General features: G+C 37.4%; 3 protein-coding genes and 1 long non-coding RNA gene across 4 annotated transcripts; 2 read left to right on the top strand and 2 right to left on the bottom strand.

The window, feature by feature from the left end:
- Window positions 1–6,222: 6,222 nt before the first annotated feature.
- LOC589295 lies at window positions 6,223–13,994 on the top strand. The gene is made up of 8 exons (XM_788939.5): window positions 6,223–6,426; window positions 7,950–8,039; window positions 8,761–8,840; window positions 9,723–9,838; window positions 10,411–10,508; window positions 11,228–11,290; window positions 11,776–11,834; window positions 12,205–13,994. The coding sequence occupies exons 1-8, from the start codon at window positions 6,223–6,225 to the stop codon at window positions 12,305–12,307; spliced, it is 813 nt and encodes a 270-aa protein (XP_794032.3). The 3' UTR covers window positions 12,308–13,994.
- A 2,483-nt stretch (window positions 13,995–16,477) lies between these two features.
- On the bottom strand, window positions 16,478–19,364 carry LOC115926110. The gene is made up of 2 exons (XR_004064971.1): window positions 19,221–19,364; window positions 16,478–18,123 (listed from the first exon to the last, which is right to left on the bottom strand). It is a non-coding gene; the product is annotated as an uncharacterized LOC115926110 (long non-coding RNA).
- Window positions 19,365–48,538: 29,174 nt separating this feature from the next.
- Window positions 48,539–54,970, top strand: LOC115925842. The gene is made up of 2 exons (XM_030989843.1): window positions 48,539–48,718; window positions 49,934–54,970. The coding sequence occupies exons 1-2, from the start codon at window positions 48,539–48,541 to the stop codon at window positions 54,968–54,970; spliced, it is 5,217 nt and encodes a 1,738-aa protein (XP_030845703.1).
- A 2,766-nt stretch (window positions 54,971–57,736) lies between these two features.
- Window positions 57,737–142,309, bottom strand: LOC589343 (integrin alpha-9; the record flags this gene model as incomplete). Its single annotated transcript, XM_011664950.2, has 23 exons — window positions 141,832–142,309; window positions 122,799–123,031; window positions 96,537–96,673; window positions 93,761–93,876; window positions 87,879–88,011; window positions 77,702–77,836; window positions 76,967–77,056; window positions 74,884–75,026; window positions 73,994–74,131; window positions 73,360–73,563; window positions 72,675–72,802; window positions 72,182–72,339; window positions 70,653–70,816; window positions 69,559–69,702; window positions 68,673–68,752; window positions 66,238–66,382; window positions 63,970–64,068; window positions 62,360–62,529; window positions 61,518–61,692; window positions 60,313–60,420; window positions 59,412–59,570; window positions 58,532–58,645; window positions 57,737–57,877 (listed from the first exon to the last, which is right to left on the bottom strand). Coding segments are annotated over exons 2-23 (3,060 nt in total), but the record flags the coding sequence as incomplete, so codon positions are not given.
- Window positions 142,310–144,179: the final 1,870 nt, after the last annotated feature.

The following is a 144,179-nucleotide window of genomic DNA, read 5'->3' as shown; positions in this document are numbered from 1 at the left end:
TAGAATTTCTATACGCAATTCTATAGAAATGTTTTATAGAGATTCTATAGAAAAGTGGGCCACTTTTCTTTACGAATTCTATAGAAATCTATAACGGACCTCTATAGAATCTCTATAAAACATTCTATAGAATGGCCTATAGAAATTCTATAGAATTTGTTTTATAGAATTCTATAGAATTGTTTTGTGAAGAATCCTATAGAATTTTTTGTAAAGAATTCTATAGAAATGTTTTATAGAGATTCTATAGAAAAGTGGGCCACTTTTCTATACAAATTCTATAGAAATTTGTAACGGACCTTTATAGAATCTCTATAAAACATTCTATAGAATGGCCTATAGAAATTATATAGATTTTTTTTAAATAGAATTCTATAGAAGTTTTTTTTGTAAATAATTCTATAGACCAGTTTTTACCAGTTGAAAACCAGTTTACTATTCAGTAGCGACCAGTAATCAATTGATAATTAATAATCAATATTGCATGACATCTGGCCACCGACTAAACCAAATTTATATAGACTCCTGCAATTGCTCCATCACAAAGATCATTTGAAGCAAATTACAGTTGAGTATATTATTAATTAAGTAGTGCGGAGATCTTACATAAATATATACAAAATTATACATGTTTTTACTGGTTAGTAAATTACATATATTAATATATCTATTTTACGTCTTAAGTTACATGTTTAAAAAAATCAGACATATATATTATATTTGACAATAATTGACTAAGAAAATATAAATCACAAAATTGATGTTAATTGTCACATTTGCTTGACAGATCATGATAATTACATTTTCTGTGAAAACATGCAAATTATCAAGAATATGCATGAGATACATATCTTCATATAGAAAAAAATTCTATAGAATTCTATAGAAATTTAGATCTATAGGAAACTTATTCTATAGAATTCTATAGAGAAAAAAGTTTCTATAGACATCCTTAAAAATTCTATAGAGAATTAATTTTTCTATAGAAATGTTAATCTATAGAATTTTATAGAGGAAACTGATTTCTATAGACAATCTTAAAAGTTCTATAGAGAATCTGGAATGTTATAGAGTTCTATAGAACTCTATAAAGCGTTAATTCTATAGAATTCTATACAACTTTTTTGTAAGGGCACGTCCGATTTCAACCACGGTCGAGACAAACATCATTTTTAATCAGTCGCCGCTTAATATTTACTCACAAAGAGATCACACACAGTATGTTCTCCGTAGGAGCTCCCTCAATAAGATCCTCCCCTGCCCCACCCCGCGCGCGTATTTTTTATTTACACGGCAGCGAGGGGAAAGCTCGATTAATTCCAATGAAACCGCTCGCGGAGAGTCTAGTCTGTAGTGCTTGTACTGAATATGACTTGTGTTGTCTATGTACTCTTGTGTTGTTGGTACGTGGCCGAGGGCATGTAGTCATGGGTGTCGATCCGTAACTGATACCTATTCATCAGGGGGGGGGGGGGGGATGATCTATTCATTCATCCCCCCCTGATGAATAGGTATTACGTAAGTATCGACACCCATGCATGTAGTATATTATGTTCACGCTCTCGATTTCTCTGTGCCATGGTGTCGCACATAATATCATACTGCCATCACTGTTTATTGCATAAGAGACTAGTTTGTTTTCTTGTTTTCCTTAAGATGTCTTTCATCGTTTCCTAGATAGATCTACATTCCCTAACACTGCACTGCTGTACTCGTACTCCGATTCGGCTTTCATCGAAAGGGTGCGGTGCGGTGCGGCGCGGTGTGGTGTGCTCAACGCACCCATTCGATAAAAGAGGGGGGGGGGCTTTCTCGAAAGGGTGCGTTGAGAGCGGAGTACCGTTTTAACACACCCTTTCGATAAAAGCGGAGGGGCTTTTCTCGAAAGGGTGCGTCGACTAGTCTTTCGCATCAGTCGTTTAAAATGAGGATCTGGGACAGAAGGTAATAGTTGCCAATTTAAGTATATCGAAAATGTATTAAATAAAATGGAATGGTTGTTGTTTTAGTATTGGTTTTAAGGGCGTGTGTCATTCAATTATGAATATTTACGCCGTCTTGATTACAGAGTGATCTCTTTCGTTATTACTATGTTGATGGGGGAGACAGAGAGAAGGAAAAAAGGGAAAGGGAAAGGGAAGATAAAATGAAAGAAAGAAGAATAAGAAGAAAAAATGGAAACGGGGGGGGGGGGGGCGAAGGGCTCTTGCCTCCTCCTCACCCCCCCCCCCCCCCCCCCGCCAAAAAAATAAATAAGAGAGAGAGAGAAGGGAAAGGGAACGGGAAAGAGAAGATAAAAGGAAAGAAAGAAGAGGAAGAAGAAGAAAAGAGGGAAACGGGGGCGAAGAGCTCTTGCCTCCCCCCCCCCCTCCCGCCAAAAAATAAATAAGAGAGGGAGAGGGAAGGGAGAGGGAAAGAAAATATAAAAGGAAAGAAAGAAGAGGAAAAAGAATAAGAAAAGAAGGAAACGGGGGAAGGGCAAAAGGCTTTTACCTCCCCCCCCCCCCGCCAAAAAATAAATAAGAGAGGGAGAGGGAAGGGAGAGGGAAAGAAAATATAAAAGGAAAGAAAGAAGAGGAAAAAGAATAAGAAAAGAGGGAAACGAGGGCGAAAGGCTCTTGCCTCCTGTCCCTCCCCCCGCCAAAAAATAAATAAGAAGGAGAAGGGAAAGGGAAAGAGAAGATAAAAGGAAAGAAAGAAGAGGAAGTTGAAGGAAACGGGGGCGAAGGGCTCTTGCCTCCCCCCCCCGCCCAAAAAATAAATAAGAGAGAGAGAGAGAGAGAGAGAGAAGGGAAAGGGAAAGAGAAGATAAAAGGAAAGAAAGAAGAGGAAGAAGAAGAAAAGAGGGAAACGGGGGCGAAGAGCTCTTGCCCTCCCCCCGCCAAAAATATAAGAGAGAGAGAGAGAGAGAGAGAGAAGGGAAAGGGAAAGGGAAAGGGAAAGAGAATATAAAAGGAAAGAAAGAAGAGGAAGAAGAAGAAAAGAGGGAAACGGGGGCGAAGAGCTCTAGCCCTCCCCCCCCCGCCAAAAATATAAATAAGAGAGAGAGAGAGAGAGAAGGGAAAGGGAAAGGGAAAGAGAAGATAAAAGGAAAGAAAGAAGAGGAAGAAGAAGAAGAAAAGAGGGAAACGGGGGCAAAGAGCTCTTGCCTCCTTTTTTTTCTTTCTTTTCCTTTCTTTCCTATTCTCCCTCTTTTTCGTATTTCTCTTCCTTTCTTTTTCTTTTTCCTTTCCCTTTCTTTTTTCCCCTCCCCCTTTTCTCTTTTTTTCCCGACGGCAGCGCAATTTTACCGACAATATCCTGACAGGTGGGGGGGGGGGGGTGTGTCGCACCCCACAACCCCCTTTGGAGACGCCCCTACCTACGCCACTGTTGGTGACCACAAGGCTATCAATACAAATTAAGACATATTAATGAAGATTCTTTTTTAATGTTGCAGAGAGATAAGTATTTTCTCTATGAACTTGTTTAATGGAAGGATAATAAATAATATTAAAAACATGAATACTATAGCGGTATAATGATGAGAGAGATGATTTAAGTCATACTTTTTTTCAATGTGATTGGAGTAGACTTGAGGGTGGGGGGGGGGGGGGGGGGTCCCCGTAAGATCTCGGCCGTTTTACAGCCGATCGCCGCGAAAATGTGCATGCATGTCAAGTGAAGTGTACAAAAAACTATGGTAATTTCAATTTTTTGAAAAATTCACTCATTTGCATATTTATGGTAATTTATGCAAACAAGGTCAGAGAATTCACATTTTTACCCATAAATCATATATAATTCATATCCAAGCGTTTTTTTTTCACTACATATATTCGTTAGAATAATAATACGACAACAAAGTTGGAAGAGCCAGTTTATTCCTATGTTATCTCTTGTTTTGATAATTTGTATTTATGTATTATATTGTTTTTGTTGTTTTATTTCATTTCTAACCACAATTCAACTATTTTGACCCAAAAACAAACACATTAACTTGAAAACAAGACCAAATAACCAATGTTTTCTCTTTTTTTTAAAGAATAAATGGTATTTCCATATGTTTGGTACATAAATCACAAAAATGAGCGATTTTAGGGCTGACATGCAAAAACAAAAGGTCACGTGACTCCGCAACTATACGTCCAATTTTCAACAAAAAAATGTTTCAAAAGATGCGTAAGACTCGAAAGAAAAAAGTAATGAAAGAAAAACTTTATATCTGCCGCGGTTCCGGAGTAGTCGCGAAATTACTAGAGAGCACTAATCTTTTTTGGGGGCCCTCGAAAATTTGAAAAATCGTACCCCCCCCCCCCTTGAACGCCAGGGAGGGGGGGGGGGCCTATCTCCCCAAAACGGTAAAATTAACGTGTTTTTTACACGTTTTTTTCACAGGGCGGAGCCCTCAGAAGCTCAGGGGTATTAAACATCAAAATTAATGTCGGATGTGCATAATTTTATACCTTATTTGTGACAGTGGCAGGACACAATTTGGTGGGTCCAGGAGGCGGAGCCCCCAGAAGCTCAGGAGTTTTGTACATTAAATTATTATTATTTTATACCTTATTTGTGACACAGTGGTCACGAATTGGCGTGGGGTCAAGGGGTTGGAGCCCCCGGAAGCTCAGGGGTTTTGGGCAATAAATAACGGTCAGATGAGCATATTTTTTATATCTATTTGTGACACTGGCTTTCTCTTTCCCTTTCCTTCTCTCTCTCTCTCTAGCTCTCTCTTATTTATTTTTTGGCGGGGGGGGGGGGGGGGGGGGGAGAGGGAGGAGGCAAGAGCCCTTCGCCCCCGTTTCCCTCTTTTCTTATTCTTTTTCCTCTTCTTTCTTTCCGTTTAGATTTTCTTTCCCTCTCCCTTCTCTCTCTCTCTCTCTCTTATTTTTTTTTTGGCGGGAGGGGGTGGGGAGGGAGGAGGCAAGAGCCCCTCGCCCTTCCCACGTTTCCCTCTTTCCTTCTTATTCCTCTTCTTTCTTTCCTTTTATATTTTCTTTCCCTCTCCCTTCTCTCTCTCTCTCTCTCTCTCTTATTTATTTTTGGCGGCGGGGGGGGGGGGGGGAGGGGAGGGGGAGGGCAAGAGCCCTTCGATCGCCCCCGTTTCCATCTTTTCTTCTTTCCTTTTTCCTCTTCTTTCTTTCCTTTACTCTCTTTCCCTTTCGCTTTCCAATCTCTCTCTCTCTCTCTTATTTATTTTTTGGCGGGGGGGGGGGGTGGAGGCAAGAGCCCTTCACCCCCGTTTCCCTCTTTTCTTCTTATTCTTCTTCCTCTTCTTTCTTTCCTTTTATATTCTCTTTCCCTTTCGCTTTCAAATCTCTCTCTCTCTCTCTCTCTCTCTCTTATTTATTTTTTGGCGGGGGGGGGGGGGGGGATGAGGACGAGGCAAGAGCCCTTCGCCCCTCCCCCCCCCCCCGTTTCCCTCTTTTCTTCTTATTCTTCTTTCTTTCCTTTTATCTTCCCTTTCCCTTTCCCTTTTTTTCTTCTCTCTGTCTCCCCCTTAGTAATAACGAAAGAGACCACTCTCTGTAATCAAGACCATTCCATTTTATTTAATACATTTTCGATATACTTAAATTGGCAACTATTCTGTCCCAGATCCTCATTTTAAACGACTGATGCGAAAGACTAGTCAACGCACCCTTTCGAGAAAAGCCCCCCCCCCCCCCCCGCTTTCATCGAAAGGGTGTGTTAAAACGGTACTCCGCTCTCAACGCACCCTTTCGAGAAAAGCCCCCCCCCCCCTCTTTTATCGAATGGGTGCGTTGAGCACTCAGCACACCACACCGCGTCGCCGCACCGCACCCTTTCGATGAAAGCCCTCCGATTCGGTCTAGTCTAGACTCGTCTTTAGCGGTTTCATTGGAATTAATTGAGAAATTCCCCTCGCTGCCGTGTAAATAAAAAATACGCACCCCGGCCGCGTCCCCTAGAATCCCGCGGATATTCTGCGGGCCCAACTAGTAGTATTACTATTAAGGCACTGCGCATGCGTCACGTCGTCTCTGTCGGCGATCGAGAATGCGTCAACTTTGATTTTCCTAAATCTAGTACGGTACTAGCATGGAGATATCTCTTTTTATATCTCCATGGTACGAGATAGGTCTCATTTGACCTGTGACACGTGACGTCATACGGCTCACTGGCTATTGATCGTCACCGAACTCTATGTCTATGGACCTACATGCAGGTTTCACTGTATACAAATTACATTGTTTCTCTTACTCAAAGTGGCTGATCATGAAGGTGGTCATTTTAGCTGCTGGGTATGGGACCCGCCTCCAGTGTGACATCGGGCGAGACACCACCGGGGACCACGCCCATCTCGTTGGTCTACCCAAACCTCTGGTTCCCATCGGACCCAAGCCTCTCAGTCTCATCTCGCACTGGATGCAGACTTTGACGGAGGATAGCGATGGTATCACTGATTCCATATTTGTAGTGGTAGGTTTAGAATTTTTTGTTTCATGCATCCCCGGCCCCCCCCCCCCCCCCCACTCAGTGTTATTTAGGGTACGCATATGCGTGTTCCAACCGACCCCCCTTTTCAGCAAAAGTGCGGTGTGTAAAGTCAATACAGCTCGACCTTTTTCTTTTGTATACAAGCCTTTTTCAGCACCCCCCCCCCCTTTTCAGCAAACGTCCGGTGTGTATATAAAGTCAATACGGGTCGACCTTTTTCTTTTGTTACGAAAAGGACATTTTGGCAACACGCATGGGGTCCGTCCGTTCTCGGAGTGGGGGGGCCGGTCGTGAAACAAGGCATCCTAGAGGTCAATGATAATCATTGCGTGTATTTGGGGCCGGGCTGTTGAGTGACGATGTGATGGATCTTGAGCTATTTGCCGGCCTAAAGGCGGCAGTATTTTTGGAAGAGAAAATATCAAAAAGTCGGGGTGGGGCCTTTACGGCGAAAGAGTAAAAATAAAAAATAAAAACGGAAGTCAAAACCAGCACGAATTTGCACATATGGGACTACGAACGGTAAAATAACTATACCACTATGGTACAGGACATTTCCACACATCTTACCTGCATACCAACAATTTTATCTCGCATTGTTGACATGCATGAAGACGAAAATAAACGTCCTAATTAACACAACATTTGTCGATAGATCTTGATCTAAGTTTGTGCCAATGCATTGCAAAGGTAAAGGAAGGGACTGTAAACGGAGCTGCTGCGAACATCCAGCATCATGCACCGTCATCCATCCGAAGTAGCCATTTTATTTTCCATTTCATGCAGTTTGCATGCATTACACCGTACATTGTGGTAGGGGTATATATCATCCTTGTTTTCACGAAGTGACGGTAGTGAGGAAAATCGTAATGCAAAGTGAATGCAATTTTTTTTCACTACCCGTCACTTCGTGAAAACAGCGACGATATGTCGGACACCAAACCTGCCTGCGATCACTTTTTTAGCTAAACTTCCGGTCAATTATAAGAATATTGATGAATTTGGTATCAGTTTGTAAAAATAAAATAGTGTTTTCGAGAAAATTATGATTATTTTGTTTCGTCCGTTTTTTTTTTTTTTTTTTTTTTTTTTTCCTCTTTGAAATGTCAAAGTTTGGGTGCGGCCTATGCGGCGGTGCGGCCTTATCGCCGGCAAATACGGTACTCGTAATCCATAATGCTAGCTTTCTTTGACCTACGGTAGTTGGCTGCTTGAAAGTTGAAAGACATTCCATTCACATCTTGATGTTATCCTTATTTGTTCATTATTATGTAGTATGATAAAAAATCTGGGCCCTGTCTTAAAAAGAGTTGATAGTAATCGCAACTTATTGTGATAGATATCAATAGCAACTATGTACATAAGAGATAGGATAGCATCAGACTGCAAACTTGCGATTGATAGGAGGACTTGCAGTTGATTTGGATCAATTGCAAGCACTCTTTATAAGACAGTGCCCGGCCTGCTTCATTCTTATCCTGCTGTTTGATTTGTCATGTTTTCAGACAAACGATTACTACAAGGAGCAGTTTGAAACCTGGGCCCTTGATTGGAAACGAGTCCAACTCATCAGTGATGGTACTACCTGTAATGATGTGAGTTCTAAAGTCATCTTTTAAAACTAGTTCCTATATGTAGTACATTGTAGTTCTAGTGATGGAACTGTATTTAGGTAATATGGGTCCCAGTAATGCTGAAGGTTGTACATTTTTGTGAATTGCAAAATTGCAACAAAAAAGATGTAAATAAAAGTGCTCTGAGAAACAACCTAAGTGAGATGCCAAAGTAACAAGATAGCTGCTGTGGAATACCTCTGGTGGTGCAATAGCCACTCAATATTTAACACCATATCCAATCTATGCAGGTCAATGGATATGTACTACTGTGACATCACTATTTTTTCAAAATGACAGCTCCCATGGGAAAATGACTAGCAAGGGTGCTCCAAACTTTGGAGAAATTGTGTTCCTAACTTCCTATGCTGTAATGAAATAAGAGTAGTTTAATTATTTTTTAACTGACCAGCAATTTTGATTAAGGTTATCAGCTAGTGCTTGTTGGATTTCATTCTCCTTTAAAACATGAAGAAGTGTGCAATGGTAAAACTTTTCTACCATGTAGCTTTCAACCCTGGTACCTGCACATGATGTACCATTATGGAGACCAAATTGTTGTTAGAAAATCTGCATTGTGGTTTGAATTTCTTGAAGTATTTTAAATGAATTTAGAACCATCATGAGGACCTAATTGTCCCCTTGAAATGTAAAGTATTAAATATTTTATTCCATTAACCATTTTCCCTCCTTTGTTGTACAGGATAGAATTGGAGCTGTGGCTTGCCTCCAGTTAGCTGTGAAAGAAGGAAAGATAGATGATGATGTACTGGTCATAGGAGGGTGAGTGGTAGAGACACTAAAATGTAAAAGGCCGATCGAGGAATTGTCATTTTGCTTACAACTGGTTCGTCTACCAGCTACTCAATTATTCTACTCTCTCTACAGTAAACATTTTCTGTCCCTGTTATTTTTCAAGTCTCCCAGGAACCTATTCTTTACAAGCTCTGCTTTTCTATAGGTTCCTGCACATTTCACAGTTTGTACTTTTGTCTGGGTTTCCTTTAAATGATATTAGTTGTCAAACAAATGTGATGATTACCTTGTCAATTAATTTAATCATTTTCTTTTTTTTTAATTATGAAACAATATGTCTTTTATGTATATTTTGTTATCTGTATTATTTCTGCATGTGAAATGTGAAATCAATAAACTCAAACTCAAAACTATATAAATACATGGTCTACCTATTCACATGGTCTAATAATCTTTTTGGCTACTTATCTATTTTGTTCTAATGATCATTCATTTTAGGCCAATAGCTACTTGGTCTTGTTCTCATTGGGTCTCATCTCCAAATAGTCTACTGACTATTTGGTCTATAGCTCATTTAGTCTAATTTCCAGTCAATCTAATTCCTAGTGTGTCTAATGCCCCTTTTGTCTACTATCCATATGGTCTAATAATCATAAATGATAATGATAATCATCAATTGGGTAGTAGACGAACCGGTTGTAGTTCAAACAACAATAAACCAATAGAACTACAGACGAGGCAGACGGGTGGACAGTGGTTGGGTAGTGACATCATCATCATCATTATTATCATCATAATTATAATTATAATCACCATTGTAATCATTGCCACCATAATTATTGGACGTATTTCAAAATTATTGACGATTATGAAGAATAAATGATTTCTCTTGGTGTTTTGTCTCTTTAGGGATACCCTCTTTTATGATGACTTCTCCCTGTCTGATTTTCTAGCGGCCTTTCAGAAGAGAAAAGAGAGCTCCCCTGTAGCCAGCATGGTCGTCTCCAACCATGTTTCTTCTGAAGGTGAGTGTGATTATCATGTTTGTTTGTTTGATGACTGCTAAAAAGCATGTGTATGCTTGTTAGTAAGCTACCAGGAGACCAACGGCTGTAATCCTCTCTGAGGGACTTATTAATGATTATTAATGCCTTACCAAAGGACACTTGTGCATTAACTTGGTTTGGAGACCACTGTTCTACCACTTAGCCATCGTGTCTACACTGTACAACACATGCTTTCTTCCGGGGACAATTTCTTTGTGATCAATATCCTCATTATAATTTCCAACTTCCACTCTGCACCTACATAGAGTATCTTGCAAAAGTGAGTACACCTTATTGATTTTCCTATGTGATTTCTTTGTGCACCACACTTACTGTTTTCATGGAATTCTTCTTCTCGAGTCACTGGACACAATCCCAGTCCAGTGGTCGATGCCTTGGCGTTTTTCCATTAAAAAAAAAAACTGTATTTCCCCAAAGAAAACATATTCCTGCACCATAGATATCTTGTCCATGCTTAATTTTATACATTTCATGCACCAAACAGTTTTTGGTTCATTGTATTACAAGTGACTTTTCTTGTCACATTTCAGAGGTCGTGAAACGAGGTATCCTAGAGGTCAATGATGAGCTAAAGGTCACGGCATTCCTGGAGAAACCTAACCCAGAAGACACAGACTCCAGGAGAGCCGTAAGTATCAACAATCCCCTTGTAAATGTTTGTACAGCATCTCAAAGTGAAGTCTGTTAAAGGGAGTGTAGCTTGGCAAATACTGGTTAATGCCATCTTCTTTTGGACAACTGCACGTAAACGAATGGACTTGATTAATGGACCAAAATTCTCTTCACAATTCGGTTTTGTGTATGTTGCACGCACGGGATTGCTGCAGTCGCTGCGTCGTCCGTAGTCGTATTATACATGATTGGTCCAGAGTCAGGCCACAGGAAAGACACATAGTCTTGTCAGGCTACACTCCCTTTAACTATGCAAAGGAAAAGTTTGTTTACTGTGCTTCTGTAAAAACAGACTGGTTGAATTCTGTCAGTGTTTACATTTACTTTTCATTATTTTCTGGGCCTCCTAGAGAAACATGATGTTGACTTCTTGAATTGCCAAGTCTCATGCCCAAGAAACAAGAAATACTTACAAACAAACACAGAAAGGGAACATTATCATAAAAAAGCTGACATTGATTACAAACAAAGAGGAATTATAGAAAAGATGTGTTTTCAGTCACATCTTGAAAGCTGCAAGAGTCTGGCATTTCTTTAAAACAGGTGGTAAGGAGTTCCAGCTTTTGGGGCAGTAACTGAGAAAGCTCTATCACCTATTTGTTTACTGGCTGTAATTATATGTAAAGTAAAGTAAAGTAAAATATGTAATGAGTTTGTCTTGTCTTTCCCCCTCAGTGTCCATGCTTCTACCTGTTCTCACAGCAAAGTTTACCACATCTGGATAGTTTTCTGTCAGAGGTTAGTGTTTAAGGAGACAAAGTTCCTCCTAATTATCTTAACAGTCATTTTTAAGGGTAGAGTATTAGATTAATTGTCATGTTTCCTTTTGTTTGCGGTATATTAAAAGTAGTGATGACTAAGATGATGATGATTGGAATGATATTAAAAAAATAATTAATATATTCATGTTTTAGTGCAACAATCATTAAATTGCGATCACTTTTTTCCAAGAAGAACTTGATTACTTTGACATTATGGACAAACAATTAATGTTTGCAATTTGCATTCTGACTATTGAAATACATTTATTCATAACAGGTGGATTTGATAGTTTGTAAAATGGCACTTAAAAAGATTTATGCATTAAATTTGGTTACATTACAACAATGGCCCATTGTTATGTGCTACACTGTACATGATGAACCTTTCCTAATTGTTAGAAGACAGATCCTTTCAAAATGTAATCACAATGACCACTACCTACTCTTCTTTATTGTTAACAGGATAGGCCAATGAAAGAAAGAGATGCTACAGGAAACTTTGTGAAATACCTCTACTCCAGGTATTATTAATAGTAGTATTATTATTATTGTCGTAGTAGAAGTTGTAGCTGTTTTTGTTATTATTGATATCATTAATTTATTATGACTGTATTAAAGTGTTATTACTAATATTTAAAAATATATTGTTACTTTTTTTTAATCATTATTGTTATTATTATTATTGTAGTTATTAATAATTGATTATTACCATTATTGTTATTATTGTAGTTTTATTTACCATTATTATTGTTGTTAATATTATTATTATTATCATTAGTATTAGTATGATTATGATTATTGAGCAGTGATGGAACAGTCTTTGAAGAATTAAAAAAATTACCTATAGTGAGATGTGTTTTTTTCTTCTTCTTCATTTGATCTTCTACCTAGAATGCCAGTCTATGTCTATGACATCTCTGGACGCTTTGATGTTGGTTCCTTAGAAGACTACAAAGTGTGTCATCAACATTTCTTGGATAAAGGAAAGAGTTAACAGAGGACTACTATCATTAGTTCATTATCATTCTGAATAGCCTACTGAAATATTTTACATATATTCTAAAGAGAACATTGCCTACAGGGTGTGTCATCAATATTTCTTGGAGAAAGAAAAGAGATAACAGAGGACTAGAGGACTACTGTCATTGGTTCATTATCATTCTGAGTAGAATAGTGCACTATTTTAAATATGTTCTTAGGAGAACATTGCCTACAGGGTGTGTAATCAACATTTCTTCAAGAAAGAAAAGAGATAACAGAGGACAATGGGACTATTGTCATTAGTTTAGTATCATTCTGAGTAATTTAGTGAAATATCTTTGAATGGTCTAAAGAGAACATTGCCTACAGGGTGTGTCATCAATATATCTTGGAGAAAGAAAAGAGATAACAGAGGACTACCATCATATCATTCTGAATCATATATATTGGCTACAATGTGTGAGAAAGGAAAGAGATAACAGAGGAGTACTGTCATTAGTTTATTATAGATCTGAATAGCCTAGTGAAATATTTTAAATATGTTCTTAAGAAGATATTGCCTACAGGGTCTCTCATCAATATTTATTGGAGAAAGAAAAGAGATAACAGAGGACTAGAGTACTGCTGTCATTCTGAGTAGTTTAGTAAAATATCTTTGAATGGTCTAAAGAGAACATTGCCTACAGGGCGTGTCATCAATATTTCTTGGAGAAAGAAAAGAGATAACAGAGGACTAGAGTACTGCTGTCATTCTGAGTAGTTTAGTAAAATATCTTTGAATGGTCTAAAGAGAACATTGCCTACAGGGCGTGTCATCAATATTTCTTGGAGAAAGAAAAGAGATAACAGAGGACTAGAGTACTGCTGTCATTCTGAGTAGTTTAGTAAAATATCTTTGAATGGTCTAAAGAGAACATTGCCTACAGGGCGTGTCATCAATATTTCTTGTAGAAAGAAAAGAGATAACAGAGGACTAGAGTACTGCTGTCATTCTGAGTAGTTTAGTAAAATATCTTTGAATGGTCTAAAGAGAACATTGCCTACAGGGTGTGCCATCAATATTTCTTGGAGAAAGAAAAGAGATAACAGAGGACTACTATAATATCATTCTGAATAGCTGATTGGCTACAAGGTGTGTCAATAACAATTCCCAGAAAAAGTAAAAAGATAACTTACTATACTATCATATATTGCTGAATAGCCATAGTGAAATATCAAGACAGTTAGCTACAGGGTATGTCATGAATATTTCGTAGATAAATGAAGAGATAAAAGAGGACTGCTATCATTCATTTCTGAGTACGGTAGCTTTGTGAAATACAGTACTATTAAGAACATTGGCTACAAGGTACACCAAAATTTCTCGGGAAAGAAAAGAGAGAACAGTGGATTATAATGATTTCTTTCTGAATAGCAATAGTGAATATTAAGAAAGTTTGCTGCAAGATGTGTTGTCAAAATGAAGACAAAAGATAACAGAGGTCTGTTTTGTATGTATATATAACCATCATGAATATAAATTAGTGATATGTGAAGTAGATTGAAATGTGTCTTAAAAATCTAATAATAATAAAAACGCACAATTAACAACGATGAAGATGAAAAAGTAGTTGTAATACAGTGAGTTGTACATTGTCAAATTCATCAATATGATTATTTTTGTACCTGATTTTTTAATAAAGTAACCATGCAAATGTATTTCACTTTTATTTGTTTCATGTTCTATTTTTTATCCTCAGTGTGCAGCAATGAAACTCTTCAGCCCATTTAAAAATTTGGTATGCCGGCCTTAAATCTTTTGTCTTTGAAAAAAAAAATCCATCACAGGACTCAACAATTTCCTTATGATTGGTAGTACCTTAATGAGAAAAACAAATGGAAATTGTATGCAAAAGCCAGCTTTACGAGAAGAACATATTTATTTGGTCGTTATACAATCGCTAAAGTATGTACATATTATACAATAACGATAACAAATATGACATTTGTTTTCTTTCTCTTCCTATACACATTGCCTTAACTCATCAAAAACTGTGCAACATCATCAACATATATATATACGCTTAACTATAACATTGACATAAAAAGTAGCGTTACAATACACAGGAACACAAGACCTAAAAGTGCCACTTGATTTACTTGTTACATATGCCAAGGGTATCATATAATATATCACTAAAAAAGTAGATAAAAAAGTTATGCTATCAATGTCTGGCATATATTTGGTAAAAAAGATATGCATCCAACTGATAATAATGCATGTCTTTCAGAGTTATATATACTATGGCAGGGGTCGTCTTGTACCAAAAGTCTTCTTTTAAAAAACAGAGTTATTGATTAAAAGAATTAAAAAAACCAAGCCCCATACCATTTTGACAAAAAGACCTTGGAATCTTGGATCTTCCATGATGCCCGTCCAAATCATCAGGATAAGTACCTCTATAACTATTCATGAATGAACACAGATATTTCCTTCGAGATCAAGATCTTGCAGCATTTCTAAAAACCGTCAAAAGAACGAATTCGCCATCGACCCATTGATTTTAACACATGATTCAATGGAATGTCTGTGAACTCGTGCTTATAATGGCTTCGTGAAACAATGCCTAGGATTTTATTCAGGTTAGAAATTTCATGTGGAAATATGATGAAGTCAGAAGAGTTTATTTGGGATTAATATTCTTACATGTATAAACAAATGGTTTTAGGATAGTTGCCTACTGAAATTCACATTTCAAAGCCTGTACAATTGCACATCAAATCATCATGGGGGGGGGGGGGGGTCTACACAATGGATGGAGCACACAGTGGGGTTTTCCACCAGATTCAAAAGTGTAAAGCATGATCGTTAGTAGAGTAAAAAATGACCACTTATCTTGCATACTGTCCCCCAAATATGACCCCTTTTTGCTTAAAACCAGGTACAAAATAGGCTTTAGATATTTGCATTTTGTTTGTTTATCAAGTACACATTCACAAAATGGATACAACTGAATATACACATTTCCATTTTTATGAATGTTTCCAGTATCTGCTCTACTAAAATTCAGTAAACAACTTATTACTAGTTATCTCTCTTTCTAGTTAAACTAGACATAAACTATTTCTATGGGAAATTTATATATGTACCCTCGCCAGATTTTTCTTATATCTTACACTTTTAAACTGCAGTATCCATAAAAATTACTGGTATGCTACAAATGTTTCTACAAGGACAGTATAAAAAAAATACATGATAAACCACAAGCTGCCATCCTGCTTTTATTTTGGGAATAGTCCAAGAAATATACTCTGCTATTCCACTTAAAAGCTGTAAAATGTCACAGTTTAACTGCCTGGATACTGCCAACTGGATACTGTCATCTGCTTATATTTTGGGAATAGTCCAAGAAATATATTCTGCAATTTTATTTGAATGATATAAAATTTCAAACTTTAACCTTATCATTTCAACAATCAGCTACGACTTCTGATCAGCATATTATTATGAAATATATTACCTGACAAATGTTTGCTACTTCATGTACATGTATATTACAGTAAAAACCTTAAACAAATAGTTTGAACATACCCATATTCTTAAGATAGCACCATAAATATAACATCATTACATGTACATAGCTGCCATTTGAAGATTCTACGCCAGATGAAATACCTACATGTATTTCATTACATATACTATGAGTAGCAATACATTTACACATTTTTGGTTGCAAGGAATTATGGATACCAAAATAATCCTCTAAACTTTACAAAAACATAACTTAGTTGCCTCATAAGATTGTTTCAACAACCTAAGTTCGTGATAAAGAGTTTTGATACGTACAGTTTCAAACAAGTGTCAGAGTCGAATATAAAAACTTGATACGTATATTTACTATAAAGTTCATACACAAATAAGTTACTAAGATTTACAGTACAAGAAATAATGTCTATCATTAAACAAAATCAAACTTGCAATTCAGTGTAATTTTCCACAATATTAGAAAATGTTATCAAAGGTACAAAAATAAAGAGCATTTCTTTTATTATACAAGGAACTACATTTGGTGATACAGTGGAAACTCTTTATAATTAGCTATTATAAAACAAGATACCAAACATAAGGTAATTTTGCTTGCCTATCTCATCTTTTCATATTCTTTTGCTTTAAAAAAAATCTAACAAAAGACCTGACATAACAAGGACAATTTTCAGGTCCAGCTCTTTATTTTCTTTCATGTTTTTTTTTTTAATTTTCAAAAAAATCTTATATAACATGATACCTGATATAACAAGGACATTTTTCTGGTCCTGTGTCCTCGTTGTAATGAGTTTCCACTGTAGCATCATCTCCTTTTCCTACACAGCGACTTAACTGACATGTGGTCTTTTAAATATACAATATCTTTATCTTTATCTTTATTTTATCTGTAGCATTCGGTAGAACGACTGATTCACTCTCTTGGAAACTAATATTTCATAAAAAAATTACTTCTTAGCATGTACATGTATTACTGTGTAACTGGCAAGTTCATAATATGGTACACCTTACTCATCAAGCGTTGATGGCCCTCTTAAATATAACAAAAATGAAACAATCTTCTTAAAAATTCATAATGAAAAAATCGAACAAATACATGCATATGTCCAGTGTTTGGGAGAGGAAGGTAGCAATTGCATAGGTTTCTACTACTGCTATGCTATTTCTACTGGAATGACATACAAAATTGTCTGTTTGGAGCCAGGAGGACGCTAATGCTGTGTAAAATGAGTTCACGCCATAGTGGCTTCAAAAAGACGATATCAAATATATTTATAAACCAATGAGAGTTCTCATGATAATCAGTAACAAATTTGACATAAGCCAACTTGAAGTCAAAACCAACTTATGAAGTTATAAAATCAATACTTGATATTTTGAATCAACTAATCCTCTTCCCCCAAACTGCTTTGTATGGCATAATCCTAACAAGCTGCGGCTGTTCCAGAAAAGAAACTGCAGAGAATTTTTTTTAATTAATTCCAAATCAATCTAAGTAATATGGTCCATTGACTTAGAATGAGCTTGAAATATCTTCACTTATTCTTGCCACTGTTTTGAGCAACATATCAAAATACTACCGGTACACTACCCAGGGCTAAAAATGTAAAAATTGTTAGCCAAGCATAGTCGCTGAGTATGATGGTAAATACATGGGCAATACAATATCTTGTTATTACCAGTAATGAAACGCATATTGGGTTCCTACTATCATTTTCCATCCATATAAATAAAAAGCAATATTTAAAAACACAGAAGTCTATTTTATTTGTCAATATGTCAAAATAGGAATCGTAAGAGCAACAAGACTTCTTATCAAGTATTTCATCATCATTTTAGGTTAAGTGTAGGGTCCAGGGTTACATGTAGGTACAAGACAGATGGGTCTAAGCTTAAATTTAGGAATCTGACTTGTGTAAGATATTGACTGAGATGCAATCATCACAGAGGCACTAATAATAATTATAATAATAATAATAATAATAATAATAATAATACAAATAAAAGTAATAATGGTAAAAAGAAAACAATAACAATAAAATTTAAAAAATAGTAGTATGTCTTGTTTACTTAGAGTAGCCTTGTCAGTATCAACAATTTTCACCTTGAGGGCCCTGCAACTCACATAAAAGTCTTTCATAGTGATCTTAAAGTCATGATTTATAAATAAACTAGTATGATCTAAAGTTATCATCCTCGTAGTCTGCTTCGTTAAGAAGACCATCAGGGTTGAGAGATTCCTGCTCTTCTTTCTCTTGGATCAATCTCTCCATCTCCTCCTTCATCCGCCTGCGGAAGAAACCGCACTGAAAAAACAAAAAGAACAATTTTTATATGCATAATTATAATAACACTATTCAATTCTTGTATTTATAATAGCACATATCACATTATATAATGTCCCTATGCGCTTCCAAAAAGCTTTGGAAATTATTACCCAAGTTTTTAGCTCCGGCAGCCGTTATTAGCGCACAGTGAATTTCAAGGAATATATAATCCTACCAGGTACCCATTTACCGCACCTGGGTCGAGTGTGGCAAATGTAGATTAGTGTCTTGCCAAAGGACATTAGTGCCGCGGCGGGACTAGAACCGCGGACCTTGTGATCCACAGTTCGTTGACATATCCACTCGACCACGACACCTCTACATGCCTTTCTACGTATCCTACATGTACATGCATTCATGGTACAGTCAAACCTGCTTTAGTGACCACCTGTCTATAAAGACCACCTGTCTACAAAGACCACATTTCTTGTTTCCCTTGAAAATGTTTTTTCATTGAAACATGTAATAAAGGAACCTGTCTACAAAGACCACCTGTCTATAAAGACCACTTTTTTGTGTTTCCCTTGGGTGGTCGTTATAGACAGGTTTGACTGTATGTGCAAACAGAACTGTTAAGCAGGCATTATTTAAAACCATGCTTACAGAGAAATAGAGGTAAATTTTAAAATTTTAAGCCCGGAATGTTGACAAATTAGTGGCAATAAGAAACATGACCATGAACAGGATTGGTTAAATATAAAAAAACAACATTGAGTTCGATCTGCATAGTCATGTGATAACAATGCGATTTGGATAAGGTTATTATGTATCACACAAGAACTGGTGTACACTGTGAGGTTTTGGAATCATGAAAATGATAAGATTTAAAACTCATTCTTGCTGAATTCACATAGAAATATACACACACACATATGGCATAAAAGTTTGCTCCTATCCTTTTAGCTATTTGCTGTCATGTTCAAATATGAGGACATTCATGAAAGCTTTCCTTAATTTTCAGAGGAATTCAAATCTGACATAAAAAGAATGAGAAAATTCATAGTCAATTTTCTCCTTTACCAGAACTCCATTTTCTCTTTAAGGATTAAATGACAAACAATGTCTGAAAAACCTACCTTCCACATGACGAGAATAACAACTATGAGACACACGATTCCAGCTGCTATGCTTACAGCTACAACCCACTTTGGCACCGGTTGATTCTGAACAGATGATTCAGTGAATATTACTGTTTTAACCTGGAGGGGTGGAAGAAAGACAGACAAAAGTAGGCATGGTAAGGTTTAATATCCACAGATACATTCTAGAAAATATGATTCAGGGCTAATTTCATTCCTATTATTATTATTATCATTCTCATTACTGTTATTACTATATTAACATCATTATTATTAATTCAATTATTAATACATTTTATTTTGTTATTATCATTTTCATTGTTATTATTTCTATCATTATTAAACTAGATGGAACTTCAACTGCACGCAGTCGGAAATGATGCCTCCGCCATAGGGTGATTTTACAAACCAAAACAGATACAATTTTTAAAATTTAAGTTTGATTGTAATCCATTAACAGGTTCTCAGAATATCGTGATTACAAGCTATTTTTCATATACATGTATGAATGACCCTTTGATCTTTGACCTCATGGCCCAAAAATCCAACCAGTTCATTGGCTCATCAAGATACATACATGTATGTGTACAAAGTTTGATGGCAATCTGTCAATGGGTTTTTGAGATGTGTAAGGCTTAAGGAAAAAAATACACAGGGGTGAACAAAAAATAAAATTGTTATAAAATTGCCTTTGCTGTGTTTATCACATTTATTAGTTAGACCAATGCATACATAATGCTCTTTTAATTTGACGGATGTTTGTCTTCAGTATAGGACAGGATGTTTTTAATCATGTCTTACAATATGTTTGAGAAATATAAATATAAAACTAAAATGAGAACAAATAAATACAAGACAAAAAAGCCCCTGTCAGCCCTAAAATAGCCCCTGTGGATATTTGTTCTCTCAATTAAAAATAGCTCTTATGAAAGAAAGGTATTTGGAAGTTGGGTAGGCTAATAAATTGATACATTTTCAAATAATATTGGTGGTGTTAAAAAAAGACTGCATGGAAAGATCAAGTGAAGTAATTGTATTCCCCATTTATTTTACATTTCAGAGGGTAAGTGCCTAACCCTTCCCTTCTCAGCTCCCATATCATATTCTGACTCACTGGATCAATGACACTGGTTGCAGATACCAACACATTATTACATGAGATATGACTTATAAATACATACGTTAAATACTATACTAAAAATAGTAATTTAAAAATCTTTACATTCTGTATTTAAATAGAGAGTTTTAATGTACAGTCTGAAGTACTATGAAAAAAAGTCATTTATCTGTTGAGATTTGTCAAACCTGTGTTCATATTGTAAATAAACCTGACAAAGTCCTGGGGTGGTATCCTAAAGTTGATCTTACTTGTTGATCTCAAGACCAACTTTATAGACCTCTCTAAGAAGTAAGATTGACAAAATTGGTATTTTCTATGTTGATCTTAGGCCAGTTTTTTAGGGCCGCATGTTATTTTGAATATTTTGTTTAAATAATTTTTTTCTTCTTCAATGAATAAAAACATGAAAATCATACTGTTAAAATGATCAACTTTTGATTAGAAATAAAGAAAACAAAAATTCTGGCAGCCATCTTGGAAAATAGCCCGAATGTCAGGTAGTATATTCGCAATATTTGCACCTCCTTCCTATTTTTGAAAAAGGCAGGACGCTAAACATTTTTTTTAAAAATGGCCTTAGGACGATCTTAGCATGAATAATAAATACCGGTAATTAATCTGTGCCATGAAGATGTAATCTAACGAACTTAGGGCATGGCTTTGGCTACTCGAGTTTGATTGTTCACTATTAAAGTGTGCGTTATCTTATCATGGGGGACCAACAAGCACCGATTGGGGCAGTTTTTTTATATAGAGGGAGCAAGTAGCTACAAGTAGTACAGTGTGGCTTTAAGTTTAGGAGCATGTTGATCCTAAATGTGGTTATAGAATACGACTTATCTTAGGACAGGTAATTTACATAAATGTGCATACACTAAAGATCAACTTTTTGGAGTTGATCTTATCTTGAAAAGTTGTAGATATTAAGATCAAGTTTAAGACTTGCTCTTTAATTGAAATTTTTCCTTACAGAATGTCACCCCTGAAGGCTATGAAGATTAAGAAATCAACTCAATTTTGAGGGATCATACAAAGTGGTGCATTTAAGTAACGTAAATTTAATCATGGAAGAAACCCAAATGGCTGATCCTTGTAGCATTTTTCTCCGTAAAAGATTTCCCACCCATTAAAACTAGTTGTTTTGTCACTATGTTATGGGAGTTTACCATTGTATTCAGAGACGCCAAGTTTAAAGATCGGCAATGCGTGACATTTTAATTTTTTCTGCGCACGAGCGCGCGTGCGAGGGTATAACACACGTATAAGGTATAGCCTTTTTTCTAAATCTAGCGCGCGCCGTGCGTGAGAGCATTTCCAGACCCTCCAAATGCGTGATGTCACGCCTAATGCGTGACACCTGGTAGCTCTGTTGTATTTTTCTGGGCCATCCTGTATATTGAAGGTTAACATCATGTTGCCATGTCCACATTGTGAATTTTGCTAATACACTCACATTGTTTAATAAAAGGTTTAGAATTATATGTGAATCAAAATGATTTTAAAACTGAAATAATACTTTTTATTGCAATCCTAATATAGATAACTAAATAGAAAGATGAAAGAAAAAAGGGCAAAGGTGAGAAACAGAAAAGCATGCAGTCTTAACATACATGTTAAAGGGATAATTGAGTTTTGGTATAGAGGGCGCTACACAATTGTTTTTTTGTGGAGAAAATGAAAAACTGAGTGTCAAATTTGAAAGAGCATACAATTTAAATGACAAAATCATTTTTGTTTGGTCAAAATCAGTTCAGAGACGGCTGAAATATCCATAAATATAACCATTTTTTATATTTGTGGGGCCTCGAAAATATTAAATAATTCTTAACTAGCCGATGCTTTTAAGCAGTTGCTGATGATCTCTCTATTTAATCATTATTTTAACAAAACATAACATGCTCAATTGTATTATCAAAATTGGATGAAACCAATGACTTTTTAGAGAACTCTCCCATGTGGTTTAACTGCTCTTTTTAATTGTTAACAGGCTTATTACTAAGTCCTTTGTAATTTTTTGTATACCAGTCGAGCATGGTGCAGTTATTAACTATTAGTTTTTAATGGTGCAGGTTTTGGTTACTAAAATTCAGTTTGACCAAAACTGTACTCTCTATACCAAACCCAACTATCCCTTTAACACATAGTACATGCCCAGGGCACATGTCTAGGGGATGTATGAGCTGTAGTTTTGATTGGCTAAAGCTTTGCACCAGAATCTTGTGCAGACAAAGAAGCACCTGTGCCTGTCTAATATACATATACTTTGCATATAGGAGGGAAAAATAAAGAAATTTCATTGGCTAAGAGTTTTGTCCCAGGATCTATCTATTTGAATATGATGTTTGATTGGCTTTCAGATTTGCTGCAGGATCCACAGACAAGGAAGAAGTTAACCAAATCTGCGCATGTCTGATAGGCTTGTGATTTGCATATTAGGAGGGTGATTTGCATATTAGGAGGGAAATATGAGGGATCTTTTATTTGCATGATAGATCTGATTTGCTATTTAAGATCCACAAAGAACCAATAGCCTCAGCTTCTTTGATAAGTTTATGTTTTGCATATGCTTTGCATATGAGGAGGGAAAAACAAATGATTTAACTGGCTAAGAGTTTTTGCTTTTGGAGCCACCCATTTGCATCTAAGATTTTATTGGCCATACATTATTGTCTTAGGATCCACAAACAAAGTTAGACATAAAATGTCTGATAAGTTCCTTATTTGCATGTGTAAGTTTATTGGTCCGTTATGGCACTTGGAAATTTGATTGGTTATGGACGAACTTCTAATTAGTATATTTAGTGCCCAGGATCCTTCCAATTAGTATATATAGAGGCTAATTTTACAGTCAGTTATCAATTTTTGAGAGATCAACATCAGAACATCCTAGCATCAGAGAATCTAACAGAACATCCTAGCATCCAAGCATCTGAGAATCCAACAAAACATTCTAACATCCGAGCATCTGAGAAGCCAACAGAACATCCTAGCATCCGAGCATCTGAGAAGCCAACACACTTGGTTAGTATAGTCCTGTGAATATGACCTGTACGAAGAATTCTGGGCTAGTACGTGCCGAAGCAAGTGGCTGAAGTCCAACAGTCCTAATAGGGCGTACGAATACAGAATTCCGGTCATACACAATTGAAATAAAAGACACGGTGCCTAGTATAGGAGTATGGTGGTGCGACCGAGCATAGGCTCAACACAAGTAAGTCGCCAATGCTCCCTACAGAACGGCACTAGGACAGGACCTAACAATATGGTAGGGACTAGGGTTAACATAGGGTTAACATAGGGAAAGCATCTAAGTTCATTGCATACAGCATGTACCAGGAGTTAAATAGATCTCTTTGCATTTTTTTCATTTCAATATCTCAAGAAGCATTTCATGGATCCTATTCACATTGAAATTGATAGCCAACAAGCATAAACTACTAAAGTCATTGGTTGGTATGGTTTGATTTATTTATATTTACTCACACTAAATGATATATCAAGTTTATCAATCTCTAAACAAATTAGAGAACTAGTGTGCTTATAAATCGAAAACTGACTTTGAATCTGATCAACTGTTATTATTGCCAAATACCATGGAAATCTGAAATATCTATAGTGATCTACAGTTGGCCAACACTAGATATAAACGGCTACTATACATGCACTTGCCTCTTATAGGTACATGGTGTCATACAGTTGTATCTATTCTGACTGGTTCAAGACTTCTATAAGGTGTACACATTAATTTTACTTTTTTTTTTTACTATAACTTTCCCCTGAACTAGTATTCAAATTTAGTGTGAATTGTGAAGAAAAACAACAACAAGCATATATAGTTTTTGTTTCAATGTGAATGGAATCGATGAAAAACTTTTTTAGCCGTTGAAAATGAAAAGTGAAAAGAATTCTATTGACTGGTGAGTCACCCGTGCCCAGAGAACCCATGCCAGATGCAATGAGCTTGTGCAACACACATAAGTCTAATAAAACATTTGTACAAATAAACTTAACCATACAAATAATCTGAAACAAATGAATCCCACGAACTAGGGCTATTCTAAGCTTGTTAAATTGTTTGAAAAGTAATATAAACTGTCTAGGGGGCAAGTCCCCCCCAAATAGTTAGAAGTAGTAAATATATATATATATATATTGGAAGCCTCGAGTCAAAAAAACATTCTATAAATCAGAGAGCAATGGACTGTAAGGCTGCATGGAAAAACTAATTAACTGCTCTTATTAAAGATAAAGTTGAGTTCTGGTCATGCGATTGCATTGTGAAAGAAACAGTGTTGAATATATAATTAAAAGTTGATCATGTAGCATATAAGATTGGTGTGTACTGCTAGGCTCTGGAGTCATCAAAATGATTAGAAATTTGGCCCAGTCTTGGAAACGTAACAAGCACTGTATACAGAAAGATGTATATGGGACTACACAAACATGTGGCATAAAAATTGGGCCTCATCTTAAAGTTACTCAACTTGTCATATTTAGAATATTAAGGCATTTGAAGAGCCATGCTTTTCAGGGAAGATTTTTTTCTCTGATGTTCTTTTAGATTTGCATTTACAATGACAATGCTAACAAATTAATTTTCACCTCTCCCCAGAACTCGACCTTTTCTTTAAAGTGACTAGGTAGCATTGTTGAAGGTTGATGAAAAAACTGTAATTTTTGTATGAAATGTTATTTATTATATTTTACTGTACTAACCCTCTAACATGCAAAAAATCCTGGAAAAAAAAATCAATTTGTATCATTAATAATGTCGTGTTTTTACTCAAACTTTCAGATTATCTTTAAAGTACAAGTCCTTCCAAAAATAACTTACTTTTAATATAGGAGTAAAATGTGACAAACCATCGAAAAAAGTTTGAGCAAAATCAGATAACTAATAAGAAAGTTATGAATTTTTGAAAAAGTATGTAAAACTATGGAACAATGGAAATCACTACACAAATTGCCAATTTGGTTATCAGTTTGTGAAGTCATGTCCTCACTATTTATTAATTGCTTGATGTAGTTTAATCTCATTGATTTCCCTTTTTATCCCCAAAACTTGATTTCCCCATGTTGTATGATTTATATCATATTGCGTGCATGACATTTTACATAATCTTTTATTAACTTTGAATAATTAATACTATTTTCGTTATTGATTTTTATTTAAATGGTTTATCAAAAGTCACATTTTTTCATGATTTAACTAGAAAAAAAATTAGTCTTTATTAGTGCATCCACACACAAAAATATTACTATCAATCTAACTTGAATGCTGGAGTGAAGAAATAAGATTCTTAGGGGGAAAAGGGAAATTTATATTATCAATATAAATATAATAATTAGTGGATAGTGAGGACATGACATCACAAACTTATGAGTTGCCAATTTATCTAGTGATTTTCAAGTTTGTCATGTCATGAAAAATTCAAAACTTTCTTATTAGTTATCCGATTTTGCTCAAATTTTTTATGATTGGTTTGTCTGATTTTTCTGCTTCTATTGAAAGTAAGTTATTTTTGGAGTGGACTTGCCCTTTAATTGAACATCTAGCATTGATTCATCTGAACAATGTTACTAAGTCCCTTTAAGACTTGCTTTTTGTAATGTTTGTTCAGAAACATTGCATTATAAAAAAAAGCCAACCGCCCTATGCTATTTTCCCACTGTATTAGAAAGTATATTTTCATCCTTTTTTAGGAGACATGGATCTTACACTTACGGAAATCATGACCGGCTCATTATGTATCACAGGCCAGTGTTACAGGATTATGTTTGGAGAAGGATCAACAAAAGCATCACTGGAGGACATCCAAAAACGCGCCTCTAGAATCCAAAGGGCAGCAGAAAAAGTGGAATGCCAAATGGCCGGCATTAGGGAGAAAAACACAGAGCTGGCAAAGCAAAACTATGAACTGAAGAAGGCCAACAAAGAGTTGAAAGAAAGACTACAAGAAACAACAGAAAATCTGACAGCATCTCAGAAAAGTTTCTCTGAGCTCTTTGAGATGGGAGATGACTCTGATACCGAAGAACCAGACTCTAAAAAAAGAAAAACAGATGAGAACTCCAACCCGCAAGCAGGCAGCTCTCAGGAGTTGTAATATTATTTTGTATGTCCTGAAGCATTACACATTCCTTTGTTTTGTAGCAGATGCTACCAGTCCTTATGATTTGTTTTTTAAATTATCAGAGGATATAGATAATCATAACTTGGAAAAGAAAACCCTTCCTAAAAGCTCCTTTCATTTCTTTGATCACTGAAAAGTTATGCCATTGTAGGATGTACTGTAAACATTTAATTACACATTGCTTTTTATTCTGTAGCAAGATGCTACCTGTCCTTATGATTGAATTTTTAATTGTCACTTTATCAGAGCCCCGTTTAATTCAGTATTCAAATCGTGTTCATGTGATTAAATGTTAACTTGCCAGGCAGGTAAAAAATGAGCATTAACTACAATGATATCACTTTGTTTAGCATCAACCATCAACTAATTGGTATTGTAGTTGATATTCAATGGAAAGTTATTATGTAGGTTTTTTTTATTTTGTAGTGACATTTCATGCTACTTTTAAATACAGAGAACCTGCCCTTATCATTGAATTTTATATTATCAGGGGACAATTTGTCATGTTAAACAAAGCTCCCGATCACATGTTGAATTGCCAGTGGCAGGAATGTATGATTATGCACACTGACTATAATTATACTGTTATATCATGAACCAGAGTTTATTGTAGCTTTTACTATTGAAAAGTTTGTTTGTTTGTTTGATAGATTTTATTTCTGCATTCAAAAGATATAAATTGAAGCGAATTATATAGTAGGAATAAGGTTGCATGGGGTAGAAGAAACTTTAGCTTGGAGATTATTCAAATACTTTTAGAAATGCACATTGTTACGTGGTGTAAATGATCATTCCAAGTCAAAGTTTCATTTATAAGTACTCCCAAGAATAAACAAGTTATGTATTCAAATTGAAAAAAATGATCACTGCTAATGTTATCACAATTTGCCAGTGGAAGGAAAACAAATGAGCACTAGCTGATGACTATCATTATTGTCAATATTTATAATTGTTGTTTGATTTAAGTGTAATATTTATCACTAACAAAATATGCAAATGTAATTGTAATTAATTGTAAGAACAAGAAGGCTAAATGCAAATTTTGAAAGAACGATATTGAAGGTAACATTTTAGTTATAAACCTTAAAGTGATTATTGACAAGTGCAAAAAGTGACAAATGGTTGATAGATGAAATATTGTTGTGTGAAAATTTCAATTTAAATGGAAGGATATGGCTGAGTAATGAGCATGGTTACAGCTATCCAGTGGGTAGTTTAAAGCCTATCTGCACAAGTTTGACCAGGAGGGATTAGACCTTTATGCATGGTCACTGACAGGTGGTTATCTCATTAAATCAGTTCTCAATTAACATAAGAAAAAGAAGACAATGGGGGCTTTGGCTTTGTTTGCTATAGAGAGGGCACAAGTAACTGTAAGTAATGCAGTGGGGCTTTTTAAATGAAAGGGAAATTCTTAAAACAAAGCCTGTCCCATGCTTTTATTGTTCATACAAAAACATCAAGGGATAAGGGAACCAGGAGAACTAATAATGGGATTTTGAGGATTAGGACAATATGTTACTAGATCCCTTTAAATAGTTAACATGCATTGATAGCCATGGCGCATACTGATATATTGTATAATTGCATACTATGACCATGTAAGCTCTATGCAAATTATGGTGATGTGGCTGAAAGCGAAATTCCAAAGAATAATATTTATGGTTATATATTTATTGTAAACAGCCCTTTGGCCCTATACATAAGTGAACATTGCACATTGCATAATATGATCATCTATTGTATACTTTGTTAACTCTAGATGCAATATACACTACACACCTTCTACAACGTGTATGTTCATCGTGTATTTTCATGTACCGGTATATCAATACTTTTTATTCTGTGTTTATGTGCTATGTTAATAAAAAAATATATGTAAAAAAAAAAAAAAAACATGGCACCGATTTAGATTAAACACAGCAGAACTGTCCATTTATATAACTTCAAAGGGTGCTTGCCTTACAAATAGTATTAACCATAAGTAATTATGGAACATCACACAAGGCTGGTTTTGCAAAATATGCTATATGCGTCAATTATGAACAAAAGTAAAATCCAAATATGGAACAGGTTTTGGACATATTTCTGCTGTGTTTAGTCTAAATGCATGATCCGCGTCCTCGCCGTGGTGCCGGTAACATATTGCTTTCACATCGTTCTGCACATGAATAAAAAAGAATGCTGCGCTTTTAAGTTACAACCCCCCCTCCCCCCCCCCCCCATCTCACCCACCTCCTATTAAAAATATATTAATTAAAGCGGTTCTTTTTGCGCAGTGATATCAGAAAGCAATATGGCTAAAGGATCATGACACTGTGTACCCATTAGGGTCCACGGTGTAGTACTGTAACAGTGTACTCTAAACATGTTTTAGCATTGTCTTTTCATGGTGTTGTCAATTAGATCTGCTGAGATTTCTTAAAATATATAGAGTAAATGTACTCATTAACTGCAATCATATTTTCAATCGCTAATTTTATGCAGCTGGAAGTCAATAGTAATAATAACACGTCATTTCAAATTTATATTGAGAAAAATGATACTTACAATGCCAACTCTTAGTATTTCACTATAATTAAAGAAACCTTGTCAAAATGATCCAGTTATTAAAGAATATAATTTGTTTGTTTACATGATTAGCACTGATCTTCTTGAAGAAATGTAAGACCTGCATTAAAAACTTATTAAAGAAAGAAATAAGAGTCAATATGGGGCCTAGCTTTTCGATCCTAGCAGAAAGAAAGAAAAGGTGATAAAAGACAAAGCAACAACAAAAAGCCAAACACCCTATGCTATTTTCCCACGGTAACAGAAAGTATGTTTCCTTTACGAGACATGGATCTTGCCCTCACAGAAATCATGATGAGCTCATTATGTATCATTGGCCAGTGTTACAGGATCATATCAAGTGGAACGCCAATGACAGCGACACTTTAGGACTTTCAAAAACAATTGGCAGGTCAACAGAAAAATGGCAGAGGGTAGTCCTTAGGGAGAAAAACACAGAGCTGCAAAGCAGAACTATGAACTAAAGAAGGCCAACAGAAAAGTAAAAGGGAGACGGGGAGAAACGAAGGAGAATCTGACAGCATCTCAAAGAAGTTTCTCTAAAGCTATAAGCTCCTCCAGTTTGGGAAGGACAGCTTCGATACAGATGAACCAGACAACAACAAAAAAAGCATCACTGGCCAGTGTTACAGGATCATGTTTGGTGAAACATCAACGAAAATGTCACTTGCGGGCATTAAAAAACATGCCACAATAGTCAGTAGGTCAGCAGAAAAAGTGGGAATGGCAGATGCTATCCATAGGGAGAAAAACACAGACCTGGCAAAGCAGAACTATAAACTAAAGAAGGCCAACAGAGAGCTGAAAGGGAGACAGGAAGAAACAAAGGAGAATCTGTCAGCATCTCAAAGAAATTTCTCAAAAGCTAAAGCTCTTCCAGTTGGGAGAGAATGGTACCGGTAGTCCTCGTGGAGAAAAACACAGAGCTGGCAAAGCAGAACTATGAACTAAAAAGTGCCTGCTGAAAGGGAGACTGAAAGAAACGAAGGAGAATCTGACAGCATCTCAAAGAAGTTTCTCTAAAGCTACATGTATAAGCTCATCCAGTTTGGGAAAGACAGCTCTGATACAGATGAACCAGACAACAACAAAAAACAAAACTGGCCAGTGTTACAGGATCATGTTTGGTGAAACAACAACAAAAGCATCACTTGAGGACATCCAAAAACGCGCCTCTAGAATCCAAAGGGCAGCAGAAAAAGTGGAATGCCAAATGGCCGGCATTAGGGAGAAAAACACAGAGCTGGCAAAGCAAAACTATGAACTGAAGAAGGCCAACAAAGAGTTGAAAGGGAGACTAGAAGAAACAACAGAAAATCTGACAGCATCTCAAAAAAGTTTCTCTGAGTTCTTCGAGATGGGAGATGACTCTGATACAGAAGAACCAGACTCGAAAAAAAGAAAGAAAACCAGATGAGAACTACAACCCGCAGGCAGGCAGCTCTCAGGAGTTGTAATATCATTTTGTATGTCCTGTAAGCATTACACATTCCTTTCTTTTGTAGATGCTACCAGTCCTTATTTAAAAATTCAAGTTGAAGAAGAATCCTTTCCAAATTAAGCTCCTTTCGATTGATTGATCAATCGACATGTTCATGTGATGACATGTTCATTTGCCAGTGGCAGGTAAACCAATGAACACTGACCTAAATTATTTATTATTCTACAGCTCATTTTGGATCATAACTGGATCATTTTGACAAGTGGTATAGTAGTTGATTTAAGGCTTTTATTTTATAATGACAAATTATGCAAATGTATGGTGGACTTTATAAGAAGAACAAGGGGGAAAATTCCAAAGAATGATATTTAAGTTTATATATTTTTGTTACGCCTTGAATAGGGCCCTTTCAATAGTTACATACGTGAAAATGGCACATACTAATATCGTATAATTGCATTATATGATCAAGGTTTTCTTTGTTAGCTCTAGAAAATTTTAAGTTCACTTTTATGTTCATGTATATCAATGTTTAAAATGATGTCTTTTAATATGTTAATGTTCTACTGTGTTAATAAAATTGATTTAAAAAAAAAAAAAAACATGGCACCGATTTAGATTACACACAGCAGAACTGTCCATTAATACAACTTCAAAGGTGCTTGCCTTATTAATAATATTAACCATAAGTAATTATCGAACTTCACACAAGGCTGGTTTTTGCAAATAACGCATTTGCGTTAATTATGAACAAAAGTAAAATCCTAATGTGGAACAGGTTTTGGACATATTTCTGCTGTGTTTAGTCTAAATACATGATCCGCGTCCTCGCCGTGGTGCCGGTAACATATTGCTTTCACATCATTCTGCACATGAATAAATTTGAATGTCGCGCTTTTTGGTTTCAACCCCCCCCCCCTCCCTCCCCCATTGTACCCACCTTCTATTAAAAATATAATAATTAAAGCAGTACTTTTTGCGCTGCAATGATATCAGAAAGCAATATGGCTAAAGGATCATAACACTGTGCACCCATTAGGGTCCACGGTGTATTACTGTAACAGTGTACTCTAACCATGTTTTAGCATTGTCTTTTCAAGGTGTTAATTGTCAATTCGATCTGGTAAGATTTTTGAAAATGTATAGAGTAAATGTACTTATTACCTGCAATCATGGCTTATGCAACTGGTAGTTAATAGTAATAATAATACGTCAGTTTAACTTTAAATTGAGAAAAATATGATACGTACAATGCCAACTCTTAGTATTTTACTACAATAAAAGACAGCTTGTCAAAATGATCCAGTTAGAAAAAGACAGTTAGTAAATAATATTGTTTGTTCGTTTACATGGCTAGCACTGATACGTTCTTGAAGAAATGTAAGACCTGCATTAACTATTTAAAGAAAGAAATGAGAGTCAATACGGGGCCTAACTTTTTGATCCTAGCAGAAAGAAAGAAAATGTGATAAAAGACAAAGCAGCAACAAAAAAGCCAAACACCCTATGCTACTTTCCCACTGTAATAAAAAGTATGTTTCCATTAGGGGACATGGATCTTACACTTACAGAAATCATGACAAGCTCATTATGTATCATTGGCCAGTGTTATAGGATCATGTTTGGTGAAACATCAATGAAAGAGTCACTTGAGGGCATTAAAAAACATGCCACAATAGTCAGTAGGTCAGCAGAAAAAGTGGGAATGGCAGATGCTATCCATAGGGAGAAAAACACAGACCTGGCAAAGCAGAACTATAAACTAAAGAAGGCCAACAGAGAGCTGAAAGGGAGACTGAAAGAAATAACAGGGAATCTGACAGCATCTCAAAGAAGTTTCTCAAAAGCTAAAGCTCTTCCAGTTGGGAGAGAATGGTACCGGTAGTCCTCGTGGAGAAAAACACAGAGCTGGCAAAGCAGAACTATGAACTAAAAAGTGCCTGCTGAAAGGGAGACTGAAAGAAACGAAGGAGAATCTGACAGCATCTCGAAGAAGTTTCTCTAAAGCTACATGTATAAGCTCATCCAGTTTGGGAAAGACAGCTCTGATACAGATGAACCAGACAACAAAAAAAAACAAAACTGGCCAGTGTTACAGGATCATGTTTGGTGAAACATCAACGAAAGCATCACTTGAGGACATCCAAAAACGCGCCTCTAGAATCCAAAGGGCAGCAGAAAAAGTGGAATGCCAAATGGCCGGCATTAGGGAGAAAAACACAGAGCTGGCAAAGCAAAACTATGAACTGAAGAAGGCCAAACAAAGAGTTGAAAGGGAGACTAGAAGAAACAACAGAAAATCTGACAGCATCTCAAAAAAGTTTCTCTGAGTTCTTATAGATGGGAGATGACTCTGATACAGAAGAACCAGACTCGAAAAAAAGAAAGAAAACCAGATGAGAACTACAACCCTCAGGCAGGCAGCTCTCAGGAGTTGTAATATCATTTTGTATGTCCTGTAAGCATTACACATTCCTTTCTTTTGTAGATGCTACCAGTCCTTATTTAAAAATTCAAGTTGAAGAAGAATCCTTTCCAAAAGCTCCTTTCGATTGATTGATCAATCGACATGTTCATGTGATGACATGTTCATTTGCCAGTGGCAGGTAAACCAATGAACACTGACCTAAATTATTTATTATTCTACAGCTCATTTTGGATCATAACTGGATCATTTTGACAAGTGGTATAGTAGTTGATTTAAGGCTTTTATTTTATAATGACAAATTATGCAAATGTATGGTGGACTTAAGAAGAACAAGGGGGAAAATTCCAAAGAATGATATTTAAGTTTATATATTTTTGTTACGCCTTGAATAGGGCCCTTTCAATAGTTACATACGTGAAAATGGCACATACTAATATCGTATAATTGCATTATATGATCAAGGTTTTCTTTGTTAGCTCTAGAAAATTTTAAGTTCACTTTTATGTTCATGTATATCAATGTTTAAAATGATGTCTTTTATTATGTTCATGTTTTACTGTGTTAATAAAATTGATAAAAAAAAACAAAAACATGGCACCGATTTAGATTACACACAGCAGAACTGTCCATTTATACAACTTCAAAGGTGCTTGCCTTATTAATAATATTAACCATAAGTAATTATCAAACTTCACACAAGGCTGGTTTTGCAAATAACGCAATTGCGTCAATTATGAACAAAAGTAAAATCCTAATGTGGAACAGGTTTTGGACATATTTCTGCTGTGTTTAGTCTAAATACATGATCCGCGTCCTCGCCGTGGTGCCGGTAACATATTGCTTTCACATCATTCTGCAAATGAATAAATTTGAATGTCGCGCTTTGTAGTTTTAACCCCCCCCCCCCTCCCTCCCCCATTGTACCCACCTTCTATTAAAAATATAATAATTAAAGCAGCACTTTTTGCGCTGCAATGATTTCAGAAAGCAATATGGCTAAAGGATCATGACACTGTGCACCCATTAGGGTTTACGGTGTATTACTGTAACAGTGTATTCGAACCATATATGTTTTAGCATTGTCTTTTCAAGGTGTTGTCAATTAGATCTGCTGAGATTTCTGAAAATGTATAGAGTAAACGTACTCATTAACTGCAATCATGGTTTATGCAACTGGAAGTTAATAGTAATAATAGTATGTCAGTTTAACTTTATATTGAGAAAAATATGATACATACAATGCCAACTCTTAGTATTTCACTACAATAAAAGACACCTTGTCAAAATGATCCAGTTAGAAGAAGACATATATCAAATAATATAATTTGTTTGTTTACATGGCTAGCACTGATACTTTCTTATAGAAATGTAAGACCTGCATTAACTATTTTAAGAAAGAAATGAGAGTCAATATGGGGCCTAACTTTTTGATCCTAGCAGAAAGAAAGAAAATGTGATAAAAGACAAAGCAGCAACAAAAAAGCCAAACACCCTATGCTACTTTCCCACTGTAATAAAAAGTATGTTTCCATTAGGGGACATGGATCTTACACTTACAGAAATCATGACAAGCTCATTATGTATCATTGGCCAGTGTTATAGGATCATGTTTGGTGAAACATCAATGAAAGAGTCACTTGAGGGCATTAAAAAACATGCTACAATTGGCAGGTCAACAGAAAAAGTGGGAATGTCAGAGGGTAGTCTTTAGGGAGAAAAACACAGAGCTGGCAAAGCAGAACTATGAACTAAAGAAGGCCAACAAAGAGTTGAAAGGGAGACTGAAAGAAATAACAGGGAATCTGACAGCATCTCAAAGAAGTTTCTCAAAAGCTAAAGCTCTTCCAGTTGGGAGAGAATGGTACCGGTAGTCCTCGTGGAGAAAAACACAGAGCTGGCAAAGCAGAACTATGAACTAAAAAGTGCCTGCTGAAAGGGAGACTGAAAGAAACGAAGGAGAATCTGACAGCATCTCAAAGAAGTTTCTCTAAAGCTACATGTATAAGCTCCTCCAGTTTGGGAAGGACAGCTCTGATACAGATGAACCAGACTACAACAAAAAAGCAAAACTGGCCAGTGTTACAGGATCATGTTTGGTGAAACATCAACGAAAGTGTCACTTGAGGACATCCAAAAACGCGCCTCTAGAATCCAAAGGGCAGCAGAAAAAGTGCAATGCCAAATGGCCGGCATTAGGGAGAAAAACACAGAGCTGGCAAAGCAAAACTATGAACTGAAGAAGGCCAACAAAGAGTTGAAAGGGAAACTAGAAGAAACAACAGAGAATCTGACAGCATCTCAAAAAAGTTTCTCTGAGCTCTTTGAGATGGGAGATGACTCTGATACAGAAGAACCAGACTCGAAAAAAGAAAGAAAACCAGATGAGAACTACAACCTGCAGGCAGGCAGCTCTCAGGAGTTGTAATATCATTTTGTATGTCCTGTAAGCATTACACATTCCTTTCTTTTGTAGATGCTACCAGTCCTTATTTAAAAATTCAAGTTGAAGAAGAATCCTTTCCAAAAGCTCCTTTCGATTGATTGATCAATCGACATGTTCATGTGATGACATGTTCATTTGCAAGTGGCAGGTAAACCAATGAACACTGACCTAAATTATTTATTATTCTACAGCTCATTTTGGATCATAACTGGATCATTTTGACAAGTGGTATAGTAGTTGATTTAAGGCTTTTATTTTATAATGACAAATTATGCAAATGTATGGTGGACTTAAGAAGAACAAGGGGGAAAATTGCAAAGAATGATATTTAAGTTTATATATTTTTTTTACGCCTTGAATAGGCCCCTTTCAATAGTTACATACGTGAAAATGGCACATACTAATATCGTATGATTGGATTATATGATCAAGGTTTTCTTTGTTAGCTCTAGACAATTTTAAGTTCACTCAATGTATACCATCTTCTATGTTCATGTATATCAATGTTGAAAATGATGTCTTTTATTATGTTCATGTTCTACTGTGCAAATAAAATTGATTTAAAAAAGGAAAGAAAAAAAAACATGGCACCGATTTAGATTACACACAGCAGAACTGTCCATTTATACAACTTCAAATGGTGCTTGCCTAATTAATAATATCAACCATAATTAATTATCGAACTTCACACAAGGCTGGTTTTAAAACTTACGCTATATGCGTCAATTATGAACAAAAGTAATATCCAAATGTGGAACAGGTTTTGAACATATTTCTGCTGTGTTTAGTCTAAATACATGATCCGCGTCCTCGCCGTGGTGCCGGTAACATATTGCTTTTAACATCATTCTGCAAATAAATGAAAAATAATTTTGCGCTTTTTGGTTTCGAACCCCCCCCCCCCCTTCCTCCCCCATTGTTCCCACCTGCTATTAAAAATATAATAATTAAAGCTGTTCTTTTTGCGCTGCAATGATATCAGAAAGCAATATGGCTAAAGGATCATGACACTGTGCACCCATTAGGGTCCACGGTGTGTTACTGTAACAGTGTATTTTAACCATGTTTTAGCATTGTCTTTTCAAGGTGTTGTCAATTAGATCTGCTGAGATTTCTGAAAATGTATAGAGTAAATGTACTTATTAACTGCAATCATGGTTTATGCAACTGGAAGTTAATAGTAATAATAATATGTCAGTTTAACTTTATATTGAGAAAATATGATGCGTACAATGCCAACTCTTAGTATTTTACTACAATAAAAGACACTGGCCTTGTCAAAATGATCCAGTTAGACGAAGAAAGTTAGTAAATAATATCATTTGTTTGTTTACATGGCTAGCACTGATACCTACTTGAAGAAATGTAAGACCTGCATTAACTATTTAAAGAAAGAAATGAGAGTCAATACGGGGCCTAACTTTTCGATCCTCGCAGAAAAAAAAGAAAAGGTGTTAAAGACAAAGGAACAACAAAAAGCCAAACACCCTTAGCTATTTTCCCACTGTAATAGAAAGTATGTTTCCATTAGGAAACATGGATCTTACACTTACATAAATCATGACAATCTCATTATGTATCATTGGCCAGTGTTACAGGATCATGTTTGGTGAAACATCCAAGGACATTCAAAAACGTGCCACAAAAATTGGGAAGTCAGCAGGGACAGCAATTGTCAGATGATGACATCACCAACATGACATGGGAAGACAAATGCAAGCTTCTTGGATCCAATCTAGTAACAGCAGCAAGGCATTTTGACCACAGACTACAATGTTTGTTCAGAGATGTTATTCTGTCTGAAGTGAATCCACTTGGTAAGGTAAAAAAAACTACATGTATCGCATTGAATTCCAACAGAGAGGTTCCCCTCATGCTCACTGTGTGCTGTGGGTAGATCAAGCACCACGACATGATGACACCGAGGAGATGTGACGGAGTTCGTTGATCAGTATGTCACCTGTGAACTACCTTCTTCTTCTTCTGATGAGCTGATGCATACTCTAGTGTCTACTCTGCAAAGGCACTCACACTCTGCATCATGCCGCAAAAACTGGGAAGAGCTGTAGATTTCATTACCCAAGGCCGATGGCTTCTAAGACAGTGGTGGCAGACACACCTTCTGATGAGGATCCAAAAGAGAAACAACGAATTGTCAAATCTTCAACAGAGATACTGAACAAAGTAAGAGATGCATTAGAAGGAGAATGCAGTGACAAAAGCACAGTGCAAGAATTCATCAGGTGAACATTTTCGAAATTGACTACAACAAAGCTCTTTGTGTCAGCTTGAAAGGAAAATCTATCGTGTACAGAAGACAACCTCAAGAAGTCAATATCAACTCATACAACCCAGTCGTCTCGAAAGCATGGCAGGCCAATATGGATCTTCAATTTGTCTGCAATCCATATGCCTGCATTCACTACATCATTTCCTATGTGACAAAGGATGAACGAGAAATGGAACAGGCGCTGAAAGAAGTTTATAAGCAAATCCTATAAGGACTCAGACATCAAGCACAGAATGAAAGAAGTAGCATCCTGTTGCCAGAGAAGTCAGCAAGTGCACAAGAAGCTGTTTACAGAGTGCTTGGTCTGCCATTTCATCGTTCCACTTTCCAGACAGTTTTCATCCAAACAGATCTTCCAAAAAACAGAGTTGTCTTCTTGAAAACCAAAAGTATTTTGGAGAATCTCGACAAAGAAAGTGAGGATGTGTATGCTCAAACCATGCCTCAAAAATACGCATATTGGCCATTGATTCTGGAGCAGATGACTCTTGCAGAATTTACTAGTTGGTATGTTTCTTTGTACAATACGGTACAGGAAGAACCACAAGAATCAGCAGAATTTCACCCTGCAGCAAAGGCAACACATTAAGTTACTGGATGGCAAGGGCTACATGATAAAACGCAAGAAACCATGCATTATCAGATACCACAATAGGATGAGCTAAAAACTGTCACCACATGCTAATGCTCTACCATCCATGGAGAAGAGAAGATCTTGATCTAAAGAATGGCCATGGGACGTATGCTGAGCATTATCACTCCATCTTCCAAGACATCTTGTCAAAGCGATTCAGTCTGGAGTTGTTCACTGAAATAATCGAGCATTCTATTGAAGAGCATGAACAATTAGGACCACCAGAACATGCCTGGGATACTCTCGATACAGCAGCCCAGCAGGAAAATGCAGAATCCCAGACAGATCCTCCTCAAGACCACCCCGATCATAGTTTCCTCCAACCAATTTCCGATCAGACAGTAACTGACGTTCAGGAGTCATGCCTTGGCACTACCATTCCACTAGCCATTGAACACAGGCCAAACTACCTTTCTGATGAAGAGTAAACTCTAAACACTGGGCAGTACAAAGTGTTCTCATACATCAATAACTGGTGTGTGGATTTGGTGAAAAGCTGCAAGCCCTATGTTAAACTACAGCAAGTGCAGCTCTGTATGTAACAGGAGGTGCAGGAACAGGCAAATCACATCTCATATCTACCATTTACCAGATGGCTATTCGTACGCTGAAACATGAAGGAAGTAATCCAGAAGCAGTGAGAGTGCTACTGACTGCACCAACTGGTACTGCAGCATTCAACATCCAAGCAAGCACCCTGAACTCAACATTTATCCTACCACTGGGCCAGACCAAAGTCTACAAAAAACTGAGTGATCAAAAGAGGAATACCCTACGCTTGACCTAAATTATTTCATGGCTCATTTCGAATCTTAACTGGATCATTTTGACAAGTGGTATATATATAGTAGTTGATTTAAGTATTTTATTTTTCAATGACAAATTATGCAAATGTATGGTTTACGAAATGCAAGAGCAAAAATTCCAAAGAATGATATGCAAGGTTATATATTTTTGTTACGCCTTGAATAGGCCTTTTGAATAGTAACATATGTGAAAATGGCACACACTAATATTGTATAATTGTATTATATGATCGTTGTTTACTTTGATAGCCCTAGACAATTAATTACACTCGACGTATACACATCTTCTATGTTCATGTATATCAATGTTGAAAATGATGTCTTTTATTATGTTCATGTTCTACTGTGTTAATAAAATTGATTTAAAAAAAAAAAAAAACATGGCACCGATTTAGATTACACACAGCAGAACTGTCCATTTATACAACTTCAAAGGGTGCTTGCCTTATTAATAATATTAACCATAAGTAATTATCAAAGTTCACACAAGGCTGATTTTGCAAAATCCGCTATATGCGTCAATTCCCATAGGAAAGAAATGAGCCTGCCGCATACTCCTGCGGCAGACTTGCCGCAGATCTGCAGCAGACCTGCCGCAGACAGTCATCTTTTTCACATGCAAATTAGTTTTGCCGCAGACTTGCCGCAGACTTGCTGCATACTCTTTCAGTATGATGAAGAGTCTGCGGCAGGTCTGCCGCAGACTTGCTGCAGTCTTGCCGCATACTCTTTCAGTATGATGAAGAGTCTGCGGCAGGTCTGCCGCAGACTTGCCGCATACTCTTTCAGTATGATGAAGAGTCTGCGGCAGGTCTGCCGCAGACTTGCCGCATACTCTTTCAGTATGATGAAGAGTCTGCGGCAGGTCTGCCGCAGACTTGCTGCAGACTTGTCGCATACTCTTTCAGTATCATGAAGAGTCTGCGGCAGGTCTGCAGCAAGTCTGCGGCAGACCTGCCGCAGACTCTTCGTCATGAATATTCATATCTCATATAGACCTGCTGCAGACCTGCCGCATACTCTTTCATATCCAGTACGTGGCAATAAAGTATGCATGTAGAAGAACCAGTGATAAACTGATTGATACTTCATAATCGATATTGGCAATATCGATATTATCAATTATGTAATACCAATATATATCAATATTACCAATTAGGTATATTCTATTCTCAATTGTATTAACTTCATCACATTGATCATTTGAAGTGTATTCAAGAGTAACATTTAAAGTGACACAGGCTCGTACACATATATATATACTAAATATGTATATTGTTTCTTGGTTAGTAATCATAGTTTCTTGGTTAGTAATCAATATATCTATTGCTTAAACGTGAATGTAATTGTAACATGATCAGACAAAATAATCTATTGGTTAATAATGGCAAAAGGAAAATAGAAATCACAAAAATGATGTGCATTGTCTTAATTTGCTTAACAAATCATGATAAATGTATTTTCTGTCACACGTGTAAAGTAATAATGAATATGCATGAGATGATTGGTTTCAGTTGGCCCTATTAGACTTTAATGGGATTTCCTGTGGCAGACCTGCCGCAGACTGTTCCTGTGGCGTACTGGTATGCGGCAAGTCTGGAGCAAAGTTTCGCCCTGCCGCAGATCTGCCGCAGACTGTTCCTGTGGCATACTAGTATGCGGCAAGTCTGGAGCAAAGTTTCATCCTGCCGCAGATCTGCCGTAGACTGTTCCTGTGGCATACTAGTATGCGGCAAGTCTGCAGCAAAATTTCATCCTGCCGCAGATCTGCCGCAGACTGTTCCTGTGGCATACTAGTATGCGGCAAGTCTGGAGCAAAGTTTCATCCTGCCGCAGATCTGCCGCAGACTGTTCCTGTGGCATACTAGTATGCGGCAAGTCTGCAGCAAAATTTCATCCTGCCGCAGATCTGCCGCAGACTGTTCCTGTGGCATACTGGTATGCGGCAAGTCTGCAGCACAATTTCTTTCTGCCGCATACTTCGGCATACTCTTTGCCGCAGACTAAAAGTCTGCGGCAAGTCTGCGGCAGATCTGCGGCAGGTCTGCGGCAGGTCTGCGGCATACTTTTCACTTTCCTATGGGTTATGAACAAAAGTAAAATCCTAATGTGGAACAGGTTTCGGACATATTTCTGCTGTGTTTAGTCTAAATACATGATCCGCGTCCTCGCCGTGGTGCCGGTAACATATTGCTTTCACATCATTCTGCACATAACAAAATTTGAATGTCGCGCTTTTAGGTTACAAATCAAAGTTGTACTTTTTGCGCTGCAATGATATCAGAAAGCAATATGGCTAAAGGATCATGACACTGTGCATCCATTAGGGTCCACGGTGTATTACTGTAACAGTGTACTCTAACCATGTTTTAGCATTGTCTTATCAAGGTGTTAATTGTCAATTAGATCTGCTGAGATTTCTGAAAATGTATAGAGTAAATATACTTATTAGGGTGCAAGGTGTATTAGTGTACTCTAACCATGTTTTAGCATTGTCTTATCAAGGTGTTGTCAATTAGATCTGCTGAGATTTCTGAAAATGTACTTATTAACTGCAATCATAGTGTCAAGTGCATGGTTTATGCAACTGGAAGTTAAAAGTAATAATAATATGTCAGTTTAACTTCATATTAAGAAAAATATGATACATACAATGCCAACTCTTAGTATTTTACTATAATAAAAGAAACCTTCGTTTATGTTCTTACTCACAAGCTAGACCGCTCTTGTTGCTATGGTATAGCCCGAACGAGCTAGACCGCTCCTGTTGCTGGGGTTGCAAAGGTCAGCAGGTCAAATGTTACGCACGATCTTTCGATTATCTATTCTTTATCATTTTCTCTTTCTGTCTTCCCTTTTTTCCCCTTCTTTCACTTCTTATGTTATTCTTCTTTTCTTTTTGTCATTTTTTAAATCTTTTGTCATGTTATTCTTTGTTTTCCTTCCATCATTCTCTTTTACTGTTTTTCTTATGCTATTCTTTGTTTTTTCATCTTTCATCTTCTTTTCTATCTTTTAAATTTTGATTAATTATCATTTTCTCTCTGTCTTTCCCTATGTTAGTCTTTGTTTTTTCTTCTTTCACCTTTTATGTTATTTTTCTTTTAACAAGGATCGGTCTAACTGCGAAAAACAAAGAACAACTTTAAAAAAACAGAAAAAGAATTGATAGAAGGAAAACAAAAAATAACATGACGAATGATAGAAAGAAAAAAAATGAGTCTAGGAAGTGAGTGAGAACGGGGTCTAATATTGAGAAAAATATAATACGTACAATGCCAACTCTTAGTATTTCAATATGATAAAAGACACCTTGTCAAAATGATCCAGTTAGAAGTAGACAGTTAGTAGAGAATATAATTTATTTGTTCACATGGGTAGCCCTGATTCCTTCTTGAAGAAATGCAGGAGCTGCAATAACTACTTAAAGAAAGAAATGAGAGTCGATATGGGGCCTAACTTTTCGATCCTAGCAGAAAGAAAGAAATGGTGATGAATTAAAAGACAAAGCAAAACTCCTAGAGAAGCCAAGAAAGAAAGAAAGCGTATAGCATCACTTCGCAATAACCAATCAAAGGAAGTAAAACAACAGAATGATGAAAATGATGAAAATGAGGGAAGGAAAAAACTACTTCACCAAAGATCTTTACCAGATGAGGTAAAAGAAGTGCAAATTGAGGCAGATAGACTAAGAAAACAATCTGTTCGACAAAGGACAACTCGTCATGAGAAACGAACACTTCAAGTAAATGACAATATTCGAAAGAAACAAGCACGTCATCCCTCAACAATAGAGAAAATAGTCTCCACTTTTCTGATTCACAAGAATGAAGCTCCAGTGTATGTGTGTACAAGCTGCCATAGACAAATGTACAGGCAATCAGTCTTCAGTTTCCGACAAAGTTCATACAAGGCTAGTATTAACTTCCTGGAAAAATGCACAACTAAGTACACAAGTTTCGCTGGACTTGAATGGATATGCAAGACTTGTAATAACTACTTAAAGAAAGAGAAGGTACCTCCACAATGTGTGTCCAATAAACTTGAAGTGGCTGATGTACCAGATGAACTAAAAGATCTTACAGAGCTTGAGGCAAGACTCCTAGCTCAACAATCTCCATTCATGAAGATACTGGCACTTCCGAGAGGAAAACAAGCCGGAATAAAGGGTGCTGTTGTAAATGTCCCTGTGATTGCAGAAAAGGTCTGTAAAAGTCTCCCTCGGACTCCTTCACAGGCTGGTATCATTCCACTCAAGTTGAAACGAAAAATCCAGTACAAGAGTCATGTGGCTTACCAGAACATTCGTCCAGGAATGGTTCAAGCTGCTCTTGGAAAATTAAAAACAATCAACAAATTCTACTTAGCAACAGTGGAAAATAGTGAATGGGAGGAACAATGTCTAAATGAAGATCCTGAGATATGGAAGGAACTTACAGAAGCAGTGACGGACAAGAACATTGGTGATACAGAAATCAGAGATCTTGACGAGGGAAGGTCAAGACCAGCAGGAGAAAATGATGACAAAAATCAAAATGAAGAAATAGACATGGACGAGGAGGAAACTGATCCCAGAGATCGTCTGCGAGGGATCAAATATGACACCTGTGTGCAACCCACTGATCCTACAATGAGCTCAGACAGCATCTACAGCATCGCACCTGGAGAGGGGAGAAAACCAATATCTATCATGATGGATGAACACTGCGAGGAGCAAGCATTTCCTACGTTATTTCCAACTGGACAGTTGGGTTCCAAGTAAACAGATGCACTAAACTATCTGCCAAAAAGTATTTCAATGCAAGACTTTTGAACAAGGATTCAAGATTTGCTAGAAATGTAGAATATCTCTTCTTCGCACAGTTCATCACAGAGTACAAACAAGTAATGGACACCATTTCTGTTGCTCTACGCAAGGCAAGAATCAACACAGATGATGGAGAAAGGGTAACAGCTGGACTAATTAAAGATCCTCAAAGACTGAATAGATACTGGCTGGAGTGAAACAGCTAGGACTTTTCACCTGGTTCCTGACCCTTTCTGCAGCAGACCTCAGATGGACAGACACACTCCAAGTCATTGCTCTTCAGCAGGGACAGCAATTGCTACTCTGCAAAGGCACTCACACTCTGCATCATGCCGCAAAACTGGGAAGAGCTGTAGATTTCATTACCCAAGGCCCATGGCTTCTAAGACAGTGGTGGCAGACACACCTTCTGATGAGGATCCAAAAGAGAAACAAAGAATTGTCAGAGATACTGAACAAAGTAGGAGATGCGTTAGAAGGAGAGTGCAGTGGCAAAAGCACAGTGCAAAAACTACTTCATCAGGTGAACATTTCCGAAATTGACTTCAACAAAGCTCTTACTGTCAACTTGAAAGGAAAATCCATCGTGTACAGAAGACAACCTCAAGAAGTCAATATCAACTCATTACAACCCAGTATTCTTGAAAACATGGCAGGCCAATATGGATCTTCAATCTGTCTGCGATCCATATGCCTGCATTCACTACATCATTTCCTATGTGACAAAGGATGAACGAGAAATATGGGACAGGCGGTGAAAGAAGTAAGCAAATCCTATAAGGACTCAGACATTAAGCACAGAATGAAAGAAGTAGCATCCTGTTTTCTTAATGCCAGAGAAGTCAGTGCACAAGAAGCTGTTTACAGAGTGCTTGGTCTGCCACTTCATTGTTCCACTTTCCAGACAGTTTTCATCCAAACAGATCTTCCAGAAAACAGAGTTGTCTTCTTGAAACCCAAAAGTATTTTGGAGAATCTCGACGAAGAAAGTGAGGATGTGTATGCCCAAACCATGCCTCAAAAATATGCACATCGGCCATTGATTCTGGAGCAGATGACTTTTGGGATAGAATGGCTCCGATACAGATGAACAAGACTAAAAAATATAAAAAGAAAACCAGATGAGAACTCCAACCCGCAGGCAGCTCTCAGGAGTTGTAATGTCATTTTGTATGTCCTGTAAGCATTACACATTCCTTTGTTTTGTATAAGATGCTACCAGTCCTTATTTAAAAATACAGGTTGAAGAAGAATCCTTCCCAAAAGCTCCTTTCGATTGATTGCTCATTTATATTTATGTGATCACATGTTCATTTGCCAGTGGCAGGAAAACCAATGAGCACTGACCTAAATTAATTAATTATTTCATGGCTCATTTTGGATCATAACTGGATCATTTTGACAAGTGGTATAGTAGTTGATTTTATAAGTATTATATTTATCAATGACAAATTATGCAAATGTATGGCTTATGAAGAGCAAGAACAAAAATTCCAAAATATGATATTCAAGGTTATATATTTTTTAAAGCCTTGATTAGGCCCTTTCAATAGTAACACACATGAAAATGGCACATACTAATATCATATAATTGCATTATATGATCGTTGTATACTTTGTTCACTCTAGACAATTAACTACACACTATGTATATCAATCTTCTATGTTCATGTACATCAATCTTCTATGATCATGTATATCAATGTTTAAAATTATGTCTTTTATTATGTTCATGTTTTACAATGTTAATAAACAACATCAAAAAAAAAAAAAAAAAAAATGGCACCGATTTAGATTAAACACAGCAGAACCGTCCATTAATACAACTTGACAGGGTGCTTGCTTGATAACTCGTATTAACCATGAGTAATGAACTTTACACAAGGCTTGTTTGCAAAATGCTCTATGTGCGTCATATACAGGCGCGTAGCCAGAGTTTGATGCTTGCACATACATGTAATCGATCGAGGTCAAAAAAAGGGGTCTACAAAATTTCAACCGATCCTGGAAAAACGTGCCCCCCCGTGCCCCCCGTGGCTACGCGCCTGGTCATATAATTATAAACAAAAGTCAAATCCATTGTGGAACAGGTTTTGGACATATTTCTGCTGTGTTTAGTCTAAATACATGATCCGCGTCCTCGCCGTGGTGCCGGTAACATATTGCTGTCATAAATGATGAAGTGTCATTTGTTGACTCTAGATAAAACACAAAAATTGAAGGGAAAAAAAAGAAAACATTAACAAAAAAAACAAAAAAATTCAGATCAAGGGTTTAAAATAAGTTTCAAATCATGGACATTATCGAAGTGTTTCCTTTAATCTCTTATTAAAAATGAAATCGTTATGACAGCAATATGGCTAAAGGATCATTTTTTGGGGTGAATTCTAGACAATGTGGAATGGATTTACACTGATGCAAAATGCAACAAAACACATGCAAAAAAGTGATATTTATCCCAACCACATAGTCCTGAATTCACTTCAACTCTCTCTCTTAATACAAGTTGCATACAAATATAGCCCTTGTATTGAGAGAGTGAAAACACTATTGAATATGATATATTTCAAATGTGGTGATGTTTTTTTATATTTATCATGCAGGACCACTGAGAAGAATCCATGAAAGGTCTATCATCAGTGGCATGACTTGTGGAAACCACCAGTTGAAATATCAAGCAACATGACATTTAGGTAAATGTTTACAGTGAACCTATTTTAATTATTGGATAACTTTTGTAATTATTTGTACATGACAAAGAACCAGATGAGAAATTTTGTGGTTAAGTGAGGAGTTTGCTCATTACTCCACTATATTCTTGTGTCTAACTAATGTTCTTCCATCGCTGGATTGTATATAGTGTAGTATGTTGTCATTATGCATGAAACTGTACATTTAAGCATAGGATTCAGTTAAGAAATGGGCAATCTAGCTCCAAAATACCCATATAGAGCCCCTCTAAATTGGCATAATAGTCAATGTAGAACAAATTTAATTGAATTAAATTTGCTTCCCTGATAAGATTGCAATCTTGTTCATTATAACATGAATGATATCAATTATGATCTCCTAAGTGACTTATTAGGATTAGGAGTGTCGTGGTCGAGTGGTTTAAGGCGCTTGACTGAAGATGCGAAGGTCGAGGGTTTGAATCGAGACATGGCACTAATATTCTTTGGCAAGATATTTACCTAAACTTGTAACTCTCCACCCAGGTGTTAAATGGGTACCCGGTAGGATGCAAAAGTTCATGTGGTTGGATGAGCAAGTGTGCGCTTGTAAAATGGCGACTGGCTGGAATACTCCCCAGGGAGTGGAAAATGTGCATACATTGTGTGCGGGTAAGCCTGAATCCGATGACCGGGGTAATAATATATCTGTAAAGCACTTAGGCACATTGTTGGATCAATGTATTGGGCGCTATATAAAAAACAGAATATTAAATTATATTATTTTATCTACTTTTTTTTCCCAGAATCCACAATGAAAGTCAAGAAACAGAGTGCAAAGCAGCGTGCTGCACTAATAAGACAACGGATGCAAAGTTCAAGGATTGTAGGAGGTTCATCAAAGACTCTTGTCACCAAAGCAGACTACCACCAAGGACATATCATTTTTGGAGTTGCAGCAGGGCGACAATGTACATGCAATGTACTTCAATTTCTAGTGACTGCTCAAGACACTAATCCAACAACTTGGAGTAAAAGTGATGTGAACTGTATTCTTCATAGGGGTGCAAATACTTACCAAAATGAAATTATGAAAAGGAAATCAAGTGAAATCTACTTCATGATCAACGAGCTACCAGAATATGTTAGACTTCACAATGTTACTTACAAAGTAAGAATAGCAGATCCACTCGCTGGAAATTTAGTTCACACAGAGTCATTTCCAGATAATGGACAATACTGTCTCTCTGATGCAATACTACAAGGTTCTGTGAAACATCCATGTCTGTTCATCACCATTGGCTCAAAGACACCATGTTCTACAATCGGACTACTACATGCTGGAGAGAAATACTTCTTCTTTGACAGCCACAGCAGAGATGATGAAGGGTTAAGACATTCAAATGGCTCTGCAGTTGTCCTTTCATTTTCAAGAATTGAGGAAGTGGTGAGACACACACATGAGTTGGCAGCAAGTATTGGTCTAGCACAGGATATGTTTGAAGTGACTCCAGCGATTGTATCTTCATGTTTGCCATCAAAGCCCTCATGTTCAAAGAACACCCTGTTCGACTATTTTTGTGATCAATCAAACAAACAGGAAACCTTCAAATCACAAGAAGAAAAAAAAACAGTCCAGCAAAAGCAAACACAATCTACCAAAAAGGGTCCCTTGAAGACAGCAAAGAAGAAGAAAATCAAGACTAAGGAAAAGGAAAAGCTACGAAAGGCTTTCTATCGCATAAAGCTATCTGAGGAAGCAAAAACAATGACAAAAGGTAAAGAAAGAGGGCGAATGCTGACTTTGAGATCAAGGAAAACTGCTGTTCAAAAACAAGAAGAAACTGAGAAAGAAAGGAAACGGATAGCATCTCTACGCAACAAAATAAGAACGGAAAGTCCTGCTGGGGTAAAGGAAAGAAAAGCTGAGAAAGAAAGGAAACAGAAGGCATCTCTACGCAAAAAACTAATAATGGAAACTCCTGCTGGGGTAAAGGAAAGAGAGGCTGAGAAAGAAAGGAAACGGATAGCAGCTCTACGCAAGAAAAAAAGAACGAAAACTCCTGCTGGGGTAAAGGAAAGAGAAGCTGAGAAAGAAAGGAAACGGATAGCATCTCTACGCAACAAAATAAGAACGGAAAGTCCTGCTGGGGTAAAGGAAAGAAAAGCTGAGAAAGAAAGGAAACAGAAGGCATCTCTACGCAAAAAACTAATAATGGAAACTCCTGCTGGGGTAAAGGAAAGAGAGGCAGAGAAAGAAAGGAAACGGATAGCATCTCTACGCAAGAAAATGAGAACGAAAACTCCTGCCGGGGTAAAGGAAAGAGAGGCTGAGAAAGAAAGGAAACGGAAAGCATCTCTACGCAACAAAAAAAGGATGGAAACTCCTGCCGGGGTAAAGGAAATGGTAGCTGAGAAAGAAAGGAAACGGAAAGCATCTCTACGCAACAAAAAAAGGATGGAAACTCCTGCCGGGGTAAAGGAAATGGAAGCTGAGAGAGAAAGGAAACGGAAGGCATCTCTACGCAAAAAACTAATAATGGAAACTCCTGCCGGGGTAAAGGAAATGGAAGCTGAGAAAGAAAGGAAACGGAAAGCATCTCTACGCAACAAAAAAAGGATGGAAACTCCTGCCGGGGTAAAGGAAATGGAAGCTGAGAAAGAAAGGAAACGGAAAGCATCTCTACGCAACAAAAAAAGGATGGAAACTCCTGCCGGGGTAAAGGAAATGGAAGCTGAGAGAGAAAGGAAACGGAAGGCATCTCTACGCAAAAAACTAATAATGGAAACTCCTGCCGGGGTAAAGGAAATGGAAGCTGAGAAAGAAAGGAAACGGAAAGCATCTCTACGCAACAAAAAAAGGATGGAAACTCCTGCCGGGGTAAAGGAAATGGAAGCTGAGAAAGAAAGGAAACGGAAAGCATCTCTACGCAATAACCAATCAAATGAAGTAAAACAACAGAATGATGAAAAAGAGAGGAGGAAAAAACTTCTTCACCGAAGATCTTTGCCGGATGAGGTGAAAGAAGTGCAAATTGAGGCAGATAGACTAAGAAAACAATCTGTTCGAAAAAGGACAACTCGTCATGAGAAACGAACACTTCAAGTAAATGACAATATTCGAAAGAAACAAGCACGTCATCCCTCAACAATAGAGAAAATAGTCTCCACTTTTCTGATGCACAAGAATGAAGCTCCAGTGTATGTGTGTACAAGCTGCCATAGACAAATGTACAGGCAATCAGTCTTCAGTTTCCGACAAAGTTCATACAAGGCTAGTATTAACTTCCTGGAAAAATGCACAACTAAGTACACAAGTTTCGCTGGACTTGAATGGATATGCAAGACTTGTAATAACTACTTAAAGAAAGAGAAGGTACCTCCACAGTGTGTGTCCAATAAACTTGAAGTGGCTGATGTACCAGATGAACTAAAAGATCTCACAGAGCTTGAGGCAAGACTCCTAGCTCAACGATATCCATTCATGAAGATACTGGCACTTCCGAGAGGAAAACAAGCCGGAATAAAGGGTGCTGTTGTAAATGTCCCTGTGATTGCAGAAAAGGTCTGTAAAAGTCTCCCTCGGACTCCTTCACAGGCTGGTATCATTCCACTCAAGTTGAAACGAAAAATCCAGTACAAGAGTCATGTGGCTTACCAGAACATTCGTCCAGGAATGGTTCAAGCTGCTCTTGGAAAATTAAAAACAATCAACAAATTCTACTTAGCAACAGTGGAAAATAGTGAATGGGAGGAACAATGTCTAAATGAAGATCCTGAGATATGGAAGGAACTTACAGAAGCAGTGACGGACAAGAACATTGGTGATACAGAAATCAGAGATCTTGACGAGGGAAGGTCAAGACCAGCAGGAGAAAATGATGACAAAAATCAAAATGAAGAAATAGACATGGACGAGGAGGAAACTGATCCCAGAGATCGTCTGCGAGGGATCAAATATGACACCTGTGTGCAACCCACTGATCCTACAATGAGCTCAGACAGCATCTACAGCATCGCACCTGGAGAGGGGAGAAAACCAATATCTATCATGATGGATGAACACTGCGAGGAGCAAGCATTTCCTACATTATTTCCAACTGGACAGTTTGGGTTTCAAGTCAACAGATGCACTAAACTATCTGCCAAAAAGTATTTCAACGCAAGACTTTTGAACAAGGATTCAAGATTCGCTAGAAATGTAGAATATCTCTTCTTCGCACAGTTCATCACAGAGTACAAACAAGTAATGGACAACATTTCTGTTGCTCTACGCAAGGCAAGAATCAACACAGATGATGGAGAAAGGGTAACAGCTGGACTAATTAAAGATCCTCAAAGACTGAATAGAATCATCTTCAATGATAAGGCCTACAACATGCTGCAAACTGTCCGAGGCTCACCTCCATACTGGCAAAGTGTCATGTTCAAGATACTGGCTGGAGTGAAACAGCTAGGACTTTTCACTTGGTTCCTTACCCTTTCTGCAGCAGACCTCAGATGGACAGACACACTCCAAGCCATTGCTCTTCAGCAGGGACAGCGATTGTCAGATGATGATATCACCAACATGTCATGGGAAGACAAATGCAAGCTTCTTGGATCCAATCCAGTAACAGCAGCAAGGCATTTTGACCACAGACTACAATGTTTGTTCAGAGATGTTATTCTGTCTGACGTGAATCCACTTGGCAAGGTGAAAAACTACATGTATCGCATTGAATTCCAACAGAGAGGTTCCCCTCATGCTCACTGTGTGCTGTGGATAGATCAAGCACCACGACATGATGACACCGAGGAGAATGTGACAGAGTTCATTGATCAGTATGTCACCTGTGAACTTCCTTCTGATGATGATGATGAGCTGATGCATACTCTAGTTTCTACTCTGCAAAGGCACTCACACTCTGCATCATGCCGCAAAACTGGGAAGAGCTGTAGATTTCATTACCCAAGGCCCATGGCTTCTAAGACAGTGGTGGCAGACACACCTTCTGATGAGGATCCAAAAGAGAAACAAAGAATTGTCAAATCTTCAACAGAGATACTGAACAAAGTAAAAGATGCGTTAGAAGGAGAATGCAGTGACAAAAGCACAGTGCAAGAATTACTTCATCAGGTGAACATTTCCGAAATTGACTACAACAAAGCTCTTGGTGTCAACTTGAAAGGAAAATCCATCGTATACAGAAGACAACCTCATGAAGTCAATATCAATTCATACAACCCAGTCGTCTTGAAAGCATGGCAGGCCAATATGGATCTTCAATTTGTCTGCAATCCATATGCCTGCATTCACTACATCATTTCCTATGTGACAAAGGATGAACGAGAAATGGGACAGGCGCTGAAAGAAGTAAGCAAATCCTATAAGGACTCAGACATCAAGCACAGAATGAAGGAAGTAGCATCCTGTTTTCTTAATGCCAGAGAAGTCAGTGCACAAGAAGCTGTTTACAGAGTGCTTGGTCTGCCACTTCATCGTTCCACTTTCCAGACAGTTTTCATCCAAACAGATCTTCCAGAAAACAGAGTTGTCTTCTTGAAACCCAAAAGTATTTTAGAGAATCTCGATGAAGAAAGTGAGGATGTGTATGCCCAAACCATGCCTCAAAAATATGCACATCGGCCATTGATTCTGGAGCAGATGACTCTTGCAGAATTTGTCAGTTGGTATGTTTCTTCGTACAATACGGTACAGGAAGAACCACAAGAATCAGCAGAATTTCACCCTGATCTTCTTGAATCGAGTGCAGCAAAGGCAACACCTATCAAGTTAATGGATGGCAAGGGCTACATGATAAAACGCAAGAAGCCACGCATTATCAGATACCACAAGTTCAATGAAACACAAGAGGAAGAAAAATACTGTCACCACATGCTAATGCTCTACCATCCATGGAGAAGAGAAGAATTTGATCTAAAGAATGGCCATGGGACGTATGCTGAGCATTATCACTCCATCTCCCAAGACATCTTGTCAAAGCAATCCAGTCTGGAGTCGTTCACTGAAATAATCGAGCATGCTATTGAAGAGCATGAACAATTAGGACCACCAGAACATGCCTGGGATACTCTCGATACAGCAGCCCAGCAGGAAAATGCAGAATCCCAGACAGATCCTCCTCAAGACCACCCCGATCATAGTTTTCTCCAACCAAGTTCCGATCAGACAGTTACTGACGTTCAGGAGTCATGTATTGGTACTACCATTCCACTAGCCATTGAACACAGGCCGAACTACCTTTCTGATGAACAATACAGGAACAGTGTACTAACTCTAAACACTGGGCAGTACAAAGTGTTTTCATACATCAATAACTGGTGTGTGGATTTGGTGAAAAGCCGCAAGACACACGTTGATCTACAGCCAGTGCAGCTTTGTGTAACAGGAGGTGCAGGAACAGGCAAATCACATCTCATATCTACCATTTACCAGATGGCTATTCGTACGTTGAAACATGAAGGAAGTAATCCAGAAGCAGTGAGAGTGCTACTGACTGCACCAACTGGTACTGCAGCATTCAACATCCAAGCAAGCACCCTGCACTCAACATTTCTCCTACCACTGGGTCAGACCAAAGTCTACAAAAAACTGAGTGATCAAAAGAGGAATACCCTACGCTGCAAACTTGCTGATTTGGATATCTTAATCATAGATGAGGTATCCATGGTAGGTTGCGATCTTCTTATGACTGTGGACCAGCGCCTTCGAGAAATTAAAGGCGTCAACAAAATCTTTGGTGGCATATCCGTTCTGGCATTTGGAGATCTATACCAGCTTGCACCAGTTTGTCAGAAATTTGTGTTTGAAGATGCTGCAGATTTATTTGCAAGATTGGCTGGCTCCCTTTGGCAAGACAACTTCCAGTTTGCTGAGCTGGATGAAATCATGAGGCAAAAAGATGACAGAGCCTTTGCAGAACTTCTGAACAGAATCAGAGTAGGAGAGCAAACACAGGAAGACATGACTACCCTAGAACAATGCATCATATCACCGAGCGATGACAACTATCCTTCAGATGCACTGCATGTATTTGCTACAAATGCAAGAGTCAATGAATACAACACAGAGAAACTAAGCAAGGTAGAAGGTCCAATCAGAAGATGTATAGCGGTAGACAAAAAGCCTAGTTGTCTGAAGAGTCATGTCACAAGTACAGATGCTAGATTCACAGGTGGATTGCCACATGTCTTGGAATTAAAAGTTGGTTCTAGAGTGATGCTCACCAGAAATATGGATGTCACAGACGGACTTGTTAATGGTGCACTTGGGACAGTTGTCGATTTTGTTGAATGCAATCCACCAGCAAGCAATCCAAAGGCAGTCCTGATCCAGTTTGATAACCCTACAGTTGGTTCAGCATTGCGATTGTCAATTCACTATGGCACATCACAACACACTACAGCAGTACCAATCCAGCGAATTGATGTTAAGTTCTCAATCTCTGCAAAGAAACAAGGCTTGGAAGTAACAAGGTGCCAGTTCCCCCTGCGACTCTGTTGGGCAACTACCATTCACAAAGTCCAAGGACTCACGGTAGCAGATATAGTTGTTTCAATGAAGAGCAGATTCGCAGATGGTCAATGTTATGTGGCTCTAAGCAGAGTCCCAAAACGCTCAGGTCTCCATCTCTTGGATCTGCATGAAAGCAAAATCAGAGCAAGTACTGCAGTGAAGGCTGAAATGGAACGAATGCGCACAGATATGCTGTTACAAACAACATATGATGACATCTCTGCAGCACTCACAGACAAGAGCCAACCTGTGCTAATAGCAGTTCAAAACGTCAGGTCACTACCTGCCCATCATGAAGACTTGAAAAAGATGCCTGGCTTTGAAAACTGCATTGCAATTTCTATCTCAGAAACATGGCTAACTTCAAAACACAGACAAAGCAACTTTCATCTTCAAAACTTTGATCAGCTGAGGAAAGACAGATTTTCATCAAATCCTGGAGGAGGGCTGTGTATGTTCATCAGATCATCTTCAACATACAATCTGCATGCGATGGAATGTTACATGCCTCAACTGGAGATCCAAAGTGCAATCATCAAGCCCCTGACCCACCCTCCATTTCTCTTGGTGAATGTCTACAGAAATCCCAAGTCAAGTATGAATCAATTCACAAAAGCCTTCTGTCATCTCTTGGAATTAGCTAATGCAACCCACCTGCCAGCATTTATAGTTGGTGATTTCAACATCAATCTCCTCACATCCAAGCACAGCCACGCAGTACAACGGCAAATGCAATGTTGCAGTTTCCACCAGGATGTCAAGAAACCAACTCACATCAGTGGCTCACTACTGGACCATGTCTACTCCAATACCCCTACCAACATCTGGCAGAGTGCAACACATTACAGTGATCATGATGTTATCTGGATTCTTGCCAGTTTTTGAACAAATGGTAAATCTATCTATGATCTCTTTAAAATGTATGTTATGCAAATATATTTAATATTCACTTAAACAATACAACTGGGTCTGTTACATAAAACTTACCATTGATGGTAACTTTGCGGTCAATGGCAATTACCATGGTAACAACTAGGGCTTAACAGCCTATCAAAATCAAGGTTTTCAAACCCAGGTCTGTTACTAATAGACAAAGATTTTAGCTATTATTTCTTGAGATATTAAGAAAAAGACCATATAAACAATTCAATTCGTCTGATTAAAAAAATATTCTCATTTTAATAAGTTTTTGGTGCAAAAAAATGTAAGCTCATTTTATAGCTCACCTTTCTCCTCAACAAATTCCAACACATTCCATGTTATACAAATATGTCTTGATTTATTGTGAAAGTAGACAATTTACAGAATTATTAATGTGACCATTGACCTTATTTCCAGCCTTTACAGTTAGCGATCTCCAATCAGCCTCTTCACTCAAAGCATAGCCATGCCGTACAATAGAAGATGCAACGGAGCAGTTTCCACCAGGATGTCAACTAGGAACCAACACACATTAGATGCTCACTACTGGACCATGTGTACTCAAACAAATTACAGTGATGTCATCTGGATTTGTGCCAGTTTCTGAAGTCAAATTGGTAAGTCTATAACCCTCTCAGTGCCAAATTCCCCATTACATAAAGAAGGTCTGTGTGGTAAGAGGTCTGGATGTCTATACCTAATGGTAGAAGCAAAACAGAATATCTATATGTATCAATTAAAAGAGTGATCTCTCCTCTATAATGGCACATACCATACCCAAGGTACATACTTTTACCTCGGGGTTATGTGTGCATGTCAATACAAGTTCTATGAGGGCTCTCCGGTTAAGATTTTAAAGAGTAAAAACATTTGTATGAGGTGCCTCTGATGACACAAATGAAACATTATGATTCAATATTAGAACAAAAACATGTCAGCCAGCACTTAAAGGGCAAGTCCACTTTAAAATAACTTGCTTTCAATAGAAGCAGAAAAATCAGACAATTAAAAACCAATTTAAAAAAAAGATTGAGCAAAATCAAATAACTAATATTAAAGTTATGAATATTTAATGACATAAAAAACTTTAAAAATCACAAGACAAATTGGCAACTCACTCATGAGTCGTTGATGTTATTGTCTCACTATCCACCAAGTGTGTTCTTTATATTGTTAATATAAATTTCCAATTTCCCCCCTAAAAATCTAATTTCCTCACACCAGCATACAAGTTATATTGATAGTAATATGCTTTTGTATGGACGCACTAATATAGACTAATTTTTTCAGTTAAATCATGAAAAATGTGAATTTTGATAATCTATTAATGTAAAAATCAATGATTATGAATACCGGTATACCATATTCAGAAAATAGTAACAGTTCTTCAAAGTTCATAACAGTTTTTGTCAAATGTCATGTACGCTATATGATACAAATCATATAACCTGGGAGAGGCATAGGGAAATCAAGCTTTTTTTAAAAGGAAATTAATGGGATAAAGATATATAAAGCATTTGATAAATAGTGAGGGAATGACGTCACAAACTGATAACCAAATTGGCAATTTGTGTAGTGACTTTCTAAGTTCCATAGTTTTTCATACTTCATTGCAAAAATGTCATAACTTCCTAATTAGTTATTCGATTTTACTCTATTTTTGCTCTGTTATATCTTTTGTTTTTTCTGCATCTATTAAAAGCAAATTATTTTCATCAATCGGTTCTTTAACGTGATCACAAGCTATTTTTGCAAACATAATAAGCCCTGTGAACTTTGACCTCGTGACCCCAAAATCAAATCAGTTCATGACATTGGCTCTGCAAGCTACATACATGATTAAAGTTTGGGGGTAATCGATCAATTGGTTCTTGAGATAATGCGATCACAAGCTTTTTTTGCATACATAATAAGCCCTGTGAACTTCGACCTTTGACCTCGTGACCCCAAACTCTAATCAGTTCATTGGCTTTGCAAGATATATACATGACTTAGGTGTGGCGGTAATTGATCGATTGGTTCTTGAGATTATGCGATCACGAGCTATTTTTGCATACATAATAAGCCCTGTGAACTCTGACCTTTGACCTTGTGACCCCAAAATCTAATCAGTTCATTGGCTCTGCAAGATACATACATGACTTAAGTTTGGCGGTAATCCATCAATAAGTTCTTGAGATAATGCGATCACAAACTATTTTTGCATACATAATAAGCCCTGTGAACTTTGACCTTTGACCTCGTGACCCCAAAATCTAATCAGTTCATTGTCTCTGCAAGATACATACATGACCTAAGTTTGGCGGCAATCCATCAATCACTTCTTGAGATAATGCGATCACGAACTATTTTTGCATACATAATAAGTCCTGTGAACTTTGACCTTTGACCTCGTGACCCCAAAATCTAATCAGTTCATTGGCTTTGCAAGATACATACATGACCCAAGTTTGGCGGTAATCCATCAATTGGTTCTTGAGATAATGCGATCACGAGAACGGGACGTACGTACAGACGTACGTACAGACGTACGGACGGACGGACGGACGGACGGACGGACGGACGGACGGACGGACAACCAGAAAACATAATGCCTCCGGCTACTTTGTAGCGGAGGCATAAAAATTCATTGTTATGATTCTTCTGCTTCACATTATTATTATCAATTTCATCAATATTATAATTATTATTATTATCAATTTCATAAATATTATAATTATAATTACAATCATCATGATTATCATCATTCTCATTATGGTGACTCACTTCTACCCTGTCAGGCCTGCCAGACTGCGGTTGTATATGTCTTCTGAGAGGATCTTCTACTCCTATAACACCCTCTGCAAGAAGCTCTATTTTACCAAAATCTCCCTGCAACACAAAACCAATAAAACAAGAGAGTTAAACATAACCACATTAATAGTAAAATGAAAACCAAAAAGATATGTATCATGAAACATTGAGCAACGTATGAAATATCAGGAAAGGCAGAAAAATGTTTGTTCAAAGCAAAGCCCCTTGTCAGGTATAGTGTTTAAAGTGTGTCTGAACAATGAGACTATGCAGACTGCATGGTCGACTGCACTCTACAGCTACTCCAGACAAAGCCAGAGACTGACTCAGTTAGGCTCTGTACAAGGTGTTATGGAATCATGTGAAATGTAAAATAAGAGTTGGTGCCAGCACAATTTTATCTTTACTTTTTTGTTCAAAATTATCTGCCAAAAAAAGGAAAATTACCACCTTTTCAGTCCCTAAAATCTTAAAAAAAGTGACAGAAAATGGTTATTATATCTTCAGGTGCATTTCTGCTCAACGTCTTATGCCAGAGGGCTCCAGCTATATTGCACCTGGATCCACTATTATTAGATAACCCAATAAAGGGTCAAAAGACTTTTCTGTTTGTGAAATGCACTTAGAAGATACAATTCTTAAGAAAATTGGAGAATTATATTTGTTTATTGCCCCCATCCCTGAAAAAAAATGTTTGTACCTTAAATAAAAAAGATGAAAATGCTGTCTTACCTTTAAAAATGTGTCTTCAAATATTCTCATATTAATTTCAACAACTGCTCCGCCTCCTGATTCTAAATTATCTACAAGGCATGGAATCAATGCACACTCGCTATTCATACAATTCTGAAAAGAAGAAAAAGACAAAAACATAATAATATTATTACTTATAACAATAAATAACAATAATAATAATTATTAAAAAAATAACAATAATCACAATGATAATAATAATGTTAATAATGATAATGATAATAATGATATAAATAATAATAAAAATACTAATAATGGTCTTGATAATAATACTGTTAATAATACTGATAAAAATACAGATGATGATAATAATGATAATGATAATAATAATGATAACAATATTAATAATAATAAGAAGAATTCTCATATTTAGGTCAAGAACATCTCTGCCTTCTGATTCTAAATTACCTACAAGGCATGTAATGTAATCAATGCACACTAACTATTCATTCTATTCTGGAAAGAAGAAGAAAAAGACCCAAAACATCAGATTTGGATGTTGTAAAATCTTTGTAATAAAATGAGCTCCCAAAACTGCTTTGTATGCCGTTACCCTTAATACCTGATATATACATGATTTATGCATGCAATACAACTGAAATAAACCATTGAGTTCGTTTTGGGGGAAAAATTGTTTGCAATTGAGTATACAGAAAATGTGACAAGTTAACATTAATATGGAACATTTATGAAGCACATAGGAAAAAAACAGGAAAGGAGAGGGAGAAAGAGAGAGAGAGAGAGAGAGAGAGAGAGAGAGCGAACAATACAATATAAAGTACAATACCAAATTTTATACCAACTACTAGTACTACTACTACTACCTCTACTACTATTTATTCATCAGAGTTGTACGTACCAGTTGTCTGTTTTTATTTGATCCGAAAAGTGTTGATGCTTGCGGTTGATTTTGTTCTGCATGTGAACTTGTCTTGTTCCTCTTTACAAGCATTTTCTGGAGTAGTCTACTCTGTTCTTCCATTAATGATTGGGTCTCGCAAACACCGGTCCCTTTTAACTGGAGAATCACAAAAAGAAACAAGTCTATCAGGGTGAATGTATGATGATAATGATGATAATAAGATTATAACAATAATAATAATTAGAATAAGAAGAAGAGGAAGAGAGGGGGGGGGGGGCGATTAGCAACAATAGTAATAATAATAATGATAATAATAATATTATTATAATAATAATAATAACAATAATAATCATCAGTGTCTGTGATATGTTGTAAAAGTGAAACCCTAACAAAATGTGCTTCAAAATGATCATGAAGTGCTTCAAAAAAGTAAAATCTTTTTCCCCAATATGTTATAAAAAACCTGTTCAAAACTGTTTGGCAAACAGTTTTTGACATTTCTCATTCCAATCATAAATATCTTGTAAATCAGAAAGGGGATCAGCTTCTAAAAGTCATGGGATTCCTGATTGACCAAAAGGTTTATAATTATGATTGCAGTTTGAGCTAAATCCAGGATTTTGTTTAGAATCTGAGGCAAACATAACCCAATCCCTTTAATAATAGATCAGAACACTTGACAGTGTTACCCAGTCATCGTATTCAATTAAAGTACACATACTCCATTCTACTTGGGAGCATTCCGATCTGGCAGCAATTTTACAGACGCACACATGCTATTCCAGCCACAATAACATTCGTATCAGCACCTTGTATCCTCTAGAAAAGACGTCACAATAGTTTCATAGGATTTAAGCAAGGTGATGCATTTTTTTTCTTGTCAAGGCAATAAACTTACTGCAATATTTGAGAAATAGATGAGCATGTCTCCATTTTTTGTCTTCCAAGGAATTGTGATATTGACGGAGGCCATGAAGGGAAGGTTGCTGGGTCCTAGATTCCGAGCCTAAATGAGAGGAGATAAAAGTAGAAAAGATGAATGAAATATTGATATGTTTCAATTTCCCTTTGTTTTGCTAACATTTTACGAGAATTTTACACTTTACAAAAATAATATAGATGACGTAAAACAACATAAATTTTATGAAATATCAAATCTTTTATAATTTTGTCAATACTTCAAAAGACCAAGACCTAAGACAATTTTGCCCTAGTCTTCAACTCGGGGCAATATGATCTCAGCTTGGTCAATATTTCTGATATACCCCTCAAGCCCAGTAAATATAATATAAATATCATCAGGCTAGTAAAACTATAGAAGGGCAAGTCCATTGCGTTTGGGGCCATATTCTGGAAGCTATGTTATCTTTCACGTTAGGAAAACAAACAGTGAAAGTGTGCAGAATAAACACTTACTGTATCATTGGTGCTTGCACAGTTGTCCCTTATAAATGTTAAGTGAACATAGCAAACTATCCTCGGACATTAACCTGTCTTGTTCTAAGTTTGATTTGTTATGACAAATAACATTATTTTACTAACATAAAAGATAATATCCTTTTCAGAATGCCATCCCGGGTTATTTTGTGTCCCAGACATTTCAGAGTGTCATGGAATTCAGGACATATTAAAGATTAAAACAATAATTTTCCTTGTTATAAGTTCTGATTCCAGCTAGAGTAGTGTAATCAACTATATTACAACCATCAGGAACCTGTTTCACAAAGCCTTTTTTGATGACAAATGACAAAAATTAGTGACAAATCTGGTTATAACCAATCAGAAGCTAGGATTTCAGTAGCTTATAACAAAAACTGTCATTTGTCACTGATGACAAGTTTTGTGAAGCGGGGCCCAGGTGTAGTAAAAACCTTGACGAGGTCAGAAACACATGGGACAAATCACCAGGGACCCGTTTCACAAAGCCTTTTTTCGATGACAAATGACAAAAATCAGTGACAAACCTGCTGATAACCAATCAGAAGCAAGGATTTTACTAGCTTATAACAAAAGCATTTGACACTGATGAAAAGTTTTGTGAAACGGGTCCCAGGAGTCATTTAAAAATAAAGATTAATGTTGTACAGCCTATTTGCGACTCACATCATAGATGTGTTTGAATGCCGGTCCAATGTGCTTGTCAAGATTGACTTTATTGATCTCCGATGGTATGAGGGGAAGGGTCTCATCCATTTGAGACTCGTTGACGGAAGGATCCTGGCTGTTTGTGCTGTTGGATGCTGGCTGCCCGTACAGCACACTGTTTGGTCTCGTTACCCTTTAATAAGTGTGGAAAGTCAGGGAAAAGAATCCAGAGTTATATTAATGAGGATTGTCAGAGAAGATATAAGTACACTCTCTCCCAAATAATGCCTTGAGAAACTCCTAATTTTAGCTTTGAAATATTGCCTTTTATGCAATCATTTGATTACTATAATGATGGAATAGCAAAATAGCAGTCAATTGCTGATTTATCTTTATGTTTAAGAGGATGCGTGATGGCTCAGTGGTAGAGCGGTGGTCTCGTAATCGGGAGGTCCTAGGTTAAAAACCAAGTTGATGCACTAGTGCTCTTTGGTAAGGTATTAATCCTTATTACCAATCTGTTGTACAGTCTGTACTGCATTATTCAATTCAAAGTAATTTTTGTGTTTCATACAATAAAGAAGATATAGCAGGACAACAACATTTATAATAATGATAATAATTATCATAACAATAATATTAATAAAACAAAATAATAATGATAATAATTAAAAAAAAAACAATAGAAAAAACACACAACAACAACACAAATGTTAATAATAATAATGATAACAATATTAGGAGGAACAAGAAGGCTATTAAAAAACATAAGCAATATTAATACTTTGTAACTGTGATAATGATGATCATGAGAAATTTCTAGTGCAAATATATACAATATTACAACTAAAGGCACATACCCTGATATTGTGATGTCTGCTTCTATCCTGATAGGTACCCGGATCCTTTTTATGTTGTTATAGAGAGTGTGATTATATTCTGTGCTCGACGTCGAGGCCTGGACCACAATATCGATGCTTCGGCTGTTGGCATGAGCTGTGGGGACCGACAATTTCACCCTAAAGCTGCTCTGTAAGATGAGAAATAACAGAGACAAGTAATTTTTTTTATAAATGTAATGCTTCCTGGGAGAAATTTCAATTATTTACACATATTTGTGGCTTACACCCAGTAAAAACAGATCAATCAATCGATCTTATTTACTGGGTGCGAGCCACAAATTCATTCCCCAATTCATTTCTATTGCTGTTTAACTTTTTATAATTCCGATATATTTGTAGACATGTTTCCATTTTGTGTGTATTTTGTGTTTTCTATATTGTATATAATCTGTATCTTATATGTTTTTTATGGATTTAAATTGAAATAAAACTTGAACTTAAACTTGAAATATGTTTGATTAATTAATTGACTTGTTTAACAAATTAATTGTTTTGATCACTTGGAGTCAAGTAACATCATAAAAATAAAACAGTTTTAATATCACAACCAAATCTACACTAAAAATCATTCAGATTTTTTTGTTAAAGCCTAATGGCACAAAAGCTCTCTCTCTCTCTATATATATATATATTTAATATGTTAGGAGCCAGAAGGGCATTGACTCTGTTAAATTAAATCAAACATTTACCACCCTTTCGATGTAAAACAGACAATATTAGAGAAGAGAAAAAATGAAGATACTCCGTATTAAAGCATAGGAAAAGATTAAGGGGAAAAGGTGAGTGAGCTATAGAGCTTAAAAGAAAGGGCAAGGAGGGAGAGATTCCAGGGAGATAAAAAATAGGAGGAAAGAACAAAACTATGATACAGGAATATCCATAGCTTGTATAGTATAGATAGTTACATAGTTGGGCTCATACATGGATCACCACAATAGTTCCTCCCATAGGCATTGTATGTGGGAGGGAACTCTTTGGATTTCCATGAATTGACCTTTGAGTGTGTACAAGTGCATTGTCACAACTATCTCTCTCTACTAGCTATGGATATCCCACCGCTGCCACCATAATATGCGTGAAGCCTTGTTCAGACATGATGTGGTAAGCCGCCTCATTTTAAGAAGGAGCACCAAATTAATCAGATCTTTTACTAAATGGCAAGTGGATTGAAAAAAGACTTCGAAATGTGCAAACTTAGCAGTTTGATCAAATTTACAGGGATTGTATGACACATGCACAGGCCATAATTCCTCCACCGTCAATTAAACACACTTACCAAATTCTGAACCCTTGATGAAACACTAAACCTAACTCTCACCCCAAACTGCACCTAACTTGAGGAGCTTTGTATCAAATTAGCACATACTTATAAAGTTAAAGGCATTTCATACTAACGATCTTCTACCTGATATAATAGGGCAAGTCCTTATTACTGGTAAGCAGAACAGCCAAATTGGCAGACACCCTTCAGCCAGCTGCAGAATAATATCATCAACAAACACTTAACAAGAGGAATACAAGAAAAAAGAAGAAAGAAATTTATTTCACTCTGAGAAATAATATCTTACTCTTGAGTTGGCTTTCATTGGGTTATCCACATCACAGAGAACCGATGCAGTGTCGTTATTGGGTGTCAGCGGTAAGCATAGAACAATTGCTTCTTGTTGCTGTAAAGAGAAGGTAATGATAAATGATGATTTTTATCTTTTTTTACCAAGGGTAGTCGCATACATGGCGGTATCAATACAAATCATGGTCACAAATCTGCAGAATTTACATTTATTGATAAAATATAAAAATATTATCTAAAGATCATAATAGTGAAAGCAACAAGTGGCATGATTGGCCTGCCATATTTAAGTCCAACATGAAGTCGATCTTAGTATTTGTGAAACACCCTCCTGGGGTGAGAGGGATAGATGTTACCTCCGGAACAGAGATTGAACCCGAGGCCTCTCATAGAAATAATCAGAGCCTGAGAATAAGAGATTCTTCTTCCGGAAAAATAATTATGTACAATATATAATCAATGGACCTCTTGACTGAATTTACAAATTCTTTTGGCCTATCACCGGGCCTTGGCCGTTGTGTCTCCTCATCTTCTTTGCATTTCTTTGTACTGTACGTACTACGATGCTGTGTTATCAAACCATAATCTGTATGTATTTATGTCATGTTAAGGAATGAACTAATGAAAATCATACAATGATTAAAGCCCCTCTGCATTGGTTTGGCATGGAAGGATTAGACCCCCCTGCAAGGTCACAGGCAGATGGTTATCTCATCAAATCAGCTCTCAATTAACATAAGAAAAAGGGCATCATGGGGGATCAACAGATACCGCATTGGCATTGTTTGCTGTATAGAGGGCGCAAGTAGCATTTTCAACATTTTCAACAATATGAAACTGATTTTTTTTTCCTGCTCCCTTTGATGTTTTTCTTTTTTCCCTTCTCTTCATGGATGTAGGGAGAGATGTTTTAAAGCCCCACTGCACTACTTATAGCTACTTGTGCCCTCTATATAGCAAACAATGCCTAATTGGTGCCTGTTGGTCCCCCATGATCCTGTTTTTCTTATGTTAATTGAGAGCTGATTTGATGAGATAGCCACCCCTCAGTGACCTTGCAGGGAGGTCTAACCCCCCCTGGCCAAACTAGTGCAGGCAGGCCTTAATCTGTATGTATTTATCTCATGCCTAAGAATGAAATGATGGAAACAATACATGTACAATGATTAAACAAAAATAGAATTAGATCAATCTTGGTATATTAAAGGTAATACAAAGTTTTAGGAAATTTTGAAAATTGGGTGGAAAGTGAATCTTTACAATTTGATATATTTGGATGCCCCTGTGGATGTATTATAAGCACTAAAAAAGTTAGCCCCCAAAACACTTCTGTTTTCGAGAAAAATTGAATATAAAAATTCACCGGTGCTCCCGGTAAATTTTGATAAATTTCAGAAAATAATAATAATAATACATAACATTTATTAGGCGCTTAATACTGATGTTTCTAAGCGCACAGTGTTCTGATTAAGAGAAGACTATAACCCGTAGAATTAAATTAGAAGAAAAAGCAAAAATACAAAAGTAACATAGATAAGGTAAGAAAAACAGTGGCAATCAACTAAATAAAGACAAATATGGTGCGCACCTCCATTGACCGACGCACAACTGCAATTTACAATTTGAAAAGATAGGTTTTGAGTAGAGATTTGAATTGAGATACAGAGGGGGCGCAGTGAATAAAGGCGGGCAGTTTGTTCCAGAGAGCGGGGGCAATAACTGAAAAGGCGCGGTCACCATACCGGGTGTTAGTGCGGGGTCCAGGTGTTAACAGTAATGTGGAAGATGAACGAAGTGTTCGTGACGACGTACGGGAACGTAAGGATATGAGATCGGAAAGGTAAGAGGGGGCTAAGCCTATGGCCGTACAATGGTAGCTGCGACCATGCAAATCTCAGAATATGTAGTTGTGATATACAATTTCCAAACGAGAATAGCTAATAGGTCGATTTTAGTCAAGGAACATCGTTTCATAGCTAAATTAATATCTTGACCTTGAGAGGGAGCTATACAACATAAAGAGTTTATTATCTATAATTTCAGAACTTTAGACACGATTTCAACCGCGAAAACGATCAATGGACCAATGGATATTGTAGGAACGCATATGCTTCCAATATGTTCATTTAAACCAAATTCATGACCCCATACCAAAACTTTGTAATACCTTTAAACAATTTGAAATTTTGTTGCTCCCACGTATTCTTTTATATTTCTTTTTGGAGGGAGGGAGAGATGTCATACTTATCCATATCATGCTTCTTACCCTGTTACTCTCCACCCTGACGAAGGTGATCCCGATGGGGTGTTCGATGAGGACCTGTGCTTGATGAGCTTCCTCCCCTTCGTTGATGAGATCCACCATCACATAGATATTATCTGCTGATCCAAGCGGGAGGTACTTGGTGCCTCTGCAGATTAAAAGATGAAAGAGAAGCTTGCGTTCTGGGGGGTGTTTCACAAAACTTGTCATCAGTGACAAATGACAGTTTTTGTTATAAGCTACTGAAATCCTTGCTTCTGATTGGTTATCAGCAGATTTGTCACTGATTTCTGTCATTTGTCATTGTAAAAAGGCTTTGTGAAACAGGTCCCTGGTAAAGATGAACTCCTTACCAACTCAATTGAAATTAAGTCCATCACGGAACTCATTTAAAGACATGCACAAGAAATTCCTCTTGAGTGATTCAAGAGTGTAATAATCTATGTAGTACATGTATTATCTTGATTCCTTAAGTTCATTCATCAAATTCTCTTGCCCATCTATTTCTTCCATGTTCTGTCTTGTTAACTTAACTCTCTCTCTCTCTCTCTCTCTCTCTCTCTCTCTCTATCTAGCTATCTCTCTCTCTCTTGCAATTCCTTGCGCTTCTCTCACTATAAATATGACTGACAAAGAAATAGGACAAAATATACAGTTCCTCAGGTAGACAAAGGAACATCCCTTCACTGCTATTATGTAAAAATGTGTAGAACAGGTGAATATGCATTTGACACCTGTTCTACACCTTTGTACATGAAAGCAGTGAATGGATTTTCCTTTGTCTACCTGAGGAACTGTATATTTTGTCCTATTTCTTTGTCCGTCATATTCATAGTGTCTCATCCTCCATTTACCTTTTCATTCCATCATCCCCGTTGTACCGTCTAAGCTGTCGTTTGAGACAAACACCTGTTATTGGGGTTGTAATGTATTTTTTGTCCTCAACGTTTAGAGGGTAAAGTAACTTATAGTATTCTTATTTTCAATGTAGGGATGAAATTTACAAAATTTATAATCTTTTATTTGTCCCAACTCATTTTTAAACCAAGCTTCACTTGTACTTATTGTCAAGATGTTTGTAATTTTATAGTTCTGTATTTGTATTTTTTGTGGTGTTAATGAGTGAATAAACTGAATTGAATGAAATTTTTTATTGTAAGCTTTTTTAAAATACTTATACATGTCGTCATTATTATGAACCAATGAATCCATACACTGATATATGTAATGGATTTGTCGGTTCATATAACAGCTGACGATGTATGCGTCACTTTGGAAGAATATCTTAGTAGAAATGTCCCTTGACAAAAAAAAAACTCTTCAGATAAGCATCTGAGGAAGGAGCGGCTTACTCTATCAGATATATATTTTTGTTTGCTAAGAAGAATCTTCATATTTTGAGATACCGGTAAGTTTAAAAGAAATAATGTTTCATCCTCATGGAACCATAGATACATGAAAATAAATAATTTATAATGATAAACATATTCTGTTTCTTATGTAGCACACAATAAATTATGATGTAAATTTCAAAAAGTGCAGCTCCACTTAGTCTCAAATGGCTAATATACAACATTTTTTTTGTGTGTTAAAAAAACTCTTAGTATTTTGAGGTAAGTTTGAAATAAATAATGCTTTTATCTTCATGGAACCATCGATACATGAACATACATTATTTTTAATGATAAATATATTCCGTTCTTATAAAGCACATCTCCAATTATGATATAAATTCCTAAAGTGCAGCTTCACGTACAACCTATTTTGAGGACCCTCCATCATCTTCAGTACAGTCCCAAGAAAAATTCGTTAACACAAATTCCATATTTGAAAGATGAATTTGAACATCGAGTCTAGCTATCACAGCAAGATACAGGTAGTACAGGAATTCCTTGGTAACTTCACAATGTATATGAACTCCAGTGAAACCTGTATATAAAGACTGCTTAAGGGGGGGGGGGAGGAGGGGGTCTTCATAGACAGGTGGTCTCCATGTAAAGGTACCCTTAGTATATGTTTCAATGATAAACCACTTTCAAGGGACTCAAAGACAGGTGGTCTTTCTATACAGGTGGTCGCTACAGCAGAGTTGACTGTACGATGCAATCCACATTGAATTTGCAAAGAGTCTGGATTAACTCATAGCCTGCCACAAGGCTGCATGGACGCTACTGTTATAGTGCTTTGTACATGCGAGTGAGCCATTGCTTCACTGCCTTGTGCATGCTTGCACGCATTCGTAATAGCAGTTATTGTTCATGCTTATTGGACTGTGCTGCGTCTTTCGCACGCGCTATTCATAGAACCATCGCGTTAATCAGATTATCTCAGAATAAACTTTGCACGGGGGAATTTGGGGCTTGGCACAATGGGGATTAGCCAGCCATGTGGCATGATAAGAGTTAACAAGTGGTCATGGATGGAAACATTATACTCACCTTGGGATGATGATATCTGCTTCTAGTTTTAGGTCTGTCACACAAGTAGAGTCATTGCCACAATTGTGCGTAAAAATTGCCTTTAGGAGAGAGAGAGAGAGAGAGAGAGAGAGAAAAGAGAAACAGGATTAAAGGTAAAGACCAGTATTGGAAATGCCCCAATTTCAAAAAATGAAATGAAAGCTCTTATTACCAATCATGTGAAAGAATATGTTTTGACTAATGATGATAACAAATTTGCCGGGAAACCGCCTACTAATTGATATATTTGGTAAATTAGTTATCTATTGGTATGTGAGAGATATATGCATGTGTCACAGTCCCATGTACATCTTTCTGTGTACAGTGCTTGTAACTTTACGAAGACTGGGCCAAATTTCTTATCATATTGATGATTCCAGAACCTTGCAGTACACACCTATACTTATACGCTAGATGATCAACCTTTTCTGATCGATTCCACAACGTTTCTTTCACAATGCAATCGCATGACCATAACTGGTGTTTATCTTTAAAACTTGTTTGTTTACTCTTGGGTCGTCACTAACTTCATTAACATTAGATGAAACTTGAACAGTTATGCATCAATGATAATGATGATGATGACGAGATGATGATGATGATGATGATGATGATGATGATGATGATGAAGATGATGATGATGATGTGATGTTGATGATGACAATAATGCTGCTGGTAATAATGATGATGATGATGATGATGATGAAGATGATGATGACGATGATGATGATGATGATGATGATGATGATGATGTTACTGCCATGGTAATGATGATAGTCAATCAGTTTGTCCTGGCAATAGTGATGGCAAGATGGATGTGAAACAAAATAGTTGTCATGGTGACAACGGTAAAGATAAAACTCACCTCTTGTACCACAGTGTTATCTGAGTAGGGGCTGATGGTGGGGCACAACCTGTTACATAACGTTACATAACGAGCACCCCCTTCAGTCCGCAGCTGGTGGGAGAGGCGGAATGGAACAGGGCTCAGGAAGTCCTTCATGTCTCTCTGCAGATGTAAAAACAAAATAACATTGGCATTGACGGTAATCATTGTTTCAAATACCTTGTGAACTCAGTCAATATATGCATGCAAATCTGTTCAGTTTACAACTTTTGCTGATACTGTTATACCTAATAGTATTACTGACTAAGTAATAATAATAATAATGATGATACTGATGATGATAGTAATAGCAGTAATTCTACTAACACTACTACTACTACTACTACCACTACTACTACTACTACTACTACTACTACTACTGCTTCTACTACTACTACTACTACTACTACTACTACTTCTACTACTACTACTACACACTGCTTCTACTACTACTACTACTGCTACTAATGATAATATGAACATCAAGGAAACACCTTTAAAACATGATCATCCATATTGCATAAGACACTCTTCTCATTCTTAACACTTACAAGCTCAACATTATCATAATTATTTCTGTTGTAATCATTGTCATCTATCATTATCTCTAATACAATTATTATCATAATTATAAGTATCATTATTTTATTATTACTACCATCATCATCATATTAGCATGCTATGTTTTTTAATGTTACACTGAAATGTGAAACCACAAGATTGTAAGTGTGAAACAATATGATTATTCATTATGTTACTGCAAAACGATGTAACACATATTTTGTAAATCATTGTGTTTTCTGACCAATAAAACTTACCAAGATAAAAAAAAATCATCATCATTATTAATATCATCATTATCATTATTAATATTATTATCATTATCAATATAATCTTCATTATTATCAATACTATTATCCTTTTTATCCTTATTATCATTATAGTCTCGTAATCACAATCATTATCATTGTGATCATTAGTATCATTATTATTATTATTATTCAAATATTTTGTGATTCTGAAAGGCAGGTTAAAGACAGTTTTGAGGTCTGCAGGACTAAATTCATATTTACCTTGAAATAGGCATCAATGTCATGGCAAGTCTGTTGACCTTTGATCAGCTGAATATTGCGCACAACCCTTGGCCCCAGGATGACCCCGTCTTTAGCAAAGGTGACTCTTGATGGAAGTCCAGTAGCAATCTTGTAGTAGTCCACCTCCAACACATGGTCCATACCTATGATGTGATTGAGGGAGAGAGGGGGAGAGAGGGGGAGAGAGGGAAGGAGAGAGGGAAGGAGAGAGGGCAGGGGAGTGGGGGGGGGGGGGGGGGTAGAAAGAGAGCAAGAGGAAAGAAAATGAGACCAAAAGAAAGTGACAGAAAGAGAGTGATGAAGAGGTGAGTCAGATACAGAAAGACGAGGAGGGAGAGAGAGAGAGATAAGGGTAGATAAAGAGACAGAAACAAATATATTTGTGCGGAATTCTGCTGTCTAAAAGAATCACTTAAAACAACAAGAAAGTGCATGTTACACAAACAATTTATGAGCAGCTGAGATGCATCTGTATAGCTTCTACATTGCTTCAGGATTGGTCTTGTTTTTGGAGCATGGAACACAGACAAGAATATTCAAAGCCAAAATTGGAGGAAAGCTGGCATACTTGCTAACATGCAGGCTTCTGATAGCGAAGAATTTTTTGTGAAGAATGTAGTAGATGATTGACAATGAAATTTTAATCTATAAGATTTCCCACCAGTTTGTGTGAGGGAGGTATAAACTAAGATTTTCTTAGAAATGGCCATCACCATTTACTTGATAACATGATGTACTATTTGAAGTCTTTTATCAAGAAGGCCTAATTTTTCTTCAAATTTATGGATGCTTCCTTCCAGCATGTGTGATGTTGAAGTATTTTATTCACCTGCTATTATCTTTTCTATTATAATTGTCGGAATGATATTTGCATGAATGATTTGTTGCTCTTCTGGGGTGAAGGTTTCTCACTTTCTCATAAACAAAATGGATTAGTATTTTTGAATAAATGAGTCACAATTTTTCCCCTGTTTATATAATATAATTTTTACCTTCTCAGCTATGATTTTCCCTCATTGAAAAGTAAAGGTTTTGATATGGAACTAAAAAGACCTTCCTACTAGTTCTCCTAGTACATTACATTATCAAGAAAATGGCTGCGCCCATGTCATGCCAAAAGGCATTACATCATGCCAAGGATATTTTTATTCATATATCTCTTGTACATTTTCGAAAGGACATCAAAAGACAGGAATAAATCTCATCTTTCAGCATACCTACACTTATTCTTTGGAGTGAAGTTTCCTTAAATCCTATCTGCACTAGTTTGGTCAGGAGGGATTAGACTTCCCTGTGTGGTCACTGACAGGTGGTTATCTAATCGAATTACCATAAGAAAAAGGGGATCATGGGGAACTAACGGGTACCACTTAGGCATTGTTTGCTATATAGAGGGCGCAAGTACCTACAATTATCGGTAGTGCAGTCTCACTTTAAATACTGATGTTGCTACCCTGAATAAAGAAGAAGACTACATCAAAATTACATTCTAGTTCATGTATATCTACCTATTGTGTATGGTACAGAGGCTCCGGTATATTTGACGCAGGCTGTGAGGTGAAGACAGGTGGCGGGTCTTCCATTGAGCATACATTCTGCAAGGTTGGTGTTGATCAGGGTTGGTGTCAGCGTAAGGAAAGCTTCCATCTCGATGACAGGTCGACTCCTGTATAGAAAGACCGCCAAATCAAGATATCAATACTAGTGATCTATGTTTGTTTGTTTTACCTGACTGCTAAGAAAGAATGTAAACTTGTAAATACCGTAAGCAAACAGGAAAGTGACGGCTTTAAATTCTCTCCAAGGGAGTTGGTAATGGGGATTCATGCGTTACCAAAAGGCACTAGCGCATTGACTGGGTTTTGAACCCAGGACCTCCTGGGAATGAAACCACTGCTCTACCACTGAGCTGCATGCCTCCATTATAGGCAGGTCCAAAAATTAACATCTACCAACTATTTTTATAGCAGAGACAAATTAAAAAGGAAAATTCTGACTCACAAAAAGAGGGCAGCAGTATCATTCTCGTAAGCGCCGACGACAATGTCTGGATAGCCGTTGTTGTCCATGTCCATTCCTCCAGAGATAGAGTAACCAAATGAAACCATGTTGGTTGATCCAAGCAACCTCTGGAAAACATAAATCAGGAGATAATCAGTATTATACACCACATGACAAGATTCTAGGCCTCTAATTGGTCAAAACTACAGGAATGAAGTTCGCTACTAATTGCTGGCCAGAATAGTAAGAGTATATGTAAGAGCGTACGCTTGGGTTGACTAATCTACTCAACACGACGTTAAGTGTTTACTGAGAAAAGTGAGAACATATTCAAATTGCAATATCTATTTGTAAAAGCAATATTTGGAACTCACATTTCAGACACATTATAGCCACATGGAACCCCTTACATCAAGAGCAAAACATGTTTTGGTGATCAGTACACTTTAAAGCGTGACTGCACTACTTGTAGCTACTTGCGCCCTCTATATAGCAAACAATGCCTCAGCGGTACCTGTTGGTCCCCCATGATCCCCTTTTTTCTTATGATAATTGAGAGCTGATTTGATTAGAGAACCAGCTGTCAGTGACCATGCAGGGAGGTCTGCTCCCTCCTGGCCAAACTAGTGCAGAGAGGCTTAAAGGACATTGGTTCAAACTTGAATTTCTTTAATAAAAAGTATACCTGACTATATGGTTTCCTGAGATGATGCTCTCCACCGAGATAGATGTAGACGGCCCCCCTGCTGTAGTCTTCGTACGGTGCTCCGATGGCCACGTCTTCGTACCCATCTCCATTCAGGTCTCCCACTGACTCGATTACAGTTCCAAAGCGAGCCCCAACAGAATTACTGCCCATTAGTTTGACATCCACTTTTCTCATAATAGCCTGTAATTAAGGACAGAAGGATAGAAAGGATGTATAAAATAATTCATTGAAAATATAATTTGCTATGCATGTAGAGTGGGCTTACTTTGATTCATCGAGTCGTCGAATTGGGTCGGGGGGTCACGTTGCACACCCTTTTGTGATAAAATTACCCCCTGTATTCACGTAAATGTCAGGGGTAATATTTTTGAAATAAACGCCTCTCATCTACACATGGTCATCATCATCATCGTCATCATAACCACCACGATCATCATCATCATCACCATCACCACCAACATCATCATTATCATCATCTGAAATGCATCAACCATAATAAATTATCATAATCACCACTACCTCAAATTTTAAATACCACAATCTCATTTTCACTCATTTAAAGTCCCAATTAACAGCATAATCATATTATTACTATTGTAAACTGTCTTACATTTCCATCGTTGATAAAGATGTAGACTCTGCCTTCGTCTTGGTTCTGTGAGTACTGTGGTGCCCCAACCAGCAAGTCTGTCAACCCATCATGATTGATATCCATACCTAAAACGGCAGCTCCAAAGTAGGTGTTCATCTTAACAAATATTAATGATAATAACAATGATAATAGTAGTATTAGTAGTAGTAGTAATAATAACAATAATAATTATTATTATAATAATAATAATAATAATAATAATAATAATAATAATAATTGTAATAATAATAATAATAATAATTGTAACAATATTGTATTTATGTAATTACAATATCTCAGTGCCATATTGTTTGTAACTACAGTATAGATGGTAGCATCAGATGTGAGTGAACTTTGACCTATAATATACATTCCTGATCATACCCTGCATAATTAGTGTCAATGTGTGTTGATTCGCTGTCGGAATCTTAAAAGTAGAGAATACAAGTGTTTATCATGGTGGCAGCAGTGGGATATTTGCAGCTGTAATGCACGCTATGCAGGTTAGCCAGAATGATATGCCAATGCAGGAGCTGAAGCAGCTTTTAACCGAAGCACCAGTATTGATGTACTATGACCAGACAAAGCTACTTGCCATTCACATTGGCGCTAGTGCAAGGGGACTGGGTGCTGTTGCGGTAATTTCTTAACATGCAACTGAAAGGGCACTGCCCGACAAAGGGCCTTTGCATATTCACTGAGCTCTTTATTATAAGATACAGAAATTTGAAGCATACAACCCTGATGTCATTACACCAAACAGAAAAAATGAAGAACACCATAGTTTACTGCTATATATGAATCGGCCACTGAAATTGAAGTCTTTCTGTGATTTGGGAGAAACCATGATAAAGTCTGTTCACACTTACAGATTCCCCTTTGATGCTGGAGATGAGTTGAAAATTTTGTAGATTATAGATGTAAACGTGCCCCTTCTCATATGCCCTTGGTGCCCCTGTCACCCCCTCCATCGATGTGGGTGATACAAAATGGCCGGAGCTAACTGCATAACCTGCAACACATAACAAAATGTGTGTTAATCATATTTCTGATTGACACTCGGCAACAGAAGAGAAAAAAGTAGACACTCTTTATTGTTCACAATTTTGATATAAACAACCAATAAATTATAATAAAACATATATCAATTTAAAGAAAAGTTAATACTCTACCAACAGCAAATAGGACAAGTTCTTTAACTTTCCTTCTCGGACAGGCACATTAATTTAGCCGTTAGAACCAAAATTGCAGAATCGTTCACAAATGTTTTGTTCACACTGCAAAAACTAGTGAAATTTCTGCTGGTGTTTTAACACAAAAAACACACCAGAGGTGGGTTTTTGTTCCTTGAGTTTACCAGTATTTTCTTAGCAGCTTCTGACGAAACACCAGAATGTGAGAAAATCTAAAAATTTGCTTGCAGTGTTAACGCAGCTAATAAAGTTCTTTCATTGTAAGATTCGAACCGTCGAGAATAAAGTGGAAAGGTATTTTATTGCATTAGGGAAGGAAAAACAGAATGCTTGGTTCAAGTGCACTTAAGAACTCAGTATTATTTTTTTGAAGTTGTACGGATGTGAGGTGATCACTTCAATATGAAGCACTTCAAACTTATCCATTTTACTATCAAATGTAATGAAAGAATAACATATAAAAGTAAGAGTATCGTGCTTGATCAACTCTTTTATCTTCATTCTTTAAACATGTTCCCAAACTTTCGATACACACATTAATTTCACCATTTTGGTTGATGAGTTTGAGAAAGGCTCAAATGTTATTTCTTACTGTGATATTTCTCTAAATTGATTTCTTTTACTCCTTTTTTTTATAATAAATATTTCCTTGTCTAGTTAGAAACCAACCACATCCTCATGGTTGCTAAGAATTTTAGAAATAATTCCTCAAAAAACTCAATATTAGTTTCCAAATTCAATCATCATAATTATCCACTCTTGTTCTTGAAAAATATTCTTGATTACACTTTGTATTTCCATATATGCATGGTATAAAGTATTTCCTGAACATTTAGATGACACACTTCTTTTACAAAGATATTATTCATTTGTAAGAAGCTTAAAAGTCACATTCATAGACCACTAAGATATTTATACTGAAAAGTGTACATCAACTTTAACATTAACATTAAATGATATATCTGTTCTTCTATTCCGAAAAATAGCAATTCTAGAGTAAAAGTTCACTCCCTAAATGTAACCGATAATATGTAAATACTAACTATGTCTGAGAAGCGCAGTAACATTTTATAAAACAAAATATGTTAAATATAATAATTTCATTATAAATTTAAAATGATATGGTTATGATTGTTGAATCTAAGAACAATGAAAGTCTTTTCAGTTTTATTTTGAATTTTAAAATAAAGTTCAGTTCATGTCTTTTCATTTCAAATACATTACTACTATTTAAGTGGAATGGAGAAACATTGAAATATAAATTTATGTCCTGGAAACATGTTTCATATATCCTCCACAAAAGAAAATGAATTTACTACTTCATCAAACTCCAGAATAACTTATATTTCCCAGTGACTTATACAAATTAACCATTTATGACTTTCGAATTCTTCAACACATATTTCTTAAACTTTCAGTGGCAGACACATTATATCTGATCATTTTGCTTCTATTCACATAAAGACATCAGACAGCAATGTCTTCACCCATTGAAGTATACAAAATGCCAAAATGAAATTTACTATTTTCTCATGTCTCCTTTTTACAATTAGTTCATATTCAATTATCTGTGCTGTTTGAATGTGTCCATCATTAAATCAGATATGTAAACTATCATAGCTTGATCTTTCGTAAGCAGTCATTGGTTATAGAGAAAAATATCCTTTTCTGGTGACATTTCTAACATAAGAAGATAGGGAAAAGTCACAAATCACTTTTCAACTTTCCTAAAACTCAATCTCTTCTTGAGAGGACTTACCAACATAGCTTTCATCCTTGTCCCCTGGAGGATACCAGTGTGTAACATCAGCCACGGTGGTTCCGCTAGATGAGATTGAAACAACACTTCCTGAAGAGAGAAATATAGCAAACACAGGTCTTCTCATAAGATTTAATAATAATCATATACCATTCTTTTATAGCGCGTTTATTACATTTTGATTCTCTATGCGCTTCAAAGGGATTTTGGATATAACCCTGGCTTTAGCTCTGGAGTCTGGCAATCGTAGCGCTAAATATATTCCAAGAATGACCCTTATAAGGTACCTAATTACTAAACCTGGATTGAGTGTGGCAATTGTAGGTTAATATCTTGTCATGATCTTGATCTCATACCTTGTATTTTCACACTCCGGAGACTTATCTACTACTACTAGATCACAACACCAATCTTTTATCTCTTACTATTTCCTTTTTTATAAAAAAGACTTGTACATGCATTTTAAAAGTTATGAAATAATACTAATCAATTTATCCTGTTTCAAATGAGGGTACACTGAAAGATCATACTATCAGTATACTTTAACAATATCTATGATAGATACGTGTATCTAGAAAGAAAAAGAAATTTGTTCTGAAAGAGAATGTAACTTGCCCAAAATTTAGAGCTTCTTTTTGGATACGCTAAGAGCTCGAAGGGCATTAACTATAGACAAAATTAGATAAGTGAACACCTTTGTGGATCTCAGCATACAAATTATCTCCAAAAACTTACCCCTCCATGCCAATGAGCCGACCGCCCCTAAGATGAGAGTGCTGCCGTCCATGGAGTAGGTCGCACTGAAGCCAGCCTGGCACCAGCCGTGCCACGCAATCCCTTTGCCCTGGCTATCGGCTTTTATCTGTACCTCTATAAACGAGCAACGGACAACAAAAATATCTTTATATTTTATTCTTTAAAAATACATGAATTTGACATTAATTAATGTTGCATATCCAGGGGGCATCAAGGGCATACCCCCCCCCCCCCCCCAGCCAAAAACTGGGAGAGGAGGATGGAAGAAAAGAAGAACTTATGGGTAATTATTTTTTTGGATTGTCACAGTATTTTCTAACTACTGTACTTGTCCGCACCCCCTCCCCTTTACCAGATACAAGAGGATGAAAATACTTCTTTCAAGCCAAATGCAATATACAAGTGCTTGTCATTGAAAATAAGATAATTACAAGTAGGCCTATTAGCTGTCATGGGTTATCCTGTCATAGTAAATATGTAAATATTTTGTGTATCCCATTATGTATCTTTGCCAAATCAAATCAAATCAAAATCAAAGCCTTGTAAAGATGCCCTACTTAGTATCAGCTACATTATGACTAGCCAGTCATCTTGATAATCATAAATGTGTACAACTTAGTAACTGAGTTCTAGACATACACAAAATAAGCGAACTTTAAACAAAACTTAAACTTCGAATTTGATTCATCGGAAAAGACTAACTTTCTTTTTATTAGTTTCTGAAATATCAGAATGAAAGCAAAATAATTTGTAATGTATTTTTATTCTCAATTTTAGTCAGCATTATGGACATGAATAGACATTATAGTTTTAAACATTTGTACAAAGTATAAATTACAAGTATCACTTCAAGCCTTGAATTCTATAGAAGATGTAGGTTTTTCTTTCTCGTAAAATCAAGCAATTTTATTAATGTAAGTTTTACCGGCTTGTCGGCAAATAATTGTTCCCTTATTGTTTTTCTCATCTGTTGCGAAATGCGTTGGGAAGCTTTGATCCCAAACATACATTCTAAATGTAGCATCCCTAATATGTATACGTAAAATGGATTTTGTATCTTGTACAAGGCATCTGGTCATACTCATGTAAAACCCATTAATAGGTCGCGGGGGGGGGGGGGGGGTCAATAACTGATCTAGATATTTCAGGATATCCCCTGGCTTGTATTCTCGACATTTTACTTCCGAGGTACATGCCAACAACAAAACAGTTGAAGGAAATGTACGATAAAATGACACACAGGCGATCGGATGCTCCAACCGATAGATATGACAGAATAATAGGAAAAAGTTACTGTTTCTGAAAGCTTCTGTATCTAATAATATGTAAGTTTCGTGATCATCATATATTCAAATTTGAGAAAATCGCTCTCCAAAAGTCTATATAATCAGGAAGTTCTGTTAAAAAACCGAGGGAAAATGAAATTCTGTGACAAAATACAAGACACCGGATACTTTCTTCAAGGGCCAATTAAGTAATTTCCTGGTTTACCCTCGATTCGATTGATTCGTCAAAACAATAAATTTCCAGGGTTTTTTTCTTCATGATTTCAAAGGTTGCTGGGAGCCTCGATAATAGAATATGTCATAGTAATGTAACCTGAATAAGGTTGGACTATCACAACGGCATTAACTATTTTAAAGGTACTATGTCCCTTTTGCAGCCAACCTCAAATGCTGTAGAACTTTGCAGGAATTGAGAATATGTCATGTATGTCCTATCTGTGAAATTTAAACGTTAGCAGTGTCCTCATATTCAAATTATGCAAGGAAAACACTATTGAGTGACTGACTGGCTTTTTCTTCTTTGGTAATAACATACATGAAAAGAGTTGTAAAGGGTACATGAGCATTTGTCTACATCAATAACCCACTTCTTGTGATGGCCAAGATTAAACTGATTGAATCTTTCCGCAGCATAAAACATATGACCATTCGGTACAATTGTCTGAAAATCAAGACTATTACTTTTGGGCTCTATAGCCCTAAAGTCGATTCGACAACTAATAGTCGTTATTTTCCCACTGGAGGACATTTTAAAGCCCCACCTTTTTTAGGGAAGTTCTAAATTAGTATTATCTTTCAAATGCAGTTGGAATTTAACTTTTTCATTTTTTTTGGCCTGCAAATGGGACATAGTACCTTTAAAGCGATACTGAACTGATAAACTTTCTGCCTATCGTACTTTTTTTGCACAGCGCCATCTCAAGGTCAACTTGCCAACAGTGTGTGACCCAATACCTAATTTCCACTTCGCAACGAGGAATTCAAATTCTGCTACGCCCTTTACAGTCATTTACGGTGATTGACTCTCCCTTTTACAGATCAGTGATACTTGAAATGTCTAATACACTAAGATTTATTCGTGAACATTTTTCATCTAACAAGTAATTTAAACTTTATAGTATAACATCGAAATGAAGCAATCAAAACAAGATAGAATGGAAACTCCCTTATACAGTGGCTTAAGGATTGCGAGCTTTCCATCAATTGAAATTAGGGCAAATGCGAAACAATACACAAGATAATCAAATTATCCGATCGCATAGACTTTCGATAAATAACTTAAGGCCAATTTCCTTTTGTATTGTAGATAAAAATCATGTCGCGATGACGTAATGCGCGACTGTCATGTTCGCATTTTCCAACAGGGTCCTTTTTAACAAAACCTTTTTTCAATGACAAATGACAAAAATCAGTGACAAATCTGCTGATATTCTATCAGAAGCAACGATTTCAGTAGCTTATTACAAAAACTGTCAATTTTCACCGATGACACGTTTTGTGAATATGGGGCCCAGGTGGCGGACAGGAATATTGAAATTGCCTTTGGTGGATTTTTAGAAAGTCTTTCCGATCTTGTGGAGTGTAGAAGATAAGACCAAGATGCACTTATTTCTTATTCTCTTGCAAGCAAGTCATGCACGTACGAGACTTAATCATTCCCAAAATAATCAATCAATTTGTCAAGATTCGTACGTCCAAGTTACTGACCTAGAAAACTGTTTACCAGGAACTCTATAACTAAATTAAAACTTACCTGCGCTGTGTCCATTTAAATCATTCAAAAGAATCAGAATAGGCCTACCTCTTTTGTAAACCGAATCCTCTGAACTTTCAAAGTCAGTGATTATTTAAATATACGAGTCGGATATTTTAACACCAGCGTAAGACTTTCGATAAATCAACTTAAGGGTAATGGCAATGCTCAATTGCATATCCCATAGAAATTCAAGTTCAAAACCGAAGAAAACTGGTTTAATGCACGAATACCAGTGTCATTATATATCATGACTACGACAGCGGTTTTTGTCATAAAGCGTAAATCATCGCTATATCTTTTAGGACCATTATATTGACCTAAGCCAGCGAGAGTTCGATTCGCATGGTAAAGCCATCGGCATAAATCATATCGACTATCATAACTGTGAGTTGTTTCTGACGTCGGTGAGAGATGGTCTGGAAACAATTTCAAAGGTAAGTTGTAGATTCCCACGTTTTTCTTTTAACTTCAACATACATTAGTCAACACAAGGCGCGTGTCAATTTTATCGAATATCAACCTAACAGAAAGAGTAGATATTTCACTGAATATCATGGGCAATGATAAGTTTCTTTTATTATACCACACCGAAATAACTTCCAAAATGATAGGTACGGACTAACGTATATGTTCCATCATACAACTTCCTATTTCACTAACTCTGATTTCGAGAAACCAAAAATAATTGCACTTCATTCAGCCATTCTTTTTTAAAACTACAATCATACATGTTCGACTTGTGAAAAGGGGTGTCGCTAAATCAGGGTGGGGTAAGGATGTGTCACACCACACTTCCGCTCTAAACATCTATTTACAAATCCTTCACTGTTGCGTAACTATCTAACATGTACATTTTACAGGCTCAAATTTGGGGCATATTTCCATTTGGGCGGCACCAAAGCATTAGCTTTTGTGTCAATTATTTTTTGTTGTAAGCGACACCCCAGCAATCAAAGTGGTATAAGCAATGCCCCAATGGCAATGCCCATCTCTTGATGAGATAAAATGCGTCGGACTACATGGGGATCGTCGCTATAGGTATGCGATGGGACTCCACTATTCACATAGAAAACTTGTCGTAAAGCGCGATTAACTTTTTTTAGACAAATTTGGTCTGACAGCCCCCCCCCCCCCCTCCCCCCAAGGAAAATGTCTAGCGACACCCCTAAAACATTCTGAGCCAAGAACATTTTCCTTAATTACCGACAGTATGGTGAAAGGCCGATCTTGTCGTTTATCAGATCGGTGGTTATGACTAAACGTATAGTCACACTCACCATAGAAATACTGAGGTCTACCCAAACCTCAAGAAACACATGGTGTGTCAATCAGAAGTTTTAAGAGACTGTTCCAAGTCAATATACCAGTCTTTCTCCAGTCTGTCTTTGTACCTTCATGTTTGTAGGTCCAGATGAAAAGAGGCACTTCTCTCAAAATAAATCGTGATTCGGGTAACTGCTTTGTACATTATTTTCTACGAACTTCAATTATCATACCAACATCAGAGAAACTGGCGAAACAGGTTGCACTTGAGTTAACCGTACTTCTTGTTAATAATATATCATTAATATTTTTTTGTTTCATACAAATGGTGATGATAACCCTTGTCATTTGAAGAATCACCTTTAAGCCCAATTCAACAGATCTGCAGTATACTGCCAAAGTTAGATCTAGACAATTAATCGGTCGGTCATTAGAAAAATGCTTCTGACCGGTCAATAGCACTTTCTACAAACCGGTTACGCGTTTGGAAAAAGAAAAAGGCTTGGTCATAAGTTCACTTTCAATACTAATACGTCATTATTTTAAGATAAGAGAGTTATACAAAAATTACACTGTGTGAATTGCCTTAGTGTGAATAGTATACAATTATAAAATGATGTTTAATAACAAGATTTTACTCATGACCGGTCATTATCAAAATTACGTGTTAGGCAAAATAAAAGCCTGGTCACGTGTACGCTCTCTATCAATCATTTGATTAAGATCCACGTCATCATCTTACAATAAATGTAGTTGTAAAATGAACAGTGACCCGAGAATATTACACAGTGACAGGGGATAGTAAACCGGGGACACATCAAACCGGGGACATATCAAACCGGGGACATATCAAACCGGGGGCTGGTTGTCCTAGAATCAACTCACTCACGTTCGAGGCAGGGCCTTCTTTTCGCGACGCTGTGAAAGTTGAGCTCTGCGTCTATCTCATAACACACGCCGTTTGGAAAGATGACTAGAAATCTTGTCGCTGCGTAGAACTGGTTCGACCACATGTGACCACACGTCTGCGATGAAACAACAAAATGGGTTCATCACCACACTTCCTCCATCCCCAACCCCGAACCCCTCACTCCCGAGAAAGAGGAGGGAAAACACTAGCAAGAGCAAAGCAAGAGAATGTTTGGACCTGGAGGAGTATGGTCGTTTTCCCACCTCTGTGAATCTGCCTATGGAATGGATTATGCTTTTTGTTTTTATTGCAGATATTTCTACATCTACCTTCAAATACATACAAATAACTAAAATACATAAATACGTGAATAATGAAATGAATAAAGTCGTGAAGGAAGGAGGAGCGAAATTTTTTTGCCATGAACGAATTTATATCAATGAATATATTACGAAAGAAATCAATCGAAAATGCAAAGAAATGTATTGATGAATAAAGAATGGAATGTAGTAACCAATACGAGGGTAGATGTAATCATGAACTAAATTAAAGCCCACCGCACACTATACGATCTTCCAATTTTTGAAGAATTTGCATCAGTAATTGTTACGAACATTCAGCTATCTAAAATCGAGAATTTGAATAGTCATATGATTAATACCATTTTATTTTTAATGGATTTAAACTTCCTTGGAGGAGGAAAAGCTAAATAGGCTCAGAATAGTCGAGACTTACGTCATACCAGTAGTGCAATTTGTCTAAGATCTGAAGCCGACTCGTCTTTTATTCTTGGTAGATTTCTGATGTTAATAACCTGATGACTATTTAGAACCTAAATCCTAAATTAGAACCTTAGATTTCCATCTCTAATATAATTGCCATTTCTTCGAAAATCGGATCGCAAGAAGGCGGTGTGCGGTTGACTTAATGCGTGATTTGCGCCTGTCGAGTTGCATGAGTCAAAATGGAATAATTCGTGGGAATAAACGGATATGAGAACTGAATAACTATGTGCATAAGCTATATAATGGAATGCACTAATTTATTACACAATGGAAACATTCTAATAATTGAAGATTAAGACATTCTAATATACTCATAAGATAATTGGCATTTGTGCTCAAACATATACCCCCCCCCCCCTCCAGATGAAGGGACAGTATCAAGGCGAGATACAATAAAGGGTGCGAACAGGAAAATACCTGTAGATACAACACGCGCACAAACAAAAACTTGATTTAAAGCGATACTAAACTGATGAACTTGTTTGCCATAGTGTAATATTATTGCACGGCCCCATCTCATGGCCAACTTGCCAAAATTGCGCACTTTGCAGACAGAGGTCTCGACGCGAGTTACGTGACCATACTGCTACAGCTGTCCTGAGATGGCGTTAGAGGAGGTTTTGTGGCTGTGCTTCTAGTATAGCATGGTTTAAAAAATCTACAAATAGGAGCATACATGGGATCGTTTTCTTAGGTCACAAACATATTTTTAACTTAATAAGTAGGGAGAAAAAATACATTCACAGATACGTCCATCCCCCCATCCAATCCCTATAAATGTGTACATGGATTTTGATAATAGAGTGTTATATTTATTTAATTTATCTGATGATTTATTTGGTCAATATTGAGAACATTGCTTTAACTTAAAGAGCACTTGGGGCAATACGGCTTTTAAATATTTGTGTGTTTCATTTATAATCATTCACTCCTCTATTAGAGCTTGACAAATCTGAAGAGTATATCGAATGTTTATCTCGTTTCTTTATACTCGTGAAATGTAGACCCTATTAATTTTGATACCGATGAATCAGAAGAGCAAACATAGGCCTACACAAAATTGACGTGTCACGTCGTTTTCATTTATCCCAGCTACAACTGCATTTAGAGCTTTTTTTTCCTTAACCATCCCATAACAATTTTATTAATAAAAATGTGTTTTTTTACAAAACTGAAATAAATTTAAAACAATTCATCTTCAAACCATAACGTTAAGACCACGCACATCACCCACGACATGAAGACAAGAGGGCGTGCTATGGTAACAACTTAACAAAATTCCCCTCACTATTTTAGCTTCTATACTTCCAGCGGCAGTGGTCTTCAAACCATATTACTTACAATTAATAACGGGGTTTAAAACCAGGTCATCTTCAATATGAAGATATGAGGGGTTGCTATGGTAACAACTCATCCCTTTTTCCCCTCCACCATTTTAGCTTTTACTACCAACAGCAGTGGTCTACCAATCTAGGATGACTTGACAAACACCACATATCAGGCCACAATATAGATATGACAGCAAGGAGATTTACAGGGATTAAAAACCCAGGAAAACCAATATCGACAGCTAAATATCATTACGAATGAATACATGCAATGATTTGGGAATCGGGATAAACAAAAAGTACATCATCTCGACAGCATTGGGAAATACCACCACTGTGAACAGATACAAAACTACACTGCAAATTTATAGTTTTTGGAACACGTTCAAAATGAATATACCCTCACTACAAACACAAACATAGCAAAGAGATAGAACTGCGACACAATGTTTAAGAACACCGTATTTGCATAGATGCAGGGGGAAATAAGCAAAGAGGTATAACTTTTGGCATAACCAAGACAACGTTCTTGACGTACATAGGTCATGCAAAGCATGTAAATTATCACAATCACTACAAAGCAACCCCGCAACCGATTTATCCACAGCAACTTGAGCAAGATTAGTTTAGAATCACACAATGGGATACAAAGTGTAAATACAATTTAAATCAACAGACAGAAGTAGGAATACGGATTTCAGGACATTTTCAACTATAAACGTGATAAACAAAAAGGATGTACAAAAAATACATGTTTAGTGTCGAAGGAGCCGCTATCTAAGCAAGATATGAAAACACCAACTTCATGAAGCCACGATATGTCATTGGGTAAACTAAAAGAATGGCAGTACATGCCTATCTAAATGTTTTGATGGCAAAGTGATGCCTGTCGAAAAATCAACTCAAGGGTCAATTCAACACCCTATTGTATTGATTCTAGAATCATATCCGGGTTATGTCACTACCTTCGTTTATTGCAATGTCCTGATGGTCAAGACTATTGAAAGTGCCTAGGTTGATTTTTAGAAAGTCTTTGAGACGTTGTTCGCCTTGACAAGGAGGAAAACACGACAAACATGTCAACACAAAAAGGACAAGATGGGACCACGCGTGCTTATATTCACGTACCATATATCTAACTAACAGACAAAGAGGAATCAGGGAGAAGAAAGGGGGCATGGTGACATTATAGAGATGCAATAACACAAGGGCACTTTGTAGGACCGTCGGAAGTTATTCACATCAAACACAAAATGTACAGTAGTGGGTTTAGGGGGCACAAGGGGTAATCAGAAACTTTGGGGGGGGGGGGCTACTACTATACATTCCCCCTCCCCTGATTGAGAGAGAACAAAAATATACTAACACGGCGTCACCATAAAACAAGGGGGCCAACGTAGACTGTGTCTTTGAAAAATGTCCTCATAAGCGACAGTCAAATCGTGCATCACATTCATGCGTATCTGTAGATTTGATATTGAACATTATCTTGAGATACCATGGGATTCATAATATAGATGTAGCAACAGTAATGCACTTGCTGTCACATTGCAGCACCGGACTACGGTTGACTGATACTATATTGGCTATAGTCTCATGCACAAACGAAAGACATCGTTTTGATGATAGCCTGAGACCAGCATGAATCCGACATAGCACCAGGCGACATGCAAACTGGACAGCGCCGTGGATGCCTCAATCATTCATCATGAATCTTTCGCAAGATAAAATATCTTTTTAAATGTAGCTTATTAAGCTTACTTACCGGTAAGTAATACAACTAAGCAACGACACGTTCTTCGAGTGTTAATTTAGGAGAGTAGACATCCTCTCGTCTAGGAGATCATTAGAGATCACTTCATTTGGGAGTTTAATCCACTCCAAATTGAGTGGAATCCACACGAAATTACTCTTTTTGAGCATGGATTTCCACTCCAAACCACAGTGATCTAATATAAGGACTAAAACAGTGAATGTTCATTCCTCTACTCTACTCGGGTTTCCTCTCTTAAATAACGAGTTGAAAGAAATATAAATCTCAGTTATACATTACCTTGATATGTGTTCATAATGTCCATCCTTTTATCTACCCGAAGACCATTGCAAGCAATATTTTTATTTTTATTTTTTTTAAATGTAGCAATCACCAAAACATGTTTTGCTCTTGATGTAAAGGGTTCTATGTTGTTGTACTGTATTCAAACTATGAGCTTCAAATATTGCAATTTTGAATATATTGTGAGTTGATAACAAGAGGCCAACAGGAAAGTAAACATCCGACGAGTCTTCAAATGTCAAGAGCCTACCAGAAAATGCTCATTCCAAACGGGAAAAAGCATTATGTAGTCACAGAAATATTCCCAAAGCCCTTCCACTACTATACTCTACCTGAATCTAACTCTCCACAGCTTTATCAGTTTCCTAAAGCCACAGCTCTACAGTTTGATTAGACCCCCCCCCCCTTCCAAAAAAAAAACAACGTCTGCTTGGAGGAGTCTTTCTTTTGGTCTTTAGACCCTCTCTTCCAAAGAATTCGCTGAAGCCAGACGTAATCTCAGCGGAATATATCCCCGATTTTCCGTCTACAATTACTTACTTATGAACACATTCTCTCTAATAACATCAACAATATTTGCCATGAATCAGACGCTTCATCATCTTCATTATTCATGATCTTGAAATGAAGATGCCAAATTTTCCGCAGAAACTGGAATTTACCGCTGAAAATGGGACTTACCGGTAAATGCTTTAAGAAACGAGCCCCAGGACCATCATCAATGTTGAGTATGAACAGGGATTGTGACCACTGTTTCAACTATAGAACTTACCGTGCATACAGGGCCTGGTCTTGTTTACCGACGTGAAGTCCAACTCGCTGTCGATCTCGTAACATGCCCCGTTCACGAGGATCACCTCGACCGTGTTCTTGAAGAACTCATTTGACCATTTATGTGCGCATGCCTGTGGATTACGTCACAATTGTTTTATGGCAGGCGGGAAAAGGGGAAAATGTGCAAAATACATGAAATCATAAAAACAAAGATCTAAAACAGGCAAACTAAAAATAACCAGGGGGAATGTAATTTAGGGCTTATCTTAAACCAACAAATGATTTTGTAAAATAAAGTCACAGCCTCTTGGCCACGTTCAAAATAATTTTCCTCAATGCATACTCAAGTCAAATCAACCACTATTATGGAAATGGTGTTCACAGAGGCTACTTAATATTACTGTGTGAAGTGTGACGTAAGTTTGAATGTACCACAAAAGAGAAATCGTGATCCAATTTACATTCATATTTCAACATACTATTTTATTTATCGAACTTCATTTTCAGATTCTACTCTATCATGAATATACTATAAAATTATTGCAGGCTAATAGTGATTAAGCAGACATGTTAGCATCGTAATCGAATGCTGTCATCGGTTTTGGAACAAATTGTAGTTAATTGACCCTACAATATACCCAACATCAAAATGTGCGTTAAACGTTAGGTTAGAGCGGTATAAACCAACTATCTATCATTGTTAGAGTGCTGTGAATTTTTTATTAGATTGTGAAAACATGATCATGTGTGTCAGATGTTTTGGTACGAACAAGAAGTGATTAGACATTTTATTAAACAATAATGGACAGAGGGAGATCAACATAATAATTATCGACATATAAATAGAATTACCAAACTACGTCATCAAAGAAACTGGATGACAAGTCGCATTTCAGAAGAGGAAGTATCATGTCTTATGTCTCTTGTTAAAACTAATTATGTTCCTTTTAATTAGGGAGGGGTGATATTTCTTTCCGGACACCTGGTAATTTTACAGATAAAATCAAACCTCAAATTATGCTTGGGGCGACTGTTTGACATGGGGAATTTAATGTGCCTTTTCAACAAGAACTGTCGATTAACAGACACAGTTTGCGAACTTTATCATTTATGTGTACATTAGAAGAGCAGTTCTTTTCGAACATGTATTATTCATATATTAATTTTTATACACTAGACAGTTTACCGTTGCAACACACGTACGAAAATATGTTACATGTTTGACAGTAAACGAGACGGAACAACTGTGCTATTAGCTTTTAGTTTTTGTGTTGGAAACGAAAGACAAGGCTTTGCCTAGAAAACAGGGGGGGGGAATACCGCCATGTAAGATTCCTGTAAATGAATCAACATCAAGTTACCTATCTCCATACTAGTAATATGCATAAATTGTTTTACGTTCTGTTTCATCCATTAATAGGGACTTTTAGATTTGCGTGAACTGATACGTGTGACGTCCATTCAAGGCAGTGCATTAAAAGGACGTCGATCGTAGCAATCCCCATTGTCTTCGTGCGAATCTAAAAGACCCTTGTATCTGTTGTGTCACCATTTTATGGTAGATTTTAATACGGATGTACTCCCAGGGAGCGGAGCAATCAAATCAAATGACAGGAGTAATACTAACTACAATTTAAATCGCTTAGAAACGTTGTATTAAGCACTATTTGGCAAATTGCGAGTGGTGTAGTTATTGGTTACCGTTTTTACTAAGTAAGTTTGATATAAGCTGTTAGCTTTACTGATGACATCTGATCATCATTGTTTGCAAACATGCATCGTCCTATTGGTAATTAATGCCAAGCGAATTGCAAAGATATTTATCACTATACAATATTTTCAGCAGGTTTATGTTGCTTTGTAATAAACATTTAGATGCATGCCAGATTGCGATTAGGTTATACTAATATGAATATCAGAGAAGTTCAGATAGAACGCTAGATTGAAGAAAACTATTTCATAATTTCATGAAATGTGTAACGTGATAATTTTATCGGCCAATCCAGTCATGTGTGAATACTGAATACCAATTCATGACGGATTTGAGATTAGACTTCAATAACTATAGTTATTAGACATGTCAATAAAGAAGGTTTCTACTTTTGTTTTCTATAAAACACTGTTGCCAACACGGTCGCAGAGACTTTCGATAAAGGGCAATTTCTAAACCTCTTGTAAATACTTTGCATAAATCATGTTCTGATAACGAGATACAATTGTTATATTTTTATGCGCATATTTTAATAGTGATGGAGAAGGTTACTCAAATTTTTCGAAAGTCTTTGTGATCATTGTTCCTGAGAAGAAAATTGTCCTAACTGTCTGGAATCTACCATTTCAGGAAAATCCCTTATAAACAAATTAAAAACAAACTTTAGAAAGTCCCCTACCGTTTCAAGTCGATTTTGGGAGGACTCATTAGATCCATGGTAGGAGGCATGGGAACGTCAAACGTACCGTCCAAATTTAACCCTTTCTATACCAAGGTGTGCAGTGCGAGGTTCCATGCAAAACATGTCAAAGGTAACATGCAAGACAAATTCAGATTATTGCCAAGAGGTGGGAATTCATATGTTATCAAAGCACTACTACAGGGTATTTTGAATTATCTGCTGTTGTTTTCCATGGCGACAAGTAATACACAGATACTGCATTAATTGGTGCAACTGAGACTTACGGGGAGCTCATTAAACAGATTTAATACAGAACTCATGTTCCTCATCATTGAAAAAAGAAAATAGTCGTATGAAATATACTTGGTTGATGCCCAAACATGCCAAAAGGCATCATTTTGTGATTAATGTGACAGATGCATGATTTGTATGGCTAGAGAATTTGCGCGCCATTTTTTTAAATCACTTTTATCTTGATACAAATCTATATTCAAGTACAAGAGGAGTCGATAAAAAATTCCAAATAGCATCACTGATCTAAAAGTGCATTTGATAACGCAGATTTCCACACCTCATCATCAGAATATCCGAATATTTTGAAGTTAGTGACACAATCCACAGACATTGAAACAATTAAAGGTGCTCTCTTTATAGAAAATCGGAGATCCACTCATTAAATAGTCATCTAACAATCACTTCGTTTTTGGAGTAGAAGTCCACAATAAACAGTGGAATTCATTCCCAAAAGATTGATTTCGCTCCACCACTTTAATATATTGCACTTTAATTTGAAATGGATTCAACTCCAGAACGAAGTGATTCCTAATATGACTCTTGAGAGTGGATTTCTACATCTCTGTATTAAGACAGTAACAACTCATTAGACCAGACATGCAGGACAAGAGTCGAGACACATGCATCGTTACATAATACTTATGAACATGACGGACAAAGAAAGAGGGCAAAATATACAGTTTCTTCAGGTAGATAAAGGAACATCCCTTCCCTGCTATAATGTAAAACTGTGTAGAACAGGTGTCACATGCATATTCACCTGTTCTACACATTTTTACATGATAATAGCAGTGAATGGATGTTCTTTTGTCTACTTCAGCAATTGTTGAGGGTAGAATGAGGAACTGTATATTTTGTCCTCTTTCTTTGTCCGTCATGTTCATAGTGTCGAGACACCTTGGACAACGACACCAAACGAACATTCAGGAAGATGTTGGGCATAGACATTAGACAGGACCAACCACCGTGCAAGACCAATCTTCGTGCAACACTCAGAACGATTTGTTGGGCAAGAGAACCACTTGCTCAATGCAGAAGGTGCACCACGATGCAGGAGGGATACCTGATTCACCAAAGCCGAATTTAGACGGTCCTATAAGGGCTTACTGTATCACTCTATAACTTCCAATTCATTTACCAGTACACTAAATTCAACACCCTCCCCCAAAATGTATGGGGTTCCCCAAGGATCGTACATAGGTACTCTCGTGTTCTTAATAGTTCATGATATCATAGCCTATGCAAAATGCCGTATCCGACAAGCTAAAGGAGCACGTGATCTTAGCGGCAAGTATTCTGATCTGTTTCGGTAAGTTAAGTCAACTGCCGAATATGACTTGGGGATAGATAACTCTTAACTTCTTTGACACTTCTTCCGACTGCTGCAAAATGTTAAAAAGGTGATATCTAATTCTGGGCATGTCCTATAGAGAGTGACATTAAATTCAAAACGAAATACAAGATTAGCGGCAAGCCCTTATATTGATTTTAACTTACCCATGCCTTAGGTTCACCCTAACCCAAGTCGCATATCAAATTATGAATTTCCGCATCTTGGAAGCATGCCTAGATCGGGAACAGGCAATATTTTAGACTTACCACTGAGGCAAGGGCGTTGCTTAGTGACCGAGTTATAGTTAAGTCCAGCCATCACAGTGTAGCAAACACCATTGGGAAGAATGGCATCGTTGTAGTAAGCGTTAGCCCATAGGTGCGCACAAGCCTACACGGTTGAAGATGGGGTGGCCGTGGTGTTGGGGGTGGTGATGATGATGATGATGGTGGTGATGTATGAGCGGGGTGATGGTACGACAGTTACCAACGTAACACGTTGATACACAGGGTACAAAGGAACACATTTAGGGTAGGGGAAAGAAGAGATTCGTAATTTGCAAGAGTGTATCTTTTTTTTCTTACATCTATTTGTTTATAAAGGATCTTTTTTACTTTCTTTCCTATTTTTAAAAACATCCATGCACAGCGCTGGTCAGAAAAGAATGTGTTCTTATTAGCTTTATATAGTAAAAAAGAAACATATTTAGGGTAGGGGGAAAGAAGAATTCATAATGCAAGATTGTCTCGTTTTACTTTCATTTGGTCTACACATGATCTTTTGTTCACCACCCCCCCCCCCCCCCTTTTGGACCTCCATGCACATTTCTTTCCTCGGAAAAGATTGTATTCTTGTACACGTTTGAAATACCTATCGTTAGGATGCCAATAAAGGAAGCAGTGTTAAACACTTAGCATTGATACAAATACAAGAATACAGTCATTAATGAGAATATAGCATTACATACAACATGAACAGGTGCAATTGTTAAATACCAATCGACATCTATTACAACAGCATGATAAACAAGCAATATATAATGGGTATATAGCATGCATGATATATAATATACACATCCACTGTAATGACATTTTACAATATTATGATGCAGAATATATTGTAAAGCGATGGATTGTTGTGAACACATGACACTACACAAATAATGTCTAGCAATAGAAGAAATGAACATATCGTGAGCATTCAAGATTGATGAAATAAATAATTCACAGTTTCACACAGAGGTTAATACATCTATAACACAATGTAATATTGGTAATTCAAACTGAACAACGATGAGCTTCGGGCTGAAATCATTAATAATAACAATTTGTTTTTAATAATCATATTCGACTGGTTTAAAATATGGGGCAGTTTTTGACACAACATTGGAATCAGTCAAACAATCATCAAAATGATATCTCCTTTGTCCTCAATCCTTCTCTTATTAATCCAAATTAAGCCAATCTTAACTGTGGAAAGGTATAATGATACAACACAAGATATTAATTGTATTTTAAAAAAATCTTAATCTTTGCATCTCAAATGTAAACGCTAAAGTTCAGTGAATTTAATTGATTTCAAGAATATGAATCGTATTAACCATTTCCATGTCAAAGAAAAAACAAATATATAAATAAAATTAAAAATGTTCGTCAAAATCGTCACTCAATATCAAATAACGTGTAAACTGCTGTTACAGATGAGTATTTAAGTATTTCAAACTATGCATTCTATATTTTTGTTTAAATCCAATTTCCAAATGATTTATGACCCGAGAGCTTTGATAAGAGGTATAGAGGTGGGAGGGGGTGGGGTGAGGTGGGGTGAAAGGATCGGGGCGAAATGATGGGGGTGGCTTACCGTGACTTTCCCCGTCCTTCCAATGTTCTTCTGTCTGGTGAGGGATACCCCTAACCATTGGTTATCTTTAGCATCTTTGAAATAAGGGCGGGCGTTTGGGGCACTTCGCTCATTTCCTGAGAAGAAAAAAAAAATACATGGAAGATTGAACACAAGAATGAATGACAGAGGTTCGTATTCTATCAATTCAGTTGAACCAGACCTGCGCTCTATGATCAGGTTTAACAAGAGAAAAACTTAGACCTAAGACAATTTTCTTTTGTTAAACCCGGTTTTGAACAAAAGCTCAACGCTGGGGTAATGTTGGGGTAAGTTTTAATTAGAATACGAGCAGAGAGCATAATAATAGAGTAATATTCATTATGTGGGAGAAAGAGGGCAATTTATAGAAATATGAGAATATTCAGGGATCGAGTGAGAAAACATACATGTGACGGAGATTTGAATTGATCTCTTAATCATGATGATTCTAAAACCTAGTAATACACAAGTGTTTCCATTTGATGATATTGACGACTTCTTTCCCGACCGTAAACTACATGTCCAGAAGTAATCACAAATTAATGTATTTTTGTTCAACCTTGTCCTAAAAATTATAATTATGCGCATAACGATACTAAATAACAGTATGCATGCTAAACAGGGAATATTTGTTCCCCCTTTCCTACATTATGTATATTGGCAGCCGAAAGTAGATTCGGGCATAGAGGGGGCACTGCCATCTTGGGTGGGGGATAGGGGGGGGGGGGGACCAGTTTTACTATAGATGGATTTCTGTGAATTTACACGGCCATCGAATGGAGGGGGGGGGATATAGGAGGGGATCATCATCTTATTTTGACAGTTCCCTCCCTTTCTCTCTTTTTCTTTCTTCTTCTTGTCCTGCCCTTCCACGATGGAAGGGGGGGGGTGGGGTGGGGGTGGGGAGGGGGCCTCGTGGGGCCCCGTGTCCCCTGTAACTACACCACTGTCTAAAGGTTGTCTGTTGCAGCTGGATTCGTGTGTAGTCAGTGACCTTTCGACCATTTAGAGAGAACGGACGTCGGCTATGTCAGGGGAAAGATGTTCGGAAGTCGGGCAGGAATCGCTCCTGTTCTCTCTAGAGGTTACACCACACTACTCCAGACATGACTCGTCTACTCTAAACAGACTGATATGACAATGGGGCTGGTGCAAAAAGTATGTACTGCTGCAGCACAAGAGGTGTAACATTTAGAACACGATCTCCTTCAAAATAAATAGATAATGGGTAACACCGCGATACTCCACGAATGACTCGTCTACTCTAAACAGACTGATATGACAATGGGGCTAAGTGCGTCATAATTCAAAAAGTAGGTTCTGTCGCAGCCTGTGTAACATTTTGAACACGATCTTCTTTAAAATAAATAAATTATAGGCTGATATAGTATTGGGTATCACCATGATATTCTAGACATGACTTGTCTACTCTAAACAGACTGATATGACGAAAGGGGTTGGTGCAAAAAGTAGGTAGGCCTATACTGTTGCAGCGCAAGAGGTGTAACATTTAAAACACGACCTCCTTCAAGAGAAATAGAATAGAGGCTGGTGTGTTAATGGGTAACACCGCGATACTCCACGAATGACTCGTCTACTCTAAACAGACTGATATGACAATGGGGATAAGTGCGTCATAATTAAAAACTGAAAAGTAGGTTCTGTTGCAGCCTGTTAGCACAAGAAGTGTAACATTTTTAACACGGTCTCCTTCAAAATAAATGAATTAGAGGCTGATATAGTAATGGGTATCATCACGATACTCTAGACATGACTTCCCTACTCTAAACAGACTGATATGATAATGGGGATAAGTGCGTCATAATTCAAAAAGTAGGTTCTGTTGCATCCGAAAAGTGTAAAATTTAGAACACGATCTCCTTCAAAAGAAATAAATTATAGGTTGATATGGTAATTGGTAACACCATGATATTCTACAAACGACTTTTCTATATATTCTAAATAGACTATATATTCTAAATAGACTATATATTCTAAATAGACTATATATTCTAAATAGACTATATATTCTAAATAGACTATATATTCTAAATAGACTGACAATGGATCTAAGACTAAGAGCGTCATAATGCAAAAAAAGTAGATGTCTTCTCTTACGCAGGCTGTTGGCCAGTTGTAACTGTAACGCTTCGAACACGATTTCCACAATTTGTTGTGGTAATTGAAGTTTGAAGTTTATTAACAACAACAAAATGTAGGCCTATGTACATCATAAAACAAAGTATGCAAGGCAAAACAATAAAATACAAACCGTACATAATGTACATAATGTACAAAAAAAGGAATTACTGCAAAAGCTTAATTAATGCTTACATAAAACACATTTATATAAAAGTTCAAGTTGTTGCTAAAAGAAAACTAAAAGTTAGCACAAGTGCTAGCCGAGATCGGCTTTCTCTGTTCACTATAATCGATAGTGTATCTCTTCATTACTAGCATTAAAACTTTACGACACACACTGATTTATTTCCAAGGGTTTACTCTATGACACTCAAGTCATGACCTATCTGGTGGCCTCAATAGACAGGTAAGACTACACTGTCTTCCTAAGTTTCTTATCTCTGTCATTTAACTTGACCTAATCCAATTTGTTCAAGAAAAGTGACCTGTCTACAATGGCCACTTTTGCCAGCTTTTGTCTGGTGGCCTTAATTAATAGACAAGTTCCACTGTGTAACCTATCAATAGTGGCCACTTTTTTCTGTTTCAATTTTTTTATACTAAAGTTGCTTACCTCTGTCATCTAGTTTGACCTCGACACATATTGGCCTTTGACCTTGTATCATTGGAATGTTGCACTTGAAGATAGCCCCTGGTCTCTGTATGGAAGGCTGGTATTGAGAATTGGACTTGGGCGCACCTACCAGGACCCTGGAAAAATCAAAGAAAGTATGAGATCATGAATGTTTAGCTGGAGATGAAAACATTCAACGTTTTTTTAGTAAAATGAAACACAAAGTGAAAATTAGCACGCAAGCATTATAAGATACACAAATCAATTCAGTTCAATCTAGTCAGGGATAATAGACTGTAGCTGCATGGTTTGATCTTATAATGGCACAGTCACACGGCCACTTACGGTAGCTGCGGATGCTTACGGATAAAAGTCCGTAAGCATCCGCAAGGATCCGTATCATCCGTAAGCATCCGTATCCATCCGTAATTCAATCCGCAGGATCCGCAGACATACGCAGATCCGCAGCGGAATTTTGAAAATCTCAAAATTTTGCTGCGGATGAAATATACGTAAGCATCCGCAGAATATACGTTATCCATACGTAAAATACGTTATCCAAATATACGCAGGCATCCGCAGGTCCTCACGAGACCTATGGTTCTGTTAGCATTCACAATGGGGGTAGTGTGATACATCCAGTTGAGGAGACAATGAACGATGGGGGTGGGGTAGGGGAGCACCAATGTTACTCAGAAAATGAAATGAAAGTTTACAAGGCTAATAAAATTGCTGGTGCAGGGAAAATGTAAAGACTGTTTCTGTTACTGGTCCAGTTTAAGCAAGCAGAAATATACTTCGAATCTACCCACCCTTTCTTTTCGAAGGCAGGTCATTGACCTCTATACCTTCCTCGGTTAATCATTTTCTGGTTTTACGAGCAGGATCTTGAAATCTTTCATCATTTACGTTGTAGGAACTTCTCTTATGGCTTGCCCCCATTCTACTGCGTTTTTATTCCCTTAAAAATAAAACACGTTCGCACATCCACCTTATACCCCAGTAACATCAACGCGACACAGACCAAGCAGGCCAACAATAAACCAAAGAAAAACGACAACACTACAGTACATAAAAAAGTTAAGAATCGGTCGGTTTGGAGGCATCTTTATGTTGGCGGAGTGAGCGATGTTTACTCTCATAATGTACAGGATTGAAAATTCACTTTTTTCTGGGAGTCACATTTGACTAAAAACTAGTTGGAATCCACTCTCATAAGAGTACTTCAATCACTAATTTGAAATGGATTCCACCGATTTAGAGTAGATGCAAATCTAAGGAAAGGAACGCTACTATGGATTGTCACCCCTCTGCCCTTGATTAGGGGGCGGTGTAAAAGGGGGCAACGGCATCTTCTTTTTGAGTTCCTTTTCCTCTCTCCCTATTTTTCTCTCCATCTTTACTTATTTTCGCCATTCGATAGGGGGCACGTTTTCACAATTGGTGCTTGCCATTCCAAGAAATTACATTTTACCTTCGCTTTACGAGAGTTCCAGATCTTACTTCCCAGGTTGTTGCCCTAAATGTACAACTTCTTTATCCACCCAAACCCTGGTCTGCAGGCACATTATCTAATTTGACACTTTTACCACAATTCCTAAAGCCTTAAGCAGAGCTCTGGCAGTCTGCCTTGTCTGCATGGCCATTTAGTATAGTCACAACATGGAGATGAGCAGACACAACAACTGACTAGTTTTTGCCTGCCAACTACTCAAACCCAGTTACGTACCCTGCCCCCCGCCCCCCGCCCCCTGCCCCGCCCACCCCCCCCCCCCTCAAAGTTGATACAGATACCAGGGGTGCAGGAACGTCAGGTGCGATCGTAACTAGGTCGGAAATTGACGACTTAAAAGAATGCAGATGTTGAGACGTTTCTCGGAGGGGCACTCAAGTTGTTTGGGGCATCTTTATCGAGTTCATATGGGTAAACATGTTTAGTGAACGCGACAGACGTCTGCTCCGAATGCCAAGATTACAGATTGCAGACTTGCTAGCGTTTTGCTCAACCCCATTTATATTTAAATATTGTATATCCCTGAGCCATCTACACACAGGTTCAATTCATGTTTGGTTGCAGTACGACCAAGTGCAGTAAGATGTAAATAAAACCACCTGACAAAAGCACTGTCTGTAACATATTGGCAAAATTATACTAGCTGTTTTCCATGATGAGTTATCATATCTTTATTTCCCGATAGGAATATACCCGTATGAATATAACAACCTATTTGATTAGATAGGCCCTTATATTAGCTGCATCGAATTCATTACAACATAGTGACAATCAAAAGTGAATGCCATTGCCCAGAACTCGATCTTCTCCAGACTACAATAATGCTCCAAACCACTTTACAGCATTTTCAATCTGGATGTTTCATTGTAGTATAAGCAGGGAGGTGAGATGCCCTGGTATAAGCATGGTAGTGTGGTGACACCCTGGCTATACGAAACTGTCACAGGAACGGATGTGATGACACCAACGAATACTCATCATCCAAATAATGTAACTACTCATAAAGATCATTATCGTACATAGCCAACAACAGCGGCGTAGTGAGGGGCGATCCATTTGGGGGGGGGCACCAGTCTTACTCAGAAAGTAAAATGCACATTTACAAGGCTACAATTTAAGGGGAGGGTGCGAGATGTGGCCCCGACGTCTTATTTTATATTCCTTCCCCTTCCATTAATATCTCCTCACGCATTTTCTTTCTAAATATATATAATGTTCACCACTCGAGACGGGGAGGGGGGGGGGGCACGTGCCCACTCCCCCTGTAGCTACGCCGCTGGTTAATAGCATCCACAATCCATGAGGAATACATTTTATTCGGCTGTCGACGGTGATAAATGGTGATCAAATTGCATTTTGCAAATCCAGGCGGAAATGAGTAACCCGACTCGGGTCATTTGGGGTAAAACAATAGATCACCGCAGACATCAAACGCATGTGATTGTTAGTTGACCTGCAACGTCAGGGATAGGATGTCGAACCGGTCTTTCGGGCGGGGGGGGGGGGGGGTTGCCGGGTGCGACAAGGGTACAAAGTGCCCTTTGAAAGTGCCCCCTGAAAGCATAGGACCAAAGCCGGTGGATGGAGAGTGCCCCTCCCCTTAAAATGAAAGGCGTACGATTGTAACGGTACATGCAAGTTATGATTATATTGGGTAGAATTTTAAAGGGTCATCGTTTGTGTTAGTATTGTTGTTGTTGCTGTTGGGGTATACTTGTACAGTACAAGGTTCCTCTGTTTAATGAATTAGAACATGAATGTGTGCACAGCGATCCCTTGAAATGAGTAGTTATAGTTTACACATGCTTAAAAGGCCATCAATATATTGAGTTTCTATATTAATAGTTCGAATCTCGAATTAATCATTTTAATATTTATAATAACAATGACAATAATAGCACTTATCATAAAAAATACTACTACAAATAATAATGATCATTATATTCTTAATAATCATAAGCTAATAAAACAATACACATTACAAAGTGTGAAGTGCTTTCATTCATTCGACTTCATTTTGTTGTGTTGCCATCTCCCCACATCTGCACATGGAATCACGCTTCTTTGAATATTACTAGTAATCCTTCTCAACGAGAAAATCATAATCACTCAAATAAACAGATTTCCTTTCAAACTTATCGCAGGAAGCAAGAGGATTTATTACATTCAACGCTAGATGGTGGAGATTACTTGAATTTATCACTTCTACTCAACGTATGTATGTAGTCAACATACGTATACGAACCAACTAGTAAAATCCATAACAGAACTGAACAATCATGTTGATTGTTTTTCACGTTTACATTGTCCATTTTTAGTCCAACGCACTTCAACATAATGATAAATTTAACACTTGTACAAAACATGCCGAGACGACAGTTACATGTATCACTAGGTCAATTTTTCTTTCCTGCAAAGTGATCAAATTCCTAGTTTAAATATATGAAACAAATAGAACACTTAACCATAACCCTAAACCTCATCTTACAAAAGCTAAAAACATAGGCCCTAATCCTACGTCATCAATGAAAGGGTGAGGTAAACTAAAGCCCGATATAAAATGTCGGATCATCAATTCAAAGTTAACTTTATTGTTTAGCATAAATGTACAGATGTACTGCAAGTCGATTTTCCTATACAGAAACATCCTCTTGAAAAATGATATACCATGATAACAAAATGAAAGAAAAGGGGGAAACGGTGATGAAGTAGAAGATAAGAAGAACACACAGCCTCACAGGCACTTAACACTTCAAGTCAAGTCCTTGATAAACACGTAAAGGATAATAAAGAATTGTACACTGTATCATCATGGACACAAGTTGCACTACTTGGAAATATTTGTTTTGTTATAATCCATTTGACGACAGCGAGTAACATTGTGTTTAAAATCCCAACTATCAATTACACCTGTACATACACCCCACCCCAGTAAAGCAAAAACAAAACAAAACAAAGCAGCACAAACAAAATCAACAGAACATTCCCGAAATGAAAAGAAATATTTATAATGTATCTTCAACAAGTTATAGCAATGCCTGTCAAAAATGCGAAGCTTAAAAACCACAAAACTAAAAAAACCTGCTCTAAATCATACTGCGTTTCGTCGGCTGCCTGCAAGAAGACCTTAAGAGCAATGCATTGTCACTGACAGTAACGGCTTCTTTACAGGCAGCGGACGATTTTACTCATCGAGGTCAGAGGTCAGAGGTCAAAGGTCAACAACTTGTTATATTGGCATATCGCTTGACACCCTTGTGATGGGGTATGAAATAGGGCAGTGCTCGATGTATCCTAATTCACGATCCTCTAGTGGTCAATATTTGGAAACGTTTAGGCGTTGGAGGTGCATTTATCTTTTATGAATGCAAAATATAAAAAACAGATGATTTCTAAGTTTAACATGTTAAAACACGATGTGAACCTGCATTCCCAGGTAAATATGAAATGGTACACTCTAAAAACTGAAATGTTAAATCACTATTTAAAAGGGCCGAGGAGCAACCACTTTTTCTAAATGGTATTCAAACTTTTAACATGCTGGATCCAACGCTATAAAGGTTGAATCTAGCAGGTTAAAAGAAACAATCTGACAATTTGAAAGAGTGGTCACTCCTTGGCGCTTTTAAATGGTGATTTAACATTTCAGTTTTTAGAGTGTATGATTACAATCGTCTTGAATTAGCTTGAGTGGTAGCGCGTAACTGTGTAATTCATATACTTGGGGTCGGGGTGCCCCCGTCCACCCCTATATTACCCATAAAACCTTGAATATAAGACGGGAAATACAGGTAGTTGGGAAGGGATAGTGGGAAGAAAATTTAGCAAAATAATGATACAAACACCCTTGCCACACCAGCCCATCTCCGTTAGTGAAAAAAAAATGATATAAGTAACGAATTAACGACTTCATCCATGACTTGCCTTCGCCAGCACGAGGTCAATTACATGTATGTTTCCTACCAACTTTGGGCATTTTCTTGAACCAACTTGAGTTATAATGTACTTTTAGGGTCAACATATAGAATAATTACCAGTTTCAAAATGGGTAACAAATATTAACCAAGTCGGGTTTAATAAATGCATTTTTGTTTTTGTTGTTGTTGGGGGGATACATAATCATTATATAAATTGCCCTCATGACACATTTTTTGAATTCGGATAAAACACGATGAGAAAGCTCAAGCATTATCTGTCATCTTTACCAGAACCGAACCTTCATCATTACGAGTATAGAATCGCTCTGCGGAGAACTTCTGAATCAACAGTTCGTATTACTCGACGTTGACCCATCACATCGGCAGTTGATTTCACCGACGTGACAGGGTATAAATGGGACCGAACGTTTGGGGTAATGTGTCTGTCGATCCCAATTTACGTCCCGCAAGACGGAAAACAATTCAACTTTTAAAGGTATTACAAATGGTTTGCAAACATCTCCCCACTGCTACATGGAGGTATTCTCTGTGTTCTACTTCTTTGCTTATATGCTATCCATAATGGCAATGTGTCAGTGACTATTTGTTACATCTTCCTTCATTGCTGTGAGTATGATAATCGAATTCAGTTGCAATATAATTATATTCGGGAACCTATAATATACAAGCTTTGCTCCTTAATGGCTTCCCCATATTTCACGATATTATTTCTCTATGTCACATGTCTATCGTTGTTTTATTATGTTACGTGGAATGTGGAACAATAAAAGAAAGAAAGAACCAACCAAACAAAATTTGCTTCGGTATACCACGCTTGATAGTGAGAAAGGGTTGTGTTGTTTTCTCAAACAATTGATTCCAGATGATCTGTTAATTGCATGCAGCAGAGAGATAGAATAGTTTTCTCATAGAAAGTGACTTTCATTTTCGCATCAATTTATAGCTTGTTCACAACATTTCATTTCAAGTATAGGAACTTTGTCAGCGAAAAATGTTAGCGATGCTAATCTTAATTATCTTAGCCTTTAATTCATCGTTACATTATATTTGTTTTATTATCTTGGACATTAAACACTGTATTTTCTTTTTAAATATTATCATTGTAAAACATTTTCTGGCGGAATTCGCAACCATGCTCATCTGGCTATAAAAAATACTCTTGTATTTTCAACGCAAATCACAATATCAAATAACTACTCCCCCTTTAATCCTATCAGTTTTCCTACCTGGAAAGAAATGGCATTTATAGGATGAATGGTATTTTGCGGTTGGATTAAAGGCCATCTTTAAATAAAATGACCCAAGACTGAAATCCCATAAAAATCTTATGAAATCTGCGCATCTATTCTAAGACTTGAAGTACTCAATACATGACATCTGCCCAAGGATTTGCCTGAGCCTGAAATGGCTGACAGAAATTTACATCGAACTATATATGTACATGTACATATATTTTTGGGGGCGTGTTAGGGTGTTTGGGGGCTCTCGAATTAATTTTCTACATGTTCCTCGCTTGAATTCAAGTATAATCACGAAAGACAATGGCATGGGGGAGGGGGGGGGGGGCTTGATCCCGAGCCCCCTTCTAGAACCAACACTGCATCGAAATCCATATTTCGTATTAAACTCAAGACGACCTTTAATAATAGTGTTAACCACTAGTTTCACTTTATGATTAGAATACCAATTTGTAGGAATTTTATTTCTCTGACTCTCTCTGCTGGGTACCACTTAGAGGTCAACAATATTTTCTAAAATTGAATCATTCGAACGGAAATACACTTTTATTTATAGACAAAAGTAGTCCTGTTTTCACGCCTCTTTATCCCACGTTAGCCAACTTTTCTGTTTTCCTTTTCCTTCTTCCTTTTTATTCTTTGTTATTCTTTTTTCTTCCTGTTTATTGTAGTGGCCATACTGGCGAGTACGCGTCTGTATTTGATACCTTCTTTATGTAAATAAAAAAAATCTTCATCGAAACTTTATCCTACAACTTTTAGTCGTGCCAAAATTCAGCCTTTGTTTATAATCCATTATGTCGATCTTAAAATAATGTTACACTGATATTTGATGGGATTTTTAAGACAACGATGTGATGACAAAATTACCTTTTAATAATTCATTATTTACGAAGAGGAGTGATATAACGTGTCGGTGTATACACTTGCTTGGAGTCCAGTCAGGTAACCAGAAATCATCAATAAATTAACAATCATTGTTACCATACCCAATCTAAATCCACTACATGGACATCACTTTCAGTTTAATCATGGCACTTTCAATGACCACTTCCAAGCACCTGGACCTTTTGGTCTAGTCCACTCAAACGGAGAGTGTCATATGAAACACCTTGCAAACATTGATCATCGGTAAATCATCAATCAACAACTGTTATCATATAATAATCTGAATCAACACTCTTAACATGACAATCAATTTCACTTTAATCATGACACTTTCAATGACCTCTTCCACCCGAAATCGTTGGGCGGTGTCCGCTCAAACGAAGAGTGTGATCCCTGGTGTGATATGAAACACCTACTTATCATTGATTTTACATGATAAATCATCAATAATCATCAACTGTTATATTATAATCGAAATCAACACTCTTAACATGACAACCAATTTCACTTAAATCCTGACACTTTCAATGACCTCTTCAAGCTGAAATCTTTGGTTAATGTCCACTCGAACGAAGAGTTTGATATAAAACACCTTCTAAACATTGTATTCACTTTATCAATCATCAATAAATCATCACCAACTGTTATCATATCAAAATCTGTGTGAAAACTCTTGACATGACCACGAATTTCACTTAAATCATGACACTTCCAATGACCTCTTCCACCTGAACTTTGTTTTAATTTTTGTTAAAGCTCTAATTCACTTGAATGAAGAGCTTGAAATGAAACACCTTCCTAATATTTGTCGGGAAACGGAGTCAAGGGCCTAACACAAACTTCAAGAGGGCAATAACATTCGAGGTCAAATGCAATTAAATCCTTGTTTCGCGTCCCCTTTTCCATCCACTTTTCGGACCGCCTCAATTTTTCGTTATTTGTTGTATTTGATCTAAAAGGAAATAAATACTCATCATGCTAATCGGGGGACAGCTCGACAATGAGGTAATGAAAGTAATTTATACATTGGTACTTCGTTTTAAAGAAAAAGTTGAGTTCTGGTCATGCGATTGCATTGTAAAAGAAACGTTGTGAAATCGATCAGAAAAGGTTGATCACTACATGTAGCATATTGATGTGTACTGCAAGGTTCAGGAATCATCAAAATGATAAGAAATTTGGCCCAGTCTTGGTAAATTTACAAGCACTGTACACAGAAAGATGTAAATGGGACTACACAGCATGTGGCAACAAAATTCGTCCCGATGTTGTACGATGTTACGTGCCATATTTAAAATATGAAGGCATTTGAAGAGCCATGCTTTTCAGGGAACATTTTGTATCTGACAATGATAACGCTCACAAGTTGTCTTTCACCTCTTCTCATAACTCAACCTCAAATGCAAATAAGGAAAATTTATGTTCAAAATATGACCATGCTAGCAATTCCCATACAAGAAAATATCAAATACTAAATGACTGGAACCCCTCCTAAATTTGAAAGAACCCGGGCAAGAAACCAGGCATGAATTGTGCATGGCCTAATACAAACTTCCATATAGGACAATAATATTTTTAACACATATCCGTTTAAGAACTGCCGGGAAAGATAACGACTTCGGGGCTTAACCTACATTGTGGAATTCAAGTGCATGTCAGTCTGAAGAAGGAAAAAGATAACACCATGCTTAAAGATAAACTTCAGTACTGGTAATGCGATTGCATTGTGAAAGAAAAGGTGTGGAAAGGATCAGAAACAGATGATCATGTAGCATGTAAGTATTGGTGTGCACTGCAAGGTTCTGGAGTCATCAAAATCATAATAAATTTGACCGAGTCTTGGTAAAGTAACAAGCACTCACATAGAAAGCTATATATGGGACAACACACATGGTGTCGGGGCTGGTACTACCCTAGTCCTTCTATGCTCATTACTCAGCCAGTATACATTTTCTTCCAAAATTGTTTGGCACATGTCATTTATTTGTAATCTTGAACATTCAGTGTAAGTTTCGTTTGATTCTGTGAGAATTTTTTTAAATTTTTTTACCAGTACTGGAGTTTATCTTTAAACTTAACTGGCTTAGAATACAAGTGTGTGCAGGTGTGTTTGCCTTGCGGTATTGAATAGATCAGTTTTTGATGATATGGAAGAAAATGAATCATCAAGTATCTGCAGACTTTCAAGAGAATTTTGTTTTTTCTTTGATAAGTGGAACCAGGGAGATGTGTATCAAGTTTTGATACAATATGCCGTGTGAAAAAAAACCTCCATCCAACTTGAAAAGATAATTAAAATATTTCCTCATGGAATTATATTTTAATAATAATTGTGTTAACCTGGGAAAGCTTACCCTGCAATTACTATTACCCCAGCACATATTCCATGTAAGCATGTAAGCTAATTTACCAGTTATGCATATTAAATGGCATCTCTATTGATGGAATCCACCTTGCATACATTTGCTTTTGCTATGTCTGACAAGCCTCTAGCAAGCTTCTGGATTGTGAAGGAAAACATTTGTTTGTAAAAAGGTCTATTCTCGGGTTTATTCACACCTGGGTCGAGACACAAGAGAGACGATGTGGGTGAAACGCTTTGCCCAAAGATGGAAGCATTGAGCGAGTATCGAACCAGGGACCTCTCGTATGGGAGTCACGGGCCTTCACCAATATACCACAATGCTCCTGTATATCACTCTCTATAAATTATTCTGTCCCAGATGACGTACATGTACACTAAGATCGAAGTTTAGTTTACACATCTTGATAGTTATTTTCATAATAATTATTCCTCATTCATCTTGATCATTATATGTTAACTTACATCTGAACATCTGTACCCCGTCTTATAAATAGTTACGATAGATCCGAATCAAACGTAAGTCCTCCAATCAATCGCCAGTTTACAACTTCTTATCTCTTATGTAATAATATATAGATCGATATCAATCGCAAATAAAATGTGATTAAAAAAAAACTCTTTATAAGACGGGTCCCAGGTCATGCGATCATATTTTGAAAGAGTGATTAATGCAGTAAATGAGAATTTATGTATAGACACTGTGAGCTTTGGAAATCATAAAAATGATGGAAAATTGTCATGTTCTGAACACATTCATTGGTATCTAGGATTACACATAAATGTTTGGTCCAAACGTAGCTTTTTTCTTGCAGATTTGAAATATGAAGGCATTTGACGAGCTAACATTTTCAGGGGATTTTTTCCTTCTATACGATACTTCCATGCTGACATGAAAAGAGTGAGAACTATCAGAGTATTTTTCCGCCTTCACCATGCTGGCATTTTTTAATTTAAAAACAAAAATCAGAAATGGATCATTTTAGCAGTAGGCTATGTTTTTCATGTTTTTTTTTTCTTTAAAAAAAAAAATGAGGCGGCCCCCATTAAGCAAGCGGGAGGGGACGCTAAACATGAATATTTTTATTGATGGCCTAAACCCGCATCAGTTGTTAGTGGATCCGTGTTTACACGGTAGTTTAAAACTACAACTGTCCCGTGTGAACATATAGCTTTAAGTCTGGGAGTGAAGGCCAAGTGTATGCCTAAATTTGGAGCGTCTTGCAGGGTCTGGCCTTGATAGGAGCACTAATTCTCAGACGGGATCGGAAAGGAGTAGAAACATCCGAGATTCCAAGGTGAAGACGGAGGAGACGGAGGAGACGGAGGAGACGGACCCGGGTACGATCGTGGGAAGAATGAGGGGTCCCTTCAAGCAGTTTGCCTTGAACATGTCCATTTGACGCTGGAATTTCACTTTTTTTTTGTCTTACAGAGATGGTAAGGTTTAGGTAAAATGAAAATGATTGGTGAGATTTATTGTTGTTTCTGTTCCCAAGTGGGGCAATACCATATAGCGTACCAGTGGCGTATAGCGTGTGCCCAGCTAGCGAGGGTGTTGGTTTTATGAGAAGAGGGGCACCGGTTCTATTAGGTCGATGAAATGAGACAAACCAAGCTATCTGGGATGGGGATGAGGGAAAGGGTCCCCATTGTGTTTTCTCGTGGTGTATTCTTTCTTTCTTTCTTTTATTTTTCTTCAGAAATTCACAATGAGTTATATTATCTAGCGAGTTATTTTCCAGTAGAATATTTCTATCTTTTATAAAACAATCATGAAACTCTTCATACTCCATACATGAATAAATAACACATCCCTTTAGCAGGCCGCGTGGATAAATAATCTAGCCCATACTGTGGTCTACCCATAGACCCTATCTTGGGGCTGAGTCAGATTTCATATATAATATCGAATGGTTGTATTACTCAGGAATCATCCTGATCTGCTACGGCGTCACTGTCGCTCCCGAAAATAAGTCAAACATAATTTGTTCTAAATCCCCTCAAATTATGGGGAAAGTAGTCTTTAAACGCAGACTTTAATTTGTTAAAATTTAACCCAAAATTCATTAAGCCTTGACCAGAGCCTAGCTCTGTCAGTCTCCCTGTCTCTGGAAGTGTCAAGTCGAGAGCAGCTACAGTACAGAGCCTATGTAGTATGCCGTCGGCCTAGTCTTACAGTACAAACACTGTTATGAATAAAGAGTAATAAGGGTTTATGCCTGCAAACTATAGTATAGGGAAGGGATAGCCTCGTTTACAGAGCTTAGCAAGAGGCTACGAATAGACTATAATTATCATCTTTTTTGGCAAGGTGTCAGGATGATACTGTTTTTATGCACTCTCTTTGTGATTGTACGACGCTCATGCGACAGTTGCTCCGCAGTATTTTCATACACAAAATGAACTTCAACCCTGGACCTAAAGCTATACCTAACCCTATCCCTAAAACTTAAAACAAGCAAATTCCTTTGCAATCGTCGCCAGAGCAAATGTTGAATCACCTTCTTTGCATCGCATCTTGCTTTTCAAATTGTGCCCCCTAACACTCAGAAAAGAAAAATCAAGAAATTTGAATATGTTAGTAAACGGGTCTATATAATTGGCATGATCGGGCAAGTTTGGACTAAGCCCGGTCTTATGATCATGATGTCTCATGCTTTATGGGGGCAGTACAGTACCTTATCGCATTTGTGGTATGTGGCTAATGATATAACTTTACATGGTATTTATTAGAATGTTCATACTTCAAAATGTCCAGACATAATTATCTCAAAATGTCTAGACGTGTCAAACTAATATGTCTAGACATAAATATAAACATGTTAAATGGGAGTCGCAATAGAAATGAAGAGCATTTCCTGTTTCAGCAAATACCTAAATTGTATTTCTTGATCTTTACCATGTTAACTGTCAAATTAACATAAAAATCGGCCAGATCGAAAAAGAAAGAGCATCGTCCCATCATTACTCTGGACACAGAAGACTGAAGATAAATCAAACTTCAAAGGAAAGCCCGTCGATGATAGTTGCAAAAAGAAAAGAAGAGAAGAAGGCATCACATATCACAATTGTGGCATTCGGCCAAATATCACTTGTAGCAAAAAAAAATTGGGCCTTCTGCATGCAATACAAAAATAGATTTAAGTCCTATAATTATACAAAACGAAATCTGGAGGGGCCTATACAGAGCGAAATCAAGTCCTACAAAACCTTTAGCAATAAATAACAAGTCACCCCCGGCCGTGATTGCAACAAGTAAAATCTACATTTTGGAAACATGCACGATTTCGACGGAGTTTTCAGAATTGTAGCGTTGCATAAGATACAAGAAGGTGCTAATCACAGGCTCACGGGAACATTTTCACAAGGGGAAGGGGGGGGGGGGTGACGCCTTTTGCCCAAATATTATCTCAGTACCTGAATGTTGCTCAAAATTTGGGACGCTTTTTGTAGCGAAAATTGCAGAAATTACTTCTTCGTGCACCTCACTGCCCGAATATGGTGTTAGTCCAAATATCGGATCTTAAAAATCCAACTCTCTCTCTCTCTCTCTCTCTCTCTCTCTCTCTCTCTCTCTCTCTCTCTCTCTTTATTTCCATCTTCCTTCCTCTTTTCTCTGTGCTGAACGTGCATGCACTTGAACGAAAACTTGGTCCATGTCACCCACAGCTTCGTCTGGATCTTGAACTTGATCTTGTTGGCAAGGTCCTGTAATCCCCAACAAAAATCTGCTTATTTTTCAGCGCTCAATCATTCTCAGCAGTAATTTTCCGCCGGTTCATGAACCATGACTTCATAATCGCTAACAGCCTACTTTAAAAATAACTTTCTGACTATGGTTCACCAGTTCACAATTCCAACGTTAAATGTCTGCATGAGCATTGAAGCCCCTCTCCGTAGAAATTCAGATGACATAATTGAACTACAGAGAGTGACACAAGGAGCATTATATTTCTCCCAAACTTTTACACAATTCATGCACCATCTCCATCGCCTAAGTTGTATTCATCACACAGTAAAACCTGTCCTAGATGTGACCTCTCTATAACGGACACCTGTTTTTAGTGGCCATCTATTTTGTCTCCCTAGAGAAAGAAATGTGTGTTTTAGAACCTGTCTAGAAATGCAACCTGTCTTCAATGGCCACTTTCTCTGTTTCCCTTGAGTGGCCTTTATAGGCAGGTCTGACTGAATAATGAAGGCATAGGTGTATGGCAAGTTCAAACACCACATTCTTTGCAAGTCAATATTTCTTTCAGGCAAAATGCAACAGCCGAGATACGACCACAAACCTGTTGATTCAAAGTCCAGTGACACTATTCACTACTAAACCACTGCATTTCGAGATATACATGTGTATAGTGGCCTAAATTCTCCCATTTCCCCCGAATGGACACATGTAAGTCCATGTGTCTCCGTATGAGGTTTTACCATGCGTGGATTACTACGAGGTACATCAGTGGGCGTGGCAGTTTAAAAATGGGTGTGGCACTTTTATAAGTCTGGATACAGTGAAAATATCAAAGAGTACATCGGGACTTTCCCCTAAAAGTCCATGTCTCCATCTACAACGATCATTCACGGATTTTTTGGATCAGTGGGCGTGGCATGTTATTAATAGTGGGCGTGGCACTTTATTGGTTATTGTCCACACAGTTCCTACTCCTATTAGATTTCCACTTTATTCACATAATGTATAGAGTTATCCTTTTAATAATAATAATAATAGTTGCAGTTAGCGCCTTTTCCACTGGATACATAACGCTTTGAGATGTCATCAATGAGTCAGTGTTCGAGTACATACAAGCTACCAAGCCGTGACAGTGTGAGTTCAGTGAAAATTGTGGTTTCAGGTTCAGAACAGATATGCCTATATATAGGTCTTCAAACTCTGCTTGAATTATTCTATTGTTGGTGATGATTTTAATTGAGGAGGGGGAATGTTCTAGAGTTTGCATGCAGTAGAGGGAGAAAATGAACTTTATTAACAACTTCCACCGGCATTTGCCCTGTTTAATACGAGCTCATGATAATTCAATTTTTCTTTTCTTCACAAGGTGTCAAAGCTTGATTGCCACTACCGGTGTTGAGCTGTCCATCAGTGATGTACAATACTGACAAGCCAATGAGGCATGAGAAATGCACATCTGACAACCATGAAAATGTTTTTCTTCTTTTCTTCGGAGGAAATCATTTCCAGACGCGCCATGATGTCCATTATGATGGTGCTCCGGTTCATAGAAAGGTGTCAACCATTGCACTTTTAAGTCGTTAAGTCAACACGGGAACACTCCACGGAGGCCAGATAAAGCCCCCGTACTTAGCCGCGGAATGATGGCCATGATTTGCCTCTGGGCTCCAGAAGTCACGCCGAATTGCACTGAGCGCGACAAAGGTCATTATCGTTAGTCCCATCTTGACATTGACAATGAACTGACTCACTGATAGGTGATTCGACATTTTGCTTTGGTGACAATTATTGTTCGGGCGACATTATTGGTAGGAGCTGTCTTTCGTCAACTATATTCAACACATGTATGGTCAGGGCAGGGAGGAGTCTCACCTCCCTGGTCAGAGTTAGTGTTATGGTTTGGTTTGCGATCGAATGTGTGTGTGTCTTATCTTTAACTATAGGGCAGCACAATACTTCCAGACGATGAATGCATGGTCATTGACCCATCTGAGACATTCCCTACAGAATCTGATCTACCATGGATCACATGACTAGAGCTGTGACAATATTATTAAACGCTTCTTATTCTTCTTCAAGTGCACAATTTTACTTACTTACTTTTATTTTACTTACTTTTACTTACTTATATTATTTCACTCTCGTCTAAAACATCGTTTGACTCTTATGATATTGATACAATGCAAACTATCCCCGGCAGGCAGGCAGGCAACGCAAACGACCTGTAGACAAATCCAGAGAAGGACATTGGGTCCGCCCCTCCCATTTTATTGGGGAGGGGGGGGGGGGGGCTTTCTTACTTGCTCATCATAATATTGGGAGTATAAGAATGACACCAAAATCTGATGGTGACATTTGTTCCCCTTTTTTAAATAATTTAAACAATTATTGTGACCCACTTTGATTTTGTGAACCCCTCTTTCCTTAATGAAATCCTGAATCCGCCCTTTGTCAGTAAAGCACTTAAAACTGTCAATTACCCTCATATTTGGCGTACGGTTTAAACAAAAAAGAAAAAAAATGTAGGGTGGGGTTGCATTCTTATACAGTGTACTTGCGTATCATGACATTTGGGACTAAAACGGACCTCCAAAATCTGATGACTTGCTTGTAGAATGTTTTTCTTTTAATTGGGACTCTCCTTGATGTGTGACGCTCCTCTTTCCCTTGATAACATCATGAATTCGCCTATTCGACCCATATCCTCTCTGTTACGAAAGTACCTCAAACTGCCAATTATCCTAACATTTGGCTTGCGGTTAAAAATATGAATAGAAAAGTAACAAAAACGACCCACGCTCTTTCAGAAGTTGATACAGTCAATTGTAACAATAACGAGTAGGAATAAAGTTTTGGATATTCTTTTGAAGTGTTTTTTGTACACTACGTCATTGTGCACAAATCAAACCGAGCTAATGGCTCACAGATGATAAATGTCAAAGAAAGGGTAACTCTTCTAATGTATTGATGGCCTGCTTTTTATTTCCTTTCATGGGGTGGGGCATTGAGTGTTTGAAATATGAAAAGATGCTATCTGTCATTCTGCATGTTCATAAAGTCTGTCAAAGTCCTTGAAATTGATTAAAAACGGGTCAAACTTCCCATAGATGTTACATTTTGTGGAGCTATCATACTAGTAAAAGAGTTCTATAAGCATATCTTGTACTTTTTCAATTTTTTGTGACAATTCAGTTTGCACGGGTCTGTTTATACGACGATGTATACAAGAGGTTGGCTGCCATATCAAATCATTCGTTCATTCTGTTATATTAATTACTAAATATTCTAACCATTAGCATTTTCGTGGGGCCTCACATTTACGCACTGGTATTAAATAATTAATATCGTAAGACAACGGATTTAATAGGTAACCATGTATGAGACATCTTTGCCAATTTACGAACATTACTCAATAAATAAGGCGTGAAACAATATTATCTAAATCTATAAAGAAAATCATTACCGTCGGTTCATACATTGCAGTGTGGACCGATATAAATGTAGGCAGTGATTGCGCAAAAATACATTGACATTTAAATCATCTGTTAAACAATTTTATCATAGATGCTTTCGTACTTTCAAAGACTGGAGGCCTACCGTTGTAACGGTATTTTCCCCCATTTGTTTCTTAATTAGAACGTGTTATTTTCTGCAATTTAGGGTTTTATTTACCTTCAATTAAATTATCGCGGCTATAAATAAAGTGGCAGGCATTGCATTCAATCACTTTGACCCCCCCCCCCCCCCCTCTCTCTCCCCCTCTCTCTCTCCCTCCCTCCCCCTAGTATCATGTACAAATTTGAACTTCGCCTCCCCTCCTTCGTACATACGACACTTTGCCTCCTTGCGGGTGTTCCTGAAACGAATTTATTTTGGGAAATCAAAACATAACCTTCGCCTTTCTTCATTCGTTCCAAATCTTGCCCTCAATTATTCAGCACCACCCCCTCCCCTTCCCCAAGAAAAAAGGGGGAATACAAGGAAAGGAGAAATGAAACGAGAGGAAAGGAAAAAGAGAGAGAGAAACAAGAAGAAATGAATGTAAAGAAAATAATTTAGAAAATGAGAGAAGTCAAGTAAAGAACAGAAGCAAAAGAAAGGATAAGAAAAGAACAGAAAGAAAAGTGAGAAAAGGGAAGCACAAGGGGAAACAAAGAAGGAAAGACAAGACAAGACAAGATGAGGAAAGAATAGAAGAGAAAAGATAAGACTTAAGAGAAAAGACAAATGTTACAAAAAAGAAAGAAAAGAAATGAAAGGTAACGAAAAGAAGGAAGAAAAAAAAGAAGAAAGAAAAGTAAATTGGAAGTAATTCAAATCCCAATCAATTTTTGCCAGGTCAGTGGGCTACATACCCAAACACTCATTCTTGTGTCACTTATTATGGCATCCCCCAAACCACAGCTTTTCGTTACTCACGTAATTAAACACACGTTATGCTTGATAGCTTGACCTTAGCGAGGTCAAGGAGGGTTCCCCCGTGTCACCCCGATGGTAGTCCCTCAACGGATTTCCCGTCCACCCGTCACAACATGGGGTTGACCAAGGGGGGCTCAACAAGTGTTTTCCGTATCAAGCGAGCCCGAGGAAAAGAAGCGACTTTCAATCAGAGCCGTTCTCCTACATTATTACATCTTGATGATACATACACTTAAAAAGCTGAATTCGAAATGAGGTACATGGTTACAATGGCGTAGCCTAACTACAGGGCGCAAAAGGAACGCGCCCTCACCCCTATAAATGTAAGAGGGGCGGAAAATATTTAAAACGAAAGGAGAGCAGCAGGGAAAAGATTTTAAAAAAATGATTGGGCCTAGATTGGGCCTACGACAACGTAGATTACATAATAATAGTAGCCTCTACATGTACATACGTGGTAACTTTTATGCAGATTGCTAGTTTGAAATGAATACAAGATATGGCAAGCTTACAGTTATGATAATTAACATTATTTAAAAAAGATTGAGAAAGCTCAAGATTTTATACTAAAGGAGTACATCCTATAAAATAATCATTGTGTGCCATTTTCAAATTCGCTACAAGAGTAACCTTCAACTTTAAAACTCTAAGAAAAATAGAAAAACAAAAATCACTAGTCACTGTAGAAACAATATTGATACATCCACATTCTACAAGCACCGTCACACAGAACGTCCTTGTCTGAAAAATGAGCGAAGTTTTGACTCAACAACGTATCACCGATATATACGGATGGATGTGTTGTAATATGATTTGCATATATATCCACGAACATTACCGTACCACATGTGTCCACCCTCTAATATTAGCTTGGTTTTAATAAAAGCAAAAAATTGAGAGCAACAAAAAAGTGAAAGTTTGAGCCATATCCGATTAAAACTAGAAAATTTATACATGTTTGAAGTTGTCATCAGTGAAACACAAATTGGCAACACTGTGACGTATCTTGCACGCTCCTCTCTTATTTGCTCTGTACAGACAATTTCATAAACTTTCATTTTCTAAGTTATTGATGACGGAATAGATTTGTTTCATACAGGAGTTGTTTAATTATATAGTTGCAATAATTACATTTCGGGTGAATGTATGATTGTACATTTTCTTAAGTGAAAATCAACAAATTTGAAGCTTTTTAGTACACGGCAAATGGGGGAGGGGAGGGGGAGTTCGCAAGATACGTCACAGAGTTGCCACTTTGTGTTTGGTTGATCGCACCTTCAAAAATTCACAACTTTCTTCTTTTTAATCGATTTTTGCTGAAACTGTCACTGGCCTGTTTCTCGCATGTTTTATGCTTCCATTAAAACCAACTCAACATCAGGTGAACTTGCCTTTTAAAAAGCAGTGGACCTCTTGGATCTAGCTTGCAAAGATATATGAAATAGATTGCTACTTCCTACATGTAGCTGGATGTGCAGAAATAGAACGAGGAAAATGACGAAAATAGCCTGGTTAATCCCACCTAATATGTGCTCATAATGTATGTAGGGTAGAGAGTCTAGTGATAAATATATCATGAAGTGATTAATGCAGTGCCAAAGGAAGTAGATGTAGAGTAAGGCCCGGCGCACACTGTACGATCTGACATTCAAACATGTAAACTCTTAATGAACGATTAGATGGTTTCAATATTCATATGATTAATCGAATCTTAGGAGGAGGAAAAAGCGAAATCGGCTCTGAATCGCAGTGACGTCAGACCGGTAGTGCGATTGTATACGATTTAGCAGTGCAACTACATGTACATGTACATGTATATGGACAGTCTTGCATTTTAATTATATTGTCTTTTATTTACAAGGATTTTCTCGAGATAAGATATAGGGGAAAATATACTACCCTCCTGCTCATGGAACTCCATGAAACGCCTCCGGGGGCAAGTTTACCTTTTTGGGCATAACCTCGAAATATAATTTCAAAAAATAAAATTTAATTAGTCTGGATTGTGGACTTTCGCAGACGTTTATTTCCAACCCCACTCTGAACATCCATGTTAATGTCTGTCTATATATTTCCTATACAAGAAACCTCGAACATTTTGCTGCATAAAACTTGGACATCTTCCACATGCTGCATGTTGGTCCAATTTGTTACCATCCTTCCACATATCATCCCGTGCTTGTAATATATGCTTCAACGTGCAATGTCACCATGTACTCAGACAGGTAACTGTCACGTTCTACAGAGGACATGATTTCAATCTACACTGAGGCAAATGGCGGCGGCTGACAATATTTGGTTAAGGGGCAGTCGGGGGACCAGCCAAGATATTACGTTTCATAATGGAGGGGGCCCCTGGAGGGCTGTGAGTAGGGGTGAGAGAAAGTGAGGCAGAGAATAGACCATGAGGGAAAGTGGTGCATTGTTACCCACGCTGCACGGAGAATTGCAGGTGAAAGGGGGAATGTTTTACACCCCGCCCAAACCCCGCCCTACTTCAGGGGTGACTTGTGATAGTGCTTCGAGCGTTTACTTAGCACTGGAATACAACATTGCGGTATTTCATGACAACTGCCCATGTACGGTCCGAGTCGTGTTTTCTGAACGTTGAGCTAAATGTACGTGCCTGCACGAAATTTGCATTTTACTCTAGTGGTATGATTTGCCTGAGTTCTAAAACGGCCCAAAAGATGGTGTGCTCGTAAAATAATTTGATATCAACAATTTCAATGACACTAAAGCAGACTTGATATCAAATCAATCACATATTTCATCTACATCTTTACATCTAGTCTACACGTACAGTTTATCTCAGTATCGCTGAGAAACGTGGACATTGCAGAAATCGGTATAAGGGACTACACGTACAAGTAGCATTAAAAAGTTTGGTTAAAACTGTTCAACACTTTATTGTGATATTTCGTCTACGACGGCATACAGTATACAGAGTGGTCTTTTACATGAGACATTCATACTATAATTCTTCTTCTACACTGTCATCGAAAATGAGAAAAAAACCATGAATTATGGTTCATTTTTACCATAAATCAACCTTTATAAAAACAAATTGTTGAACATGTACATAAATTTGTAGAGACGTCTGTCAGTATCTACACAGTTTGTGCTTGAAATCTTCACTCAGGAAGGGTGTGATTTATGCAGTGGAGTCACACATCCCTAAAGATTTGGCATTCCTGTATAGCAACATTCCAAGAATAAACCAACGCTGGGAAGTATCGGATCCTGCATTCTGTAAACTTGAAACGGGGGGGGGGGGGGGGGGGGGGGGGGGGGGGGGGGTACACATCCAAACGTTTCTGACAAGCATGTATGTCGTATGAAGGGTAAGGCGTCAGTTGTGCCCCCAAAATAAAACTCGATGGGTTCCTCAAAGTTAATACAAAAGCAAAACGACTTCCACACTGACGAAAGCATCAGGCGCTCGATACGAAATATTCATACATTTCTTGCCTATAGACTTTCTTACTGACGACATTTGACCCTCTGTGTATCCAATGCAGATATTTGACGAACAACGCAGTCATAATGATTACTGATAATTGTCATCATTAACGGGGATATTCTTTTAGTCAAGAATATTGGGGAATGGGGGATGGAACATTGATAAGGGTGATAGGACCCCTCTCACCCCATCATCCAGTCGGTGGACGTGTTGTATATCAAGTAAGGCCGGTGCCCAAATGATGCCAGCGCCCCCCCCCCCCCCACTCAATTTTTGAGCCCATGCTACCCCACTGCTAATGTCGATGCTTTCAATAATGCTGCATGAAAATATTGCCAAGAATCTCATGACTATTATGACTAAAAATAAAAATACTTCTGCAAGCCTGATTAATCCCATCACGTACTGAAGCTGTCAAATTTCTTTACGAAATAAAGTTCAATCGACTTATCGTCTTGCATTCATACAAAGCCCTATCGACTGAATCCCTAAACTGATTTATCTTCATCTACATCTACATTTAAATCCTTGTCCAGACGTTCAATGTATAATTTTGTCTCCCTATTATGCCGTGTTGCCATTGTTAGGTAGGTAAAATATTTTTATAATTGTCTGCACGAAGAGTCGATGACCAGCTAGACAACCATGCGGTTATGGAAACGGAAATATTCTGTCTAAACAAACTGAGCCTCAATTTATTTTCCCTAAATACACGTAGATGTTCGTCTGTGTCCATCATGTCGATGCTTATTTTGTCACTGACAATGATGATTTGCATAAAACTGCCCACAAAAAGATTCGTTTTCTTTACCCTTCATACTTTTTAGTACATGTACTTTCATACATGTTGTTTTATTGTTGTTGTAGCAGACTAGCAGTGGCAAAGCGTAGGCAATGGTTATATTTATTAAGAGGGCACTACGATCGGGGTGCACCATCGTACTCAGTAGATGAAATGCGAATTAAAAAAGACCAATTATTAATACTAGGGGCGGCGAGAGGGTCGCCTTTGTTTCTTCTTCTTTTTGCCACTTCAAATTGCCCTGTGCGCCCCCATAGCTACGCCACTAGGTTTATGTAATTATGGCAATTAGTGCATTCCAAAGATCTCGGCATGCTACAACATTCAAAGTGATCTGACCAGGCCCCATCTAACTTTGTAATAATTTTATTGTATGGACAGAAAATGATGACCTCAAGCATCTCCTGGCAAATTTAGGGTCAACCCCCTCCTTTATTTTAAATAAAGCTAATAGGGCATATCCATATAGCCCATCGAAGAAAAATTGTGACCATCTACAATTTATGTGTCTTTTTTGTTCTCTTTAAGTTCTCAGATTCTTTTCCTCGGAAATAGGCCCCTCCCCCCTCCGTTTTCGGGGGGGGGGGGGTTGGTTTTAAAAACTGTATTGTCTCTGTTTACGCCTCACAGAAGGAATGAACAGATGCCTTGCTCTAACCAGACAGAATAAAGTCCGTAAGGACAGGATCTCAGTTATATATCTTTAGCCGCACGTTCCAGCGACTAGTCTCCATGGTGAGCAGACGACAGGTAGATCTAGAGTCATCGATCATACTCGTTCGTGATCGTATAAGTAGCTAAAAAGTGCCGACGAGATGACGAGATAATTATTGAGGATAAGACGATAAGAAGATGAGAAGATGAGCAAAGATAAGGAGATAGGTAGAAAAGAAGATAGGGAGATAGGAAGACAAGAAGATAAGAAGAGTCAACGATTATACTTGTTCGTGAACGTATAAATGTGCCGACGACATGACGAGATAATTTAGAACAAGAAGACCAGTTGTTGGAACTTAGCAAGTCGACTTAGCAAGTCAACTTTCCAGGTTCAAATAATTCGTCTTCTCGTCCTAAACAAGTCGACTTGCCGAGTTCAAATACTTCGTCATGTAAGCTTCCATATGATGGGTAACATGCATGGGTCCCACGTGTTCTCACCCGGCTGTGGATGACGGTGCACCCTGGTCTATTTTGGGAAAGGGGAAGGAAGACGCCAATAAAAGGGGCAATCAGCGCTCCCCTCACACCTTCGAGTGACAGTTAACCCATTATGCATCCATTTAAAGGCAACATAGCTAGAGGAGCTGAGAGCTGCACATGACCGTATGATGTAGAATGTTGCGATTAATAATGTTGAGATGTAGAATGTTGCGATTAAAGATAAAGTTGAGTTCTGGTCATGCGATTGCATTGTGAAAGAAAAGGTGTGGAATGGATCAGAAAAAGTTGATCATGTAGCATGTAAGTATTGGTGTGTACTGCAAGGTTCTGGAGTCATCAAAATCATAATAAATTTGGCCCAGCCTTGGTAAAGTAACAAGCACCATACACAGAAAGATATATATGGGACTACACAAATGGTGTCGGGGCTACTTACCTTGATTTCCTTATATTTCTATCCTCATTACTCAGCCAGTATACATTTTCTACCAAAAATTGTTCGGCAAATGACATTTATTTGTAATCTTGAATATTCAGTGTAAGTTTCGTTAGATTTTGTGAGAATTTATTTTCTTTTTTTTACCACAACTCAAGTTTATCTTTAATAATGTTGAGATGTAGAATGTTGCGATTAATAATGTTGAGATGTAGAATGTTGAGAGGAAATATCAAGAGGACGTACACATTGCAAGACAAGTACTGGCGAAGCTACATGTCCCAAGCGAACATCAGAAATATTTTACAGGGAAAGAACCAAAAAAGGAAAGAGAGAGAAATGGAGAAAAGGAAAATATGAACAATATGAAGGCACCCCTCCGCACGCTCCCTATAATTTGTGGCCATTTAAATTCGACTTCATTCACTAAATGGCTTGGCCCTTGTTCTCCATTCTACGCCAATGACTTTATTCATAAAATTTCATACACGAGAAGAATCTCAATGATATACAATTTAAATAATGCCAAGCGTTTCTCTGTATAAATAATCAATCCCTGGAATCAAATGGATGTACATGTTAACATCTCCTTTCTAAACACAGAAATGGGCTTATGTTTTAATATTTAAAAAATTCAGCCAACTTTGGGGCCGCCCCTCCTCCCTTTATCCGAGGCTAATTTTCCTATTCCTGAACCTGATCAAGAGCGGTTGCAGAAGAAGCACACGAATTGTGACGAAAAGGACTTGAGCATAAGGGTTCGGTGCAAAATGTCAGAGGTAAAAAAAATGTTTAAAATGTTCACCTCTGACATTTTTACCTGACACCGACGTACATGTAATGTCAACGAATCTCGTATCTTATTTGAAATACAATCAAACCTGTCTATTGTTATTAACGATTTTCAAATGCGTGAAAAACATGATTCGCCTTCTTAAATCGCTTTTAAAGAATGAAAAAAAAAGAATATTGTCATTAAAGATGTTACTACATAATTTAGTATTAAATGTGGATCCTTTAAAAAGAACGAATTGAAAAGAAATATACACTAGCATCTTATATTATTAATATTTTATTATATTAGGAAAAAAGTACATTTTGATTAAAGAGTTTGGTTTCACCATTTCGAGTGCATTCTAAGGTAATCCGTATTAAATCATGTACTCCTCCACATTTCCTTATGAAAAGCTACAACTCGGGTTTCAGAGAAAATGGTATATCCATCTTTGCGGGTATGCAAATCCAATTTTCATATTTCATGATGAAAAATGAGAATGCTGCTCGTCTAGATCTCCTTGTCTACCTATAAACCTTGCCAAAATGACTCATGCTCATCAATAGCATTTTGAAATCTCTTGGCCAACTTGTGAGCCCTATTCAGCAGGTGGCGATGAAATTAATAGAATCAAATTAGATATTAAATTGATAACCCGGATGTGGCCCTAGTCTGTCAGCACAGACCCTTGTCACTCAGTCGTAATGCACAACAGAGGGTCTGAGCACGAAGACTATACAGAGGCCACAGTCCATAAAGGCTCTGTACTGTAGCTGCTCCTGATTTGACACAGCCAGATATTGACAGAGTTAGGCTCTGCTCAAGACTCTACGGAATTATGTTTCCGTGTCAAATACGAGTCTGTGTCTGCAGACTAATATGAACCCGTTATTGTAAGTACACGATGGATGTGTAATCGTGAAAAGTTGGCAAGTATCTGATGATACAATTACCCAAAATTGATACTCGGTGCTGTCACATTTTGCTTAAATTGGTCTAATTTTGGAATATACCGATTCCTACGGATAAAATATCATTTTATCTATTGAATAATGATCACAAATTACCTTGATTACAGCACATTGCAAAAACAGTGCTTTTATAGAATGATCAGACGATGATGAAAAAAAATGATTATCATCCTTCATTTTTGGTTTTATAATCGTCATGCTACATGTTGAAACTTGATGACATTATATATAATAGGCTCACAGCTAATACATATAAGCGCTAAATTTGATTATAATTATTATTATGATGATGATGGTGATGATGATGATGATAATGATGATGATGATAATAATAATAATAATAGGCCTAATCATGATAGTAACTAATAGTGATAATATACAGTAATCTATTAACAATAATAATAAATGTAATAATAATTATTGAAATACTCATACAAATACCAATTAGAAATACTAACATTACAAAATATCTCATAGGGATTTTCATTGCGCAATAAAGGAAGTTGTGAACAATAAATAATAATTGTCAACGAAAGCACTTATACACTCATGACAAGTTTGCCTAATTAGTTACAGATTTACTTAATTAATTGTTTTCTTACCATTTTCCTTGCAGGTTTTCATGAAGCAAGACAGAGAACCCAAAGTATGATCCACCCGGTCTCGTGTAGACCACAGGTAAGCTTTGATCCACGTTAAAACACGAGGCTAGGTCCAAGCTCCACATCAGGAGCACAGACAGTCCAGTCACAAGCTTCAGTATTGTCCGTATATTTTCCATGGCTATTCCAAAGGTGATTCCCGGTTAGAAATATGAATTTTCTTAGTTATCCCCCTGTGAAAATAAAATAAAAGAGTAAAATTTATCTTGTAAATCTTCACAGATAAAGAAGATTTAACATGTTAAATCAATATCAAGGAATAGAGTTTAGGAATAAAATTCTCAGAGGGAAAAAACAGATATAGGAGTAGTAAGAGTCCCGTCAAGAACTACACGATTTATCACATAGAGCTGAAATAGAGTTGAATACGAGGCTAAGAAAATCAAGATTCAACAGGCGCAGAGAAAGTCTGGTCACGAAACAGGGGTGGATCTAGCTTTTTGCCAAGGGGGGGGGGGGGGGTTGACCTAGCGGCGGATCCACGATTTTCCAAAAATCGCGCCGTTTTACCATTTTACTTTTTTCCTTCTTTTTTCTTCTCCCCCCCCCTTTTTTTTCACATGGCCGCCAAAGGAGGGGGGGGGGGGGTTAAACCGTAGAAACACCCCCTAGATCCGCCCCTGGGAATGTCACTTAAGTGTGTCGCCCATAGCTACATTGTATTACTACGGTGATTCCAGCTGGGAGAAAGATAAGGATATTTCCTTTATAAACTGAAGTTTGAAATTACAGTGAAATCATAGTTATAAATCTTCAGGAAGAATAACCCAGAATTTAACGTGTGGAATTATTAGGGAGATATAATTGAAATCGGCGACATACTGTACTGTATATGCATAAAATGATAAGAATTAGAGACATTTACTCACACAAACACAATGACATTGGATATACATCAGTACATAATAATATTATTACAGCAAAACGTCGACAGAAAAAAAGTCAAAGTCATATTCCCAAGTTTGCTTCATCCATTCTTGTTTTCTTTATTACCATAACCTGTCCCGTCGCATCTGCAGATCACAATTCATCTCTTGTAGTCCCACTCCTCGGTTCTCATGGGGGCAACTCTCAAAATTGGGTCAGTTAACTTTCCCAAAGCAAAACGACACCCGAAGCCATTTTCCATCCCTGCCTTTTCTTATTTTTTCACCGGACAATCCCGTGCTGTTCGCTCAAATGCGATTGAGAAAAGGGGGAATAAATCTTGGGAAATTTGAAATTGAATTGGTGTGGGAAATTCACGATCCATTGGATGAAACATGACAAGAGGTAAACAACATACCTTGACGTGAAATGTAGGAAAGAAACTTTGTACATGTCATGAGACGGAACCCCCCCCCCCCCCCCCAACTCTCTTTCTCTCGCTCGCCTTCTCTCTCTATCTTCCTTTCTTCATTTCTCTATACTCCCTGGCCGTGTTTTTCCCGCTGTACCCCCCTTTCTCAACCTTTTTTTAAAACCCTACCCCCACTCCCTCTCTCCCTCTCTCTCCCTCTCTCTCTTTGTCACTGTCTCCCCTCTCTTTCTCTATCTCTCTCCTTGTTCATTTCATCCATTCTTTTTTTGGAGTTTGATATACTTTCTGCCTCATATACTAACTAACACTTTATATGTATCCATATTTCAGAATTTCTCTTTGCTCGATGTCTCTTCCCCCTACCCCTACCCCTCCCCCTCCCCACATCAATTCATAACACTCTACGGCGATGCCTCCCTGCAGGGGCGGATCCATGATTTTGCAAAAGGGAGGGGGCATATTTTCGAGAATTTAACACAACTTAAAGGTAATTTTGTGAGTGTAGCTTAAGGTATACCAATAGAGTCTCGAGGGGCACGGGTGCCCCCCCCCCCCCCCCCCCCACATTGCACCAATGCCTCTGCGTATTACCTTTTTGGATAAAACTGCCTCTTCATTTCAAGCCCTTCCGTGTAATCACTTGAATAAATGTTAAGTTAGGTGGCCATGCACTGAGAGAACCGACAAGGTTTGGTAAGAGATGTTGATGTTTTTTGTGATATCCGAACTCTTCTTTTGAGGCGAATAGCCCCATAGCCCCATGGATAAATCGTTGAATAAATACTTTTTCTCTCAAAATATACATGTACGTAAAGGTTGTCGCAACTCCACCATGACCGTGTGAATTATGCTGCTCAAACGTTCCGAGACGCAAGGAACCCGTAGATATGAATTCTATAAATTTACAATCCAACAAAATCATGCAACGGTATACGAATAGTCCATTCATAAGCCAATTGATCGAGCTATCAATTCTATTTAGTCTAAAACCTTCAAGCAAGAAACATCAGCAAATAAAATAATTAAACGACATCAAAACAAATAAGGTATGAAAGCTCATGTTCTGGGGAAAGATGTCCCCATAATCTGACATCTCCTTCGCACACTCTATTTTACAAGAAACAGACAGAAAAGTATTTGATCAATGATGACTACAATAATTACAATAGGCCTATAGCCTTGCACTTGCTCAAAATAACAATGAAAAAGACGCAGTCTACTACAATTTTGAAAAACAGGTACATGTAAAAGCTGACAAGGGCACTCTTACCCATGAGTGGTGAATGAAAAAATCAATCAATCAAATCAAATCAAATCAAATTTTGAAGACAAATATTGTGAAAGAAAGGAAGTTTGTTTCCAGACGAGGCTACATGGAGTACGCATGTCATAAAATGATTCATGTGGTGAAAAAAGAAATTCCCATAGTATGACTTTGATGTGGAAATTTAATAAGATTCATTCTTTCTATCCGGTGCACACAGATTTTCATAAATTGCTCCATTAGTGTCCTAATTACTGCGGATTTACGGTTATTTGATTTCCCATTGTCCGAAAAAAGGAGGTTTGAAATGCCGAAAGTCAAAAGAGTTTGATTATGTTAATACAATGCTGAAAATATCAGATTATGAGAAGTTTTTAGTATAATGTATATGTATTGTCGTCGGGCTAAAGGGTCGGACCCTACCTTTTTTAAATTTGTAAATTCTTTTCGTTTTTTGTATGCTTTTTATGTTGGTTTGCTTCAAAAAAAAGATTCACATCTACAAGAGCATTAGTCAAAACGTCAAAACTGCGCTTTACATGAAAACAGGAAAGGGCTAAAGCCCCGTGAAAAAAAGGTTTAAATTCAGCATTAAGTTGGGTTCTGGTCATGCCATTGCTATGTAAAACCAATCTTGGTAAAACAAACTGTAGAAGAGATTGATGGAAAGGTTGATCATGTATAACTCATACATGTACAATGTAAGTAGGTCTATTGGTGGATACTGTGAGGTTTTGGAGTGAATCGGCTGTTTTGCTAGGAATCACATGCGTTGTACACAAAATTATGCAGGCTGATAATTTTTGGGACTACTCAGACATGTGGCAAGAATGTTTTTGCCCACAACCTTCAGCTGTTGCTTGTCATATTTCGAATATGAGGGCACTTGAAGAGCCATCCCTTCCAGTTGATATTTTGTCGTATGATAATTTTCCGTAGGCCTATACTAACGTGAAAATAATTTAAAAAGCTAGCAATTTTTTGTTTCATCTTTCCCACAACTAAACCTTCTCTTCAGTTAACAAATGTGTACTAACTCTGTATAGCTGGTATAATACCCCCATAAAAGTCAAATGTAATCCCTCATTTATCCCTTCTTATCAAATAAATGTACAAAGCTATTAAGCCAATACTCCGCAAACAACTGGTAATTCGACTGAATTTCAAACACAAAGGCTCGAATTCACAAAGGAGGTTTGTCGACAAACCTTGGTTTTCGTACGTCATTTGACGCGTTTTTACGCGTTTTTTAAAAACTGGTTTGTAAAAACGCGTCGAAACGCACGAAAACCAAGGTTTGTCGACAAACCTTCTTTGTGAATTCGGGCCAATGCGTCGATAAAATCTGAAGAGATAAATCGTGGACATCGTAGGCAATGGCGACTTTTCATGAGAAGATGGAGTTGTGGTATATTTATAAAGGTGTGAAATAATTTGTGGGCTTTCTCGGCTTGTAAGAATATCACGATAGAAATATCCCCTAAATAGGATTGATTTTCAAATGCCATCGCATTCAAAACATGACAAGAAATAGCTGAAAAGTTTGGACTAACAATAATTGCGTGTAGGCTCATGTTCTTTCTGTGTGTAGGCTCATGTTCTTTCTGTGTGTAATGCATATGAACCTTTTTCAGCAAGACTTGGTCAATTTTTTTGTCATTTTTGTCATCATTCACAGTATACAGTACATCTTCTCTTATGTATAAACTAAAAAACTTCACAGTTTACGTTTAACCTTTCCAAAATCTTTCCAGATTTCTAGTTTCTTTCACCAAGTAATCGCATGACGAGTATAGGTCTACTCGACTGTATTCGAGCGTCGTGGCAACCAGTTAAGAGCCCATAAGCACATGATTACAGTGCAGTCAATTATCACCTTATCCAGGAAACTATCGGAATAAACAAAGTTGCTATCAGAAAACACACTATACCTGTCAAATCAGTGTTTAAATCTGTTCCCCCGGCCATTAACATTAATAGGTGACACAGAAGGCGTCTGCATGTACATTGAAGGCTTATAATGACGTTATGTCACTATTTTGCGCATGCTTCCATGACTGTACTTCACAAGTTCACATAAAATGTTCATCAGTTTTCGTATTTTATACATTATTCTAATTGTACAGAAATGATCTTTTATGTGATTGGTACCATTATAAAATATGTTATTATCAATAAACAAAAAATGTTCGACATTTGGAAAATTACGGTTAAGTAACATTAAGCCTATTTTTACGATCAGACCTACATTTATTAGGAGAACATTTTGACGCAATTTTACCTACATATAGAATATACTACATTCGCAAATGTTTTGCACAGAAGAAAAACGAATGACAACGACGTGTTAAGAAAGTTGAAAATGTTTATGTTTGAAATATTAAAATCTGAGAATGAATGATTAGTACATTGAATTTGTACTCGGATATTATAAGGAGAGATGATCAATATGAAATGGTGTTTTACGCGCCTCGTATCACAAGGCAACATTTTGAGCTGTAGAAAAGAAAAAAGGCTGTAACTTCTAACATCTGTTATTAATTTAGTAAGTTGATAAACACACACGTGGTAGTAAAAATCGACCACTGGCACTACCACCATCCCAAATATACAAAAGAAACCCCGACTAAAGATTAACGTCACTGCTATTCTGTTTTATACCTGTCCTTTTTCTGCCTTTTTGGTCTGCAGGTATGTTACTTTTTCTTCATTGTGCAAAGAATGAATATCACAGTTCTAGCATCTGTTTGGTAATTTAGTTAGTAATATTACTCAACTTACACATGCTTGTCAGAAATATACCGCTCGCATCCCAAACATACAGAAAGCAACCCCGACCAAACATGTAAATCAATTACTAATGTCACTGTCATTCTCTGTTATACCTTACGCCTTTTTTGGTTAATTGAGCAAAGTGATATAACAAATTAATGTTCTCGCATCTGGTTGGTAATTCAGTTAGTTAATCAACACAGACATGCTTGTCAGAAATCTATATTGATACCATCCCGAATATCAAATATACAAAAAGAAACCCCCGACGATGAATAAAATGTCACTGTCCTTTGTATACATGTACGTTATGTGCTTTTCCTACTTTTGCAAATGATAAATTAGAAGAGTTCCACCCAGCATCTGTTTGTTAATTTAGCTAGTAATCAACACACATATACTAGTCAGAAGTATACTGATATAATAATTATAAAAAAAGAAATCGCGACCACAGATACAAGCGTCACCGTCCTTCTGTTTCATGTTAAGCTCCTCCTGATCCCTACCCGTCTAAGCTCCCGTAGTACAGAGACATCCGCCCAAGGAGGTATTAATTAAATCATCATCAGTGAAATTGATCATTAGAGCAGGGCCTGCTTTAAAGGGCCAAGTCAACACCCACATTTTACAATTCAAGCGACTCCTGCTTTAAAGCCCGTCTGTACTAGTTTGGCCAGGAAGAATTAGACTCCCCTGCAAGGTCACTGACAGATGGTAATCTCATCAAATCAGCTCTCATTAACATAAGAAAAAGAGGATCACGGGGGACCAACTTCCGGGCACCGCTTAGGCATTGTTTGCTATAATAGAGGGCGCAAGTAGCTACAAGTAGTGCAGTCCTGTTTTATGAGGTGCCTAATGTAACGAGATATAACTTAAATCATTAAAAATGGAATTGATCATTAATTTATTTTTAAGCAGGACTATTTTTAAAGGGGCACCTCATATTGGGAGGTATTAATTAAATCATCACATTGGCAAAAAATTAACATTTAAATAGGGACGCTTTAAAGGGATATCCATGTATCATGTAGGGAAATATTAATGAAATTATCATCACAAAAAAGGTCATTCGAGCAGGCACATCATGAAGGAGGACTGGCATTAGGCCTATAACAAAATATATGTTGTATTGCCCTTTAGGTGCCAAAACATGCGTCAGTCGGTCGGAAATCTTTATTTTTTTTTTTTACTCTCTCTTTGTCAGTTTTGAATGCTTTTCTAAAAAACGGTAAAAAAAAAACTTCTTTAAAATGCCGACCGTAGATTTCAATATTTTGGGGTCGGACGCAAAGGGCAATACAACATCTTTTTTAGGCCTTAAACTAAAGGAATCATCACCCAAAGCAATAATTCATGCAGGGACTGTTGTTTATTTGTTTGTTTTTGTCAAACAATTTCACGATAGTTTTATGCAAGATGTAATCACTTCAAATTGTCACTGGAGAATATCAATTTGTGTCTTTAAATATCCCAAGGACATTCAACCCATGCATGGAGAAAATGGGAAATGGTGGATTAACAGACGGTAAACGGGAGATTAACGTTCATTAATACCAGAGCATCGCATGGTTCCTTCCTTTGATGACAATTTGATTTGTGCTGTAAGTGTTATGTTGAGAAGATGAGGAATGAAAAGAAAGAAGAAAAAAAACACGAGAGAAGAAAAGATTATATACATGTAGATCATAACGTTTACCCCTGCCAAACCATTGTTTGTAATTACATTGTGTTGTATATTTGTACGTTTATTTGTATTCGTTTTAAATAATATGTAATTGTTTATCATTGTATTTGTTAGTTATATAGCGCTTAGAGACTTCGGTGGTATACTGTAAGCGCTTTATAAGCACCGTTTTATTATTATTATTTATATTAATAGCCGTAATTAACTTATTATTATTATCATTATTACTATTGTTGTTATAAGTATTATCATAATCTTTGTTAGTATCATTGTTGTATTTCTTGTAGTTGTTTTCATCCTTGTCGTAGTCGTTATAATCATCACCGTCATCATTATGTAGACAGCATATTTTACAAGACTACCAGCACGAAGACTAAGCAAGGGGGAGGAAGAGAAGGAGGGGAGAACAAGAAGAAGAAGACTGCAAATGTGGTTGAGTAGAAGAATGAAATTATAATTCAGAAGAACAAAAAATACAGTGTGTATACACTGCGCAAGTATTGAGAGGAAGAAAAAGGAGAGGGATAACGAAGAGAAGGGGAAGTAAAATAGAAATGCAGAAGATTACGTAGAATATGATAAAAAGAAGAAGTATTATTCATGAATCTAACGGGAAATCATTTTCCAATGACACAGTGACATTTTCTATTTTAGGACTTTTTTTGGCGCGTAAAGTTGTCATTGCATGTTCTCTGAACAGCATCCGCCTTCACTATAGCGGAAGTGAGTGATTTCTTGAGGTGCTTACTAATGAAGAAGGAAACTTGAATGCAACAACTTTAGGTAGCACTTAAAAATAAGCTCGAGTTCTGGTAATGATCGAAAATAAATTCTCACAGAATCCAACAAAACCTGAAGTGAATGTTCAAGATTATAAATAAATGACACGTGCCAAACGGTTTGGGAAGAAGATGTATAGGGGCTGAGTAATGAGCAAAGAAAGATAAGGAAATCAAGGTAAGTATAGCTCAAACATTCTACCTGCTTCAGGATAAACAATCCAGAATGAATTATAGCCATGTTCTCTCGACATATGATATCCATACCAGAGCTCAAGATTAGCTTTAAATGTTTATGAATGCATACTCAAAGTTCAATGTCGGTGTCTGATTGAACGATATTTAGGAAAACAAGTTGAAATAAACATTATTACTAACCCAAAATTGTCACTTATGTTTCTACATGTATATTACATGTTTACTTATTCTTATACGGGAATACCGAAATACTTTCATTTTCTCAACATCTGCAACACATCACTCAAGGGGAGAGCAATTGAACCCTTTGATTGACGCTATCATGTCGAGTATTCTCTAATTTCCTTTCTTAATGGTTTCATTTCCATGCAAGTTTGTGATGCCATTTATATGTTATTTCCTCCCACTTATTTGTAATATGAAAGAAAAAGATTTAAGAGATAAAATATATCCTCTATCAAGAGTGATCGTGAAATAAATACCATTGAAAATGAAAGTGATACTATACTAGTGATAATCAAAGCCACTCTGAATACCTACAACCGGTTTCTACTAATTCAATGTATTGAAACTAATCGAAACCATAAGCAAAATAAGACTAACATTTCAAGAATCGTAAGACAGTTAAAGATGAAGTAGTTCTGATCACGCGATTGAATTGTGAAAAAAACGGTGTGGAATCGATCAGAAAGGGTTGATCATGTAGCAAAGAAGTTTTGGTGTTTACTGCAAGGTTCTGGAATCATCAAAATGATAAGAAAACTAGCCCAGTCTTGGTAAAGTAACAAGCTCTGTACCCAGAAAGATGTACATGGGACTACACAAAAATGTGGAATATAAATTGGGCCTCATTTTTAAGCTGTTACTTGTTATATTCAGAATATGAAGGCACATGAAGAGCCATGCTTTTCAGGGGACACTTTTACACTGATGTTTTTCCACATTTGCATAATAAAAGTGATAACGCTCACAAATTATTGTTCACCTCTTCCCGGAACGCACCCTTTCTTTTAAGACTATACAATTTTTACAAAATTATATTGGGCGCAAACAGCACATGTTCATTACGACAAGTGGCAGACAGACAGTCGATTGAAAATATGAGGAGGGCGTGGAACGAGGTCAAATTTGCTGGGTAAATCATATTGGAATATAACAGTGGCAGAGAAATTTTAATCCTATAAATTATATTCTAAAGGAAATTTCGAAATAAAATCAGAAACACAAATTTTGGCAGTGACCTTTATCTACATCTGTACATAAAGGCGAATTTCGCTTTCCGGGAAAATAGATTAATTTATGTATTTTTTTCTGGCGAATTTGGGGCGGGGGGCACATCCCATCCATCCACCCCATTTTCGAACCCACGTGGCTTACCTGGCCTATTTCTTTTGTGCCCCCTCTTTGTAAAAAAATCCTGGATCCCTCCGGAATATTTAGGATTTTTCCGGAAAGGCTACTTTTAAAATGGACCCCTCATCATCTAAAGAGCAGTGTATATACACATACAGCAGGTAAATGACTTGTGCACACACTTTGCTTTTAGTTATCCTAAAACAACCGGTTGTAGACTGACGATTATTTGCACATGAGTTATAGTCCAGACTCCAGATTAAAGAATAACATAGCTAATTTATTCACAAGTGCATTGGGTATTAAAATGGTCAAATACCCCCCCCCCCCCTCTAAAAAGACGAAAAACAAACTACATGTATGTATTACCAATATTTGCTGACCAATTTATTTTCCTCCCAAAAAACATCATTAATGTCAAATAAGCTTGAGGTCTAGTTAGCGACTTATTCAAAATCCGTATAGGCCTACTGTCAACCATCTATTTGTTTTCAGAATTCTTAATTAATATTCATCAGTATCGTTAAAATTAAACATATTAAGCATTTATTCTTACATAATCTGGTAAAATTCAGTTGCTGCATGGAAATTAGGCTACCAGTAGCATGAAGTCGCTACGTGGGCACGGGGTATGCCTCTTTATGTGACAAATTGATTAAAAATGACACCTTCCATTACAATTGGGTAGTCAATGCGTAGGTGCACTGGATAATGTCTGTTAATAATTATGCTGGAAGTGCACTGAATAAGCATTTCTCTCCACATCCTGGGTCCCTGGCACGTCTTTGGGTCAGAAAAGTGCAAATCGTCAAAGATGAACGGTTGCATAAAGTGCTGTGGAAGTTTGTAACAATTACATCTTGTCTTCTAATAATAATACCTATGGTACAAGGGCGGGAGTACCTGGTACAATGTACTACACAATATACAGATTCCAAAAGTCTTAGTTGTCTGATCCTAGTTAGTTCCTCTTTTCTCGTGATATTAATATTGTATATTGCTTGTAACATACTTATTCATTGTACTTTTGTTTTGCATGAGAAATAAAATAATTTGAATTTGAATTTGAATTTTGAATATAATACTATTAAAATAGCAAAGAGAAAAGGAGCAATGGACGGGGAACGAGAGGGTAGAAGATTTTCATAACAAGCAAGTCCCAGTCAAGCAAACAGTGTGACCTACAAATCCCCCTCCCCCAAAAATAAATAAATAAAAAATAAATAAATAAATAAATAAATAAATAAAAATAAAAATAAAATTTAAAAAAATTTAAAAAAAAACTAAACAAAATTTTTATTTATTTATTTTTTTTAAATCCAAAAAAATCAAGAAAATCAAGACCTTAGCATTTCATCCATCCAGAAAAACCGAAGCCACCCAACAAAAGATGGCTTAGCTCCCATAATAGTTATAATACTTTCTAGTTTTATATTTAACAAACGTACAGGCATAACGGCTCCAAACAGGTTTAGATAACTTTAGGAACATGATACCAAACTACTTCAGAATATCCCCCTCCCACACACACAACTGACAAACCTGAACGCAATGCCACAATGTTCAGGAAAGTAACATAAACATTACCAAACGTTTTAATCTTTCTATCTATCGAATGTATTTAGAACTACATACAACTAGAAAATCTACGAGGCGTGGTGGACAAAAGAATACAATCTCCCAACTTGCACGCAATAGTATTAAGAAAGCGTCGCTGGGTACTGCATGATTTATTCTCTCTCCCATTCAACAAGTAAATGGTTTGATATTTTTACAATGGGTTCCTGTCGATGAGGCTGTTATCATCTCTAAATGGGGAGTTCATGTATTAGTCATTTCCTAAACGGGATTTCTACATCATCGTGTCAAGGTGCAGTGTGTTACAGCATGTTATAGGGAATGGCAGATGTCGACGAAATGCTGATATGGGGCGCATGCGATCCTTAGTGCTTTAAATGGATTTTCGGAAACGAAAAGGGGGCTTACATGCACTGCTGGGGCAACTTCAGGATTGTTTCGAGGGGAATATAGTTCTGGGGAAAGAAAATAGAAGTGCACACTCCGTATAGGCCTACATGATAAGTGCATTTTGGGTCCAAAATTTGAAAGGTGGCACAATAGCACACTAGGGGTCACATTTTTGTGTGCAAACTGAAAAGGGGTACATGTACGGGGCAGTTACCCCATTTAAATCCCTCTCTATAATACACGTCGTGCATTGGTCAAATTTATTTCTAATGATTTTGCCTCCTGGATCAAAATTTACATGTACAATGTACTATGACTCTTTATACCGAAACTGTCAAGTTTTTTTTCTCGCAGTTTCCGAAAAAACCATAATAACAATAAAAGTCAAACAGGCAAATTTTGAGTCGGAATCATGTTTGGGCCATCATTTAAAAGTTCCAAACTTTCCTCATATCATTATGTGCACCTGTTATAGCATTGTATTCTGATTTGTACTCAGCACCCCTCACCCAAACCAAATACAAATTCTTTCATTGCATTAACGACAACAAAATCTGCTCCTGAAATTTAAACTGATGACTAGAAACTAGAATATGATACCGCAAGTACATGTAGTTTGTTCTAGGGCGAATTTTCTTTCTGAATCTCTGCACCCCAATTAAATATACATTTAAGCGATGTGCATCTGACTGGATTGCGAAGAAACTGGAATCATCGAAATAAGAAATTACTCAATCTTGCTGGAAGTCATGGGTACCGTACTAGTTTACTTCACTTAGCCTATTATGTTTGCCTCCTGGATCAACATTTACTATGACTCTTTATACCGAAACTGTTCAGTTTTTTTTATCGCAGTTTCCGAAAAAATATGACAATAAAAGTCAAACAGGCAAATATGAGTCGGAATCATGTTTGGGCCATCATCTAAAAGTTCCCAACTGTCCTCAAATCAGTCCGTGCTTCTTTTATAGCACGCATTCTGATTTGTACTCTATGATAATAGAATTCAGCACCCCTCGCCCAAACCAAAATACAAATTCTAGGATTGCATTAACGACAACAAAAATTTGCTCCTGGAATTTAGAACGAACTCCTTGTCGTGGTCCAGTCATCATACAATGTATAGTTAGTCTTGCCGAAAAATAACAACAATGGCGACTCCAAAAAAGTCTCTCAGGGGTGATTGTGTGTGGCTCTCAAACTCTTTTCACCGGTGTCAAAATACAACTATTTAGGTAGCTTGCCTTCTCGCCTCCCTGTCGTGAAGGTGAAGTATTCTACACGATTGTCAAGCGACTAGAATGGGATCTTCTTTAGATCATGACGGAAAACATAGGGTGACAGATCGCCGTATCTTGGTAGAGTATTAAAGATAAAATTGGGTTTTGTGAAAGAAAAAACAATCTGGAAGCAGTGTAGCTAATGAAAAGGTTAATTATGTAGAGCATATTACATCAAGTTGTTGTTACGTATAGGTTTTGGAATGATCAAGAGACTATAGAATGGGATCTTCTTTAGATCATGACGGAAAACATAGGGTGACAAATCGCCTTATCAATCTGGAAGCAGTGTAGCTATTGAAAAGGTTAATTATGTAGAGCATAATGAATATGTGTTTACGGATAGGTTTTGAAATGATCAAGAGACTAGTATAGTCCAGAATAGGATCTTCTTTAGATCATGACGGAGAACAGAGGGTGTCGCATCGCTGTATCATGTATAGAGTCTTAAAGATAAAATTGGGTTTTGTGAAAGAAACAGTCTGGAAGCAGTGTAGCTATTGAAAAGGTTAATTATGTAGAGCATAATGAATTTGTGTTTACGGATAGGTTTTGGAATGATCAAGAGACTATAGAATGTGATCTTCTTTAGATCATGACGGAAAACATAGGGTGACAGATCGCCGTATCTTGGTAGAGTCTTAAAGATAAAATTGGGTTTTGTGAAGAAAAAAAGGTCTGGCAGCCGTGTAGCTATTGAAAATGTAATTATGTAGAGCATATTACATCAAGTTGTGGTTACGGATAGGTTTTGGAATGATCAAGAGACTAGTATAGTCTAGAATAGGATCTTCTTTAGATCATGACGGAAAACAGAGGGTAACGAATCGTTGTATCCTGTATAGAGTCTTTGAAATAAAGTTGGGTTCTGGCACGTACTGTAGGTAAAAGAATCTGTCTCGAAAAAGGTAAATTGTGTAGTGCACTATAATTTGTGTTTACAGATTGGTTTTTGGAATGATCACAATGATAAGAAATTGACTGTATACACAGAATCTGTATAATATATGAAACCTCGCAAATAATGGGGCATGTTCGTTTGGTCCGGACACTTCAGGTGTAATCCATCATAATTATGTCGAATATGACGTCATTTGAAAAGCAATCCTTTTTAGGACACATGCTCTCTAGGATATTCTTTCTAACATAAAAAAGATTGATAAAGCTTACAATTATTTGTTCACCTTACTCAAAACTCAGACTTCTCTTTAAGCGTTGAGTAAAGTTCTATACAGGTAACTAGGGCACAGTTCCAGTGAATTGGGCTAATTAGGAACAGCAGCACTTTTAGAAAGATACATTTGGAATCACCTTTCAAAGAAGGACCCCTGGTGACTAATTGACAAGGCTATTTAGTGAACCCGTCCAAAGGCACACCTTTAGTTTAATACCCCATTAAGAATAACCTTCATATTATTTATAAACTCCTTGTAACCTTGCGCGTACGATTCAGAGAGGTTCAGTGACTGCTTTCTTTAGTTGAGATGCTTGAAAACTAACAGACCCCCCCCCCCCCTACTCCGGGGTAGGAGGAACGCATTCGTGTTCCAAAAATCTCAGGTAAAAGGGTACTTTTCGCGCGACCGGCCCGAGAATTATAAAAAGGGGGATGTATTTGACTTTTCATCCGGAGATTTCATTTTAAAAGGGGGCTGTTTTTTTCTCTCTCTCTCTCTCTCTTTGAATTCATGAGAAATTTAAAAAGGGAATTATAAAATATTAAAAAGAGGGTTTTTTTTTTTCTCTCTCTCTCTCTTTGGATTCATGACCAATTAAAAAAGGGGGTTATAAAATATTAAAAAGGGGGTGTTTTTCTCTCTCTTTCTTTGGACTCCTGAGAAATTTAAAAAGGGGGTTCTAAAATATCTTGAATATCATGGATGGCCGGGTACATTGAGCAATGTTCCGGATTAAGGGGGGAGGGGGGGGGGGGGTCTCCAAGGCAGGAAAAGCCTGAGAAAGGGGGGTAATTTCAAAGGGAGAGAACAAGCATACACGTACCCTAAATAACACTGAGGGGGGGGGGGGTTAACAGGTCACCTTCTTTTCGATATCACATAAATGTACATGTACATGTATATAGTTATCTATGTAGGGCCAAGAATTAAACAGGTGGCCTTTTTATGCTACATGTATACAGGCGCGTACGCAGGGGGGGGGGGGTGTTTGGGGGGTTAAACCCCCCCCCCTTTGGTATTTTTATGTGTGTAACCCCCCCTAAAAAATCCCTAAACCCCCCCCCCCCCCCCCTTTGGATTTTTTTTTTTTTTAATTATTAAAATAAAAATAAAAATAAAAAAAAAATAAAAAAGTTACCCCCATGGCTGACCTAAGAAGGGTGACCTTACCCCCCCCCCCCGACGGAGCAAAATGTCAAATTTTCAAATTTTGAGACCAAAAAAAAAAAGTGTCCTCTTACCCCCCCCCCCCCCCCCCCCCCCCCCCCCCCCCCCCCCCCCCCCACTGAGCGACTTTTTGGCCGGCGCGATTTTCAAGTTTTCCTGAGTCGTTGCGAAATTTTGGACCCGATTTTAACCCCCCCCCCCCCCCCCCCCCTTGAAAAAATCCTGCGTACGCCACTGCATGTATACAACGCACATTTCTCCTTTGACGAAGATAATCAATAGGGTTGACCGCTTGATATACATGTCCATGTTGGTGGTCTTTGTAAACAGGTGGCCTTTCTATGCAGGTTTCACTGTGTGACTTGTCGAGAATCCTTACCGAGAGGCTTTCATGAATTCAAGGACCACTCCACTCTCGAAAACTTCCTCAAAACAAAAGCGCTGCACGATCATTCTAGTAGCTACTCGTCATTCTGAAGGACAACTAACAAGACACCTGGCTCCAAAGAAAATGAAGCAATGAGATTAATTTCGTACATGTATTATCTCAGTACTTTTCACGAAAATCTGGAAACTATGCAGACGAAACGACCGAAAAAAAGAAAGAAGAAAAAACAGGAAAGCGGACGTATGCGGACGGACCCCTGCGACAGAAAACCAACAAGACACCTGGCTACACAGAAAATGAGACAATATGACTATTTTCGTATGATCTCGAATTTTTTTTGTTGTTAAAACACTTCACGTGAATATCTGGAAACTATGTAGACGAAGCGACCAAAAACCCCAGGTAAGCGGACGGACCCCTGTGAATTTGGAATCAAGATGTCGAGTTTCGAACTTTCGATTTGGTGGTAATATCAAAATATTGTTATTGAACACCGCCTGGCGGAATTAAGGGGGCACAGCCGCCCCCGCCCCCGCCTTTCGAAACCAAAGTCAAATACATATACATGTACATTCAGTACACAAGTTGGAGAAGTTGTGCCTGCCCCCTTTTTTATTTATATTAATGTTTAGGAGTTATGGCATGTTTTAACGCTCATGGCGCTTATAGACAAAATTAATATTACCCTGGTTTAAAATGTAGACATTTCGTGCCCCCCCCCCCTCTTTTTACGAAATTTTGGATCCGCCCCTGACTGAGCAGGGGTTTTGCGGGTTGAGAATCACACGAGCTTGGGAATGAATCATCGAGAGTTGGATCAGTCGGTGGTTGTTATCTGGTTTGGCAATAGTTTCTGCGTCGAGGAGAATATGTAGACATGTAGGCCTGACTGCAGTTATGACTCAGGTCCTGTCTCTCCATGTCCTAACAGACTTATTCAAAGGAAATAGGCATACAACCCGATATGACCTGGGGATAATATTGGAAGTGTAACAGGGCAAACGTGTACAGTGTCGCATACAGGGTGCACAGGGGGGGGGGGGTATCCCCTTTTTCAAAACCAAATCTGGCATACATGTATCTTCTCTACGTATTGAGTATGCAAAGAAATTATTCCCCTCAGGCCTCAGCAGCACATTTGGACCCAAACTGCACCCCAAAACCTGATGACATTTTTTGTTGTCAGAGAAATTTCCGGATTGCCCCCCCCCCCCCCCCCTCCGAGCAGAGAATCCTGGATCAGCCACCTGATCGACATAAGAGTTTGTCTGTAAGATGATCAAGGGAGAGACAGAGAAGGGCGGGGCCTCTCAAGGTCTGTATGTTCGTCATAAACTGATGACTAGAAACTAGAAAATGATACCGCAAGTAGTTTGTTCTGGGGCGAATTTTTTTCTTCTGAAACTCTGCACCCCAATTATATATAAAGTTGAGCTCTGTGCATCCGACTGGATTTTGAAGAAACTGGAATCATCAATCTTGCTGTAAGTCATGGGTACCGCATTAGAACTACACAAACTTTTGTTTCCATCATTCCCAGAACTAAACCCTCTCTTTAAATAAATCAATTAACTTATCTCCCATGCAGGCAACTGGATGTATTCCCCCTAAACATTTAATGTGTTAGTGGTTTAGGGCAGTGTCCTTTATTTAGAGCATCTCTCACTAGCCAACCCCTCCCATTTCAAAAGGAATAAATCTCGACTCAATTAGAGTAGACCCACACACTCTCAATGAGAGGCAGGCAGGATACATGTACATGTATATCCAATATGTCTGGTGACAGGCTAGATTTGAAATCGTCCAACTATCTGTGTAGTGTAGGCCTGCACATGATCGCTTCCAAAAGTCTCCTTTCCTTTTTTGAGATCTTACAGAAGTTAGAACGCTTGCACTAAAATGTGAGTATCCTGCTATTATGGGTTGTAATAGAAGAAGAAAAAATAAGAGGAATGGGTCAGTGAAATTTTTCAGCAAAAACCGATTAAAAATAAGAAAGTTAGAGTTATGAAATACTGAAGATGCGATCAGTCAAACACAAATTGGCAACTTTGTGACGTACCTTGCAGGGTCCCCTCCCATTTGAACTGTACTAAAAAACTTTAAAGTTAGGTCTACAACAACCAAATGCGTTTAACTTGTCACAACTTCATCAACTTATATGTCAAACATCTCAGATATTTGAGATTTGATATTCGTAATAATTAGTAAAATATATAATATATATCTCACAGTTGAAAACTACAGTAGCTCAGTGAGGCGGTATTGACCCCCAACCAGTTTCGGTCTGTGCACGCTGTTTCAGTATATACCCACTAGACCCCCCCCCCCCCCCCCACTTCTGGATCCACCATTATTGACAAGTGGTATAATGTCCATACGCCATCTCCCCTCAACTTGAGTGCCATATTAAATATAATCAAATTTTCATAGAAGAATTAAGTTTTCCACTTGATGACAACGCTTCACAGTAGAAAAGTTTGCAAACTTTTATCCTCTAATAACTCCCGCAAGTATTTACGCGAGATGTAAACACGATATAGATTCTTCGAAACTTCGAAAGACGGGATAACGGGGATACTACAATAACTCTTCAAGCTTTGACCTACCCGCTAATAAACCTATGACCTACAGGCCAGCATGTAGGCCTAAACTGTCTTCACATGATCAAAGTGCGTCGCTTGAACTGATTAGAACAATAGAAGCACCAGATTAAGAAAGGATTTATCACAAAAGTTACCAGGAAGAGCTTTTTTTGTTTTTCCTTATCCGGTAATCGAACGAATCGGCTTGTATTGTGCGTTGATTGCGCATTCAATGAATAAGCCCCATGTCTACAATTAGCTACGGCATAGAATTTGAAGTCCAGTCGTGGGTCAATAACAGCTGTATATTCACTCAATAACAAGCATGGATAATCCCATACAAGCAATTCCATTAAAAGCGAAAACATATATTCTTGAAAGTTGAAACTAGTATCATAGGATTCACTTTTTGAATACTCCCACCAACATAATAACTAGACGTCTGTATAGACTGACGACGACTGCTCCACCAATGAAGCTAAATCTAAAGACTTTTTAAAGTTTCTTAGAAAACCCTAACCACAACCCTATAAACCATAACCCTGTCAGCGAGAAAAAAATACACGGGAGCGGAGAGCGACAGTCAGTGAGTGTCTCACCTCTCTGACCATCCATCCACACTTACACAACACCAAATCCTTTTTAAAAAATCGGAGCTACCGCCAAAAGAAAAGTATACTTTTTTAATACACATTAAACCCTATATAACCCTATAACCCTAACCCTAGGCGCTGGACGTTCATGTATACCAGGTAAAATACTTTTAGTAGTGTATTTTAAAGTTGACGCTTTATCACAACAGCAGTTTAATTTTAATTTGAGTGGCTTAACCAACCATGGGTAATAGACCTGAATTTTCCTCTTCAGAAGCAATACAATAATCAACATCCGATGAATTGAATCGAAGTGACCTTACGAAGAAAAAAAGAGGATATCTTCAATTCAAACAATGCATTAACAATGGCTGGATAATAATAATAACCATCAAGGCATAAAATAAAACTCGGCTGCAACAGCTCTCAGTTTACTGGGTCCACAGTGTCAAATTACTTACCGACTACTTATGCTGTATGATACTTCCAAATTCAAAAAAGTTATGATGTTTCGTGCAAAATCCGATTGCAATCGGCTATTCGTGACTTGGCTTCAAACACTGTTAATATCCCTTATCCAAAGCGCTGAAAATGCTCAAATGTTTGTGAAACAGCAGCCCCTTGTGACGAAAACCACAGTCCAAGATTTACCTCACAGATAGAGCAGAAATCAAGGCCAAAACTGCATTATTCCTGATTTAGACCAGAAAACAAGCTCACAAAGCACTCCTTCACTGCGATGCGATGGAGAAAAATCCTCGCGACGTCAACGCATAAAGAGGCCCCAGAAGTTCGGGGAAACAAGAGCCTGACAACGGTATAGGGGTGCGTCTCGGTTCCTATACACTTGTCAAATGGTCTGAGAAATATGCACAGCGATACACACACGGTTGTGCCACTCTGCTCATACACACACACTACCACTGTGTACGTTTGGCGAACATGTGTGCGAAAGTTTCTCACAAGTTTTATTTATTGCGTGCATGTAATGATAAAGAAATCAAAGCGAGAATAGTCTGCATTATTCAGACCCATTTCATTACACAACGATGTGATCCAGTGCAAACTTATTCTTATTAACGAATGAGAATATCAAAATAACACTCAAATTATTAGAAAATGTTCTACAATTGATCAAAAGCTACACAAATCTTAAAATTATATTATCAATTCTTAAAAAAACTTACCAATGTTTATCATCTCGCCCTGGATTTCGACTAAGGGGCTAGAATGAAAGAACTATTATATCGGTTGAAGTAAAAACTACAGGAACTGTTAATAGCCTCTGGGCTTTGAAAAGACGGATTTGCACAAGTCAGATGGATCTTCCCCAAAGGGAAAACCAGAAGAAACAAATCCTCAGGAAATGAAAAAAAATGCAACATTTGCGAAATTACTTACCAACTCATCGACGGGTTGACCGAAGGGACAATACCACAAAAGATTAAAGAACAATAACACGGGCGTATCGCCAAATCTTATTTTTCTTTCTTCAAATCTATACAATTATGTAGGGTCTACATATGCAAGCCCAAATTGGAATTCTTCGGCAAAGTTGTTATATCATAAAACTTTCTCTAGCCGTAGAGGTGTTGTGGTCTAGTGGAAAAGTCACCCGACTGCAGGTACGGGGTTCGAGTCCCGCCGCGTCACTAATGTCCTTTGGCAATCCAGGTGTTAAATGTGTACCCGGGAAGACGCGAAAGTTAATGTGGTTGGATGAGCAAGTGTGCGCTTGTGAAAATGACGCCTGGCTGGAATGCTCACTAGGGAGTGGAGAATGTACATACATTGTGTGCGGGTAAGCCTGAATCCGATGACCGGGGTAATAATAATATATCTGTAAAGCGCTTAGACACAATCGTTGATGTTTATAAAAGCCGAATATTATTATTATTATTATTACCCTTTGCAATGCATGCTTGTAATTTCATTCTTCTGTGCCATTGTCCCATCGAGACGTGATTCGAAGCCTTCATCAAACCCATTACTCAGTCGACAAATATTTGTTCTTTGTAGGCCTGATATTTCAAGAAAACCGAAGTCCTCACTCCTAACTTCGGTAAAATAAGGAAAACGTTTAATTTTTTAATTTTCTAAAAAGTAAGTAGGTATACTGTACGTAAAGGGAAAAAAGGATGACTGACTGATAATTTGAGATTCACTGTGCATGTCATTTCTCAATTATTTTGTAAGTAGTGACAATACATGTTAACAGACCAGTAGGGGGAGATGACGGATTTTTAAAACATTTTATGCGAGCTTAGAATAGTCACCGCTATCAAAGTTATTCTTAGGGTCATAAAATATATCCGCATGGGGCCAGGCGCGTAGCCAGGGGGTGGTGGGGCCAGTCGCCCCTAAAAAAAAAACGCCGGCCAAAAAAAAAAAGAGAGAGAGAAAGAGAAGAAAAAAAGTAAGAGGACGTGGGAAAAGAAAATGAAAGAAGTCGAGAACGGTACAACGAATCGTCTTCTTTCTCTAATAATTTAATGAAACGTCAAAGCTTCCGTGCTTCGCGAGGAACGGGGGAAATTGAGTTCAAATTAAGGATTAAGAGTCGAGAACGGTACAAAGAATTGTCTTCTTTCTCTAATAATTTAATAAAACGTCAAAGCTTCCGCGCTTCGAAAGAGGGGGACTGAATACAAATAAGGATTAAGGGTCGAGAAAGGTACAACGAATCGTCTTCTTTGTCTAATAATACGTCAAAGCTTCCGCGCTATGCGCAGGAGGGGCGGACTGAATTCAGACAAGGATTATGAGTCGAGAAAGGTACAACGAATCGTCTTCTTTCAAAGCTCCCGCG

The sequence above is a fragment of the Strongylocentrotus purpuratus genome, unplaced genomic scaffold (genome assembly GCF_000002235.5).
Source record: "Strongylocentrotus purpuratus isolate Spur 01 unplaced genomic scaffold, Spur_5.0 spur5_scaffold_19, whole genome shotgun sequence".
NCBI classification, from domain to species: domain Eukaryota; kingdom Metazoa; phylum Echinodermata; class Echinoidea; order Camarodonta; family Strongylocentrotidae; genus Strongylocentrotus; species Strongylocentrotus purpuratus.
The sequence above is the reverse complement of the archived record's forward strand: the minus strand, read 5'-3'. Positions and strand labels throughout refer to the sequence as shown.

What these genes read in the sequence shown, in the direction of transcription:
- LOC589295 (XM_788939.5), top strand. Translation starts at nt 6,223, where the DNA reads ATGAAGGTGGTCATTTTAGCTGCTGGGTATGGGACCCGCCTCCAGTGT. An exon ending in GATGTACTGGTCATAGGAGG is followed by an intron (nt 8,841 to 9,722) that starts GTGAGTGGTAGA and finishes TTGTCTCTTTAG; the next exon opens with GGATACCCTCTTTTATGATG. An exon ending in GTGAAATACCTCTACTCCAG is followed by an intron (nt 11,835 to 12,204) that starts GTATTATTAATA and finishes TCTTCTACCTAG; the next exon opens with AATGCCAGTCTATGTCTATG.
- LOC115925842 (XM_030989843.1), top strand. Translation starts at nt 48,539, where the DNA reads ATGGAAACTCCTGCTGGGGTAAAGGAAAGAGAGGCTGAGAAAGAAAGG. An exon ending in GAACGGAAAGTCCTGCTGGG is followed by an intron (nt 48,719 to 49,933) that starts GTAAAGGAAAGA and finishes AACTACTTAAAG; the next exon opens with AAAGAGAAGGTACCTCCACA.